Raw genomic sequence first — 144,179 nt, forward strand, 5'->3', positions numbered from 1 at the left:
CGGTAGCAGCAGATAGCCGGAGTCACCTACAGTAGGTAGGGGGAAGAGTGTTTAGTATTACAATTTTGCTTCTTTATGCTAAATTCATTCACTATTGTCCTGGTGGCCTTTGTGTGGTGAAATGCGTATAGGGCTGACTCCTGTGCTACACAGGGGAGGAGGGGTAGTAGTGGCTGTGTGTGGGCATGTGCAGGAGTATGCAGTATGTACTCAGGTGTCTCTGTGCCCAGCTGTAGTTGGACCTAGGGCCATGGGCTACTGAGTGCCACATGGGAAATGGTTCATGGGACATGCAGTTTCCTCACATGTGATCTCATGCCTGTCTCTGTTCTGCATATCACCAGATGTCATATTTATCCAAGAGCCAGGTTCGCTGTTCTCTGTGGTGATTGTCCATGTATGCAAGGAGGGTGCTGTTCGTCAGGACTATGCAATCATCTGTGTAACTTGGGAATTGTGCGTAGCAGTGGCTGATGGTCAGATCCACATCACAGGGGTACCAATGCCACATGTGTGTAGTGAAATGCTGCTATGACATTAGGGAATGGGCAACGTCACAGAATATTACCTTTGCTGCATGAAAGTTTGAATGGTGTTGTAGACCTTGTTGATATTACACTCATCACTATGTGAACCTGATAGTGGGATGACACATTGTGTGTCATCCGCGTAGTTGGCGAATGTAATACCATTATGTTCCAATAGGTCAAAAAAAGGGACAGTGAAGATATTGTAAAGTGACGGGGAGACGCACGCTCCTTGAGGCACGCCATATGATAAGATTACTGTCCTCGCCTCAGCTTCCCCATTAACCACTCTACACTGTCTATTGCTTAAAATTGAAGTGATCCTCTGGGCGGCGTCATTAGAGAATTTAGCCACATCGCTCAACCTGGTGATCAGAATGGAATGATCCACCAGGTCGAAGGCCGCAGAGAGATCCAGAATCATAAGTAGCGAAGCTTGGCCTTTAGCCATAGTCTCAAGTAACTTGGATTTCAAATCAAGGAGAGCCGTTTCAGTTCCATGATTTTGTCTGAAGCCTGATTGGAATTTATTCAGAATCTGATGGTGATTAAGATATGCCGAAATTTGATTATGTGCCAACTGATCCAATATCTTTAAAGGGAATGGAGTGTTCTTAATGGGCCTGTAATCTGTCGGTGTAAGTGGGCAGAGCCCAGGTTTCTTTAAGCGGGGGGTTATCCATGCTTTTTTTTAATCCTTCTGGAATGTGATTGTCGGCAAATGAAGCGTTCACAAATGAACATAAGGCGGAGATGAGCAAAGGCGAGCAGGCTTTGATAATTATAGAGGAACACGGGTCTCAACTACATGATGATCTTAGACAAGTCCGATTCTGAAATAGGAGAGTAGTTAAAATCCTGCTGAGAAACAGACTCGCCCGAGTCTCTGAGTTAACAAGCTCAAACAACGTAGTAATGATCATTTTTTGGGCCTCTATGCCTTTTTTGATTTTGTCAAGTTTTCCCATCATGGCCTCCTGAATTACAGCACGCCAGGCTTTGTCTTTCAGCAAGGCATCCTTGTTCTGGCCCTTAAGAGATTCTTGTTCTCTTAACATTTTAAACAGTTCTTTGCATTCTGAACTCAAATTCGAGATTCTATCATAGAACATCTCCTTTTTAGCAGACACAATAGCAGTCTTGAACGTCTTGGCCGGTTTTCTATACAATTCCAGGATTCAGATTATCCAGATTTTTCCTCCAAGGATAAAAATATTTCAGCTTTGTTGATTTAAGCTTCTGTAAATCTGCATTAAACCACTTATTTGCTTTATGCCCATCTGAAGAATGTTTTTCTTTAGTGGGGCTAGTGTCTCGGAGATCTTGTGGAAAGAATGCAGAAAAAGATTAGTCATATCTTGCAGTTCTGCAGCCTTTAAAATATCTGGCACCAAGGCCGATACCCATGGTTTTAATGATTCTAGTGTGAGTTTCTTGGAATTTCTTACTAGAATAAAGTCCATGCCTTTGCCCATCTTTCTATCAGATAATTCATTCTTGATCTGAAATGAATGAAAGAGTGGTCCGACCAAGGGCAAGTGAGCACTTCGAGACCAGTAACATTCACATTGTGGGAAGCCACCCAATCCAATGTATGTCCCTTGACATGTATAGAATCTCTAACCAACTGCTGGAACTCAAGAAGGCTGAGAGTGTCTTCGAGAGCAGTAGCTGTAGTGTCATCATCACATCCAAGCCAAAATTTAAGATCACCCATCATAACAAATCTGGTGTTAGGTTTAAGAATGGGAAGTAGAAAATTGCTCAGCAAATCTGGGAAAACCTTCCCTGATGCTTGGGCTCTATAAAGCAATAATATATTGATGGTAGTTTCGGCACTGGTGCCAATTTTAACTAGTTTTAATTCAGTACCAGGAAGATCTTGGATCGTAACCTCCCAGATTTTTCAGACATGGTTTGAAAATGTGTGCTATCCCCCAGCCCCCGCCTTCCAATCTATCCTGCAATAGGATCACATAGCCCTCTGGTACCGCCAACCCTATGGAGGAGCCGGCGGCATTATGGCCCCATGTTTCTGTGAGTTCACAGATATCAGTATTGCACTCTTGAATATAGGTAGTCACTTCAAGAGCGTGTTTAACTAGAGATCTAGTGTTTAACAACATAATGTTTAAAGCACAAGCGGGCCGTTTAATTTTCACCGAGGCATTGTTCCCCAGGGCGGCTGGAATGGACTCAGCCCCACGAACCATACCCAGAGTTTCATCTATCTCCTCAGAGCCCACTTGCTGAGCAGTAATCTGATTATGCACTCCCAATTGAGTGCAAATCCCCTGAGGCCCCATTATCTCCCCTGTGCTATCAACCGGCTTCTCCTCACTGAAGACCACAGGAGTCATGTCTCCTGGGATATGGAGATGAGAGGGGATCGATATCAGCGGTGGGCTAGATCTACACATGACAGCGCTAGAGCATGAACTCAATTGAGCCCCAGGACATGATAAGCCTACACTCCTCGAATCTATCATGGCAACTCCCCCCCTCTGCACGAGAAAAGGAGACTATTCGTGTCCAGCCTCGCACTAGCAAATGCAATGGCCTCTAGGACCTCTGAGATACCCATATGGCCAGAAACGTAATAAGGAGGGAGGGGAAGGAAGGGGAAGGGGCCTAACTCCTTCTCCGACCTTCATGGACTGGCACAGACCCGCCTGGCCCTCTTATGCCGACGCTCTCGCGCCTAAATTGCATTAATGAGCGCTCCTGAACTACAATCCCGACGGGATTTGTAGTTCAGAAGTTCAATATAGATCTAACTTAACAGTTGCGACAGCACGGCTGTTTCTAAGAAAGATAAACGCCACAGAGATAAAGACGGGCCCTTCCTGCTAAAATTCTACTTAATACGAGTATTCAGACCTGACAGTTTGAATATATTGTTCCTAATAGCAATAGTTTCAGGCAATACATTGTTAAAAGGTTTGAAACCTAGTCAAGTAAAATTGAACACAGTAAAATCACTATAAACACAATTTGATAAATATCACATCCAGACTAACAATGAAGTACACAGCTTCCTTTTGAAGGGGCCGCCACAGACCGGCTTGGCACTCTTGCGCTGGTGCTCTCGAGCCTGATTTGCGCTAATGAGTTCTCCTGAACTACAATCCTGGCGGGAGTTGTAGTTCAGAAGTTCAATATAGACTTAGCTTAGCAGCTGTGACAGCACGGCTGTTTCTAAGAAAGATAAACGCCATGGAGATAAAAAGCTGGCTGCTTGCTGCTGAAATTCTAATTAATACGAGTATTCAATCCTGACGTTTTAAATATATCATTCCTAATAAAAATAGTGTCAAGCAATACAAGGTTAAAGGGTTTAAAACCCAGTCAAGTAAAATTGAACATAGTAAAATCACCATAAACACAATTTGGTAAATATTACATGCAGACTATGGGCCTGATTCACGGAACAATTTCCTATGGGATTGCGCCATTATAAAGCTCTTCTGTGAATCAGGCCCTATATCTCTTCATATGAAGAAATGAAAGATATACTCTTTCAAATACGGTGACAACCTCTGAGGTTGAACCATGGTCCTACTATAAAAGAAGGTACATTGTTCATTGGCAAGGGGGAACAAGTGATTGTATACACAGTTGGGAATGTGGGGGTGCATATGTAGTTAGGTTTATCAGGTCTTTGAGACACAGTGTGGTAACAGGCAGGGCTGGTGTGGTGCATAAGGTGGGAGGTTGCTTAATTTATAAGGTTATTGGAGGTTTTAGGCAAAGGGTCTGTGAAGGTGGTTGCATGACATTGAATGGTTAGAAGGTTGTGGTGTTCTATTATTCCTTTCTTCCCTTAACTGTGCCATTATAGGAGAAGGCATTCTTCTCTTTCCAACATGGTGAAAAAGAGCATTGGCTTTGGTGGTTTGACGGCCTGGTTTAAGGTGACTATAAAATCAAACCTAGAAAAGATATGGATCCAAAGATTCTGTCTTTGGGCCATTGACTGGGCTGTTTTAATGAACCCCACATTTCTGTGGTCAGTGTCGACCGTGATCAGTGTAGACCGTGACTGTATGTTTGGCTCCTTCCAGGAGGTATCTCCAATTAAGAAAGGCATATTTGATAGCTAGAAGCTCCTTTTCAAAGATACTGTAGTTCCTTTCAGCAGAGGTGAATGTACGAGAATAGTAGGCAACTGGATGAGTTTCTTTGGAGCTGCTCTCCATTTGCATCAAGAGGGCCCTAAATGCATCGGTTTCTACAATGTAAGACAGGTTGGGATCGTGGAGATGAAGAATGGGAGCCGAAGTGAGCAATTTCTCGAGTGTCATGAAGGCTTTTTCCGTGTTGCGAGTCCACTCATGGGCCATGTCTTTCTTTAGTAGTTGAGTAAATGGTATCAGGATCCTGGAATAGCTAGATATAAATCTCCTGCATACATTGGCAAATCCTAGGAAGCACTGAAGTTGTTTCTTAATGGATTTTGGAAGCGGCCAATCCAACACAGCTGTGATTTTGCGAGGATCCATTTCAATAACTTCTGGAGTAATGATATACCCTAGATACGCAATGTGTTGCTGATGAAATTTGCATTTGGAGAGTTTAGCATTCAAGCTGTATTTCCGAAGATGGTTCAAGACTTTCTGAACATGGGAGACATGTTTGCAATAGTTCTTTGAGAATATCAACATATCATTGCAGTATATTATGACGAAGACATAAAATATATCCCAAAACATATAGTTCAGGAAGTATTGGAAGACTGCAGGGCCATCACATAACCCGAACGGCATCACTAGATACTCAAAATGGTCAAAACAGGTTCTGTAGGTGGTCTTCCATTACTCTCCCTTGGCCATGAGAACAAGGTTATAGGCATCCTTGTGATCTAACCTGGTGTACATATAACTGTTTTTTGCCCGGTCTAGTAATACATGAATGAGGGGTAGAGGATAGTGTTTCTTTATAGTGATTGCATTCAGTTGTTGACAGTCCACACATGGACAGAGCTCGGTTTCATCCTTCTTCGGAATGAAGAAGATTGTCGCTTCTGCAAGGGAAGTAGAGTATCTAATGAAACCTTTCTTGAGATTGGTATCTATGTACACATTTTTGGATTATGTTTTCCTTCTACGAAAGAGCATATGTTCTTGCAAAAGGTATTTTCGTCCCAGGGACAATCATATTGCCTATGTGGAGGGAGTTTGTCGGCCTCTTTGGAGTCGAACACATCGAGATATGAGGAGTACTCCGTAGGTATACCAGCTTGAATAACTAGGGCACTTGGTCCTGTACCTGGATAAGGGGTCAGCCTAACTAGATTGTCATTTGACATGGATGTGGAAGGCTGATAGAAAGAGCACTCCTTTGGGCATTGTGAAGGAAAAAAAGTGTTCGTTGTCTCCAATCTATGGAGGGGTTGTGGTGTTTGAGCCAAGCGGTACCCAGGATTGCTTGAAAGTGTGGGGCAACTATAGCATCAAAACTGCCTCATGTTGGTACTGGGCACATGCCAAGCATAGAACTTCAGTACGTAAGGTAATTGGCCCAGAAACTAACAGAGCGCCATCTACAGACAGACAAGATTCTGATTGTGTCTTGGGTATTAAGGGAATATGTTTCTTAATAGCAAAGGAGATATCTATAAAATTCCCCATGGCTCTGCTGTCAATGCGGGCGATAGCTTTATCCATTTTTGTTGCTCGAGGCATAAATCAACCTCATTGTAGAAATGCATGGCTTAAGTAGACATGAAAGCAATCTTGAAGGGAATGCTTAATATGATTGCTCACTCTCCTATTCCCTACTGAGGGCGAGCTGCAGCGTTTCGCGAAGGAGGAGAAGACATTTTTCAACAAACTCTCACAGAATGTCCTGCATCTCCACAGTAAAAGCAGAGGTGTATATGTTCTCATCGTTCTCTTTCTTCTGGGGATAATGGCTCTAGTGCTCCCCAACTGCATGGATTCTGGCTCACTTGAAGGGGAAATGTCCTTATCCCAACTGAAAGTTTGTCTCCGAAACTCTATGCTCCGCTTCTCACCCCATCAATCATTAGCCCTCTGAACGATCCTAATCGCAAGAGCTATATAATCAGATAACGTGTCAGAAGGATATACTACTTGGCTAAGAGCATCTTTTAGCTCTTATTTCAACCCTTTGATGAAGATGGCTAATTGGGCATCCTCAGGCCAATTAGTCTTGGTGGCCAATCCCCAGAACTGGGCTATGCAGTGAAGACGATCAAGATTCACTTGACAGATTTCAAGCAGCTCTGCCCTTATAGATTGGCCTGCATACATTGGGCCTCATCACGAGTTGGGCGGTAACGCCAGTGCTATTAGCGCCTGATCATGGGTTCGGCGGAACGGGTATTGCCCATTCCCCATTGAGCCCATTCGGGAATTTCCCATTCCCCATTGGGCTCAATGGGGAAATTTCACGCTCAGACCGCCGGCGGATTTCCCGCCGGCGATAAGAGCGCGAAATTTCAGCAGATTTTCCCCCAGCTCAGAGCTGGGGCGAAATCCACCAAGGCCATGATCTGGCGGACCCTTAAATGCGGCAGTAATAGCGCTACTGCCGCATTTAAGGGTTACCGCCAGACTTGTGATGAGGCCCATTGGGCTTCATCACGAGTTGGGCGGTAACGCCGGCGATAATAGCGCTGCCGCTATCTGCCCTACCGCCAAACCCACCAGCGCTATTAGCGCCGGATCACAGGTTTGACGGATTTGGAAATCCCCATTTCCCATTGAGCCCATTTGGGAATGCCCCATTCCCCATTGGGCTCAATGGTGAAATTTTGCGCTCATACCGCCGGCCGATTTCCCGCCGGCGGTATGAGCACGAATTTTTGGCGGATTTCCCCCCAGCTCAGAGCTGTGGAGAAATCCGCCAAGGCCATGATCTGGCGGACCCTTAACTGCGGCGGTAATAGCGCTACCGCCGCATTTAAGGGTTCCCGCCAGAATTGTGATGAGGCCCATTGTCTGAAAAGCAGTCAAGAAACCATTATAATCCTGGAATAACACTGTTCCCATCTACATAGGTCGTTGCCCAAGTCAAAGTGTTTTTTCTCCAAATTAAACAAAATAAACGATACCCGAACGTGGTCGGATGTGTACACTTGGGGTTAGTTCATTACATGGATTTTACATTGGGTTAGGAAAAGTTTGAATTCATGAGGGACCCTCCATACTTGAGGGGCATAGGAGGGGAAGGAACTGTGTAAGCAGTGACTGGTGGTGGTAAAGTGGCTGGGGTAAGAATGGGTCGGCTGTCAGATCTGGATGTTACTCCAGAAGCAGCACCCGTAGTCCCCAGCCGTCAAGGGTTACTCACAGAGTTTTCTGCCTTGACTACTTGATCTACAGTACTCTCCAAGGCTGTCATGGACTGATAAAGCACGGTGTTCTGATGACGGGACGTAGCAACATCTACCTGGAGTTTTTGCACTGCACCCACTAAATCCTTTTGGAGGGCCTCCATGGCTCAGGAGGTAAGGGGTTCTCGCAATCTGTCAGTCACTGGGACTTCTGGATCATGGAAGTCGGGTCCTCAGGAGCCACAGATGTAAATGCACTCAAACCACACGGAAACTGAACTGCTGGTAATTTTACCACCAGACAGTGCACCTCCCTAAGGGCAGGAGTGCTACTTAACACACAACCTTCCTGATGAGAGTGTAATGAGGACACAGCACACTGGAGCTGTGAAAGGGCGACAGGTATATGGAGTGAGGACACACAAGGTAGGCAAAAGTAGGCTACAACAGCATGTGCCCAGCCTTGCACCCGGAGTCTGAATGGGGAAGTACGCTAATATAATGTAAACACTAAACTCTAATTACCAAAATTACTAATCATAGAACTGGAGCGTGATGTCAAGGATCTCTATGAAAGGTTCTGATAGCAGGGAAGTTTTGCAGTGAATACAGCAAAATACGACTGATGCGAAAAGGGGGGTCCTGCTCTGTGCAGTCTTAAATACAAGCTCTTACTGCTGAGCTGTACTGCTTCTGTATAATATCTTTGTCACAATCAAATTTCGGTGTGCCTTTCATCCTGCATTGCTAGTGTCTGCTTTTTCAAAAACGAAATTAGGTGTGCCTTTCATCCTGCATTGCTAGTGCCTGCTTTTTCAAAAACGAAATTAGGTGTGCCTTTCATCCTGCATTGCTAACATTAGACGTGTCTTTCATCCTACATTGTTACTGTCTGCCTTTTAAAAATCAAAATTAGGTGTGCCTTTCATCCTGCATTGCTAGTGTGCCTTTCTTTCATCTTGCATTGCTAGTGTCTGCTTTTTAAAAATCGAAATTAGGTGTGCCTTTCATCCTGCATTACTAGTGTGCCTTTCTTTCATCTTGCATTGCTAGTGTCTGCTTTTCAAAAGTCGAAATTAGGTGTGTCTTTTATCCTGCATTGCTAGTGTCTGCTTTTCAAAAGTCGAAATTAGGTGTGTCTTTTATCCTGCATTGCTAGTGTCTGCTTTTTGAAATTAGAAATTAGGTGTGCCTTTCATCCTACATTGCTAGTATCTGCTTGTTAAAAAACACATTTAGGTGTGCCTTTCATTCTGCATTGCTAGTGTCTGCTTTTTAAAAATCGAAATTAGGTGTGCCTTTCATCCTGAATTGATAGTGTCTGCTTTTTATAAGTTGAAATCAGGTGTGCCTTTCATCCTGCATTGCCAGTGTGCCGTTCATCCTGCATTGCTAGTGTCTGCTTTAAAAAAAAAGAGGTGTGCCTTTCATCCTGCATTGCTAGTGTCTGCTTATCAAAAGTCGAAATTAGGTGTGTCTTTCATCCTGCATTGCTAGTGTCTGCTTTTTGAAATTAGAAATTAGGTGTGCCTTTCATCCTACATTGCTAGTATCTGCTTGTTAAAAAAACACATTTAGGCGTGCCTTTCATTCTGCATTGCTAGTGTCTGCTTTTTAAAAATCGAAATTAGGTGTGCCTTTCATCCTGCATTGATAGCGCCTGCTTTTTAAAAATCGAAATTAGGTGTGCCTTTCACCCTTCATTCCTAGTGTCTCCTTTTTAAAAAACGAAATTAGGGGTGCCTTTCAGCCTGCATTGCTAGTATCTGCTTGTTAAAAAAAAATAAAAAGGAATGTAGGTGTGCTCTCAGCCTACATTATTATGTTCTGCTAGCTAGAAATCCTATCTACTTCCTTGCTCTTGTATTGTCTGTACTCTTGCTCCCTGTACCGCAATCTTTTCAGCTCCCACTGCTTTTTCCCACTACTATTGTGTGCCTTGTGAGCCTGTTCTCTCTGTCAACTCCCTCACACGTGCCCCAGTTGCCCAGTTGCTCAGCCTGGTTAAGTGTATCACACCTAGCCCACTTTCACTATGGCACTCTCCAGCTCTCCTATTTTCTCTAAATGGTTCTCTATCTCCTATCGCTCACCGCTCACTATGTTTGGCAGGAAAGAATTTAAGAAGGACACACGTGGCTCCATCCCAGGCCTTCCTATCGCTGAAACCTACGTTAGTGCATCTGTCAGAGAGACTCTCACAGACATCCTCTTTGTTGTTCCCGCCCCCGACCTTTGGACTCTAAATATGGTTGCTCTACTCTCCCCCTACTCTTCCTCACACATCAATGGTGGCAACCGCTGGGAGGTCCTTCTTGCCTCCTCCTCAACCTCCAGGGTTATCATAAATGTCTATCACAAAGGTACCGCCTCAACCCTCAACCCAACCTCCTTCTTTTTGATAGGCTCCTCCCTCGCCTTATCAACTTTCTACCTTCCTCCTCAGTGGCTCCCTTGCCTTCTACCACTGTCCTGGTTCCCTTGCTTGCACTCCCTTCAACCCCCCTGCCTTCTCTTTCCTCTATCTCTCAGGCACCTGCGCCGCTTATGGTGGGGACTTCTGTCCCTCACACACCCTCTCCCTTCGTAACCTTGTAAGTCTTTCAAATATGCCAGTCTGCTCCACATGGCCATGCTTAACTCTCGCTCCGCAGTCAAGCATTCCTCTGACATCTGCCACCTCTTGGAACACCTGGACCTTGACGTTCTTGCTCTCACAGAGACCTGGTTTAGGGACAACTCTATCACGAGTTTTGACACTCTTCTCCCTGAAGGCTACAAGATTCTCTCTGAACCTAGGTCCAACAGACCAGGAGGGGGAGTTGTGCTAATCTTTCCAGAGTTGGATGCCTGTTTCCACCATCCCCATTCCGGCCTATTCCTCTTTGGAATGCCTGGTCTGCAGGCTCGCTCTCTCACCTGTCTCCTCTCTTACTCTGGCCACCTTCTATTGGCCACTGGGCCAGTCCACCCTCTTCCTCCCAGAATGGGCTGACTTGGCATCTTCTCTCCTTTCCTCCTCCTCTCAACTCCCCCAACTTGCTGAGGGATCTCAACATCCATCTTGACTCTCCTGACTCTTCAGGAGCCTTTCGCAACCTATGCAACTCCCTCTCTCTCTCCATTCTACCTACTGGTCCGACGCACAGTGCCGGCCACACCTTGGACGCTCTTATCTCCACAGACATTCTTCTCTCTACTCCTCTCACAACCCCACTCTCATGGACTGATCACTCTCTTCTACCGTCTCACTTGAAGCTTTCCTCTCCCTTAGCACTGGCATACCCTTCACTGCCTCCGACTTTCAAGGTCATGCGACCCATGATAGCCTTTGCTTCCACCTACTCTCCTACTCCTACTCTTGTGGCTGACTCCCACCCTGTGCAACGCTCACCTGGTATCCACGGGGATGTCACTCAGCCTGTTCTGACCTCTTACGACCTCAAACCCTTCCCTGGAGTCTACTCGACTGGAGACTGGGCCTGAAACACAGGATTGGTAGAGTTTAACTTCCTATTGTCTCTGTGTGCTTGAACCCCTTCTTCCCCGGGGTCCAACCCTTCCCTTTGATCCACAGCTCACCTTGTTTGGAAAGTGTGCTCTCCGATCAGGGGCGCGTTGATTGATGTGGGCTTGTTGCTGCCTAGTTACTTCACTGGCAAGAGTCCGCAGGTAAATATAATGAGTCTTTTGAACAGTTCTCTAACTTCGTTTCTTTCCTTCCTTAGATGATGGCCGGCGTCCGAGGATGGCGACGTGCTGCTGAGATGACTAGCGCTGAAGGTGAGTGAGAGCGTGATGCGCGATGCGACCCTTTCATATTTGTATTGAACTGAGTTATTCTTCTGTCTCTTTTAGGTGCCGCGACGTTTTCAGCGTGGATGCTGGTTATGAAGAAGAAATGCGGTGATTAAGCGCGGTATGCAGCGCCTCTAGATTTTTCCACGCTAACCTAGAGTGTCTTTTCCCTCTTGCAGATGGATGAGAAGTTCCAGAGACAGAGTTTCCCCAGAGCGGCTGGGATTCAGGTAAGCGTTTGAAGCTCGTACAGTCTTTAAAAATAAGCAAAGATTTGCTGAATGCTTACTAATGCCTTTTTTTCGGGTATTTTCCCTTTTCCTTAGGAAGCGGCGTGCTGGGATGGGAATGACACCGTCGAAGATGCCCACAGAACAGAAGAAGCGATGAATGATGGGCAGAAGCGCCGCAAGGTAAGGCTGTTCCTAACGGTGTTCTTGTTCTTGCAGGAGCTGAGCGCAGAAGAAAGATGCAGGCCTACTGGAGAACGATCCGAACACGGTGAGTGTCACGCTGCAGGTGCAGAAAACACAAAGCATGTGTCTCAGCCTGGGTGTGGCTTAAATAGTCTCTGGGTATCCCAGGTGTCTCAGGGCTGAACCACACCCAAAAGATTAGACTGCACATGCAGTTCTGGGAACCGAAATATGTGGGGGCATCCATCTTGTCCCCATCAATGCACTACAAGTCCAATCCCCAATGTTATTGTATGGGAGTGAGTGAGTCTGGTGCCACAAGCGCCAAGTCTGACTCCAAATGGGTCTTTGGAGGGATGGAGAGGCCCTTGAGTGCCATGTAGGTGATCGTGGCCTGGCTCCAGCCTGACATCTTGGAGGGCTGGGGACATGAAGGCCAGGAAACATGACAGCAATCCCCCCCAAGGCCCCTCTCAAGGTGGCTCTTCTGTCTGGTCCCGGTTTGTTTGGATGGTTTTGGTGAAATCGTCTAAGCAAGCGAGGTGCATGGATGTACTCACAAGGCTCCCATGTCCTGTCTTGTGGACCATACCCCTTCCAGTCTACTAAGTAGTATAATTTGGATCTGACGTACTTTGAATCCAGGATGTCCTTGACTTCGAATTCTGGCTCCTACTGGCTGCGGTGGCGATGCTCCCCGGGTCCCAGGTTGAACAGGTTTAAGGAGGGACACGTGGAACACAGGATGAATCTACATGTTTGACGGCAAAGCTAGGTATCTTGGATGGAAAGTTCGGGTTCCTTTAATGGACACGTGTTTAGACACCAGCCAGACTTTGTCTCCCACTTGGTAGTTGGGGGCCTTTGCTCGGTGTTGATCAGCAAACTTCTTTTGGCGATTCTTAGCTTGAAGTAGGTGTTCAGCTGCCCTTTTAAAGGTTTGAGAAATGGTTGTGTGCAAGGTTTTGACTGCTGGCCTTTCCAGGGTTGTAGGAACGTCCAACTCAGAAGTACGTGGGTGCCTGCCATACATGGTATAAAAGGGTGTAGGGAATTATTATAAGCATATTCAGCTATCCATAATAGGTTGAACCAGCTTCCTTCAGCTTGGTTTAACATGCAACACAGATACTGCTCGAGTGTCTCATTTGTCCTCTCAGTTTGACCATCCGTGTGGGGATGGTGACTGGTGGATAGCCGGATGTCGATCTGAGCCATAGAGCAGCATTTTCTCCAGAAGTTAGATACGATTGAGTACCTCGGTCTGAGACTAAAACTGAAGGGAACCCATGGAGCCCTACGATGCCTTCAAGAAATACCTTTGCCAGAGTGGAAGCATTTGGGAGCCCCTTAAGAGGAATGAAATGTGCCATTTTTGAAAATAGGTCCACGACCACAAGAATAGTGTTAAACCCTTGACTGGGTGGTAAGTCAGTAATAAAATCGAGGGACAACGTGTGCCAGGGTGCTGGTGCGATTTCCAATGGTTTTAATAGCCCAGCCGGTTTCTGCTTGGATGACTTGTTTTGAGCACACACTTCACAAGATAGGATGAATTGGATAATGTCTTTACGACACGTGGGCCACCAATAATTTAGTTTTACCTTGGCTAGGGTTTTAGCGATTCCGGGGTGGCCCTCGATCAACGAATTATGATAACCGGACATGACTTGTTCTCGTAGTTCTTGGTTTGGTAAGAATAAACGATTCCTGAAGTAGGGCAACTGATCTTTTATCATGTAATGTTCTCCTAGTGCACTCCACGCTTGTAATTGCTCCGGACTCATCAGGTTTTGGATTTCTTCATGTAATTCCTTCTGAGTTATGGTTGCTGTGATTCCTAGGAGCTTGTCACTTGGGATGATTGCTATTGGGTTAGGTTTCTGATACCCTTGCTCTTCCGCCCCCATATGGGAATGGGCATTTGCCTTCCTGTTTTTCAACCCTGGACGAAATGTAATCACGTAGTCATATTCAGCAAAAAAAAGAGCCCAACGTAGTTGTCATGAGGATTGGGCCTTTGCCGTTTTTAGGTACTGGAGGTTCCGGTGGTCAGTTATTACGGTGATTGTGTGTCTGACACCCAAGAGGTAGTGCTGCCATGCCTTAAAGGCTGACTTAATGGCCAGGAGTTCTTTGTCTGTAATAGCGTAATTGAGTTCAGGGGCTGTGAATTTACGCGACCAGAAGGCAACAGGGTGTAACTGGCCCATTTTGGGGTACTTTTGTGAGAGGACGGCTCCCATAGCCATGCTTGAGGCGTCTGTTTCCACCGGGTATGGGAGATCAGGGCGAGGGTGGCGTAAGATTGGGGCAGATGTGAATCTTGCTTTGAGTTCCTGGAAATCTTCCTCGGCTTCTGTTGTCCACTGGAACTTTTTCTTGCTTTTCCTTAGCAATGATGTGATGGGATGCACGATTTGCAAAAATCCTGGGATGAACCGGCGGTAGAAGCTTGCAAAACCCAGCATACTTTGAACCCCCTTGAATGAATTTGGGGATGGCCAGTTCAGGATATCATCTACCTTGTGCACATCCATTCGGATTCCATTCGGGCTGAGAATAAAGCCCAGGAATTCCACCTCGGAGACGTGGAATGAGCACTTTTCGAGCTTGGCGTAGAGCTGGTGTTGACAGAGTTTCCATAATACGGATCGGACGTGTTTAACGTGGTCCTGCTTTGATGCGGAATATACTAGAATATCGTCGATGTACACTAGAGCACAGACATCAATCAATTCCCGTAGGACATTGTTCATGAAGTATTGAAATACTGCAGGCGCGTTGCAAAGGCCAAAGGGCATTACTTGATATTCATACAAGCCGTATTTGGTGCAAAAAGTGGTTTTCCATTCATCCCCCTGTTTTACGCGAACAAGGTGATATGCCCCCCTCAGGTCTAGTTTTGTGTAGATTTGGGCGTCTTTGATTTGATCAAGCAAATCAGGGATCAGTGGCAGGGGTTAGCGGTTTTTTACGGTAATCTGGTTCAGTGCGCGATAGTCGATGCACGTTCTCAAGTCCCCCTCCTTTTTCGGTACGAAGAATACAGGACTGGCTGCTGGAGACTTCGAGGGACGGATGAACCCATTGGCCAGGTATTGGTCAAGATAGGCCTTCAGGTGCTGGTTTTCTGGTTACGTGAGTATGTAAATTCGCCCACAAGGGTTTTGTGTGCCGGGTATCAGGTTGATTTGGCAATCGTATGGTCTATGCAGTGGCAGGGTATTAGCCTGTTCTTTCTGAAAGGCATCTTGAAAGTTCTGGTATTCGCTTGGTAGGGTGCCGATTGCCACAGTCGCAAGCGTGGAGGTTCTGGTGTCTATTGGTTGTTTCTCTTGGCGATAACATGTGTGGGCGCAAGTCTCGGGAAAGGCCAATTCTTTTGCTCGCCAATCGATTCGAGGATTGTGAGCTACCAACCATGGCATCCCCAAAATCAACCAGAACTGTGGTGTCTTAATGAGGTTGAAAACGATAGATTCTTGGTGTCCATCCTCGCACAGAAGGGTTAAAGTTGCAGTGCATTGGGATACTGGACCAGAAGATATTTCCGTGCCGTTGACAGTGGTAACAGTGTTGGTGGTTGATTTAGGGCATAACGGAAGCCCCATCTTTGCCGCAAGATCCTGGTCGATGTAATTCCCAACAGCTCCACTGTCAATGTACGCTCTTACTGCATTCATCCGAGATGGTTGTTGGTGATTGATCAAGACCACAGATAGTGTAAAATGTAAGGTCTGTAGTTCACTTTCTTCGCTTGACAAGTGGACCCCTACACTTGCCGGGCTGGGGATTTTTCCGATTCCTTGATGGTATCTTCCTTGTCTGTGCCCCCTACCGTCCTCCTCGGTGGCTTCACAGGGCACTCTTTAAGGAAATGACCTGACCTTCCACAGTACAGCCATAACTGCTGGTGTCTCCTTTTATCCCTTTCCACTTTAGTCAAGGGGGATCTGACCCGCTCGATTTGCATTGCTTCTCCTGAACCTTCCGTTGTGCGGGCAATATTGCCCTTTGAATGCACATACATACATACGCGAGGGTCCAGTCTGGTTCGATCTGCTCTTCGGTTCTGCAACCTATGATCCAGTGGAACAACAAGGTCAATGAATTCTGAGCAGTCTTTCGGGGGGGTTCACTACTTGTGCGAGAACATCCTTGAGCTCCCCCCCGCAACCCCTAATGCAATAACGTGGTTCTCTTCTCCACTGGCCATTCTGCTTCAACTACGAGTCTATTGAACGTGGCTATGTATGTTAATAGGTCTTGATTCCCTTGGCGTAGGGACAGAAGTTCATTGTGTAATGCCTGCCGATGAGTACGACGGGCGAACAGCTTTTTCATCACCTGCTGAAAGCGCCTGAAGTCATGCAGCAAAGGATCGTCTTGGGCCACAAAGGGAACAGACCAGTCCGCGGCGCTACCACTCAGGTAGGATAGCACAAAAGCGACCTGTGATTGGTCATTCGGAATGGCCCCTGGTCTACAAAGGAAGTGCAGGCGGCACTAGTTCATGAACATTGCAAACCTCTTGGTATCCCCCGTAAATCGTTCGGGCAGGGCCAAGGGAACTGCCCCAGGAAGGGTTATCTGAACGGGATTGGCTGATGGTGCTGGCATCAAGGGCACGCTCCCGGCAATGGTGCATGCCCTGCTTGTGACTGGAGAAGTTGCCGGCTTAAATCATCAGTGCGTTCTTTGGTTACTATCAGCTCTCTCCTCAGGGTGTTGGTCTCCTGCCTGGCTGCATGTACTTCGGAACGTAGCTGCCCCAACATGTGGGCTAACTGGTCAGTTTCTGACTTTTCCATGACACCCAGGTAGATTTTGATGTGATGCTTTGTGTTCTGTAACGCTCACCTGGTATCCACAGGGATGACACTCAGCATGTTCTAACCTCTTATGACCTCGAACCCTTCCCTGGAGTCTACTCGATTGGAGATTGTAGTTCAAACAATTTGTATACAATCTAGACTGGTATTACCCAATTGTTCGAATTACCTAATTGACCGAAAGTCGAGGGTCCGAATTGACCTTTGCACAATTGACCGCATATATATATATATATATATATATATATTTTGGTTTGGTTATATATATATATATATTTATATATATAATGAGGGGTTGCGGGGGGTTTCCCCCCGCATATATGTAACAATTGACATTCACAATTCGGTCAATTGTGCAAAGGTCAATTGTAATTCGAACAATTGTAGTTCGAACAATTCGTATACAACCTGGAGACTGGGCCTGAAACCAGGATTGGTAGAGTTTAACTTCCTATTGTCTCTGTGTGCTTGAACCCCTTCTTCCCCGGGGTCCCACCTTTCCCTTTGATCCACAGCTCACCTTGTTTTCTTGGAAAGTGTGCTCTCCATCCTGCTTTCAGCGAAGGGGCGCATTGATTGATGCGGGCTCGTTGCTGCCTAGTTACTTCACTGGCAAGAGTCTGATAGGTAAGTATAATGAGTCTTTTGAACAGTTCTCTAACTTCGTTCCTTTCCTTCCTTAGATGATGGCCGGCGTCCAGGGATGGCGATGTGCTGCTGAGATGAGTAGCGCTGAAGGTGAGTGAGAGCGCGATGCATGATGCAACCCTTTCGTATTTGTATTGAACTGAGTTCTTTCTCTGTGTCTTTTAGGTGCCGAAACGTTTTCAGCGTGGATGTCGGTTATGAAGAAGAAATGCGGCGAGTAAGCGCGGTATGCGGCGCCTCTAGATGTTTCCACGCTAACCTGGAGTGTCTTTACCCTCTTGCAGATGGATGAGAAGTTCCGTAGACAGAGTTTCCCCAGAGCGGATGGGATTCAGGTAAGCGTTTGAAGCTCATACAGTCTTTAAAAATAAGCAAAGATTTGCTGAATGCTTACTAATGCCTTTTATCTGTTCTTTTCCCTTTTCCTTAGGAAGCGGCGTGCCGGGATGGGAATGACACCGTCGAAGAAGCGCCGCAAGGTAAGGCTGTTCCTAACAGTGTTCTTGTTCTTGCAGGAGCTGAGCGCAGAAGAAAGATGCAGGCCTACTGGAGACCGATCCAAACACGGTGAGTGTCACGCTGCAGGTGCAGAAAACACAAAGCATGTTTCTCAGCCTGGGTGTGGCTTAAATAGTCTCTGGGTATCCCAGGTGTCTCAGGGCTGAACCACACCCAAAAGATTAGACTGCACATGCAGTTCTGGGAACCGAAATATGTGGGGGCATCCATCTTGTCCCCATCAATGCACTACAAGTCCAATCCCCAATGTTATTGTATGGGAGTGAGTGAGTCTGGTGCCACAAGCGCCAAGTCTGACTCCAAGTGGGTCTTTGGAGGGATGGAGAGGCCCTTGAGTGCCATGTAGGTGATCTTGGCCTGGCTCCAGCCTGACATCCTGGAGGGCTGGGGACATGAGGGGCAGGAATCATGACACACTGATACAGCCCTCTCTAACTTTCACCTTTTCATCCCCAACACCCTTGACATCCATGCCCCTGTAATGAGGGTCTGACTGAAGCCTGCCAAAAAGGTTTGACTCTGACCTGGCTGACCTTAAACACAAGTGCAGGTCAGCGCAACGGAAATGGGGATCTTCAGGCGCACCCTCTGACAAAATGGCCTGGCGTCTTCTGCAAAGACAATATAGACTGCATCCGGTCCAAGAAAAGAGCGAATATTCAAGCCTGCATCTCTGCGGCATCAAACAACATGGCCAAACTTTCAAAGCCTGTAAGGAACTGGCTAATTCTACTGCAGTTTCTTCCACTACCACACCCACCCTGGCCCTTTGCTTGGCCCTGGCCGCGCACTTCACCACCAAAGCACAGGACATCCTGTTGTCTCTCTCCTCCCCAGCCACTCATGCACAATCATTCTAGGAGAATGCAACGTAACTTTGAAGGGGGATTTATCCCGTGATATACTGGGCCTCATTCCGAGTACGGCGCTAACCAATGGCGCTATTAACGCCTTGGTTGACGCCGTACCCGGACCGGCAGCGCCTTGGTGGTTGGCGGAATTACCGCCCCATTCCAAGGTTGGCGGGGCGGTAATTCCCCAATCCCCATTTACCCTTCCCCATTCCCATTCTTGCCCCATAGGGCATAATGGGAGTGGGGAAGGCGTCAATTACGCCACCGTAAATTACGGTGGCGTAATTAACATCAAGGTCCCTTAGCGCCATGGTATTTAACGCCTGCTAAAAGCAGGTGTTAAAAGCACCATGGCGCTAAGGGAACTCGGAGTATGGCGGTAAGGGATTACCGCCACCGCTCTCGTTAGCGGTGGCCGCTATCCCTTACCGCCATACTCGGAATGAGGCCCACTGACTTTTCAGATGAAATAAAGTGATGTGGAGTATAGTTCGTTACTAGCCCTGATTTGAAAAAGACACTGATGTGTCGAAACACGTTTTATCTGAAAAGGGCAATGTTTTGTAAATTTATGTCAGTGAATCTAACTACATAAATCCAAGTGGCGCAGTTCTTCAAGTGTGTGGCGTGTTTTTCTCATTGTGTTACCAAGGGGTTGGGGTTCTTGCCCCACACAGCAGCAACACTTCTTTTTGAATTACAAATAGCTACAAGTGCATGGGCTAAAGTTTAAGTTGGCACCAACAAAAACCCCAGAAACAGTGATTAAGTTTGTATCTCTCAACTTACCCTCCACACTGAATCTGTTTGTTGCCTCCATGGCCATCAGTCTGGCTTTAGAGCATCCAGACGCACAGAAACTGCTCTTCTGAACACCTGTGAAGACCTGCTCTTGAACCTTGACTCTAACTCTCCCTCTGTCCTCATTCTTCTTGACCTCTCCTCTGCTTTCGATACGGTGAACCACAGCATCCTGATCTCCCAACTCCATGAGACCCTAGGCATAACTGATCAAGCCCTCGTGTGGCTATCATCCTTTCTTTCTGACCGTCCTTCCCAGGTAGAACTTGGTTACTTTCTCTCCGCTATCACTCTCTCTACTTGTGGTGTCCCCCAGGGATCTAACCTTACCCCCTGGTTTTTCAATGTCCACATGGCCCCTTTGGCCCACATTATCTCTGCCTTCACCTCTAATTTTCAGTGTTATGCGGACAATGCACAGCTCTCTTTCAGGCTACCCTCAGCCTCTTCCTCACTCATCCCTGACTGTCTGTCCGCAATTCAGCCCTGGTGTGCTGCTAATGATCTCTGACTTAATGCCAGTAAGACAGAGACCGTCCTCATTGGGACCCCTGCTCCTGCTTTCCCACTTTCACTCTGGCCGACCACCCTTGGTCCTGCTCCCTCACCCACTAGTGAAGCAAAAAACCTGGGGGTCATCTTCAACTCTACTCTCTCCGTCTCTTCCCACATCTCGGACATGTCCACAAAGTCCCACCACCAGCTTCACCTCCTCAGAGGTATTCTACATTTTCTCACCTCCCCCCAAAGGCTCACTGTCTCCAGAGCCCTGGTTCTCTCCAGACTGGACTACCGCAACAGTCTCCTTCTCAATCTTCCTACCTCTACTCTTCCACCTCTTCAACTTACCCAGGACAGAACCGCAAGACTTATACTTGGCCTCAAACCCAGGGATTGCATCTCTCTGGCACTGAAATCCCTCTACTGGCTCCCTGTGGCTGCAAGGATCAAGTTCGAATCCCTCTGCATAGTCCACAAGGGTTTCTGGGGTAGGGGCCCCTACTATCTACAATGCTCTCTTCCTAAATACTCTTTTTTCAGAACCCTCTGCTCAGCCTCCTCCAACTCTCTGTGGGTGAGCTGTTTTTCCAACCAGAGATTTGGGGGTTAATCATTATCCTCTGCAGGTGCCTCCCTCTGGAACAGCCTACCTGCCTCTCTCTGTCTTGAGCCTGACCTCCTTAAGTTCGGGAAACTCCTCAAGACTTTCCTCTTCTCTTCCTCTTTCTCTCTGCTCTCTCTTGCCAAACTCCTTTTGCTCTCTACTGCTTCCCACCTTTGTTCTCATCCCCAACCTGCTTAGTCAGATGACTGGTCACCTGGTGCACCTCCAGAGCCTCGTAGGCCCCAGGACCCCCTCTGCCCCGCCAGTCCTGCACTTGCTTCCGGGCCTCACTCTGCCTTGCACTTGATCTCAGAATACGATCCATGAGAGTGGCACCCACCCTGCACTTAACCCTGGCCATTACTGGACTGGACACTCTAGTTCCCGCCCCCTCCCTTGCACGTCTGTCTGTGCACTAACACAACCTTGTTGCATTTGGTTTATCAGGTTTGTCTGTCATGTCCTCCTCTATCCCCCCTCCTTGCTGGCTCCCCTCGTATAGGTTAACCAACCTTTTTGTCTTGTTATGTTCCCCCCAGCCCCCATGCCAGTTATTGCTGTTAGATCATCAAGGCATAAGAATTATGTCGATATCCCCTTGTTCCCTTCCAACCTTGTAGCTCTTTGAAGCACTTCACTTGTGTATAAGCGCTATACAAATAAACAATTACAATTACATTCCGAGAGCCGGAAGCACAGAGGACGCAAACGTGTGTCAGGGCTGTGGGTAAGCCTTGCAGCGGTCCCCAAGCCTACAAGGTAATCGGTGCCGCAATGAAGGCCAAAGTACTCACCCCACCTGGAGTGCGGCGTTGAGTTTGTGACAGGTGCAAACTGTACCTGATGTTGTCCAGAAGGCAGGAAATGAATGAATTGTAAATCGTTGAGCTACTTTCAGGAGAAAATTCGATGCATTCACGAGCGTATTGTTAAAACAAAAACCTCATATAAATATATTTATAACAGTAATGTTATAATATTTGGCACCTTATAATAGTTTGTGGAAATGACAGTAACCTTGAGTGACCACCCGTTTGTGCTCACGTAATGATGTCACTCCAGCGAAACTTGCACACGATGATGTCATCACGTCACACACGTTAATAAAATTAACCGGCCATCTTGGAATGCCGAATCCATGTGGATCGGCATTCCAGGATGCCGATAAGACTGAACTAATGCATTCAATCTGTGAAACTGAAAGGTACTAACCTTAATTTTCTGTTTTATTGGTTTATTCTACAACCATGATATATCTTACTGAAGACAAGACAATGTGTGATTTAACACTTGCATTTTTTTTTAATATAGAACTGCTAAACCAAAATAGACGCATAACATAACATAAACATGCAAGCAAGAAGAATACATTAGGGTGAGTAGGCATTCAATGCATTCAATTTGAATTGGAACTTTTATTGAATTTGAATGTTTCAGAATAGAGAATCCATTACTTCATTTGCTTTGTTATTTCTTTATGTTGTAGATGGAGTACAATCTGTAAACAGAATAATTCCACTGATCTTTTTCCTCCTGATGAGCCACAAAAATGATGTGCTGAAACACATCTAGAGGGATTTGATATGTTGTTTATGCAAGGGAGACTTGAAATCTTACGTATGCTTGTACAACAGACACAATTGGAACTTGTGCCAGTACAACCCACAATTAATTTGGAAACTATAATTTTGAAACTTGGTTTACAATAAAGAAACTTGGAACCATGCCCATACCACAAATTAAAAGATGGAATAATTTTGATTTACCTTTCAAGGAAAAACATATAATAAATGTCAAAAAATTGAAAGAATCATGACTTATCTTTTTTACAACCAGCCACACACCTGTTTACCTAAATATTAATCAGCTGCATGCAGAAGTATTGCCCTGATCCAATTTGATCTTTGTGTGCCTTTATGTGCAGTTGTTAGAGTTATCAGTGCAAACAATGCGTTGATATTATATTCATATGCTTCTCCTCCCACATCTCAGAGGTCTCTAAAAAGTCAAACTTCCTACTGCACCTCCTTAGAGGTACCCTTCCTTTCCTCTCCTTCCCCCAGAAGCTCACTGTCTCCCAAGCTCTGGTTCTCTCTGGGTTGGACTATTGTCACAGCCTCTTTCTAAATGTACCTGCCTCTACTCTTCGCCCTCTGCAACTAATCCAGAACAGGACTGCGAGACTTGTCCTTGGTCTCAAGCCCTCGGATCGTATCTCTCCAGCTCTGAAATCTCTCCATTGGCTCCCAGTGGATGAAAGCATTACATTTAAAACCCTCTGCATTGTCCACAAGGCTTTCTGGGGCCTGGGCCCAAAATACCTTCAGCTATCCCTCCGCAAATACCTCCCCTCTCGAGCCCTTTGCTCCTCTACCTCTAACTCCCGCAGGGTCAGTCGTTTTTCAAAGAAATTAGCTGGGGGAGATCTCTGTCTTTGGCTAGGGCCTCCCTCTGGAACAGCCTCCCTCCCACTCTAAAACTTGAGGAGAACCATCTCCGGTTCCGGAAGCACCTCAAGACCTTCCTCTTTGCATCTGCCTTTGCTCCCCCTCTGCCTTGCTGATCCACTCTGTTGGCACTGTGCACCTGGCCACCTTCTGTCCCCCGGGCCCAGGTATCGGCTCACCCTGCCACCCTTCTGCACTGCTCCCAGCCATCCTTCACACTGGGGACTGTATCTGTAACCCCCACAGTCCCCCACGTCCCATTTTTCGTCTTTTATGCACTTATCAGACTTATCCAGTTCTGTTTCCATAAACACAGCTCTTGCCACTTGCTGACCGCACTACCCCTGTTATTGCTTCATTATCTATTTGTATTTATTATTATTTATCTGTTCTCCTCTGCTCCGCACTTTCCACTCTCCCCCTTCCATGCACTTTTCCCCTTTCCCTTTCCCATGCACTTGCACGTTCTCAATGTCACTGTGCCTAGTAAGATCGTTTTTTTGTTCTCCCGATTCCCCTCCCTTGCCTTGTCGTGCTCTGAAACACTTGTGTACGAGCACAATACAAATAAAATATCATATCATATATCATATCATATCATATCATACCATACATAAAGTGGCAAAATGTAACTAACTGATCAGAAGCAGAACTGTGGAGCAGTGAAAATCCTCCCCAACAACGCCTGCAAATCCCTTTCCCCAATGTTTTGAATAGGGAGAGCAGTGATCATAGGGAAACCCTATGGGGAAGAAAACCATACTAGTCAGGTTCAGCAGTATTTCAGTAGGAAGATCAGCCTCTTTGATAGATCTATGGATTCCACTGTACTCACCGTGCCTTCCTACATGGTCCATAGCGTGGAACTCTGATGCAGAAAGTCTAGTGACGTCACGCTAAGTAGAAAGAGACATACAGTGTTTAATGAGAGGCCACAGTACAATAGGTAAGTGAAAGCGAAAGGACGCAGAATGTACTGAGGATTCCTAAAGAAGGGGTTTGTATGCGAAAGGTAAATAAACTGGTTTTAAACATTCCACACATGATCTAATGAAAAACACAAAAGAGTAGAGTAACAGAGAGCAAGTCGAGAGGTCTTGTTAGTAGAATAACAGAAGAAGGATCAAACTTACGAAGCATCATGAGAATGGGTAGCAACACACCAAGTATTTCCCGCAATCTGCATATAACTTGTCCTGACACTGGAGAAACGAGGAAACAGGAAGGGGGCAGCATTCAAGCCAGAGACTAGACCAGCACCCCGCACAACAGTTGTCATCTTGAAAGAAGGAACAAGCACACCATGAATCCTCCTCCATCTATGCCAAATGGAATGCTGACGAAACCAGGGTGTAACAGTATGCCCCCTCCCAAGAGGAGAATGACCAGGCTTGCCAGGATAAAGCCTATGAAACTGGCAAACCAGCCTAAAAGCATGAACCGAAGAGGCAGGTTCCCAGCTCCTGTCAGAAGGAGAGTAACCCTTCTACTGGAGGCAGCCATGATAGTAACGAGAGTCACAAATGCCAGAAACCTCGTACTCAGGACCTCAGACAGTGTCCACCGGAGGAGGCGTACAGCGGAGCAGTGAAGAAATCGATCAGGTAAATCAGGCTTCAGTTGGGATTCATGAAAAACAGGATCCTGGACCAAGAGGGAGGAAGTTGAAGCTAAAAGGCTGCTGGTCCTCTGGCAGTCAGAATCTTAAACGGACCAAAGTACTTTGGCGAAAGCTTAGAAGGAACCAAATGATGTGGCAAATAGCAGGAAGCAAGCCATACCATGTCACCTGATGCGATGACAGGAGCAGGTGTGCGATGTCAATCAAAAGACTGTTTGACTTGTTCCCGTGCGACCTTCAGAGCAATGCCAGCCAACTCGTGGCCCCGTTGGACATCTGAAATCAAGGCATCCACATCTGGGAAGCAAGTGGAGGAAGGAGTCACTGTCGGAAAACAAGAGGATGAAATACGTAGGTACACATAAATGGACTAAATCCCAAGATATAATGTTTTGTGTTGTATGCGAACTCTGCCAAGGGCAACAATTCCGCCCAATTATCTTGAGCGGCAGGAACAAAACAATGCAAATACCCCTCTAGAGTCTGATTCAACCATTCCGTCTGACCGTTAGTCTGAGGATGGAACCCGGAGCTCAGGGCTCTTTCAATTTGTATGATATGATAAGTCATTTATAATTCACCTGTACACAAGTGTTTCTAGGTGTGACAAGACAAGGAAGGGTAGACAGAGGGAAGACAAAACAAACTATCTTACTAGGCCTTGTGTCATTCAGATCATACAAGTGTGAGGGGGATTGAAGAGAAGTGTCAGGCGGGAGTGGGGAGGAGAGTGCAGTGGAAAAATGTAGTAAGTGCTGCAGGGGTGGTGCTCAAGTAAGTGCATGGAGGCAGGGTTGCAGATACATTCCCTAAGTGGGTAGGAGGCCCAGAGGCAGTGCAAGGGGCAACTGGTCATGCAGGAGCCTGGTGCCCGTGAGGTTCAGTGGGTGGCCAGGTAACCAGTTATCGCAGCAGACAGGAGCATCAGCAGGGGAGAGAGAGAGAAAGCTGAAGTGATGAAGAAGGTCTTGAGTTGCTTCTGGAACCTTAGGTGGTCCTGCTCAAATTTGAGAGGGACAGGGAGGCTGGTCCAGATGGAGGCCCCATCTAAGGACAGAGATCTACCCCCCAATAGAATAGAACAGATATGTTGCCAATAATGGGGAGGTATACTGAGGGCCACGGTAAAAAATAATGGTGTCAAGCAAACCGTGTCGTGAGAAGACAGTATCAATGAATATCCTTGCCATCTGAAGAGCAGATGGAACTTTAGGCAAAGCATAGAAGTGAGCATGTTTGGTGAAATATTCATTGGTTACCATTACAGCAGTGGCTCCTTCAGAAAGGGGAAAATCTACCACAAAGTCTGTGAAAATTAACTGCCAGGGTTTGGTGGGAATTGGCATCCTTACTAGATGACCCAAAGGAGATTTCCCTGGCACCTTAGTCTGTAAACATGTGGAACATGCCAAGCTGTAATCACAAATGTCGTGCACTACAATGGCCACCAGAAATGTCTCTGTATAAACTCAATGGGGTTAGCAACAACTCGAAGTCCTGCCGCCACTGAATTGTGACGCATGCGTAAAGCGTCATGTTGAAGAGCAGTTGTAGGAAGGACCACCTGATCTCCATGGAAGTAGTCGCCTCCTTCGAGAACTAGATCAAAATCAGTGGCAAAAGAACGGCATAATTCGATATTTGCTGCCATTTCACATTGAGTAGAAAGGCAGAGACTGCATGAATGAACAACAACTTAGGTAAAAGTCATTCAGACTGAAACCGAGGAGTGAAACAAGTGTGCATCCTAGACAAAGCATCAGACTGTAGATTAGCCCTGCCTGGGATAAAGGTAAAAGTAATGTTATATGACCAGAAGAAGTGAGCCCATTTAACTTGTCGGCTGTTCCTGGTCTCAGCATACTGAAGGCTCTTTAGGTTCAAGTGATCCGTCCGGACCACCACTTGAAATTTAGGACCCAACAAAAGATGTCTCCACTCCTGAAAGGCTTTTTTAACAGCCAAGAGTTCCTTTTTTAGGACAGAGTAGTTCAGCTCAGAGGAAGAACGAGTTTTGCAAAGGTAAGCCACTGGGCATTCCTATCCAAGATCTGAAACTTTCCAGCATTACTGCCCCCAAAGCCTATGGGAGGCATCAGTCTCCACAATGAAACCCTTGTTCTGATCAGGCGATTTTAAAATCGGAGCTGAGGAGTATAGGGTTTTAAGTCTAGAGAAGGTGCATTGAGCCTCGTATTTCCAAGTAAAAGAAAAACCCTTTCTTAGTAGAGCCGTCAAAGGAAGAATAGAGAGTGAATAATGGGGAACATATTTAATATAAAAGTTGGTGAAACAAGAAACGTTTGCAATTCTTTAACCGTAAACGGTGGAGGCCAATCCAGGACTGCAGACACTTTGCCTGAATCCATGGCAGTACCTTTAGCTGACAGAACATAGCCGAGGTAAGTAACTTCAGATTCATCACATTTTTATTTCTCCAACTTGCAGTAAAGATGTGGATCTCTTAATCTGGATAAAACAGTTTGAATATGAAGAGCATGCTCATCAGGATCATGAGAAAATGCAAGGATATTGTTAAGATAAACAATAACTGCATGAAGTAACAGATCAGAAAAGGTGTGGTCCATGAACTGTTGGAAAATAGCAGGGCATTGGATAAGCCAAAGGGCATGACCCTGTATTCAAAATGTCCAAAGGCGGTGCAGAAAGCCGTTTTCCACTCATCTCCTGATCTAATACAAATGAGAAGGTAAGTACCCCTAAGATCTAATTTAGTGTAGATGGAAGCTCACTTAACTGCTTCCGGTATGTCAGGAATCAGGGGCATGGGGTACCAGTCTGGTAGAGTTATTTTGTTCAGTCCATGAAAGTCAATGCATGGATGCAGTTTGTCAGTGTTCTTTTTTGAAACAAAAAACAATTAGGTTCTTGCTAGGGAGGTCGATTCAGTGATCAACCCATTCTGTAGATTGTTGTGGAAGTATTCCTTCAATACTGCTTTCTCCTTTTCCGAAAAGATGTACATTCTGCCAAAGGGTATCATGTGGTCAGGTAAGAGATGGATGACACCATCGTCCCTATGATGAGGGTGTAACTCCAAACATTTCTGGGCAGCAAGCACCTCTTTGTATTCCCTATAAGATTCAAGTAAGCATGAGATGTTGTCAATCATAGTGTTTTTTTGGAAACCATAGCAGGGGTGAAATGGATATACCCAGGCCCATTAAGAGGAGTAGCAATTACCCTGGAGATGGATAGGGATGCAGATTTTATTCATACATCAATAATAGAGATGACTCAGGAAGTTGCCAAAAGGAAGTCTGTTTTAATATCAAGTATCTAAAACAGGGAGCATAACGAACATCAACGAACTCACTCGATCCTCTTACTCAAACATTCTTAGTAAAAACTGAGATCTTATAAGCAATACTCATCATCAATGACGTTAACCTACGTGTATACTAACGTCATCCTATGTGGCAAACTACAAAAACCTATGTGCATGGGTGATTGGCTCTGAGTGAACATCTAAATATACGATCCATACTAGTCTAAAAAAGTGTGACTATGTGATTGGTTACTTAACATCAGATGGGGCAACTAAGCCCTCCCCTAAAAATTACCACTATGAATGTCACTAAATGCACAACGTCCCATTGGTTTACACAACTATATGACCCCTAATTACACGGTCCTCTGCAATTGGTTGGCACTCTAACCTCCGTCAGTACTTTTCCATCTATGTCTAGCAGCATGCAGGCTAGCCATCCAGGTGCTGGTGAGGTCGCTTTAACATTAGCTTCCCACCAATTAGCATATCAATCTATCATCACCTCAGTGGTCTACTGTCAATTAGGCCTTTGAAGCTCGGCCTTGAGAGTGTTCTTAGCTCTGAGAAATTTATGGAGTGAGAAGCACGGTCTGCCCTCGTGCGTAGGTGTGACCATCTCGTTCGTCCAACTTCATGCTTCCATGTGACTGGAGATCATGGAATTGAGCCTTTTCGTGCATTTAATACTATTTTTAATAAACCTCTGACGTCTTCCTTGTTATGTTCATGCCTACTGAACAGGAGTTTTGTTCTTTCACACGATTTTGTATCCAATGTCAGTTCACTCCAGTTTGATAAGACCTTGACTTCTTGACTCGGCCAGCCTAGTCTGCTGAGATTCACTTTGTAATTCAATTAGCTTTTTAACTGCGACACACGAGAAATGAGGCCTTCTTGCTACTGTCCAGAACTGCTATAATGCGTAGTGGAAACATCCATCCTTCACTTGTCCATATGCATATATATATAAGATTACTTTGTCTGCTTGCGTTTCTTTTGCATCTGTACATGTGTAAAATGACTCAATGTTGTCATCTGTTTCTGTGGCATACGCTTCTTCACCTTGATCCCAAGATGTCACTTATCCTTGATACTTTTGTGATAATTTATAGAATATCTGCATTCTCTGGTCTCTGCATCTCTTCTATGTATGTCATCTAAGCTCTGTCTGACGTGTACTGGCAATGGTTGGCATCTTTACCATTCGTCCTTGCCTTTTATTGGCTCTGCTTCTTCAGGGATTTCATTCAAATGGTCATCATATTTTCTTGTATGTAGGTATGGTTTTCTCAATGGGTACCTTGTCTCCCAGATTCTCTTAGGTATTGGTACTTTCACTATTAATTCATAGAGTCCATACTTTGCCCTTTGTCCATTCAACTGTTCTGTGTATGTCACATACTCTGGTTTCCAGCATATAGGTAAAAGGGGCGGGACAGTTGAGGTAAAGGTACTTGGCTCCTCCTCCACAGGGGGGATTGAGGAGAGTAGACCTACTGATCACTCAGAGAGGCAATGTGACACACAATACTCAGACCCCAAAAACATGGATCCAGCAGTCCATTTTATGTAAGGGTTGTGAACTCTTAGCCAAGGAAGTCCCAAATTAGTGGATAGTGTGCAACCTTGATAATATCGAACAATACTAGTTATTTGTGAGAAGAAATGTGCATCAATACGGAAGTGGTGTGTTCAATTATCGGACCAGATACTAATAGAGAACCATCAACTCCTCCCACCGGGATGAAAATCTTCCTGGATGTGCAAGTGATACTGCTCTTGTTGGCCCACTGATCGTCAATAAAAACGCCTGCTGCTCCACAGTAAATCAATGTGGGTACATTATGTATCTCACAATTAGCAAGTGTACATTTTACATTGAGGATTATCATAGAGGAATCCATGAGAGAGTTAGTAAGAAGTGTGGATGAAAATATAGAGTAACAAGATGGGGAACCAGCCTCTTCTTCCAAGATCGTGGTTCCCCCCACGATCAGGGCAAAGCGTTTCCTTGTCTTCTGGCAGGGGTTTTAGGACAATCCCAGACTAAGTGATCCTTCGACCAACAGTACATATATAAACTCATAGATCTTCTTCAGTAGGAAGATTAGCCTGTTTGATAGATCTCTGTATTTCACTGTACTCCCTGTGCCTAACTACATGGTCAGTAGCACGGAACGCTGATACAGAATGTCTAGTGACGTTACACTAAGTAGAGACACTGGGCCTCATTACAAGTTTGGCGGTCCGGGAACTACGGTACCGGTAAGCTTGCCGGTACCATAGTTCCCAGACCGGCAAACTACGAGTTCTGCTCGCGGGTGCCATTACGGCCGCCAGGTCTCACCTGGAGGCCGTAACGGCACCTGCAGGCAGAGCATGTCGGATGCAGCGGCACCATTCTAAATGGTGCCGGTGCATCCAACCACCCCATTCCCATTATGGGGAGCATTCCATTCCGGTGCCCGCAAATGGGCAATTACCAGGTCCGGCAGGGCCGTAATGACCCAGTAAATGCCCATTCGCAGGCGCTGGAAAAAATTGCAAGGTTGGCGGCAGCCTGCCGGTTTTACCAGCCAGGCTACCACCAAACTTGTAATGAGGCCCACAGTGTTTAATGAGAGCCCACAGTACAATAGGTAAGTGAAAGCGAAAGGACGCCGAAACGTACCGACAATTCCTAAAGAGGGGGCATGTTTGCGTGAGATAAATAAGCAGTTCTTAACATTCCGCACAGGATCTAATGAAAAGCACAAAGTAGAGTAACAGCCAGCAAGTCGAGAGGCATTTTTAGTGGAATAACAGACGAAGAATCGAGCTTATGAAGCGTCTTGAGAAGGAGTAGCGATGCACCGAGGATTTCCTCCAGACAACAAATAACTGACACTGGAGAAACGAGGAAACAGGAAGGAGGCAGGATCTAAGTCAGAGACTAGATTAGCACACAGCACAACAGGCGCCATATTGGGAGAAGGAACTGTCAGTCCAGAAATTATCAATCGGAGGGCAATATACTTTGTTGGCCGTAGACCAACCGCCTCATGTGTTTAGTAACAAGAAGGTGTAGAAAAAGCTCAACCATAGTGCAGCCATTTTAAAGGTGACTGAAATCGCCATTTTGTTTTCTTTCTGTCTTCTCTAACGTTGCCTTTTTGCCTCATGTAAAACTGCTTTGCTGAAATATTATTCTGCTTCACTGGTGCACAATGCAAGGCCTCGAGCGGCATGTTAAAACATAACGCAGTAAACCAGACAGAAATGCCCGGTCCCTCCCGTGTATATCCTTGAAGGTTGAGCAGTGAGGCATTTTAATCAGAACAGCAGGTGCCAGCTAGTCTGGTTAAGCACAGTAGAAACACCGGAGCAAACATTTAATGACTTGAATATTGCTCTTCTTTGCAGACCCCCTTCCCTGAGCCCGGTAAAGCCCAGGAGAGCAAGTTGACCCCCCGGTACACGAATAGAAACGAGGAGATAGCAAGGCCTGGAATGTGTCTCTCCCTATGCACAGCTTGATTGTAGAAACAGAAGCATTGTGTTCTTTTAAACACAGACTTGATGTCTGTGGGCTTACAAAATTGCAAACTGTTACACAATGAATGTTTGAAAGTGTCAAACTCGTCACCATTGTCAATCATCGTGCCTAGTTCAAAGGAAATCCAAGAGGGGCGGTATAAGTTGTGACACTACTGATTACTAGATGCTTGTTTTGAATATATGTAACTGTTATATGAATTCGCCGCTCTTGCGTCCCCTGAGGTCTGGTAGACACACATCGCGGGGCGTGGGACCAATTGGCCAACTGAGACTATTTGCTTTGCAATAAACCCTAGATTTTGGGAATACAACCTTGTGTCTGGCGTATCAATTCGTGTGTGGTGATTGTGCCTTGTTTCCACAAACGAGGGTCCTTCAGGGGCCCCTTCAGAAAAAACACACCATGAATCCTTCTCCATCTGTGCCAAATTGAGTGCTGACGAAACCAGGTTGTAACAGCAGTCCCCATCGTTGTGTGCTTCAGTTTCACTTTGCATTTCTAATCAGGCAGGTGCAGCACTCATAACCCCTCAAACTACATTCACCATTTTAATTGTGCGTGATTAAGGAAAGATGTCTTCAACAGGGAGATTACCGGATTTCACGCAACATGAATCACGCACCAATTGTATTTGTATAAACTTGTGCAGATGTAGTTGAACTCCCACCAAAACAGCAATATATATAACAATATGAAAATATGTTGTTTAGTAACTACAAGCAAGGCCTTTCACTGAAAAGAAATTAACTCTATTAATTCTTTCAAACATACTGTGTATTTGTATAATATGAGATACTAGCAGGTGTACCCATGCTTTGCAAGGTAATTCCTACTTCAGTACTAGTTTGAAGTGTATTTAATTAACTAATCCAATGCTTCTTTGTAGACAATATTTCTAGTCTTTCCTGTAGAAGCTAGTGTGAACAGATTGTCTTTGTTTCCAACTCTGGAGCAAGTCTCATAAAACTGACCATGAGAAAAGCCTTAATCCCATAAATAGGTCCCAGTTACTTTGAGTAAAAGCGTTGAGATTGTGCAGCAACATTGTTGGTGTCATGATATACAGCTGAGGCAGCATCCAACTCAACTTAAGTGCCGTACATGTAGCGCTGAAGCACGTAAACTTGAAGTGCTGTACGTGTATGTGCACGGCTGAACAATGAAAGCTTTGTACTGTTGAAATGGCATATATTCTGTAATTATCATGAGAGATTGTTGAGAGATTGTCCATGATGTAATTGCAGACACTAGTGAAGAGACATACATCGTTTCCTGCCACTCGCATTATTACAAAAGCACTGTATTGTGTCACCCGCAAGACTTCAAAAGTGAGTGCTGCTAATTTCAGCTAGAATTCTGATAGTGTGGAAAGTTTCAGAACAATGAACTGCTGAACTTTAGGAACAATTAACGTAGAACTACAGCGTGAAGAGACATGTGGAAGGGGGTAAGCATTGCAGACCGCTTTAAAAAAAATCAGAAAAAGGTATATTTTATACTTGTCTGCACAATGGAACCTAACCACATGCCAAATCACAGGTTTGTAGCATGTTGGGAAGTAGGCTGAAGGGAAAAGAAACAACTAGAAAAATATATGTTTTATACTGTTCACATTGTCCACACCATGGAACCTACCCAAATGCCACAATTTAGGTTTGTAGCATGTTGGGAAGTATACTGAACATTTCAAACAGGCACACGAACATATCCAAGCATTGCAGACCGCAAAAATTAGGAACATTTATATTTGATACTTTTTACATTGTCTAAACCATGGAACCTACCCACATGCCATATTTTAGGTATCTAGCATGTAGGGAGGTATGCTGAACATTTTAAACAGACACACACATATATCCACACATTTCCCTTTTATAAATATAGAAATTGGGAACAGAAAAAGTCTGGTAGGAGCCCTATAATGTTCATATTAAATGTCAATATCTCTGTAGTCTCTAGGCTAGCAGCCCAGGCTGACAGCTGCAGTTGGAAGGGAAAATATGAGCCAAGTGAAGTAACGCTGCAAGTGAATTCAGCATTAATATGGTTGTGTGTTTTGTGATGAATCAGAGGTGTTCATCCCAGGAACCCTGGCCTGGATCCCTTCTATGTGGCCAGGGAAAGACAGCCGCTACCTGATCGTGACCCTGGGGGTGGTATTATGTGGGAGGATAACATGAGAGGAGGCTCAGGTCAGGAGGAAGGAGAGAACACTCTGAATAATTTCCCTAATGATCATACAGTTTTCATAGCTTATTGTGAAGTTGAAGATTCTGAGGTTAAAATGAACAAGACCATTGTGGACTTCAAGTCCAATAATGCTCTTAGTACTGAGATGAGGAAGCTCAGAGTTGCAAAACTATTTGGTGCAGTCTAGTGGTTGTAATGACCCACACCTGTGTGGGACCTTGACACATTTAAAGGCCTTTCAGGTGCGGCCCATTAAGAAGAAGCAGTGGGAGCAGCAGAAACAGGAAGAAGTAGAAGATGGAGCCACCACTGTGTTTGCAAGAGGAACGAAGTATCGAGAAGGTGGCAGAAGTTGGAATCCTGTAGAATGCAGAGAATGTGCAGCAGGAAGCGGTACTGAGACTAGCTGTCTCAAAGAAGAGGAGCTCTCCAGGTCCTGCATCCTACTCCGGTGGGTGGAGTATGTGTGGAGCAGAGAAAGCTCCTGTTTCTTGAGGTGTGAGCAGCAGGACTGTTACCGGTGCTGTCAGGTGCCAGAACAATCCAGACAAATAAAGAAACTGAAGCAGCAGGTCCAATGGAGACACAAGGAAAGACCCGTGAGCTGGCCTTTGCTAGGTAAGCCAGGGCTCTCCGAAATACACCACTGGCTCAAAGTAAAGCTTTTGAATACCGAACTGTTGAATTAAAGACATTTGGGCACAACTCTCATGGTAAGAGAGATTGAGTAGAAGAATATTGTAACCACCATTGCTAATGTAAAAAGGGAACACTATTCAAACAAAATGAATGTGATCTACAAAAAGGGAGAATACCTGTAAGAGCAGATTATAAACAGCATTGCCTAAGCCAAAGAAAGGTTATCACAAATGAAAGGGGATACAACTGTCATAATGGGGCATACCTGAAAAGGAGACATTGTAGACTACATCACCACCAGCTAATTGAATCCAAAAATTGCAGGATACAAGCCATCCTTATAGAAATCATCAAGGGGGAGAGAAATGTAACCTGCATTGCCTGGGGCAAACACATGAGTGTGAGAGACATTGGCAATGTGTACTGTATCCTTGTGGAAGAAGTTATAAACCCCTTGTTGTTGTTGAAAGTCAAAAGACTTATCCAACAAGTAGTTTTTGAGTTACATTACCCATTAAGGATTTACGTGTGCAAGGTTTGAAGCAAACCTCACCAGAGAGTATTTATTTATTTAAATTTTTTTTGTTGTTAATTTATAACGCACTTAATACCGGCGAGTGGTTTCTAAACACGGGGATCGGGATTTGAACCTGTGTTGCGCTGCGTTGTCTTGATTCCAACAGAAACGCATTGCCCCTGAGATCAGAGGGTGTCTTGGTAGCCAGTGCAGTTCTAGTTACAGCTAGGAGGTCAGCAAAGGAGAGGAGGAGAAAAGGCAGAAACAAACAGAAAGGTTTTGAGGTGCTTCCAGAACCGGAGATGGTTCTCCTCAAGTTTGAGGGAGGCTGATCCAGAGGGAGGCACCAGCCGAGGAAAGAGATCTACTGCCAACTCATTGCTTGGAGAAGCGACTGACCCTGAGGGAGTTGAGGTGGATGAGCGAAGAGCTCTAGAAGGAAGATATTTAGGAAGAGAGAGTTGAAGGTATAGAGGCCCTAGGCCCCAGAAGGCCTTGTGTACAATGCAGAGGGTTTTGAACTTAATCCTCACGGACACTGGGAGCCAGTGCAGAGATTTCAGTCCTGGAGAGATACGATCCCTGGGCTTGAGGCCAAGGGCAAGACTCGCAGTCCTGTTCTGGATAGGTTGCAGAGGCAGAGAGTAGAAGAAGGCAGATTTAGAAAGAGGCTGTTGCAATAGTCCAGCCTAGAGATAACCAGAGCTGTGGAGACAGTGAGCTTCTGGCGGAAGGTGATGAACTGTTGAGGAACCATCCTGACAACACTGTTTTGCTTATGAAGAAGAAATATTATTTGAGGAAACGTTATTGGTCTTCAAAGAAGAGAATAATAACATTGAATACTGACTTGGCGTGTGATGACAAAGTGTTCTTGGTTTGTGAAACAGCAGTTTGTGGAAACCTTAACAATTGTCTTGAGGAGTGAGAAGTCTGTTTGAAAATAAGACAATCAAATTGCTGAGTGAAGACTTATGGAATGAAGGTAACTTTCTGTTGTACTTTGAGTGGAACTTTTCTATTGAAAATAACTTTCTTGATTTTGGACTTTGGTTTGAAATATCCTGAATTAATCCTGGGAAGGGGATGGAACCCTAGCTACAAAGATTCCTGTTTTTGAATTTCTGTTTGAATATAACTGTTATTTCATGAAGTTTAAACAGCCAAATAATCTGTGTATGATTTTGTTGTATATATGAGTGTGAGGGACAGATACTTTTGGATATTAGATCATTTTCCTTTAGCCTTAGTTTGACATTTAGGGAAATCTTTGTTAGGTTAGGAAAAGATGGCGTTTGTCTCACCCTTATTATTCAATAAAATGACTACTTGTGAGAAATCTCTACCTACTTGTCCATCTCACATTTCTGACCCCTCACAGTTTCTTTGCAGATGTTCAACTTGAGAGTTGGAGGAAGCAAGAAATGCAGAACAGCGGAGCCAGGTGGAGTCTGTCTTTTACTATTTTGGTCAATTTCCCTTTCCCTTCCGCGGCCCTAGATTGAAAATGAAGTATCATTAAGCAGTTGCAAACTGCAACCCAGAGCGGGTCTGCGGTGCCAACAACTTCCGCAGCATTCAAGACCATAGTGTTTTCTCTCCAGACCAGCAAAGTGCCCCCCCAGCTCCCGCCACCCAAGTGTTGTTCCCTACCCTTGTGGAGTCTTCCAAATTGCATTTCTAATGAAGATTAGGTCTGTGCCCTAAATACCTAATCATGTTCATTAGGAATTATTTAGGGTCCCAAATGTGCCGGAAAGAACAATGACCCCTGCTACTAGATGAGATGCATCCCAGCTCCTGAAATGTACCCTGAACCGCCCCATGTCTCCGATCCAATGTATTATTGTTATTCTGTTTTACGTTCTAGGATGTGGATGAATAGCGAAGAGGGAGATATTGATGACTATCTTTTGGGTTTGCTACGTGAGGACACAACAGTGGTGGTGAGAGAAAGGGTTCAGAGCACACATAAGAGTGAAGACACTGATACAGTATTCTTGCCTAAAGGATTCCTCAGGTTTGCCATACCAGGTGAAGAGCGTAACGCAAGAAAAAGATTCTGATAATTGAAAATAACTAACTGTTTTCTACTAACTGCCTTGACTTCCAGGAGTAGCACTGAGGTGCTGATGGTACTGGTATGCTCAAATGCAATGCATGCTTTGTTCGGGTATAATACTCAGTTAAATAATAGGACATGTCCTCGGATACAATATCTGATTTCACCTTTATTTAAGAATGCTGAATTCATGAGAAATACACAGAAACATAGTCATTGGTGTGATATCACACAGTGAATAAGGTAGATAGGTCGAGGTTTAGGTATGTTGTCCTGAAGACCACTTTATGGAGGATAATATTCACAATCCGTTTGCCTGCATTTCAAGTTACAACAAAGTTCAAGGTGCCACTATAAGTTTGCAGCAGCCGGAGGAATTACAGAGAGGAAGAAAGAAAAGGTATGTAGCCGATCAGGTCAAAAATGGGGCTAGTGCTGCCCTTGCAGTTTGAGATATATAAGGGGCAAAGGCTAGATTGCTGGCTGTGACCTATCTCTTTGGCACAGCTCACCAACAATGATACAAATATCAGAGCGCTGCACATTATTTAGACTCTCAGCACACTCTTAAGAGACATCATTAAACAGCTAAAAAAAGGAGTTGTTTCCTTTGGGAAAAGACTTCAGTAGGACATTGCCTATGAAGAGGTGCAATACTACCTCAACACTGAACTCTTGAGCATCCGTGAAGATGTGAAGCAGAACAGCTGGGTGAGAATGTTTGGACATTATTCAGGAATTCCAGAAAACCTATGACCCTGGAGAGATTTCTACCAGTAAAGCAGATGAATCTGCATATCCAGAGAATGCACATTCAGGGGACACGGGCCAGTGAGAGCTGTCTTCACTCCCACCAGTAAAATCATGCCTGGCCGCCCGTGGGCTGTCTGCAACTGGCACTGGGTGACTCACTAAGAAGTGTGCTTGGAAATTATGGAAATTGGAAATTATGGCCCCTGCAGCCCCCTAAATTGCAATGTCTTAATAATTTGGGGAAGGTTAGGTATTATTGGTGGTTACTGAATTTGTTGGGATGGAAAGGCAACTGCTAAGAGGCATACTCTTGTTTCACGGAGAAGATATGTGTGTTGAATTAGTTTCAGTTTCCACAATCGACATCCTTGTTGTCTTGCAGACAGATACATGATTGTTTAATGTATTTTGGCCAGTAGTAGAAAAGAAGTCAGTAAGTCTCCACAAAGAATTAATATATTATTATAAGGATGGCTGAATTTAGTTCCTAGAAGGTTTGAAGACCCAGAGAAGTTATCCCAGAGGTAAATAAAATCACAGGCATACTGAAAAGCTTTCAGGTGTTTTGACGTAGTATTTACTAAACAGAGAGGAGCTTTTGAGGTCACCCACTGTAAAGCTGAGCGTTAGAGCCCTTTTTGGTAGCACGCATGTAATGGATGGGTGGCAGAATAACTGCACCAAATAATCGGACCAACTCAGGAAGATGTTGTCTGTTTTATTATCAATTGTCTAAAACAGGGAGTTACAATGGACATCAATGGATGTCGCACAAGCGTTCTCAAAGCATTTAATACAAAATGACTCTTATAGTAAAAATGTGTCTTATCTGACGTCATATTATGTGGCAAACTAAGAAGGGTTATGATACACTCAACGGGAACATTTAAGTATACTTTCTATAAGGGGTTGGGTTGTGATTGGAAATCTACTGTCAGGAGGACCACTTAGGTCCACCTCTGGTGCAAGTCATTCTTCATCATTATGAAGTACAGGGCATGTGATTGGCTCTTAAACTATAAGGCCCTTCATTACACAGCCCTCTACAATTGGTTGGCACGCTCATGCCAGTCTGGAACATTTGGTTCACTAGCAGCACGTAAGATCATACCCCAGGTGCCAGGAGGTGGACTTGACTTTACCTCCCCTCCCAATTAGCCCAACATATCTCATCACCCATGCCTCTGTGATGAAGATTGTCTTTGAACTTGGCCTTACAGTGTATTCTCGTCTCTGGGAACAGAAGGGAGTATGAGCATGCACTATCATAGTTCTAGAACTGCATGCCCAACTCCTTTTTTCATCCTTGACTCATGTGATGGGGGAACACAATTCGGCCCATTTTTCAGCATTTAATTGTCTTGAATGAATAAAACTTGGCACTCATGGTGTTCTTTCTTTGCACCTTAACAATTCAGCATCTCACGGTTACTGCCTTCAAGAATAGATAGCCAGTCTTGACTGCTTCAGCCTTGACACCAGGCCAGACTGCCCTTCCACCATCTGGACTAATTCTTTGCTGCGACAGAGCTTTCGATCTTTCTCTCCATAGGTTTGAACTTGCTAAAGTTTTGACACTGATGTCCTGCTTCTATACAATGGTGGCGGTCCGTCTGCAGTCTATTCAGTACATATAGCCAGATTCTATGATCACGTAGTCTACTTGCGTTACTGCATCTGTACACTTATTGAACTGTTTGCCTTTTCTGCAGTGCTCTTCCTACGTGCAATCTGCCTTTCGCATATGAACGTTCACTCAATTCTTTATTTCGTCATCGGATTCTATAAGGTCCATACATCTTCTTCAGCCTATCCTCTCAATGCATGCTCATCTCTTGTGATGTCACAAGTTCCTTCTTTCTTTCATATACCCTCGAGGAGGTCCTCCATTAGATTGTCTTCTCTTCAGGAATACATTTAATACAGCTTTCTCAATGGGTACCTTTTCTCGAATATTCGCTGCAGAATGATGACACCTGCTGGTGTCAAGCATGGCACGATTTCAGGCTTCTAGCATATAGGTAGTAGGGTGCTGGACTTCCTGCAGAGGCATGTGGCTTCTCCTCTACAAAGCCACCTTTTGCACTCCTCATGGTATTATTCGTTCCATTAGCATTGGAGACTCTGAACAACCTTATGCCACCACAACTCTATGTGTAGCACAATCCTTATTTTAATGGCAGGTGTCATTTTATGTTACTGTAAGCAGTGCTATAGAAGCAAAAATGTAATCATCAGTACTGTGCCCTCCAGATCCATCTGCCACAGTTCTACCGGTGATTTATATCGGTCCTTTGTACTACAACAAATGTGTGAAGCATCACACACACTACTGAAAGTATCGCAACAACTAATGAAAGTTTAAAAACCCAATGAATAAAGTTGATATATGTTTAGAAGCTCCAAATGAGGGTATGTAGAAGAATGCAGACTGGAATTAGTTAGTGATTAAATACATATATGTCCTGGGCCAAAAGAATTAAAGGAGTTTTATTTTAATTTTTAGGAAAAATATTTATCTAATCCCCCCAGTGAGATCATCGTGCGTCTCTAGTCCCTAGAAACCCAATCCTCTGAGATATGTTCAAGCCCACAATCCTCAGGTGACCCTGAGTTGCCAATATCCTTGGATCCTGCCAACTGGAAGGAGCCTCCCAGCCCTGCATGACTTCCCCAATCCTGGAGGTACGTTATGTTATGTTATGTTATGTTATGACTACTTGTAAAGCAAACAGTCGCTTAGGGGCATCATGGCGCTAGAGAGGAAGGGAGAACCCTGATCACAGCCTGAGAACCCAGAGGCATTATCCATCATAGTTCAAAAAGATGTGTTTTTAAGGCCAGATGATTATAGATCTTCTTCAGTTCAACTGGCAGATTGTTCCATAGCTGTGCAGCGGCAATAGAAAAGGCTCGCCCAACCAATCGGGAGCAGCGAAATGATGGTACACAAAGCAAACCAGCTGACTCAGATCTCAAAGAGCGGGTGGGGAGATAGCAAGAGAATTTGTAGTGCAAGTACTCCGCTCCCTGCCCATGGAGCGCTCGATGCACAATACAGAGTGCTTTAAACTCAGTAAGTTGGACTACTGGTACCCAGTGAAGGCGACGGAGGACTGGGGAAATATGGACACTATACAGTGAACCCGTCGCTTTCCGAGCTGCAAAATTCTGAAGACATTGCAGTCGAAGCATCAGTCCCTCAGGCTGAGCAAGATAAAGAGAGTTACAACAATCCAATCAACTGGATACTATTGCTGACACTACCAATGGCCGCAAGGAAGGAGGAATAAGGTGAAAGACTTGCCGAAGGATTTTCAGATAGAAGAATCCAGTCTGGCAAACAGAAGAGATCTGGGCTTCCATAGATCGAGTGAGTGTCATAATGACTCCCAGGTTCTTTACCTTGACATCTGGAATGGGATGAGAACCCAGACAGGAAGGTCAAAAGGTTGACATCTAGAGGGAAGGGTCAGGAGGAGAACCCACCACTAACACCTCCATTTTGTCCCCATTCAACTTTAGCCAATTAAGGCCAATCCACTTTCCTATGGCCGTCAGGCACTTATGAAGGCAGGACGACACCTCAATCCGATCAAGATCTAGCTGAATCAGGATCTGGGTGTCGTCAGCATATGAATAGCACCTGACGCCGAAGGAGCGAATGAGGCACATTAAGGCCCAGATGTATATATTAAAGAGAATGGGTGACAAAGCAAATCCCTGAGGTACACCACAACTGAGGTCAGAAGATTTAGAAAGAAAAGAAGAGAGCAGAAGAGATTGAGACTTATCCTTAAAAAAAGAAGAGAACCAAGCCAAGACTTGACCGGATATACCAATTTGAGCCAGGTGGGATATTAGGGTAGGATGGTCAACCGTGTCGAAAGCCGCTGAAAGATCTAATAATATCAGGGCTCTGACACCTCAAGCACCCACCAGCCTGGCCATATCATCCTGTACAGAAACTTGGACGCTCTCAGTACCCCTGCCTGGCTTAAAACCAGACTGGGCTGGGTTAAGACAGTTGGAAATCTCGAGAAAAGAGGACAGAAGCGGGGACACCAGTGATTCAAGGAGTTTCACGAGGGCAGGTAGCAAAGAAGTTGTCCGGAAATTAGCTGGTATAGAAGAATCCAGGGAGGGCTTCTTTAGAAGAGGAATGACTGTTGCAGCTTTAACTCAGAAAGAATAAACCCTGTTTGGCAGGAGGCATTAACGGCCTCTGTAATCACCCCTAGGAGGTCCGGTGTAATCTTCTTCAAGAACCTTAATTGTACCAAATCAGAGGGTGCACTAGATTTGAGTTGGAAAAGGGCCGTGAGAACTAACTCTTCAGTGAAAAGAGGAAAGGAGGACCAGTCTGGTCGTGAGGTATCAGTGGCTGTATGTAAGGAGATGTTACTGAAAATCAGGGCATTAGTTACCAGAAGAGTGTTCACAGAAATGTTGGCACAAATGTTCTCAATTTTACTGATGAAAAACTGAGATGAAGAGTCGCACAGATCCTTAGATGTGCACAGCCCAACATGACTCTCCAAACACTCAGATACTCCCAGTTCTACATACCTCTCAAGCTTGCATGTTCCCAGCTGTACATGAACCTCAGCTGCAGATCTCCATCAGCATGCATTTATGTATGGAATTCATAAAGTGGAAACTGACTGGGAAGCAAACACACCCAGAGAGTTATAGGTACGGTGCGAGTGTGAACGTCAATCAGACTCATCTTTTCTCAATTTGGTGATGGTTAATCAAAAGAGATTATCAGTTTGCTTGCAAGACAAACTGACAGCATCCTAGCCATTAAACATTCCCTGCGGACTAACACAACCCACAATACAGACCAATCACCTTTATTTATTTATTTATTTATTTATTTATTTATTTATTTTTTTATTTATTTTTTTATTGACTTTAGTTTTGTAAAAAAAAAAAAAAAACTTTTTTGTCACATTCAATTCATTTGCACTCCCCAGCCCACGTCATGCCGTTATTCTGTTTTCCCTTGAATTAGGCAAGCGTGGGCATGATGGATCATCTAAGGTTAAACCCTGTTTTTTTTGGCGAGCTAATGGTTTACAATAGTTTATGTCAGTATCATGTCCATAAAGTTAATCACGTTACAGGTTAGTTGTGCATTTCTTCCCGTTATCAGATACGACCACCATTCTTCCATATTGCCGTTTTTAGGGGAAAAGCGTTCGAGATGGAGGGTACGCTGTACAGAAATTTGTGTGCATTCGATTATGAGATGTTTGATTGATTCAGGTTCCTGCTTACAGAAGCGACAGTTTGTGTCGAACGTCATGGGATCTTTTATTCTTCTTTTATATAGCTTGGTGTTGGACAAGTTGAGACGAAGCCTTAGAAATTGATTCCGATGGTATTGCGAGGGAAACTTGGACAGATATTGCGATAGGTTACCTCTTTCCTGTTCACTCGGTCCAAAATCTAGTCCAGAGGATAGTGCTACACGCCTTTCCGCATTTTTTATCCACTTGTATTGCATGAATTTTGTTTTTGCCTGTTTTGGTATCCGTAGTACCAAAGGCATTTTTATGTTTGCTTCTTCCAGGATGCTTAATAGATTTTCTTCCCAGCTTTTTAGCATAGATGCAGATGCGTCAATTTTTTTGTTAGCCAAGATTGTGTAGGCAGTTTCTACCGGCACCATTCTGATTTTTCTCAGCAGTAGTATGGATTTCCATTGTAGGGTAGAGTGCAAGGAGTCGAGGCCAAGTTCGTGTCTCACAGCCACCATTGAGACACATTGTGGTAATTGAAGAACTTTACGCCAAAAACAACCTTCAACTTGTGCCCATAGGCTTGCTCTGATATTCCACCCTGTTTCACTTCCAAAACATATTGCTGGGATCACTTTCTGTAAGTAAAAGGTCATTACGGGTTGGAGTGAAAATTTCCCGTAGTTTAAATGTAGTTTGCGACCTTGTAGAGCGAACATTTTCATTCGCTGGGTGATGTCGTTTGTCCAGCTCCACTCTCTGATTGATCTATTGAATGAAACACCCAGGTATCTGATGGCTTCTGTTCTTGCTAATATTTCTTTTTCGATGTGCCAGTTAAACCTCGGTTTTTTTAGGTTATTTTCTGATCCAACAACCATCACTTGCGTTTTGTTTGCGTTTATCCTTAGATGGTTTTCTGTTAGGTAAGTTTGCAAAGCTGTTAGTGATCGTTGTAGACCTATTTCGGTGCAATCAAGCAACACTATGTCGTCCGCATAGATTATGTGTGTTACATGTGTGCCATTGATTTTTGGAGGAAAGCACCTCGTTTGAGCAAACGCTTCGGGTAGATCTGAGATGAAAAGTTTGAACAGAGTGGCCGCTAGTGGGCATCCTTGCTTCACACCCTGTGTAGTTGTTATTTCATCGGTTAGTTCGCCTTCTGCATTTAGACGCACACGGATACTGGTTTTTGTATGTAGTGCCACTAGCGGGGCTAGTAGTTCGTTTGGACATCCCCATTTTTTCAGTTTGTGCCACAACAGGTTCCGGTTTATGCAATCAAAGGCCTGTTTTAGATCTATGAACGCTAAGTACAACCTTTTTTTTTGTTTTATTGCATTTAGTTTGGCCAGATTTAATAGTACTAAATTAAGTTCTACTCCGACTCCTTTGGTGAATCCAGTTTGTCTCTCATCATATATCTTATTCAGTTTTGCCCACCTTTCAATTTTTTCTTGGAGGAAAGTGGCAAATATCTTCCCCATCGTATCAAGCAGAGCTATGGGGCGATAGTTTGCAGGATCGTCTTTGTTTCCTCTTTTAAACACTGGAACGATTATTGCTTTCGTCCATGAGCAAGGAATTTTAGATGTTCGGGCAATCTGGTCGAATAGCACCTTGATGAACTTTGACCAGCTTGTTTTGTTTGTTTTGAGCATGATATTGGATACTCCATCGGGGCCAGCGGCACGTGATGATTTTAGCTTCTGAATTGCGTGTGAGATGTTCTCGAGTGATTCTCTTGTATCCCAGATATATTGATCTGTTTTTAAATTTGAGGTTTTATCATCACCACTGTTGTTAAAAACTGTATCGTAATGAGTTATCCAGGAGGATGCGTTCACACCGTTTGCTAGATAATTGGGTTGGTTCAGGCAACCATTATTTATTATTTTCCATATATTGGAACTGTCTTTTTGAATTAGGAGACGCAGCATTAGTTCTGCTTGTTCCTGTCTTCGAGTGGCTTTGAAGGATTTCAGCCAATTCCGGTATTTTTGACGCCTGGTGGCTAAATGTTGTAGTAGGTTTGTCCCTCCGATGGATTTTAGTTTTTTTAAGTCACTGGTAAGGAGCTTCTTTGCTTCACTTAAAGCTGGACTAAATGGATGAGTGTGGTCTCTCACCGTTTTCTTGTTTGTTTTTCGGTGCGGGTCCAGGAGAGGAGTATATTCTGTGTGAAAGTTTGTGGAGCATGCCTCCATAAAAGCTAAAGTTATTTTGTCGATTTGTTTGTTAGTTATTCTTAGACGGTTTAGGGAGGAGTTGATGTCCAATTGCATTGGGTAACATTTTGGCGTTGTTATTGAGCTCGTAAACCATGATAGAATAAGTGGATTATGATCACTATTGGGCATTTGCTTTACTTGTAAGTCAGAAATCAAGGCATGCAGGTTATCAGATGCCCATATGTAGTCTAAGGTTTTAGATAGACCACCACGTTGCCATGTTGCTGCAGCAGGAATATCTCCTTTAGTATTCCCATTTAGCAACACACAATTACGAGCTGATATTTCATGTGTCCATTTCGTGCTTCGATCCGACCTTTCAGATGGGATCACTTGTGTAGTGTCTATATTAGATTGATTAGGTGTTTTAAACCATGAGAAGTTTAGATCTCCGCAGATTAATATAAATGGTGCGACAAATGCTACATAGCAGTTATCTATTTGAGTAGTTATTGACCTCAAGTAGTCATCATCTGAGATCATTGCGGGATTCCAGTATGTGTTTATCAACAGCAGATGTTGTTTTCCTTTTAGTCCTTGTATGATATGTGGCGATGCTTCAAGCGTGATTGCTTGAACAAATAAATTTGGATTTTGGATGTCGATTACTTTCCATCCTGATGAATTTTTTATCATGGCAAGCAGGCCGGAAAAAGGCCTTCCCAGTTTGTTTTTGCCTGCTTCATTTAAGTATGTTGTGTATCCGTCACAGGAGGGTATCTTTCTGAGCCATGTTTCCTGAAAACAAATAAACAGGCTTCTGATGTCTTGCTCTCTTCCTTCACGAAATAGATGAGTGAATCCTCTGGTGTTCCAAGTTGTTAGTAGTTGGGTCACTTGTCTGGACCCTCCATGATCCTATGCGTTATTTTTTCGTCTATTTGTTTCGGAGGCCTGAGATAAATGTTGTTTAAGTTGGTTTCTTGGGTCCTCTCTTTTTGTAGTAAGTGGCTTTTTGTTTTGGTCATGTCCCTGTGTCGATTTGTTTGAAACTGGAGAATCGATTACTGTAGTTAGATTAAATCCGTAAAACAGTAGATCTTCTTTTGCGTCAAGAATTGGACGCGCCACTGTTTTGGATTGCATATGCAGGATTACCCAATCTGATCTAGATTCTTTTTTATATTCAACGATATTGATATCGTCAGATCGGATATTCCTCAAGGCAGGTATACTATGCAACAGCTTCATCACATTTGTTCTGTTGAGGTTTATTTCGTTTTTTTCCTCTAGAATATTTTCGAGCTCCAGTTTGTCCAGACAACCTGTATGATGGATCAGATTGTCACTTCTGCGTTGTATGCCAGATTGATTTAGATTTTTGGATTGGGCCTTTGTATGTTTCGGATTTAGTTTCAATAATGATTTTGCGGGTGAGGTTTGGTATCGTCTGTTTGTTTCTGTTTTATTTATTCCGCAAGTTTCTCGCCGTTTTTCAACTTCTTTTTGCCTTCGCCCGTCTGGGCCCAAAGGATAGCGATCCGAATGTGCATCTCTTTCTTCTCTGCTGGATGGTATTAAAGTGATCTGTTCTCTTTCTGACGGGTCATGTACCTTAGAAACATCACCGGTTTCTTGTTCATCGTCGACAGAGTAAGTTGATAGATCACAAAGTTCAATTTCTTCATCTGTGGATCGATCAACCGACGGACTGATGTCGTCTCTTCTGCGTTTGATAGGAGGTTCTTTGTGATTTGTGCGGTAGGCAGTACCCTGCTTGGCAGTTTCATGCGCGTCATCATTTTTTTTTGGCACGACATTGGTTTTTTGTATCAATGGTCGCGGCGGTGTTTTTAAGTTTCTTATAAATTTTTTTGCCTCGTTCGTTCGTGGGCGTTTTGTGGCTGGACCTTTCTTTTGAGTTTTCTGGGTAGTGGAATGAGATGTTTTCACTTTGTCTACTAGTTTTGCCGTTTGTATGGTTTTTGCCGTGCCTGAGAATATGTCAAACGAGATTTTCTTCTCTGTTGGAGCTGCTTGGTTCATCGTTGTGATCAGTGATATAGGGGGCATTTCTTTCTGCTTTGCTCCAACTGTCACTTCTACAATTTCTTTTCGTGTGGTAGATCTTCTTTGGATATCAATCGTAGTAGCGGAGCCCGTTATATTGTTTGTTTTAATGCCAGATTCAGCATTAGGGGGCATTGCTTTCTCGATTTGATTGCTTTCCACGTTCTTATTTGTCATTTTGTCAGCGCTAGTCACAGTATCTGTGAGTTTTTCCTCCAGATCGATTTGTTGCTTGCGTGGATGATCATGACTCCCTTGTTGTTTAGACTTCTTCTCATGATCAGCATGACACAGATTGCCTACTGTAGGCTCTCTCATTAGGTTGATGAGTGGTTGTACTGTGACATTATGTCTAAGCCACTTGGTGCACTCTACTAAGGCTTCAGCAAGATCTGATTTTTCGTGTGCCTCTCGTCGTGTGATTTCATTTAGACGAGAGTGCCATTGATGGGTCGACGCAGCCTCAAGATCCAGACGGATGCTTAGATGTTCATTTCCTTTTTCTAAAGTCAACAGTTTATTATTTAACATAGTTAGAATGGCGTTTTGGTCCTGTATGGATTCTTTTATTGACTCATATAGTTTCATGAATGGCATTAGTGCTATTGAGGTGGCCGCTAGGACATTGTTATGGATCTGTATTCCGGCTGCGATGGAAATGTTTCCTTTGTTATTCATATTATTTTCGGGACCTTTAGTTTCATTTTGATCCACTGTCCCGTTTTCAGTCAAGTTATTTTCTGACTGATTTACATTGTGTTCAACGTGTTTTTTTTTCTGTCGATTGTTTTGTTGATAGGCATCCGGTACATCCAGATTCAACTGGCTTACTACGGAGTCAAGATATGGCGAAGAAAGTGTTTTTTTTTTAGAAGTGTGTTTAGCTTCTTTACGCAGAGTGCTTGCCATATAACCAGGCGTTTGTTCATTTGGATTATTGGATGAAGAGCTTTCATTTAGGCGTTCACACATTAGATTATAATCTGATTTGAGACGGGCAGTTAGCCGCGCTTCCCGCGCAGCAATGTCGAAGGACATTGATGTATTCACATTTGGAGTCATCTGTGATTTTAACTTGGGCAATTTGTTTTCAATCCTTGCCCAGGCAGCGGGAGCGGTGTTGTTATCTGCGTCATTAGATGTGCGTCTAGCTACTTTGTCCGCAGGGCATGTTATTACATGCGTGGTTATATGCATTTGAGAAACGTCTTTTTGGAGAGGAGGCCTCAGGTCAAGTAGTTTTTCTGTTTTTTGCAACACTCGTATGCTAGGGTGACCATGCTGCGCCTCTGTGTTGTTTGATGTGTCATCAGGTTGCATAGAGCTGATTTGTTTTCCGGGAGATTTTAGGCTTCCAACTGATGGAGATCGCATTGCTAATAGATCTGCATCAGTGATATCGAATGAGAAGGTCTCGGAGGCATCTAGGTATACTGTTGGAGGATGTTCTGCTAAATCAATTTGTGCAATTATAGGGAGAGCTGGCGGTCGCATAGAGAATTCGATCTTGTTGTGTTCAAAGTGCTCTCTTTGACGTTCTTCAGATATTGGACCTTCAAACTCGTCTGCCGGGAGCATTACAGTCGGCACATTAAGGTTTGTACTTTGCTGGTGAGTCGTTTCAGAGTTTGTGCCTGTATAGGTGTAGTGAGTTGTGTTTTTCACCTCAGGGTATGCCGCTACAGGCGGGATGTCAACTCCTGCCCCTACTTCCACTCCCAATCCGCCCACTCCTGCCTCTGCTGCAACTACAGCCTCAGCTGTCGCGGCTGCTGTTGAAGGTGGTAATGTAATAGAACATGGCAATATTGGACTGACTGGAAATACAGTTTGTACCATGCTAAGTAAACCATCATTCAGAGTCTTTGAGGATGTTACCACTGGGTGATCTAAGTGCTCAAAAGCGCGCAGCTCTGCTTTTTGGTGCAGCGTGTTTGGCATAAGGTGGGGTGTATTTGTCTTACCTTGCTCCTTTTTAGAAAATTGTTTCCGCAGCCGATTTCACGTGTGTACTCCCACGCCTGAGGTCTCTTCGCCTGGGGATGGCTCCATCTGATCCGCACCCCTAGCGCTCATTGGTCGGCCTCGGAATTCACGGACGCTCAGCTGTTTCTGTTTCTGAGGCGGGCTGGGCAGAATCGGACCTTTCTGCCGGGCTTCGCAACGTCACTTACAGCTGCCTTCCAGGCCCTCCAGAGCCAAACAGCAGCAAAACAGCGTAGGATCCAAACGAAGCACCGCCCTTGACTCGCACCGGGCTTCACGCCGCGAGGGCTCAGGGCTCTGCGTTTTACTTCCTGGTTCCAGGAGGCGTGGCTTGTTTCTCGGGAAGCCTTAAAGGAGAAAGGCTCCTTTTTTAGTCCTGCAAGCACAAGCACATGTATCTTTCAAAGTCGCTCAAAAGCAAGTGCAAGGAAACGCTGTAGCTCGCACTCCACTCCACTCCACTCCAATGGTCTATAGTCCAGACCAGAGCCACAGCAGCAAAACAGCGTAGGATCCAAACGAAGCACCGCCCTTGACTCGCACCGGGCTTCACGCCGCGAGGGCTCAGGGCTCTGCGTTTTACTTCCTGGTTCCAGGGGGCGTGGCTTGTTTCTCGGGAAGCCTTAAAGGAGAAAGGCTCCTTTTTTAGTCCTGCAAGCACAAGCACATGTATCTTTCAAAGTCGCTCAAAAGCAAGTGCAAGGAAACGCTGTAGCTCGCACTCCACTCCACTCCACTCCAATGGTCTATAGTCCAGACCAGAGCCACAGCAGCAAAACAGCGTAGGATCCAAACGAAGCACCGCCCTTGACTCGCACCGGGCTTCACGCCGCGAGGGCTCAGGGCTCTGCGTTTTACTTCCTGGTTCCAGGGGGCGTGGCTTGTTTCTCGGGAAGCCTTAAAGGAGAAAGGCTCCTTTTTTAGTCCTGCAAGCACAAGCACATGTATCTTTCAAAGTCGCTCAAAAGCAAGTGCAAGGAAACGCTGTAGCTCGCACTCCACTCCACTCCACTCCAATGGTCTATAGTCCAGACCAGAGCCACAGCAGCAAAACAGCGTAGGATCCAAACGAAGCACCGCCCTTGACTCGCACCGGGCTTCACCTTTATATCACACCACCACATGACAGTCGCATAATCCTGAATCCACGCACCTGACCGTCTGCCATGCTATTCCTGCCAGAACAAAGAACCCTATTCATTCTGATGCGTAGGCTGTTGCAGGTGATAATGTCCTTCCAAGTAAAGATGGCTAACCAGGTTGACTTTTGGTCCCGTCCTCCTCAGGCGGGAAGTGCAGGGCCTCCATCCCCATGACAACTTCCACTGTCAATGAAGGGTCTATTGTCCTGATCAGCTTCTTCTGGTGCAATCCATTGGCCTTATTTCAATGGCCTTGTCCCACTGCCCTTAGGCAGGCAGACAGCTCATAATCATTGGTGTTTGTGCATATGCGCACTTCAGTTCGTGATTCAGTTCATGGCAAGCAGGTTTTAACCAGTGCCAAGAGGGGAAAAGGATTTTTGCCTAACCAAAGTCGGCTCGAGAAAAGAAAAATAATAAACACTAGGGATTGCGAGCTTTGAATGCTGGAATTCATAAAGAAAGCTTTGCCTTGCCCCCTTGGAAGTCAGAGAAATCAGCACTAGCAAATCTGGAAAGTATGCTAATGTGCCTGAGGGAACAAAACATATATTCTATGGGAATGGCAAGCAATGGCTGCGAACTCTCAATGTGGTTAATAACCACTGAACAGGTTATCATGCCTTGTTCTTTCGAGAGAGGGGCGCCTGCTACCTTTTTTGTATATATTCTATGGGAGTTGGAGCAAGAATGTAGAAATGTGTTATGGACTCTTAGCACGAGATCACTGATGCAATATGTAGACTAGTCCCATATGTCTGCAATTTCTGAAACCACAATTGTCTCTATCCACAACTTGGGAATGCTGTGCTTGAACTGTTAACCTACACCTGGTATTGTTGTTATTTTTTCTTCTCTCTCTCCTCACTTCTCTTTTTTTGGATTGTCTTTCCTTTTCCTCTCTATTTTATTATCATTCTTTTTAATCGCCTAAAACACTGATATGATGATATGACAAATTATGCACTTTGCTGTATTTTTTTAAACCAGGATGCATACGATATTTAAACACAATAATTATGCTATCATTTTGATGAATGTGGGATGTGTATTGACAAAGCTTTTAGGAAAAAGCCAAGCTAGCATTTTCACAAAAATAAATGTGTGTTTTCACCATGAGACAAATTTAAGATCCCCCAATGTGCAATAAACGCCAAAAACGCCAGAAATATGAATATGCACATTTTGTACATTACCACACACACCCTCTTGATACTTTGTGGGTGGATGTAGAGAATATTCCCTAAAGTATAACTGACTAACTGTATCTTAAACTAACAAGAGTAAATACAGTATATTTCTAAGCAATAGAATCATTCCAAGCCAGAAAACCTTATGGGACCTTTCAAGAAGCAGGGCTGTGGTTGATTAGTGGGAATGAAGGGGAAAATGCCGGATGGCTTTGCTGCTGCTGCTGTGTGTGATGGCTGCCGTTTGTAAGTATCCACGTCCTGCGTGCGGTTCTGTTACTAGAAGATTTGCATGAGGGGCATTTATACCATCTGTTACAGCGGAGAGCCTTTTTTTCCAATCACGCAACGATGCACTGCTTTGGATTGTGACATCAAAGTTGGAGAGATGTAGAGTTCTGACGGTTGATATCTGTTAATCATGGATTTCATTTGCTATGAGTGGGTGGTTGGTGGCCATGTGTATTTCATGTTGGAGAGAGGGATTTGAACATGTTAGCATGGGCATTAGTCAGTTTGCACCCCAAATGGTATTTGGAGCATCTTCTATTGTAGCCATGCAGACACCTTAGTTGTGGTGCACTCTAGGTAGGTTGTTGTGGAGTGGTCCTGAAGTGCCCTGAGTGGGCTGTTGCACTTTTGGTAGGTTGTTGTGGAGTGGTCCTGATGTGCCCTGAGTGGGCTGTTGCACTTTTGGTAGGTTGTTGTGGAGTGGTCCTGAAGTGCCCTGAGTGGGCTGTTGCACTTTTGGTAGGTTGTTGTGGAGTGGTCCTGAAGTGCCCTGAGTGGGCTGTTGCACTTTTGGTAGGTTGTTGTGGAGTGGTCCTGAAGTGCCCTGAGTGGGCTGTTGCACTTTTGGTAGGTTGTTGTGGAGTGGTCCTGAAGTGCCCTGAGTGGGCTGTTACTCCTGGCACCAGGTGTAATGCAGCACCTGGTCCTAGATCACAGTGGAGAAAAATGGGGAAGGCATCCCAGGGCAGACACTAGTGGGTAAAGTAAGCAGATAATAATGGGTAGAAACTCGCAATAAAGCGAAATAGTAGGCAGCCATGCCTTGGATTCGGCTAAAAGAGGGAACATCACGTATATACCTAAAATAATCTTTCTTTCATTCTGTATAGAAGACAGGGTTACAATTATGATTTTATTAACAATATATATCAATAGCATTTTGTGAGGGCTGCACATGGTTGTCCGGTCGGTAATTGATGAAACATAAGCTTTTGATGAAAAAACCCAATGACTTATGTGTATGTCACATTTTATGCATTTTATATTGCAACCTTTTCTATGTCTATGATTTTAGTCATTTGCCTAGCTTCAGGTGTCATGATATTGCTATATGTACAAGTGTAATGAATTCAAGCAGGCGTCCTATGCTTTTGTGGAAGCTGTAACATGTAATTTTGAATTCAGTACATATATCAGACAAACGCCTCCTTCGGAAACAATCATTGATATATATTTTTATATTGATATATATTTTTAATTATTAGAATGTAAAATAATTTGTGCTGTTCAATATAAATGTAAGTTCTAATATACGTTGCTAATAACACGACATAAACAGGTAGAACGCTTTTTATTGTATTGTTTGTATGGACGAGTTCGTGCCTATAGTTAATAGTCATTGCATTGACAGTCACACAATAATAAAACATCAGAACACGAGGTTAATAATTTTGTAAATACTGCAAAATGTCATTTTGAATTATTTAAAGATATCACACAAAGACATCATTCATAATGGTCATTCGGGTATATTTTGACTTAAAAGAGCCTTTACAAAATGTCCTGTTCTATAGGAATGTAATTGCCAACCTACTGTGTTCATTTTGTGTAGCAAGATTTAAACAGGCATACAGCATTGCATTATATTCTGTTATGGTTGGAGCCTTTGTTCATAAATGTCTACACAAAAGCCACAACTATTGACTTTTCCAATGCTTGTTCATGTATCTATGCTACTGACCATTCTTCTTTGACCTTCTTAGGCAACCAAACTGGGTTCAACTGTTTTTAAAGTGGATTTGTGTCCTAATAGTATGAATTGAAGGACAAACTTTTTTTGTATTGTGCTTCAGTTCGTGTGAACCTTTCACAAATTTCATTGACAGTAAAACGTCAATGACAATAAAACAATTAAACATCACATCATAACATTATACATCAAGCAAAGGATACAACGTTGACCATTTACAGCTATTCAAGGGTACAATCTCCACATCAACTATACACTTACATCTAAATAATATGTACAGTCATTCAGAACTACGTACTACAGAGTTACTGTGTCCATCTTTTCTCCACCAATTTAAATACTCTTAACAAGTGCAATCTTGACAGCTACATTGTCCGTGCTCAGTGCATAGGCCCACAAACCATCTATCTGTATGCCCTCATGCTCATGGTCAAACCTCCCTAAATCATCCATATCTATACTAGACAAGTTTCCACATAACGTCAGGACAATTCGTTTTAATCGTGTTTGGTCGCCTACACATCCTGCATATTCAATTTTCTGTCTGGATCTTCATCTCCGAGCCTTTGATAGAAAGGGTTGGTAAACGGCCTGATCTAAAAAGGATGATAAATCTTAGGGGCTGGACACATTTCCAAATAATGCTGGGGTTTAAGGAAGGTATGCACCATATGCACAAAATCATGGTACGTTTTCAATGTTTCCGGATGGTTATAATTCCCTTGCCAGTCCTATAAATGGACTTTTTCCATACATTGGGCCTCATTCCGGGTTTGGAGCTAACCATGGAGTAATTAGCTCCATGGTTGCCTTTGAAACCGTCCCAAATCCGGCATGGTGAATGGAGTAATTACCGGTCCATTCCAGAGTTGGAGGGACCGGTAATTCCCCATTCACCGTTTGCCCTTCCCCATTCCCATTTCTGCCCCATAGGGCTCAATGGGAATGGGGAAGGAGGTAATTACGGCACCGTAAATTACGGTACCGTAATTACCTCCGAAGTACCTTTGCGGGTCCCGTACTTTACTCCTGCTAAAAGCAGGAGGTAAGGAAGGAACCCCAAAGGGACCTCGGAATACAGAGGTAAGGGATTACCGGCATCGGCACCCTTACCGGTGCCGGTAATTCCTTACCTCCAACCTCGGAATGACCCCCATTCTTTTTTAAGTGTCACATGATCCTCCTCCCAATCAGGATCCCATCCAATATCTGAATATAATGTTTCCACTAAACATCTAAAGGGCATCAGGGTACTGGCTTATCTAGATTTACTTAGCTGACATAATAACGGACATGTCAGGTCCTTCCTTTTTTAATATACATTACACCCATCCTACTCAATACCTGGCCAGCCAGATACACCAGGCCCAACTCAAGCTGTAATGCCTTTCTGTCACAGCCCTGGGGTATCTCACAACTCCTTCCTAGCCACAGAAGCCAAATATATTTGACCCCTTCCACCTTGGTTGGCATGGGGGTCCTGATCTGGTTATACACAGGCACCACGAGGCAGCCAAAGGAGGGAAGAGGGTTAGGGAGAGGGTGTGGATAGGTAGGGGGTGTAAGGGACACCAGGAAGAGGTTTAGGAATATTGCATGTGGATAGGGTAGGGGAACATGGGGAAAAAAACATACATGTATAGATAACCTGAATCAACCTGTATCACTCAGAACTCAACCTACTGGGGCCTTCTTAATTAGGACCCCACCTGACTCCTGCAATCCTAACACCTCCTACATAGAGCCACAAACGCAAGCACATGAAGCATTATTGATGGCCATGAATAACATGCACCAACAATACAAGATTTAACATGCAACACGTGAATCAACATAAGTTTGGCGTATTCCAGGTGCTGGTTCCTTGAATCTCTTGATGTGTCAGTCAGCAAGTATTTCTCCACCTGAACATAATGATTCCAGAGGATAAACATGAACTCAAAAAGCGGCAGCCACAAACAACAAATAACAAGTCCCTGTGTGGACTAATAACGTCCTTATATGCTCACAGTTCCTGAGCGCTTTCGCTCTATGTGCCGAAGCATGCCCCCATGCAAATGTTCAAAGGCTCCGAGCGTTTAATCACTGAAGAATGGTGTGTCCGCACCCAAACAGGAATAAAAAGCCCCCTTAAATGAGAAAAGAATGCAGAAAGACATAACTGACACCTGGGGGGGCTTGCCAGCCCCTCCGCAGGCAATGTGGAATTCCACGTTGGTGGCCGTGCCACCACGTGTGTGCTGATGCCCTGAAAGGGCAGAGCGCTCTGCAGCCATCCTCACTGCCCGGCCCGGTCTGCCTGTAGTGAAGCTTAAGCCGCTCCCATCCCTTCCGAGAGACAGAGCGCTGCAAAAGTCACCGCTGGGCCCGGATACTGCAATCTCCAGAAACCTTCAGAACAGCCTGCCTCCTGCGACCCGTGCCTGCATTCTGCAATCACCAACAAGCAGCACAGGTCGAGGAGGGGCTTAAGAGTCCTCCCGATTACCTGCCACACCTTCTCCAACTGCCACAGGTTTCATGGGAAACGTAGTCATTTGCTCGTTTTCCTTGAAACAGCTTTATTAAGCTCCTTTTTCCCATGCTGAGGCCCTTTATTCCCTCACATTACCCCCTCCTCTAGGGCCTTTCCCAGGACCTGGCTTACCCATATGAGAACGATGAAACAGTCTTACCAGACGATCCGCATGCACTGCCTCAGCGGGGTTCCCAAGAATCCTCGTCAGACCACATCCCACCCAAGAAATAAGATACCAGAGTCTGGCGCCATGCCACCTGGAGTCCAAAATGTGCTGTACTTCAAACTCTTCCTGCTTGTCCTTCATCAACCTTGTCACCACACCAGGAGCTGCAGTTTTAACCAAAGAAACGTGAAATACTGGTTGAATCCACATATGAGTAGGCAATCGTAATCGTACAGCGGTATTTGACACACACCGCACAATAGTATAGGGCCCAATGAATCGTCGCAAAAAAGTTCTTGACCCAAACAATTTGATGTGCTGTGTAGATATCCACACACGATCTCTCACCACATACTTAGGACTCATTCGTCTCTTGCGGTCTGCCTGTCTCTTATAATTCACCTTGGCCTTATCCAGATTTTGGCATGCCCTCTCGCGTATTTCAAGAAGCTCCCATGCGCGATCCGTCACTGCTGGAATCCTGCTGAATTTAGGGATCTCTTTTGGTAGTATTTGACAATCATGACCATATATACAATAATAAATTGACATTCCCAAAGAGTTGTGCTTGGCATTATTATAGCAGAATTCTGCCAACCAAAGAGAGCGAACCCATTTCGTCTTGCCTTCGGCTAAAAAGCATTGAAGGTACTGTTTCATAGTTTGATTTACTCTTTCTGTCTGTCCATCTGTTTGTGGATGGTAGCTGGTAGATAGCACACAGGTGATTCCAAGTAGTTTGCAGAAGGCACGCCAAAACTGCAAGGTAAATTGAGACCCCCGGTATGATACAATTGTTCTTGGTAATCCATGTAATCTCACAATATGTTTCAAGAATAACTCTGCCAGCGAACTAGCGCTTGGAATTCCATTACACAGTATAAAGTGAGCCTGTTTTGTCAGCTAGTCTACCACCACCAAAATTGTGTCACAATTCTCATTCCAAGGCAACTCTGTGACAAAGTCCATTGACACACATTCCCACGGGGTCTGGGGCGTAGCCAAAGGCTGCAACAATCCTGTCTTTTTCAAATGGTCTGCCTTAGAGCATACACAGGTCTCACAACTTACCACATAATCCTGTACCTGAGTGGCCCATCCCTCCCACCAAAAGTACCTTTGCACCATATCTTGTGGCTTCCTGATTCCCACATGACCTGCCATGGGAGAGTTATGGCACCAAAACAATGCCTTTTTCCTCAAGGTCTCAGTAGGAAGAAACAACTTCCCTTCATGATAAGGCAACCCAACTCGAATGACCCTGTCCTTATTTTGCCTCACCCATACTGACCACCACTCCTTTGGGAAATTCTGACGTATCTCTCCAAGCACCATCTTTGTTACTGCCCTCACAATCTTTTCCGCTGGAATGACACTACGCTCCACTTGACACTGCCCTTCCAGATTTTCCTGCCTGGGCCCTTCTTAATTAGAACCCTACCTGACTCCTGTAATCCTAACATCTCCTACATAGAGCAACAAACACAAGCACATGAAGCATTATTGATGGCCATGAATAACGTGCAGCAACAATATAAAATATAACATGCAAGACATGAATCAACATAGGTTAGGCATATTCCAGGTACTGGTTCCTTGAATCTCTTGCTGTATCAGTCAGCAAGTATTTCTCCACCTGAACATAATGATTTCAAAGGACAAACATGAACTCAATAAGGGCCAGCAATAAACAACAAATAGCAAGTCCCTGTGTGGCCTAATAGAGTCCTCATATGCTCCCAGTTCCTGAGCGCTTTCGCTCTGTGTGCCGAAGCATGCCCCCATGCAAGTGTTCAAAGGCTCTGAGCCGGAGCATGCCCCTGTGTTCCACACCGATCTGCAACGCTCCTTTCACCGGAACGTGAAAGAGCGTTTTATCACTGAAGAATGATGCGTCCGCACCCAAACAGGAATAACATGCCTGCTTGAATGAGAAAAGAACGTAGAAACACTTAACTGCAATCTCAGAAAAATTCAGAACAGCCTGCCTCCTCGGACACGTGCCTGCATACTGCAATCACCAAAAAGCAGCAAAGGTCAGGGTGGGGCTTAATAGTCCTCCCGATAACCTACCACACCTGCTCCAACTGCCACAGGTTTTATAGGAAACATAGTCTTTTGCTAGTTTTCCTTGAAACAGCTTTATTACGCTGCTTTTTCCCTTGCCGAGGCTCTTTATTCCTCACACATTCCAATGTAATTCTATCCATAAGCATTACCTCAAGCCCATCAATAATGGCACAGCAGAAACATTGCTTATATAATATTACAGCTCTTGGGGATACTATCTTCCTAATCATACGGCCCAAAACAAGGGCTTTCTTCTTTTTACAAAGTATGACCTTACCCTTCGATTTTATTTGTCTTGAGTGGTAAACCCAGGTAAGGGTTAACATGGTGTTTGCTCTATCCTACCAGCAGATGTAAAAATATTACGCAGTGGACATTTTGACAGCAAAACTACATAAACTTCATTTTTTTTAATCAAGATTCAGACTGATGCAGTTTACCACCACGTCTTTGCTCAAAGCTTTCACTGATCTTTGTGCTCTGACATATATATCATCAAATAATGCTATGTCGTCGGCATACGAAAGCCAGTGGATCTGCTCATTACCCAAACGCAGCCGGAACGCTTTGTGCTCCCTTCAGTCTCTCAGGTAGGTAAGCTAGATAGAGGTTGAAGAGTAGGTGGGTGAGCACGTACTCCAGCTTCAATCCCTTATAGGTGGGGGTATGAGGTGTGCACGCCCCCCCCACCGCTCGGCCTATCACAGACACTCGTACCTTCATGCAGTTGAATAATCAACTCCAAGAGCCCCACTGGGATCCCCCACCTACTCAATGGAAGAAAGAGCATTTAATCAAAACAGAGAAAAGATTGTCATAAAATTATCAATGCACAACTGAACCAATGAATGAGCAGCAGTAATTCCATCCTTAGCTCTCAACTCACCCACATTTGGAGGGCTTCTGACCCATTTTTATCGACCCAAAACACCAATGGTTTTCCATAGAGTTCAATGGGCTCGCCGTCCAGGAGAACCTTTACCAACTGTGAAAAACAAATGTGTTCCCATTGGCTTCAAGTGGACCCCCCACACACATACACACAAAAAACACACTTGACTTCACCCACCCTAGCTTGAAAGGCATGCCTGTTGCTTACAACGGATTACAGAAAATGCACCTTACTGTAGTGGTGAAGTCTGCCCACACTATGCACTATTATACAACATTAAATATTAACTATACAATATAAAATATAATATAAAGAATATAATATTGTGACAAATATAAACACATTCATGGAAAAAGTAAAACCATCCTCCATCCATTTATCAATATCTCCAGCAACCTATGCGCGTCCAGAGGTCAGGAACAAGGTAGATAGAAAAGCATGACTTTAGCAAAAAATCATTCTATCTGCATGAATTATAAAGTCCTGAAATGACCAAGCTCACACAGAACTGGTCCTTCACTTGGATCATCGCCCAGCCACTAAGCAACAACACAAGCTGTCAGCACAGTTCTATGATCCTAACCTGCAATAGTTGAGGGAAAAAGGAAGCACAAGTATATACAGATACTGTGACCGTCACCCACAAAAAGGGACATTTCAGAGATGAGCAAAGAAGGAATTCGGTAGAGTGATGAAATGACTACTGCTATACTGCAGAAGAGGGAAGAGTAGTGGCTAAACTGCCTATTCAGCCCCACTTTACTACTTGACGGGCAGTGATCCCCTTCTCTCTGATCAGGGAGGTCATCTGTTTATTCTTTACCTTTGTTCCCATATTCCCTCCCCTTTGCCCTATGGGCGCTTTGAAACACAAATTCTTGATGTATGAGCGTCTTACAAATGCAAAAAAAAAAAATAAATAAATTCATAAAGGTGAAAAAGGTCACAGCACGACAGATACACCTCCTTTCCCTTCCCCACAGTTGTGTATCTCTTTATCCACCACAACTTGGTCGACCGATCTTTTGCTCGATCCCAACTGCTTCCCCTCTCCAACTGCTCACCCCCTATTATTTCCTATGTACAGTTGCATATTGGTCAACCCCTTTTGTCAACATATGCAACTGCTCACCCTTCGCTCCAAAAGCTAATCTCTCCACCTCCCCTTCTGTCATTTTACCTCCCCCCATACCCTCCACGTTCTCTACCTTTCAGGATGGCCCTACCCCTATGCCCTCCTTTCCTATACCCTATTGCTCACTGAGACTGCCCCACCCACTATCCCTATGTTGCAGCACACCCCCCTACTCCTGCCCCCTCTCGCCTTGTTAGCTACCAACCCCTATAAGCCCCCCCATTCTCCCCTCGGCCCTACCATGTCTCCCTCCCACACCCTCTCAGATATCCTGCCCCCAAATACCACCCTGCTTGTAAATAACCCCTGCCCCACAGTAATCCCATCCCCCAGCGCTCAACCCCCTGCCCCCTCCCCACCTTACATGCATGCCCCCCACTATCCAATCCCCCAGCCCATCCCAGCCCAGCTTCCTCCTCGCCTTGTATGTTCAGGTCCCTGGTAGTCACTAAGTGTTAATGTTAATGTTAAAGGTATTTATATAGCGCACCGTCACCAACGGATATGGTCTCCAGGCGCTCAGGTGGATCTGTAAACAATAGGTGGGGGTGGGTTAGTGAGTGAAGAGGGCGTAGGAAAGTGAGAAGTGGTGTACTGTTGGCAGCTTCAGTTTGGTTTTCACTGTGCGCTGAGCTTGGGTGTGCATATAGGATTGGAGCAGGTCCTCGCATGCTGTTGTTGTGATCTATGTGTTGATTGTTTGTTGTTGCGGTGTGGTGAAGTCCATGCAGTTTGCTCATGAGAGAGGGGGTTGTTTGGGTTTTGTGTGAATTAAGTATGCAGAAATTTGAGGTTTTGGTTTGTGGGTTGTATGTCTCATAATCCCTGTAGTTTAGTTTATGTATCAGGTTTTCATACTGGGTAGGTATATTCTTTCTCTTGGTTTACTGATCGTCTAGTTTCTGGATGATAGTGTGGCTGGTTTCCAGCAGATTTATTAGGCTTAGTGCCCCAGGTTCGGTGAGCATTATCCCCTAGTTCGATAGTGGTGTTATATTATCATTAACCAGCTCCTTTATATTTACCGTCGGTAGTCCATTGGGTGGTATAGTCTTCTCTTCTCTTTCTTGACTGTCTAGCTTCAGGGCCAGGGTATGAGGCCGGCTCCCAATTAGGGTTTTGAACTTAGTACACAATCCTTGCTTAGTTAGTGGAGTTATAGTATCATTCCCCGCTTCTTCCTATCTATTACTGTTGGTGGTCCATTGCTGCTTGTGCTTTCGAGGGATGCCAGGTGCTACTGCTTGCTCATAGCTTGCTCTACCCTCCGATTGATCTGTGGGTGTTCTTTGGTATGATTGATTTAATTGATAAGTGGATATGTTACAGATCCGTATATCCTTATTTTATAAGGGTTGATGATTTGGGGAGTCAGGGTAGGTTCTTCTCTCGGTCTAGTTCCTCTGTGTATGTCCTTATGGGAATTCTTTCTGGTTATGGGGTGAAGAGCCATGATTTGAGGAGTTTTCTGAATTGTAGGCGATCTCTTGTGTTCCGTATGTTCTTTGGTAGTTAGTTCCAGGTTTTTGGGGCGAGGTGAGAAAAAGGGGATCCTCTGAGTTTTCTCTTGTATGATTGGGCTGCAAGCAGATGTCACTGCTGGATCTGAGTGGCCTTGCAGTGTGATGCACATTTAGTTTTCTTCTGAGGAACTCTGCACCTTTGTCGTGGATTGCTCTGTGGGTTATGCACATTGATTTGAACTTGATCCGCTGTTTGATGGGTAGCCAGTGGAGCGTTTTCAGCGCTGGTGTGATGTGTTCTCTTCGAGGTAGTTTGAGGAGCAGTCTGGTCGTCGCATTTTGTATGTGGTTGATCTGTTAGACAGGTTGACCTTTATATACGGTCTACCACCACATCATATTGACTATGCAACAATGAGGACTTCCTTCAGCGAACATTTGGGATAGTTCATAATACCTGTACCCAACCAACTAATTAAAAAATGAAAGCCCCACCCCAGAAAAAGAAACACAGAGAATACAGACTTTGATGAGAAAGGACACTCTCGCTTGACAAGCAGGCATCATCACTCAGAAGATTTCAGCAGCAATGTCAATGTTCAAGGATATGTTCTCGAAAAGGCAAAGAAGGGTTGGCTTAAAAGTCATTATGGTCCTTCAAAGTGGATCAGGCACACAAGGCCTCTTCAAAATAGCTGCATTTCTTGTTGTGGATGAGCAACAGTGTCGAGCTAGACTTTTAGGCACTTTTGCTGTGATTGAGACAATGTTGAGAGGTTTGGGTCATTCGGTCCCACTGGTAAGTAAGCGTCAAGTTCGATGTGTGGGCTCCTATTCGGTTGAATTGGCATCTCAGACAGTAAGGTCGATGGCTTCCAATGGTTTGAGGTGGGGGTCCGATCAGTAGCAAAATTATGTTTCTGGTGGGTCGAGTCTGCGTTTAAGACTGGCGAGTTGATGGCTTCCAGCATTTCGATGTGGCATTTCAGTCAGTTACTTCAAAGTCAAGCTGGCAATCGGGTCGAGATGAGGCGATGCATTTCAATGGGCGAAGCTGGCACCTGGATAGCTCGAAAGGCAGGTAATTGCTTCGAAGATGTGAAGAGTGCCAAAAGCAACACTGTGGGTCCTGTAGGTGTTTGAAGTTCTTCAAGCACAGTCATAATTTCATAGAGATGTCTCAATGTGATGAAGCAGGATTCCAGTTGCTTCCGAACTTCTTTGTTGCTGGGAGGCCCACTCCAGTTCCTCTGTGGATAAGGGGAGTTATTTGTTCCACACTTCTACTCCAGGTAGGTTTCCGAAACCTAGAGGGGTTCCTTCATCTCCACTGAGCAGAATTCTGGTGCTAGTGCACCGGTAGCAGAGTGGCCTTAGTCCACAGCAGTGTAAACCCCATTGTTCCCTAAAGATGGCTAGGGAGCACAGCCTGCCTCGGCCCCAGATGCATTCGTTCTCCACCTCTGTGGCAGGTGACTTTGCAATAGACTGTAGTCCCAACAGAGATCCACGGAATCCTTCTTCTTGTGAGAATTCAAAGATGAATCCACTAAGTAGAGAGATTCCCTTTCTTGTAAAAGCAAAATGTCACAGGAGATTGATCCAAGGCAAACCTGCTGCAAGGTGTCCAATCCAGGCTGTTGAAACAAGTGTTCTTTGCCTTTTGCCCTCTTCCCAGAGTGCCTTGTCTGCAGGAAATTGAGAGGACAGGAAGTTGCAGAGAGCCCGAGCAGAAACCAAGATAGTGGGACTCTCTCTTAGCCTACCTCTCTACTCTGGCTACTCTAGCTCCACCCTCTTCCCATGTCTGCCAATTTCTAAGTGACTTCAGTGGTTTGCACCTTGGTTTGAGAGTGTCTTTGTTATATCAGTGCTGCCTTTTAAGTACTGATTCCTAGGGAATTTCCTGGGGAGGGTTCATGTGCCTTGGAAAGTTGTTGCCCTTTCTCCACGAGGATCAAACGGCAGCTTCCTGGTCATTGTCTGACATGGGAACTGTGGAGAAATTCAGACCAAAAACTAATACACATCAGTCTTGTCGGAGGTGGGCCCTGCTCACAAGGCTGACATTTGAGCCCTATCATATTCGTATGACTGTATAATTGTCTGGTTTTAGCAGTCACCATGCCTCAACCAATATTTAAAGATGTATGTGCCACCACCCTGACTAAAAGTCATACAGTTATTATGATTAAGATCAGATTTGCAGACAGTTAAAAAGTCACCTCTGTCTGCACAAACGTTTTGCTCCAGCAGTGTTCATGAATGCACATGTGACCTTTGAATCTGCCATGTGTCATTGCAGGGATGGGGCAGATGGCACCTATACGTAATCTCTGCAAAGGCACATGTTTGCACTATCATTTGGTATAGAGAACTTATCCAAGCAGGGGTATGATTTGCAGCTCTCACCTTTAGCAACAGAATTACTTGCATCATTTCTTGTTAATAAAGGTTAAAAAAAAGCCCAGGCTATCCCGCCCTCACCAGAGGGCTATCCTGTCACAAGTGGTCGACAACATTTGTCTCTTCAGATTTTTCAGACTACAACTAGCGTCACATTTAGTCAGCATAGTCAATGGTGAGGGATAAAGGGTTTCATATTCGAAAACATCTGGATAGATGCAGGTTGTCGACCCATGATTTAGGTGCCTGCAGGGGCATGTGGAGTAGCAGGAGGGCAGAGTAAACCTGAGTATCCCACGTTTGACAGCGATTTTATAGGTGGAAGATGCCAATACAGTGCAGCCCTTTCCCCCCCATCACTCTGCATCACAACTAACTTAAATAGACTTTTTTCGATGTATGTGATGGCCCCACATGCGTGTACACCTATGTGACTCCCTGAGATATTGAACTTTTGCTTGAAACTATCTATGACTGCTGCCATATGATGACACCTTTCTATTCCCTTTTATTACACTAGCTTTTTCTTCTATGTAAATATTTGTAATCTCTTCGCAAATGCCCATGAATTTTAACAGACATCCAACGACCACAGAATTGATGCATTTCCTGCATATTTCCTGTGCAGTCAAACTTGAGTGGAAATGGGCAGGTTTACATCATCACTTTGGCAGTAAGATTTTTGGGTTTTGCAAGACTCCTCTCTTTCTCCAGTCCCCATTAGTATCTGTAGGGCACCTTTGATCTACCTAACAGAGAGTCATCGTCCCTGTTACGAGTCTTAGGTTGATGACACTCATATATCCTAGAATCATTGAAAGTTATCACAACACTTTAGTAGTTATCCATCTCCTCACTTTTGCAGAGCTATGGTCACCCTAACATGACTGACATTCACCATGCTATCTGCATCCCTCCCTGTGTTTGTGGCATCTGTTTCCCACTTTCCTTATATCTTAGCTTCCCCTTGCTCATTTTCTTTCCTCCAGCAGACTAAGGTCTGGATATCCCTGAAGGGAGTACAGTACGCCACTCCATGGACAAGCGTAGGTGCTCTGAAACAGCTATGGTTCTGATTTTAAACAGTATAAAAGTATATTAACATACATCACATATGTTGAAAGGCACTATCAAATGTTATCCTCATGCCTCAGTAAGATACAAGTGTAGATGAAAGAGAGCAGGTTAAAACATAAAGGCGAAACATCAAAAGCCATGATCTGAAGACCAGGCAATCAACCGAAGGAGGAACCTGTTTGACCATCCGCACGGGGAGTGTGCACTCGACTGGGCTTTTTTGAAATTTTTAAATAAATTGAATGATGGGAGATCAACCTCAGAAAATATGTGGGGCTAATCCACCCACGTTTTCCCATGCTCGCCGCACAACAAACACATAGTCAAGTGTATCCGGGGGTGGAGGCGGAACACAGTCTACAGGCGCAGTCCTCCCTGTCAAATTTGGTTGAAATGTGACAGCCATGAGTACATGAAAGCATCTCAGGAAGGGGGAAGGCAACGCCTTCCTACTGCCATGGCGTCATAATTAAATATCAAAGACTCTATGGATCCGCCCTGTTCTTTTGTCAAAGTTCTGTGTGGTGGCAGCGCATACTGATGAGAGTTAAATGAAAGCAGGCCTGCGAAGAGGCCTGGTCACAGAACTAACACAAGCAAAAGGAAACTAACACCTTTTTGATATGCAATGTGTCAACTTGAAGCTAGCTCCCACCCCTCTGCATGAAGGGCAGTGAATGTCATGTCTGGGATAACTGTTTACAGTAGGCAACTCCTGCAGGGAACCCCCTTTCAGAGGGAAGAAGTATGTGAGTCGATGGAGGCATAAAGTCTGTTCTCGCCGCAAACTTCAAGGGAGACCTGCCCTTTGATCAGGTGTCACAGAGAGCTGAATTAACCAGAGAGACACTTTGATGCACAACAGAGAGGAAGATGGGTGGGACTTAGTAGTACAGGCTGTCACCCCTTACCGTTCCTGTTGCAAAGCACTCTGGTTATGACCTCATGCATAACAGAACATTGTTGGTGGGAACCCAGGATTGGCTCATTAAGGTAGACTTAGCCTGCACCAATCACTGTGGTCCATTTGGCTTTAAAAGAGGGCTGAGCACCTCACTTAGCAGATCATCCAACGACTTCAAAAGGAGTAAGAATAAGGACTCATTTGGACAGTGGCTGAAGGTGCAGTCTGCCTTACAGCTTCCGCCAGTGAAGGAAGGCCAGGATTTCCAAGAGGGAAGCAAGATCCCTCCCCAAAACATCTCCTAGGGAACAGAGGGAGATACCAACTTCAGAGGACCCATCCAGCAGCTCCAGAACTGGTACCCAGGCAGCACACAGCGTGCCCTGCTAGGTTTTGCCAGCAAGCTTCATAGGTGGGAAGTTCCAGAGAGTCTCTGAAAAAAGGACAAGGCTGTTGCCTGTAAACACTCTCCTCAGCTTTGGGTTGTCTGCCTTAAAGGATGACACAAGCCCTGCGAAGAAGCTGGGAGGAGTGCCACTACAAGCATCAACCAGCATCCATCTTTTAAGGATGGCAGTCGAGCCTTCGAACCGCGACCGGCTGCATCACTGACTGTTGTCACGCTGGAGTCACTAAAGCTGTGCAAGACGCCTCGACCAGAATTCCAGATCCGCTAACCAGCACAGAGACAGCGATTCTTGATCCTGAGCCGCCGTGTAGGCCAGCCTGCAGCCGTCTGTCCAGCCTCGCTTCCCAAACTGTCTGCTGCCTGATACCCGCAGCTCAGGGACGTAATTTCACCAAAATGCCAGGGGTAGTGGAAGTGAAATCACAAGACCCTTGACCTCTGATGACATCACAGAAAGTGATGTCATTTGACCCCACCCTTAAGTGACATCACGCGAATCGATGGAACACGACCTTTCAACCCATGACAAAACATGAAGTGGCATCACATAGCATTGTTTCTGAGTACGCTACGAAAAATATGGTTACAATATCCCTATAAAGTGATATAAATTTCATACTAGAATGGATCACCATATGTATTGTTAATATCTGTGTGTGTAGGCCCATATTACCAAATCACTGTGAATACAAGCATACATCCAAGGCCAAACGATAATGATGATTGTGTAGCACTTACGCTTAAGCGCTTTATATAGAACAAATATACCTACAATATCTCGGTACTCATTTATCAACCTCAGCAGGATGAAAGGCTGAGTTAACCTTGCTGGGAGTCGAACCTGCAACCTGCAGATCACACACACATTGCAGCAGCCATCGCTCAACCCACTGAGCTATCTTTCTGGCTATAGCCATCAGAAAACCAGCCACTCCCGAAACAAAGAGCCACATGGTGCTGGCCACAGCCCATGAGCCTCAATGTAAAAAAAGGGGTAGCAATGGAGAACACAGGGGCAGCAAAGGAGACTTCAGGGGTCGCAGTTGCAACCCCTGGTGACCCCCAAATGACGTCCATGCCGCAGATGTCTCCCGTCTTGAACTTTGTCGCAGGAGCTGCAAAGCATCCTGGAATCTACTTGATGCTGTTGAGCATCAAGATCATCTCAAGCACCAGGTATATTGTGGTTCTGTCCCTGGTCCTTCTCTGAAGGTCCCTAGTGACATTTACGGCCCCTTGCTCCCTTGGTACTGAAGCCAAATAACATTGAACAGTTAAGAATGATTGCTTTACAGACTACTCTCCTGTTAGTATCCAGAGTGCATCCCTTTCCTTTGTGAAACTGTCTGTCCTCTGTGTTCCTTTACAAGGGGTGTTGTATTTAGTAGTCTGCTAGAACTGTCTGTTTTAATAATAGTAAAGTAGATATTTGTATACAACTTGACTGGACAGTCCCTTTTATCATTGGGTAATAATTGTATTTTCGTTGTGTTGCAACTAAGCAATGATCCACGACCTTGCACAGATAAGGCTGCCATTCCGTCAACGTTACCAAACTTGGACAGGGAGGTTTATAGTTTACTTGTGTTTCCAATCTGTTCCCTTATGGGGAATGGGGAGGAGTAGGTCCTGGGGCTCAGGACCTAACCCCATATGTTCTCTTACCTTGCTGGCTCTCATGCCTGCGCAATGCCTGTAACCGGTTAGACCTACAGGTTTTCCAGGGACTGGGAAGTGTCTTCAACTCATGGGCACTGTTCTTCAGTGGCATCAAGGGGGTCTCCGTCAATCCTACAGAACTGCCGGGTGGGAATACAATGTTAAATAAATGCGCCATTCATCCGTTTTTGGTAGTGCACTGTTTTATGGGTTTGTGGAAAGGTCTACGCGACTGAACCCCAATGGCTTTCTTTCTATGCTTATACTGTCATACTCCACATTCACCTTTCACATAGTCTACTCTGTCTTGCCAGTCACTGAATTACTGTTTAGGACAATTTGTTTTGGGAGACAAATTAGAGGTACTTCCGGGCAATGAAAGCCAACACGGCTTCGAGGGTCTGCTCGAGCACACCTGGAGTCCGTCACAGGGCCACATACCACTTTTAGTAATATGTCATTATCGCTCTGAAACTGCCCGCCTCTCATTCCCTTCTCCTTCATACACTTTAGATCTCGCCTAATTTCTGCACTGCTGACCTACGACCTAGTTTGGATGGATTGACATGCACCCAAGCTATCCTCTTAAAGACAAGGCCCCGCCTTTGCAATCACCGCGGTGGTGGTACGGTGTAGTAGAAAGGATTTCTAACATAACATATCTGCTCTGTATTCCCAGCGGCAGAGCTGGGGGCTGACTGTTAATTCCCCAGCTCTGATCAGTAATCACAGGGGCTGTGGAGGAGGCTGGGTGTATCTTGCTGGCACACAGCTGGGCTGGGCGCGCGCACGAAGACGTGCTGTGATCCCTCTGTCACCCTCTGGCTCTCTCCATTGAGGGTGCAACCGCGCTCGCCTCCTCCTCAGAGCTCTCTGGAGTGCTGCTGCCAGAGACCCAGCCAGGCTCGGTAAATATTTATGAGCGTAGACAGTAAATGTTTATGAGGTTAATCCTGCTCTGTAAACGACCCTCCCCCTCAGCTCACAAGTGAAGCTCCTGTCTGGCAGGGCGCGTGACAGATGCGGCATGTGGTGTGTCTATCGCTTTTAAGATTTCCCCGCGCGTTTGTCACTAAAAGTTCGGCTATGCCACCACAGGCGGCGCGCGTTTTGGAGTCATACAACCAGCTACAGGTGAGTCTCATCTTAAGTTATTTCATTCTTTCATGTGTTCAATTGTGTAGTGGGTACGTGCGAAACTTTGTGCAAAACAGTGCTGGTCATTTTGTTTACCATGCACTTATGCTTCTATGAGAGAACGTAGTATGTACTTGTGCTTATACTCCATTTATTGTAATGTGTGGTACCTTTTATGAGAGCAACAGCACAAGCACTGTGCAGCGTTCGACAACTGAAAAGTCCCCTTTCCATATTTCAGGCACACTTCTGCTTACTCGCGTCTGAATACACCCTGATCCTTTCTCCCGCCACAATCCCTCTCCGGTTCCATTCTCTTTACCATATCTCGGGAGGATAGCTCCGCGGCAACGTGCTTACCTGGGAAATAAAACGACACGGAGCAACACAGGTTCGATTCCCGGGTCCGCGCTTAGAAACCTCTAGGTATTAAGCGCGTTATAAATAACCTATCTCCTCTTTACCCCTTATCCGCCTCTAGCACGGAGAATAAATCCTCCTTGGCTTCTCTCTCGTCACTGAATCCCTCCTGCCAAACCTCTCATTACCCTTCCTGCACCTTTTTCTTCCTTTTAATCCTCCTCTGCCTGTCTCCCCAGCATGCCCTTTACCCCACTCTCCTCAGTGTACTCATTTCGCTTGTCCCTTCTCACTGGACACCTCCTACTAGTCTTTCCTCGCTTTATCGTTCCAGCTAGTCTACTCATCATAGAAGCCATGTTCCTCTCTCCTACCTTGAACCCTCCTGCTAGTCTTCCCTCACCTTATCGTTCCAGCTAGTCTACTTATCATAGAAGTCCTGTTCCTCTCTCCTACATTGAACCCTCCTGCTAGTCTTTCCTCACCTTATCGTTCCAGCTAGTCTACTTATCATAGAAGTCCTGTTCCTCTCTCCTACATTGAACCCTCCTGCTAGTCTTTCCTCACCTTATCGTTCCAGCTAGTCTACTCATCATAGAGTCATGTTCCTCTCTCCTACCTTGAACCCTCCTGCTAGTCTTCCCTCGCCTTATCGTTCCCGCTAGTCTACTCATCATAGAAGTCCTGTTCCTCTCTTCACATTTGATCCTTCCTGCTAGCCTTTCCTCGCTTTATCGTTCCAGCTAGTCTGTTCACCATAGAAATCCCATTCCTCTCTTCACACTTGATCCTTCCTGCTGGTCTTCCCTCGCCTTATCGTTCCAGCTAGTCTACTCATCATAGGGTCATGTTCCTCTCTCCTACCTTGATCTCTCCTGCTAGTCTTCCCTCGCCTTATCGTTCCAGCTAGTCTACTCATCATAGAAGTCCTGTTCCTCTCTTCACATTTGATCCTTCCTGCTAGCCTTTCCTCGCTTTATCGTTCCAGCTAGTCTACTCACCATAGAAATCCCGTTCCTCTCTTCACACTTGATCCTTCCTGCTGGTCTTCCCTCGCCTTATCGTTCCAGCTAGTCTACTCATCATAGAAGTCATGTTCCTCTCTCCTCACTTGATCTCTCCTGCTAGACTTCCCTCGTCTTAAAGTTCCAGCTAGTCTACTCATCATAGAAGTCATGTTCCTCTCTTCACACTTGATCCTTCCTGCTAGTCTTCCCTCGCCTTATCGTTCCAGCTAGTCTACTCATCATAGAAGTCATGTTCCTCTCTCCTAACTTGATGTCTCCTGCTAGTGTTCCCTCGCCTTATACTTCCAGCTAGTCTACTGATCATAGAAGTCCTGTTCCTCTCTTCACACTTGATATATCCTGCTGGTCTTCCCTCGCCTTATCATTCCAGCTAGACTACTCATCATAGAAGTCATGTTCCTCTCTCCTCACTTGATGTCTCCTGCAAGTCTTCCCTCGCCTTATAGTTCCAGCTAGTCTACTCATCATAGAAGTCCTGTTCCTCTCTTCACACGTGATCCTTCCTGCTAGTCTTCCCTCGCCTTATCGTTCCAGCTAGTCTACTCATCATAGAAGTCATGTTCCTCTCTCCTCACTTGATCTCTCCTGCTAGTCTTCCCTCGCCTTATAGTTCCAGCTAGTCTACTCATCATAGAAGTCATGTTCCTCTCTTCACACCTGATCCTTCCTGCTAGTCTTCCCTCGCCTTATCGTTCCAGCTAGTCTACTCATCATAGAAGTCATGTTCCTCTCTCCTCACTTGATCTCTCCTGCTAGTCTTCCCTCGCCTTATCATTCCAGCTAGTCTACTCACCATAGAAGTCATGTTCCGCTCTCCTCACTTGATATCTCCTGCTAGTCTTCCCTCGCCTTATAGTTCCTGCTAGTCTACTCACCATAGAAGTCATGTTCCTCTCTTCACACTTGATCCTTTCTGCTAGTCTTCCCTCGCCTTATCGTTCCAGCTAGTCTACTCATCATAGAAGTCATGTTCCTCTCTCCTCTCTTGATCTCTCCTGCTAGTCTTCCCTCACCTTATTGTTCCAGCTAGTCTACTCACCATAGAAGTCCCGTTCCTCTCTTCACACTTGATCCTTCCTGCTAGTCTTCCCTCGCCTTATCGTCCAGCTAGTCTACTCATCATAGAAGTCATGTTCCTCTCTCCTACCTTGAACCCTCCTGCTAGTCTTCCCTCGTCTTATCGTTCCAGCTAGTCTACTCATCATAGAAGTCCTGTTCCTCTCTTCACACTTGATATCTCCTGCTAGTCTTCCCTCGCCTTATCGTTCCAGCTAATCTACTCATCATAGAAGTCCTGTTCCTCTATCCTCACTTGATCTCTCCTGCTAGTCTTCCCTCGCCTTATCGTTCCAGCTAGTCTACTCATCATAGAAGTCATGTTCCTCTCTCCTCACTTGATCTCCCCTGCTAGTCTTCCCTTGCCTTATAGTTCCAGCTAGTCTACTCACCATAGAAGTCATGTTCCTCTCTTCACACTTGATCCTTCCTGCTAGTCTTCCCTCGCCTTATCGTTCCAGCTAGTCTACTCATCATAGAAGTCATGTTCCTCTCTCCTCACATGATCTCTTCTGCTAGTCTTCCCTCGCCTTATCGTTCCAGCTAGTCTACTCACCATAGAAGTCCCGTTCCTCTCTTCACACTTGATGCTTCCTGCTAGTCTTCCCTCGCCTTATCGTTCCAGCTAGTCTACTCATCATAGAAGTCATGTTCCTCTCTCCTCACTTGATCTCTCCTGCTAGACTTCCCTCGTCTTATAGTTCCAGCTAGTCTACTCATCATAGAAGTCATGTTCCTCTCTTCACACTTGATCCTTCCTGCTAGTCTTCCCTCGCCTTATAGTTCCAGCTAGTCTACACATCATAGAAGTCCTGTTCCTCTCTTCACATGTGATCCTTCCTGCTAGCCTTTCCTTGCTTTATCGTTCCAGCTAGTCTACTCACCATAGAAATCCCGTTCCTCTCTTCACACTTGATCCTTCCTGCTGGTCTTCCCTCGCCTTATCGTTCCAGCTAGTCTACTCATCATAGAAGTCATGTTCCTCTCTCCTCACTTGATCTCTCCTGCTAGACTTCCCTCGTCTTATAGTTCCAGCTAGTCTACTCATCATAGAAGTCATGTTCCTCTCTCCTCACTTGATCTCTCCTGCTAGTCTTCCCTCGCCTTATCGTTCCAGCTAGTCTATTCACCATAGAAGTCATGTTCCTCTCTTCACACTTGATCCTTCCTGCTAGTCTTCCCTCGTCTTATAGTTCCAGCTAGTCTACTCATCATAGAAGTCATGTTCCTCTCTTCACACTTGATCCTTCCTGCTAGTCTTCCCTCGCCTTATACTTCCAGCTAGTCTACTAATCATAGAAGTCCTGTTCCTCTCTTCACACTTGATATCTCCTGCTAGTCTTCCCTCGCCTTATCGTTCCAGCTAGTCTACTCATCATAGAAGTCATGTTTCTCTATACTCACTTGATCTCTCCTGCTAGTCTTCCCTCGCCTTATAGTTCCAGCTAGTCTACACATCATAGAAGTCCTGTTCCTCTCTTCACATGTGATCCTTCCTGCTAGCCTTTCCTCGCTTTATCGTTCCAGCTAGTCTACTCACCATAGAAATCCCGTTCCTCTCTTCACACTTGATCCTTCCTGCTGGTCTTCCCTCGCCTTATCGTTCCAGCTAGTCTACTCATCATAGAAGTCATGTTCCTCTCTCCTCACATGATCTCTTCTGCTAGTCTTCCCTCGCCTTAGCGTTCCAGCTAGTCTACTCACCATAGACGTCATGTTCCTCTCTTCACACGTGATCCTTCCTGCTAGTCTTCCCTCGCCTTATCGTTCCAGCTAGTCTACTCATCATAGAAGTCGTATTCCTCTCTCCTCACAGGATCTCTCCTGATAGTCTTCCCTCGCCTTATAGTTCCAGCTAGTCTACTCATCATAGAAGTCATGTTCCTCTCTTCACACCTGATCCTTCCTGCTAGTCTTCCCTCACCTTATCGTTCCAGCTAGTCTACTCATCATAGAAGTCATGTTCCTCTCTCCTCACTTGATCTCTCCTGCTAGTCTTCCCTCGCCTTATCGTTCCAGCTAGTCTACTCACCATAGAAGTCATGTTCCTCTCTCCTCACTTGATATCTCTTGCTAGTCTTCCCTCGCCTTATAGTTCCAGCTGGTCTGCTCACCATAGAAGTCATGTTCCTCTCTTCACACTTGATCCTTTCTGCTAGTCTTCCCTCGCCTTATCGTTCCAGCTAGTCTACTCATCATAGAAGTCATGTTCCTCTCTCCTCACTTGATCTCTCCTGCTAGTCTTCCCTCACCTTGTTCCAGCTAGTCTACTCACCATAGAAGTCCCGTTCCTCTCTTCACACTTGATCCTTCCTGCTAGTCTTCCCTCGCCTTATCGTCCAGCTAGTCTACTCATCATAGAAGTCATGTTCTTCTCTCCTACCTTGAACCCTCCTGCTAGTCTTCCCTCCCCTTATCGTTCCAGCTAGTCTACTCATCATAGAAGTCCTGTTCCTCTCTTCACACTTGATCTCTCCTGCTAGTCTTCCCTCACCTTGTTCCAGCTAGTCTACTCACCATAGAAGTCCCGTTCCTCTCTTCACACTTGATCCTTCCTGCTAGTCTTCCCTCGCCTTATCGTCCAGCTAGTCTACTCATCATAGAAGTCATGTTCCTCTCTCCTACCTTGAACCCTCCTGCTAGTCTTCCCTCGTCTTATCGTTCCAGCTAGTCTACTCATCATAGAAGTCCTGTTCCTCTCTTCACACTTGATATCTCCTGCTAGTCTTCCCTCGCCTTATCGTTCCAGCTAATCTACTCATCATAGAAGTCCTGTTCCTCTATCCTCACTTGATCTCTCCTGCTAGTCTTCCCTCGCCTTATCGTTCCAGCTAGTCTACTCATCATAGAAGTCATGTTCCTCTCTCCTCACTTGATCTCCCCTGCTAGTCTTCCCTTGCCTTATAGTTCCAGCTAGTCTACTCACCATAGAAGTCATGTTCCTCTCTTCACACTTGATCCTTCCTGCTAGTCTTCCCTCGCCTTATCGTTCCAGCTAGTCTACTCATCATAGAAGTCATGTTCCTCTCTCCTCACATGATCTCTTCTGCTAGTCTTCCCTCGCCTTATCGTTCCAGCTAGTCTACTCACCATAGAAGTCCCGTTCCTCTCTTCACACTTGATGCTTCCTGCTAGTCTTCCCTCGCCTTATCGTTCCAGCTAGTCTACTCATCATAGAAGTCATGTTCCTCTCTCCTCACTTGATCTCTCCTGCTAGACTTCCCTCGTCTTATCGTTCCAGCTAGTCTACTCATCATAGAAGTCATGTTCCTCTCTTCACACTTGATCCTTCCTGCTAGTCTTCCCTCGCCTTATAGTTCCAGCTAGTCTACACATCATAGAAGTCCTGTTCCTCTCTTCACATGCGATCCTTCCTGCTAGCCTTTCCTTGCTTTATCGTTCCAGCTAGTCTACTCACCATAGAAATCCCGTTCCTCTCTTCACACTTGATCCTTCCTGCTGGTCTTCCCTCGCCTTATCGTTCCAGCTAGTCTACTCATCATAGAAGTCATGTTCCTCTCTCCTCACTTGATCTCTCCTGCTAGACTTCCCTCGTCTTATCGTTCCAGCTAGTCTACTCATCATAGAAGTCCTGTTCCTCTCTTCACACTTGATATCTCCTGCTAGTCTTCCCTCGCCTTATCGTTCCAGCTAATCTACTCATCATAGAAGTCCTGTTCCTCTATCCTCACTTGATCTCTCCTGCTAGTCTTCCCTCGCCTTATCGTTCCAGCTAGTCTACTCATCATAGAAGTCATGTTCCTCTCTCCTCACTTGATCTCCCCTGCTAGTCTTCCCTTGCCTTATAGTTCCAGCTAGTCTACTCACCATAGAAGTCATGTTCCTCTCTTCACACTTGATCCTTCCTGCTAGTCTTCCCTCGCCTTATCGTTCCAGCTAGTCTACTCATCATAGAAGTCATGTTCCTCTCTCCTCACATGATCTCTTCTGCTAGTCTTCCCTCGCCTTATCGTTCCAGCTAGTCTACTCACCATAGAAGTCCCGTTCCTCTCTTCACACTTGTTGCTTCCTGCTAGTCTTCCCTCGCCTTATCGTTCCAGCTAGTCTACTCATCATAGAAGTCATGTTCCTCTCTCCTCACTTGATCTCTCCTGCTAGACTTCCCTCGTCTTATAGTTCCAGCTAGTCTACTCATCATAGAAGTCATGTTCCTCTCTTCACACTTGATCCTTCCTGCTAGTCTTCCCTCGCCTTATAGTTCCAGCTAGTCTACACATCATAGAAGTCCTGTTCCTCTCTTCACATGTGATCCTTCCTGCTAGCCTTTCCTTGCTTTATCGTTCCAGCTAGTCTACTCACCATAGAAATCCCATTCCTCTCTTCACACTTGATCCTTCCTGCTGGTCTTCCCTCGCCTTATCGTTCCAGCTAGTCTACTCATCATAGAAGTCATGTTCCTCTCTCCTCACTTGATCTCTCCTGCTAGACTTCCCTCGTCTTATAGTTCCAGCTAGTCTACTCATCATAGAAGTCATGTTCCTCTCTCCTCACTTGATCTCTCCTGCTAGTCTTCCCTCGCCTTATCGTTCCAGCTAGTCTATTCACCATAGAAGTCATGTTCCTCTCTTCACACTTGATCCTTCCTGCTAGTCTTCCCTCGTCTTATAGTTCCAGCTAGTCTACTCATCATAGAAGTCATGTTCCTCTCTTCACACTTGATCCTTCCTGCTAGTCTTCCCTCGCCTTATACTTCCAGCTAGTCTACTAATCATAGAAGTCCTGTTCCTCTCTTCACACTTGATATCTCCTGCTAGTCTTCCCTCGCCTTATCGTTCCAGCTAGTCTACTCATCATAGAAGTCATGTTTCTCTATACTCACTTGATCTCTCCTGCTAGTCTTCCCTCGCCTTATAGTTCCAGCTAGTCTACTCACCATAGAAATCCCGTTCCTCTCTTCACACTTGATCCTTCCTGCTGGTCTTCCCTCGCCTTATCGTTCCAGCTAGTCTACTCATCATAGAAGTCATGTTCCTCTCTCCTCACATGATCTCTTCTGCTAGTCTTCCCTCGCCTTATCGTTCCAGCTAGTCTACTCACCATAGACGTCATGTTCCTCTCTTCACACGTGATCCTTCCTGCTAGTCTTCCCTTGCCTTATCGTTCCAGCTAGTCTACTCATCATAGAAGTCATATTCCTCTCTCCTCACAGGATCTCTCCTGATAGTCTTCCCTCGCCTTATAGTTCCAGCTAGTCTACTCATCATAGAAGTCATGTTCCTCTCTTCACACCTGATCCTTCCTGCTAGTCTTCCCTCACCTTATCGTTCCAGCTAGTCTACTCATCATAGAAGTCATGTTCCTCTCTCCTCACTTGATCTCTCCTGCTAGTCTTCCCTCGCCTTATCGTTCCAGCTAGTCTACTCACCATAGAAGTCATGTTCCTCTCTCCTCACTTGATATCTCTTGCTAGTCTTCCCTCGCCTTATAGTTCCAGCTGGTCTGCTCACCATAGAAGTCATGTTCCTCTCTTCACACTTGATCCTTTCTGCTAGTCTTCCCTCGCCTTATCGTTCCAGCTAGTCTACTCATCATAGAAGTCATGTTCCTCTCTCCTCACTTGATCTCTCCTGCTAGTCTTCCCTCACCTTGTTCCAGCTAGTCTACTCACCATAGAAGTCCCGTTCCTCTCTTCACACTTGATCCTTCCTGCTAGTCTTCCCTCGCCTTATCGTCCAGCTAGTCTACTCATCATAGAAGTCATGTTCTTCTCTCCTACCTTGAACCCTCCTGCTAGTCTTCCCTCGCCTTATCGTTCCAGCTAGTCTACTCATCATAGAAGTCCTGTTCCTCTATCCTCACTTGATCTCTCCTGCTAGTCTTCCCTCGCCTTATCGTCCAGCTAGTCTACTCATCATATAAGTCCTGTTTCTCTATCCTCACTTGATCCCTTCTGCTAGTCTTCCCTCGACTTATCGTTCCAGCTAGTCTACTCATCATATAAATCCTGTTCCTCTATCCTCACTTGATCCCTCGTGCTAGTGTTTCCTTGCTTCTCACCATATACTCCTTTCCTGATTGTCTCTCCCACTGCACACAGCCTGCTCATCTCGGCCCACTGCATCCTTTCTCCTATTCATTTGATCTATCTTGCCCCTCGCTCCTCCTCTACCCCCACTTTTTCCTGCTCCCCTTCACCTCTATCTACCTTTGATTTTTCTCTGGCCACCCTCTCCTTACCCACCTATCTCTCCACCCGGTCACTGTCTCCTAGTGTCATTCCCTCTTTTCTTACTTCTTTTGCCCCTTTCTTCTTAGTGTATTTCTCACATGCGCCTGTTTCTCTGTGTGCTACCCGCTGTACCTGTTAGCTACGCTCGCCCCCCCCTGACACTCACTTGCCTGCTCCTCTTTCCTCACTCCCCCCCCATCCACCATTCTCAAGGTTTTGTTATTCCTGTTCACTTTACTCCTCCTGCTTCTCTCTCCTCAATTTACACCATGCTCTTCTATCTTTCCCTCCGGGATGTTTCACCTCACACATTCCCTCTTGTGTTTGTACCCATGCTTTCTCCTCTCACCAGCCTTGCTTTATCCCTCTGCACTGCACCACTGCTCCCTTGTCCTCATTGTATGCATAATTTTAATGTCCACTTGTATCACTTTATCCCTCTGGTCCCCCACCTTAGGCACCCCCGTCTTTCCTCTTTTCTTTGTCCTTCCTGCCTCTCCTTCCTCACTGTATCCCTCCTGCTTCTATTTCCATGCCTTAACTCTCCTTCTCTTCTCCCCTCACTGCACCCGTCATGCCACCACTCATCATTTCCCCTCTTTCCTCATTGCTTTCTACTCTCCTCACTGTATATGAACTGCATCTTTCCCACTGCTAATTTACTCCCCTTGTTTCTCTGGCCTCACTCCACCCCTGCTGTCTTTCTCTCCTCACTGTGTCCTTCTTGCTCCTTTAATTTTGCTTCATCCTTCCTGCTACTGTGTACTAACCTTTCCACTCCCACTTCTCTCTCCCCCTTTCTGCCTACTGCTCCCCTCTCCTCGTGTTATCCTCCTACCTCTCTCTCTGCACTGCATGTCACCTGCTTCTTACCCCTTCCTTTACAGTTGCTGGTTCTCTCTCTCCCAAGTGTACCTTTAGCTGCAGCTTATCCCTTCAGCTCATCGCTCCTTCCTTTATACCCCCTGCTTCTGCCTCTATTCACTGCATCGCTCCTGCTCATGCCTCTCACCTCACACCTCTCTTTGCGCTGTACCCCTGAGCCATCGTCACTCCTCCCCTCATCTTTACTGCTCCTCGTTCCTGGCTGTACCCTGCTTACTCCTCTCGTCTCCTTTCTTTCTCCTCATTGTATCTACTCGAATCCTTACCGTGTCCTTCTGAACTCCTCTCCTCACTGTGGATTTTCTCCTCGCTTCACTTTTCTGCTCATGAAGGGAGTCGGGATGGGCCGGTTGCCCTGCTTTGCCTCCAACACACACCCCAGTAGATTTTAAGCACAAACATCAAAGTGAACACAAAAGTATTTGCACACATTGAACATGAAAAAGCCTCATCTTGGTTCGGATTTTAAAATACTGCAACCAGCCCATTATTTGTAAATGGTGAAACTATTGGGTAGAGACAGTCAAAATCTGCGGGGTCAGATTTGACTGCACTACATGGCGATTCGCGTATGAGCAAAATTCTCCGCAGATTTTTTAGAAACCACCTGCTGATTTTGAAATGTTTGGACAGCTCAGCAGATTTCCACTCTTTAACTATGACATTTCTAACTCGGCAGAAGTATGAAAAATATGCCTGAAGATTTTCACAATGTGTTTTGTATATTTGGCCTAGATCGGGAGGATAGCTCAGGAGCAACGTGCTCTTCTTGGAAGCAAGATGGCACGGAGCAACACAGGCTCGAGCCCCGGGTCCGCCCTTACAAACCTCTGGGTATTAAGCTATATATCTACTGTGGGGGAAAAGCCTCACGTAAGGTGATCGCCTGCTTTCGCCTCCCACCTAGGTGAGGGCTAAGGATTTTTTCTTGCGGCCAGTCACCTCTTAACCGCCATGACTGAATTCCAAGCCATCACCACCTCGAGGCTTGTCCGCGCTGTGAATTCTTTTAGATACCTCAGTTCGAGTGTGTCCACGGGCTCCACCCACTACAACGCGGCCATTAAGGCCCTTAGTACCTTGGGAGAGTTTTATTTAAAACACACTTTGGCCTGTGGCCTTTGCTGCATCCAAAGGGCAAAACACATGGATACATTACAATTAAAAAACACTATGCCAAGTATGTAGCATATCATACAAATAGTGCTACACATTTCTGAAGCTTGGGAATGGGTTTATAGTGACTGTTTCGACAGTCACATTTTCGACTGACAAAAGTTTCGACACAAAAGTGTCGGAAACAAAAGTTCCGAATGTATTTTTTTTTTTTATGGGGGGGTCCCCCTCCCGCCCCAAACCCCTGTTTTAAAAAAAAACCCACTTATTTTAGTATACGAAATTAAAATAAACCCTTTAACATTAAAAAAATGACATTCAACACTTTTTTTTCCGGCACTTTTGTTTCGGAACTTTGCCTGGACGCCTGGGAATGACATCAAGCAGGCCTTTGACATACGGAAAGAGAAACATGGTTTAACTAACAGTTGAATAGCGTGGAGGGTTTGGGGGGTTTCAATGTTTCCTAAAGACATGAAGGAGCATATAGGGGCCAGAATGAGATACTCCTGAGTTGGATTGGTTCCACTGCTTTTTCGAGGTAGTGTGACACAGCAGAAAGCAAAAGAATTGAAAGTGGCAAACTTATGTATTTTATGTGTTGCTTTACTAAAGTGCAGAAGCAATTTGGAAAGTGGTGGGACAGCAGCTGACATTCAATAATTATAATCAGGGTGGGCAGGGAATAAATCAGGGACGAGAGGGGGCATGTATACGGTGATGCCAATAGGCAAGAATGGACATCTGCCTGGGGGCTCTCCTCGCTGACTACACTTTGTCCAGGAGCTGGTATCTCCGCAATGATCTCAGGTGAGTTTTTGCTTTTCTTAGATACCCACTGAGTTCTAAGAAGTATGAAAGGAAGCCTTTGTCGCAGCCCAATACGATGCCATCTCTGTCGACACTCCGATCCTCTTTCAGTAGTGCTTGAAATCGTATGCGGCCTACGCCCACTTTATCATTTCGCATATCTCTTCTCGGGCACATGCAGAGTGGGTAGAGCAGTAGAATTCGCAGATCAGTGCGCTAATCTTATGAAAGTAAGTAGAACCTGCTGCCGGTGAGAAGGTTCTTACAAGACAGTGCTCTTCTGTCTTGGCGAGGGATAGTGTGAATTTGGGTTGAAGAACCGGTATCGCCCGGGTGCTGGTTCATTCGCTGGTTCGTGTGTGGTGATCACAAAGCATATATAATGTTTGATGAACTCTTTCGAAAGATCGCCGTGACCGCCCATCTTAATGCAGTGGCCCACTGGTTTATACAGCAAGAGCCTATTGACAAAGTTCATCAAACATAATATCTGCTTTGTGATCACCACACATGCCTTGAAAAAGACCCATGTTCGATTGAAACACGTGCCAGCTGAGTGTATTAATAAATCACCAACAAATATAAAGCAACGAGACTGGTCCAATTCTATGTAAAATCTGTATACAATCATACAAAGAGTCATTACTTCAATGAACCAGCGCCCGGGTGATACCAGTTCCTCAACCCAAATTCACTCTTCTAAGGCACTCCTGTCTTCTCTCCACCTCAATGTTTTTAGCATCCATCTTTATGTCATTCATCTTGTCTTCAACATAAAGATGTCTGCATTTGGCAGCATTTGGGCATGCTACTTGACATTGTCTCCCCTCTTGGCTAAACGCCCTTCCTTATACCTTTTGCCAGGAATTGCTCTATTTCTGGGCGCTGTTTGTGAGCTTGCACAGGCGTCTGTGTTAGATCTTCGATGCAGAATACACTGCATTTGGCACTAGGGGTTCCTAATATCGCTTACCTCTTCTGCTTGCCCTTCAGTCTTGCTTACCCCCTAGTCATGGTTAGTTGGGTACGTCCATGTTTTCCTTGAGAAACCCATTCCTTGCCTAACTCCTCTTCACTGAGTCCATTAATGAAGGTCCATATGCTCTCACACTCCCTTGGTTTCTCAGGTATTCCCTCCTGCATATAACCTGTGGAAGAATCTGGGGGCCTGCATGCACTTGTGCGTTAGGGCTAGGAGAGCACATATGCATGACACTTCATTAACTAAGGTACTTTCTCCCCCACTAATGAACTCTCCATCTTCAGTCTAATTTGTGCTCCCTGCAGTAGTGCCTAGCAAATTTGCTGGGTCTGACAGGAAAAGACTAGAGACATCTTTGCTCATATCCTTATTATTTAGCTAGGTATCATCTCTTGCCTCCTATATTCATGTCCCTTCCACTGTGGGGCTTCTACCATAGTCCTCATATTTCACTTGATGCTTGATTGGCGTTCATGCACCCGGGCATAGGTCAATATGGGTTCTTCTGGGTGGGATACAGGATACACAGTGCTTGAGGAGTTATCAGACTTCTTTGTCTCTCTCTGTCATGATGCCTGCCCCCGGAAGACCAGACCAGGCCCAGCAGCCCCGGAAGCAGGCATCATGCCACTTGGAGCATGCCCAAAAGCCCCAGTTAGGGGCTGTTTGGGTACAGTCCTGGCACCTATGGCGCCAGGCTCATAAAGATAAAGTCAGTCCTGGCGCCATGGGTGCCAGGCTCATTATTGATAACTTACCTGAAGCAGACCATGCTGCATACTCACCTGAGGCAGACCATGCTGCTTGAAGACTCGAGCCAAATGAGGCTTGGAAGGGACTATTTTACTGAAGGGACTATTTTGTTACTTGGGTGGGGCTGTGGAAAAATACTTACCTGGATCTTCTTCCAAGGCTATTTAAACCACGCCCGGACAGCCACACGTGCTTCGCGTTATTCTGCTTGCTGCAGCGTAACGCTCACCGTGTTTTCAGCAGCTCCAGTCTTCAGACATGCCCGCTTCAGTCCTGGGACTCCTGAAACAAGAAGACAAAAAGGATAAAGGTTAGAACAGGAGTTTTAACTTTAATCCTTACCTGGATCCTGATCCATTTCGCCACGGAACTGAAAGACAGAAGTCTTTGAAGCATTGCTTCGCATTCCTACGGCGCTGCGTTGAACTCACCTGCTTGGCGGTACTTCAGCATTCCATCACGCTCTCTCCATCTCACGGCCGCCCTCCGACACCTAAGGAGACAAAGACAGCAAGGTGAGCAAGGGGACTCTCTAAGGCCATACAAGCTACCCCCAAGGACTTACCTGATTTACCACGGGAGGTACTCACCTCATCTCGGGTCGGCACAGTCAACCCTGCTTCATCGCCGTACCCCGGCCCCTAAGGGGAAAAACACAATAGACTTATCTGAATCTTACCGAGTGCCATTTGGAAATCTTTGAGTGGTTTAATCGGCAACTTGCAAGGAATCGGACAGAGTGAAGAGCAGACATTTGAACTCTTATGAACAATTGGACTTTAGAGTCAATACTGGAACTCACCAATTCCTCTACGCCAGTGAAGTAACTGGTCATCAACGCGCCGCTGCGGTCGACGCAGGATGGAGAGCTCATCCTTCCAAACCATCAGGTGAGACTAAGGAGGAGACATCAAGAGTGATCAGTGGGAAGACAACGGGAGTGGGAAATGTGGGTTGACACTCAATTCCACGGGTGGTTAATTCCTCTTCTCCTTTGCAGAAGAATATTCTTGCGACCCAGACAAACTAGGCTGAGCGGGCCAGTCCAGTCAGTCATCTCGGCGCTACACGTCACGCTGGTGGAAGTAACAGCGGCCCAGTTCCGGTCGACGCCCCCGTGGGAACCAGGTGAGCGTAACACTCTCATTCTCTTGTACCCTTGTGTCCCTTTCCTCTCCTTGAGCTTCCGATAGAACTTGTAAAAGCCAGTTCTTGGATTTTGGTGTCTGGGTCTTTCATAGAAAGGTTTGAATTTGCTTCAACAGCTTAGCTAGCATTTCTGAATAGACGTGGCATCACCTTTTGGGAGCAGCTCTTGGTGGCAAGAGGAATATTGGCAGGCCTAGTATTCTGTGGGTCAACATTTACTATCATGCTGGTTTTACACAACTCTTGTCTTGCTTGTTTGCCTTGGGGGGCTTTCCCGCCTTCTGAGATATTTGGTTTAGTTAGATTATATCGCTTCCCTTTAACATTCCCCTTGGTTGGTTTATCCCGAGGAGAATATTGTCCTGCAAGTTGGTCAGTTTCGGATTAGGTATTGATTCAAAAAGTATGAACTTCTCAGTTTACGCTGCAATGCACCGTGAAGTGGAGTTCATCCAGCCCATCCGTTTGCAAGTTCTTTTGCGCCCCAGCGGCTATACCTCGCCTTTGCTACAGCACAGGGGCCAGCATTCACACGCTGATGAGCACTGTATCATGGCATGCCGTACCTTATTAATACTCAGTAACACAGCCTATTTCGGAGAGTTCACAAAGCTTTCTGTGGGATGTACACATTTGGCGGGAAAGCAACAAAACAAATTGGCTCTCAAACTTTACTCTGAGGTGGAGTAGCTAAACCATGGGTGTAGTAAGTTAAAGATGTGCAAAGTAAGCAATCATCCCTTTTGCCGCCAGCCAGGCACTCCAACTCGGCACAGACATACCTTCTTGATATGTCTCCAGACTGAGGATATTTGTGTCCAATCTTTCCATGCACGGCTGGCTCCGCGCTCCCAAGGCAACGCGCCGGGGCTCTCAGCATTCCACGATGTCTGTATTGTCTGCATGTAGGTCTTTGCTCCTTCACCAGATCTGCTAAAGCCTTGCAGTGAGGGAATCAAGGAGTGGGGCCTGTGCTGCACTTGCCATATCTAACTCCACTTGTGCATAGTCAGACACTGAGGTACAGAGAGGGTAAAGCAGTGGCGCAGCAAGTTCTACTTCCGCTGCTGCACGCTATGTGGAAGGAGTTCCCCAATACATGAACTTACACAGTTCTGGAGAATTTGGTGACAACATGTGTCCAGATAGGTACAGACATGGAAGCAAAGCCCATTGTGCGACGGGGGTTGAGCAGGACCTCAGCCATATCGCGGAATATCTTCACATATGATCAAATATAAATAGAAAAAAAAACACAGGCTATTAACCACATGCTTTCCACTTTACATTATAGACTAGAGCTTTCCTTCTCCCTGGCTGCTTCCACATTCCTCCGAAGAAGCACTTTGCAAGCGAAAGGAGAGCTATTCTCAGTTGGCAATCTTATTTCTTTGTCTTCAACAGAAAAACTCTCCAAATAAGGCCAATTCGTATGCACCAGTTGGCCTCCTCTGTGGTGATGCGTGAACCTTACGTAATCCTTGCTCTTCCTCACTGAATAAGAGCTTTCTTTCCTGCTAGCCCCAAGGCATACTAATACACCCTGCACCACTTGGGTCGTTAGATACCAGAATCTTGAATCTCATCCCACTTTCATGAACCCAGCCGTCAGCCATCTACTGATTGAGTCACCCTTCTTCCGTTAGCCCACTCGCCTCGGCCTGCTACCTCACTCACTCTTGTTGCCCAAAGAATGCTATGGAACAAAACCACAAGATATGTAATCTCCCATACCGCCTGCAGGCTGTGGTCATAGCTTTGCCAGAACCGCAAGGGTTATCTCCTCAGTTGTCCCTTTTCTTCTCCCTAAGCCATGCTTGTCCCGGCTCCATTGTCTGTTTCATCAGGAATCCATTGGTCACCTTCTTCTGACCACATGCCATTGCTACATTTGCCTCTGCTACTGACACGAGTGTCATGCACGTCCATTTCCTATCCCCCCTTTGTTATCCTGCTGTCTTCAGGACCAAACATTCATCAAATTTGATAACACCTCATTGGTTCATGTGCCCTTCACTAAAGCTTAATTATATTGAATGATGTGTGCATTTCTGAAAAATGAATCCTAGATTAAGTACATGATGCACCATTCTTTTTAAATAAAAATAATTATATGTGTGTGTTGATCACAATCATATTGCAAGTGTAGCATTACATTTTGTCAGTAAGAGGTATCCAGATGTTTTGAACTATCTAGTATTTTTTTATTTTTTAAACACAGTGAACAGAGAGTCTGTTTCTGCTCCCATGTCTTTATATCAAAAATATAAAGTTTGAAACATTGTAGTTTGAAAATAAAATCTTGAAAATAAAAAAGTTTGACAATCCACCTGTTCATCGACTTTGCAGTGCTCTGCACTTACTTTAAAATATATAAGTCTGACAATAGTTATTTTCTAGGTGCTTTTAATTTGTTTATGTTATGTTTCAAGTGTTTTACTTCTGCTGCCCTTATGCCATCCCCGTCCTGTCCTCGGTTTTTTCTTCTTATGCATGTTCTAGTTATTTATTTTATTAGAACACTTTCACATTACCCGCACGTGTCCTCTTTGGACTGGGGGGTGGTCCTATACGGCCATCATACAACTGTTGCATAGCAAAAAGTCAATTCAATAGTTACTTTAAAAAAATGTTGTATGCCTGCGAGTACTGTTAATTTGGCGTAGGCAAATACCCGAGCCTGAGGCATTTACAAAAGAAAGCATGTTCAGGATTTCAAAGTCAAAACGCCTCTGTGCGCCGCATTACAAATGTGATCAAATATGCAACTTTGTAGGCCTGATCTGAGGGGAGAACTCCCAGGAGGACACTCTCCATCAACAGCACTCACTACCCCTCCGATTCACCTCCAAAACCCTCACCACGCATTTCCCACACCGACCATGACCCCAAAGGGTCCTGCATACACCTTCCATGGGGACCCCCATGCCACCCTACTAACTCCCTATGGCGCCCTTGAGGTTATTACTCAGTGTTTGCAACTCCGGACTCATGCCCACCAGACAGAGCCCAATCATTTTCCCCTAGCACTGTCACGCATTTCACCAAGGGGTCCAGTCTCCGCGCCCCGGGACTGTGCATACGCGCCCTCCAAGTTCCTTTTTTATCCCAGTAACTGTTGGTTCGGCATCAAGCACCAAGAGGCCAAGAAAACGCATCTGTAGAGGGAGAGCCCAGAGTAGTCAAAAAGGGTTCCGCATTCTGGCAGATAAAGTTGGGCTAGAGACAGTGCACCACCGCACGCCCCATGGCTACTGACTGTTAATGATGACAAAAATGTGTTTTCAAACTTTACAATTTTGAACATTTTAATTACACATTTAATACGAGTTGGCTAGTGGCACCCGGTGCATAATGCACATTCGTGCATAGCCCCCGCCCACAATGCACACATCCTCACTTCCTTGGCATGCGCAACACTACATTTCAGGAGCAGTTTACACGACAGAGAGTGGTCGAACGCCTTTCATTTGAGGTGCTCGCTAAGTCCACAAGCATGGTTGCGAAAAGGCCATTCCGGCAGCAAACAAATCCAAAAAACAATTGCATTAGAAACAACCGTATAAAAAACAGTCATTAAACCAGCAGTGCTTAGTGGCAGGAGCACAGACCATGTTGGGAGGGACAACGTGTATGGGAGGGGTTCTATGTTCTTTCATCGCTGGTAATTTCAACGCCTGGCATTTAAACGTGGAAGGAATTACGAAAACGTTAATTGTTTATTTTTTTTTATATTTGGGGGGGGGGTTTCACGATTAGGGAAGTCAGGCGGGGAGGAATCATACATAAAATGCAGGTGTGCAATACAGAGCACAGGGGTAAACGAAGGACAACATTTAACTAAAGGCGTACTTCATAGGGGGCCATGGGGGTGTCTATTTTACAGTGGCAATACTGACATATATTGTTGGGCACTGAGAGCATAACAATCTGTTTTACAGTGCAAGGCTGGCATATATTTTTGAGACTGGCCACATGGTTTTTCTTTGGACACAGCCAGCATGAAAACGTGTGTTGTAAAGATCACCTGTGGGCTGAAAGTGGCATGGTATCTTTGTGATTTTTTCAAGTGTTTATCTAAGCAACACATTGGAAATGCTGTGCTTTATTTCTGAAATTTGGTCTGTAAATGCACCATTTTAGCCAATAATTAAAAAGTGAACTCTGGGGAGATAGGGTGGGATGGATGCCAAGTCTTTCCAACCCTCCACAAACCATAATAACCGTTTCCGGTTCATTCGCTGTGCTCGCAACAACTTGGGGATAAAATGTACACTACTTGACTCAAAAGAATTCACAATGATTTGTCCCACGCTATGCGATAACTATTTACTCCTTTCCCCCAGTCTGATAAGAAGGCGGGTAATCTTTACTGTAACTGTAACTCTTGACAGGGTCTGGAAAACAATACTCCTCTCTCGAATCTCCAGAATCCTACACTTTGCCAGCAAAAGAGAATCACAAATGGGCGCTAACGTGATGGAAACACAAAAATGCAATTCCTGCGAAATACCAACACTGCCTCCAAAAGGCAGGGGGCATTGGGGCATGTGTGAGGGCGAAATAGGGCGTAGGTAGCATCAGGGGGTTGGTATGCGGGGGTAAACAGGGATGAAAGGGAGCCCAGTGAATAAAACAGCCATGATCCTGCACGTCCGGATTATCCATGTCGATTATGGACACAGATTCCAATCACTCTTGCAGCGAAGATGAGTTGCCCTATTAGGGCCTGCGCATGTTGCAGTTTCCGCTTTGTGCCGAGAAGACCGCCTTTAACCTCTTTCCCAAAAGGTTTGCCCCTCTTTGGATCTGGGTGTGAATCTTCTCACATATTGTTGACCTTGATTCCCCCCACATTTATCGTGTGTCAACCGTAGTTCTAACATGTCTGATTTTAGGTTACCAGCTTTTCCTGGAAACAGGAAACTGGTAATGCAGAACCCCAGGGGTGTTGCTAGGTCTGGAAAAGATCCAGGGCTATGCTAATGCTGGGACTGTCGGGATACTGGGATTGGTACTCTTTTGATTAGAGCTCCTGAGCTTCTATCCAGGGCTACAACCAAAAGACCCGGGGCTATATCCCCCCAAGACCTTCTCTGGCGACGCATCTGCTTGACCCCTAGCAAAAAACATTCCTGCTGCACTGCCATCCCTACAAATGTATTTAACCGCTTAAATGCAGCCTACGTAATAGCACATCTTGCCGGCAACCAATGGTTAGACATGTTTAAAGGGTTTAATGTAATGCAATGCTTAAAAGGGGATGGTTGTTCGGAAAGACTGCCAATTCCTTGAGTGTCGACCTAATGACCCCGTTGCCAAACAGACATTGCCCTCATGTCCTGCACCATGGTCACAGCTGCATTACAAAATGAACCAGCCAATGAACAGGCCTCCACACGTGGAGATTATCCAAATTCCCTTCCAGACGCTACAGTCCCACCCAGCAAACATTTTCTCTATCTTACCCATGTATGGCACCAAGCCAACGCACCTGCTAAGGCCTTAATTCTGATGGGCCAGGATGAGTCTCCTCCCATCTCTATGCCCATTTACCTATCCATCAGTTTTCATCGGGTGGACCAGGTGCAGTCCCACTCTCAGACTTTGTAGCAATCCCTTGTTGGGGGCCATATCCACTGTTTCCAGAGTTTTGGGTTCCTATCTGATCTGTGGGTTAAGGTCTGCAGTTCATGTTGTCACAATCTCCTCCAGAAAGGCTGACTGGTGTGAAGTCCACAACTTTTTTTCCCACGAGACAGTGGTCCAGGTCGAGCTGCAAGAGAAAGCCTTCCCACCTAGGTCCACCCGGCTTCCGTACTTTTCCAGCCGCTTCCCCAAAGGGGCTGAATACCTTGGGCTGAAAGTGCTGTACTTTGCCTCCAACATAGCATGAGTATTTATTTTTACCAAACTTCACTCCAGATGTTTCTCCTTGTGGTGTCTGAACTACTCATCATAGAAACAAGACTGGATTCCCTTGTGATGGTCAGACCACTTCTGTACTTCTTCCTGGCATGTCGTTCAATACGTTTAACAAGTAAGCCACCTCTCCCTCCAGTATCGTCGCTGTGCTTCATGCCACCTTAAGCCACGACCGGATATCTTCTTGTCCAATATGACATATGGTTTCAACAATTATGGGTGCCTCCTCTTCTTCCCTTCGTCTGTTTGCAGCCCCTCAACTCTCTAGTTATACATATGGCTTGTGAATTTGTTATGGTGTCCACCCATGTTGACAACCACCTAGAAGCCCAAGGCTGTAGAGAATCCCTCATGGCTCCTAAACCATGGAACCTCAACCTTCTGGATGGCTTCATGTATTTACTTTGCACAGCCGTCCTTTTAACCTTTTACTCCCAGACCTTCTTTCCATTTCTCTGATGAATTATTTACATTTTCCACATTCCTTTGCTCTCCTGGTCCTTCTCTTCACTACTGCTGCCTTAGCTGGCACTTGTAGTGTCAGTCTCTATGCCCCCCTCTTTTCCCAGAATTCTCTTCCCCCCTCCCCCTTCCATTCCTTCCCCTCATCTCTCTTCATCTCAGCCTTTGGAATCTATTTCCATCCACCACCCAATTCTCTTACCAAACCCTCCTTCTTGTGATATGATATGATGTGATAAGTCATTGCTAAAATGCCTGTACACAAGGGTTTCTAGGCGTGACAAGACAAGGGAGGGAAGACAGAGGGAGGACAGGACAAGCGATCTTACTAGGCCCTGTGTCCTTCAGATCGTGCAAGTGCGAGAACAAGAAGTGCTAGGGGAAATGGAGGGGGGAAGGGCAAGGGAGAGGGAAGGGCACACTGTCACCTATCTTTGCCCTTCGGCTGGATTCTTGCCTTGTCGTTGGCATGGTCAGTCGCCAGGATGGAGTTGTCGATTCCATTAGCACCCCGGTGGAGACTTACCTCTGCTTTCCCTTGATCATCGCTCCTTTACCGCTAGTCTTTTTCACAGGCGGATACCTCAGTTCTTTTGCATTGCCTACTCCTTAGACCATTCATTGTCCTTCTCCTCTTAGTCCCTAGTCTGCATTTACCTTTCCATCGCTTCTCTCTCTGTCTCCTCACCATAACTCTTTGTACTCTCTTCTATCAGTTTTACTCCTCCTTCCCCCTTGTCCCTCTCTTTTTCTGTCTGCTACCTTCCCATCGCTCCCTCTTTTCCTGCCACCCCTTATATCTCTTTTTTCTATGCACTTCTCCTGCACTTTATTCCTTACTGTTTATATTTCTTTTACCAACTCTTTTTTGTGTCCACCATTCCTTCTCTTACCCCTTTCTTTCCTGTTAAAGCCCTCTTGCCCCCCTCTCCAATGCCAAAGTGACCTCTGCGCACGCTCTGTTCTCCTTAACTCCAGTGCCATACATATCGGGTCGGACTAGCGTAGGATCTCTGCCTCCAGCTCCTTCCATTGCTCTTTTGCCGCTGCCAGCCTTGGTCCAGCTTCTCTATCCTCTTGTCTTCCCCCTTTCACTTGTTACCACATCCACTCGCTTCTACTTCGATTGGCCCTTATTTTCTCTGCCTTATCTTTCAGTTCTATCAACCTCCCCATCATGAATTTAGTCAACCTGTCAATGGTGTCCTCCACATTGCCAAATTCCCCTTCACCCCCTTCCTTGAACCCCTTTCCTGGACTAACCGTGCTGCAAAGTAAGTTATGACTAATTAGGTGGGGTGGTAACTCTTTTTCCCTTTACATTGTACTTAATGGGGGATGAACACCCTTACCCCTTTCTGCCTATTTCATTCGTCCCGCACAAATCCACTTCATCAAACGAAATAACATTTCAAACACCATTCTGCACAATGTAGTTAAAAAAGAGCCCTATCGGCTGGCAATGAAAAAAACGAATTAGCCCGGGGGTTGCAACCTTTGGTTCCGCGGATGTTTTATGTTACAGTTCCTGTCAGCCCTAGCCAGCATTGCCAGTGGTGAGGTATTATAGTAGTTGTAGTCCAAAATATCTGGAGAGCCACAGAATGCAGACCCTTGCCCAGTTCCATCGATACATGTGTATTGGGGTTGTTGGGGTTAGGTGTGGTTATTCTACTGTCTGACAATCCACTGTCCTTACTGGATCGCATTGTCCGCACACTCTTGGTGCTCTGATGGTGTAGGTGGGTGGGAGTGGTGGGAATATATGCAGCGATGTGTCCAGCCATGCTCTCTCTGGGACCATCTTCGGTGTGGGCACCTGGTAGTCTAGTGGAAAGGAGGAGAGACAGAATTAAAATAACCCATTTCCCATACGGTCTGTGGACTAGGTGGAGATATGGGTGAGATTCTGGGATTTCTTTTGGGAATTGTCTGCCAATGCACATGCCCGCAGGACTGGATCTCCCTGGAGTACCTACTGTTCTGGTGGGATGGTTGGTGGGTGGTATGTTGGAGAGGAGGCGATGGGTGGGTTCACTATGGTTAAGTCAGTTCCCTGAAATGGATGTCGGGCGATGTGCTCGGTCAGTCCTCTCCTGCCTCATGCTTCCTGGGTTTGGCTGGCGCTTCCCTCTACTGGGTTCCATCAATGCTTGCAGAAGGGCTCCTGGGTTGTTATTCCTTCTCATGTGTTGCCTTACCTTTCTGGCCACTACGCCATCTTTAGAGCCAAGATTATCCCATTTAATAGAAAATATGGAATGAAAAAAAAGAATAAAATGCAATCCAGTACTGCCTAAAACGACCAAATATGCCTTACAGAGTACACCTGCCCAAGTCATCGAAGTGGACGGGAACAGTCAGCGATGTCAACTACTTTTATTTTTTACTGTTTACCAGTCCTCTACTTTTTATGACCATATTCACCATTCTATATAGAGGATTTGTCCATTCATGGCCTTGCGCGAGTGTAAAGTTGTAATAGGAGCCTGTAACCTCACCTGGTATCCACAGGGACGTCACTCAGCCTGTTCTGACCTCTTACGACCTCGAGCCCTTCCCTGGAGTCTACTCGACTGGAGACTGGGCCTGAAACACAGGATTGGTAGAGTTTAACTCCCTATTGTCTCTGTGTGCTTGAACCCCTTCTTCCCCAGGGTCCAACCCTTCCCTTTGATCCACAGCTCACCTTGTTTTCTTGGAAAGTGTGCTCTCCATCCTGCTTTCAGCGCAGTGGCGCGTTGATTGATGCGGGCTTGTTGCTGCCTAGTTACTTCACTGTCAAGAGTCCAACAGGTAAGTATAATGAGTCTTTTGAACAGTTCTCTAACTTCGTTCCTTTCCTTCCTTAGATGATGGCCGGCGTCCGGGGATGGCGATGTGCTGCTGAGATGAGTAGCGCTGAAGGTGAGTGAGAGCGCGATGCAACCCTTTCGTATTTTTATTGAACTGAGTTCTTTTTCTGTGTCTTTTAGGTGCCGCGACAATTTCAGCGTGCTGGTTATGAAGAAGAAATGCGGTGAGTAAGCGCGGTATGCAGCACCTCTAGATGTTTCCACGCTAACCTGGAGTGTCTTTTCCCTCTTGCAAATGGATGAGAAGTTCTGGAGACAGAGTTCCCCCAGAGCGGCTGGGATTCAGGTAAGCGTTTGAAGCTCGTACAGTCTTTAAAAATAAGCGAAGATTTGCTGAATGCTTACTAATGCCTTTTTCCTGTTCTTTTCCCTTTTCCTTAGGAAGCGGCGTGCCGGGATGGGAATGACACCGCCAAAGATACCAGCAGAACAGAAGAAGCGATGAATGAAGGGCAGAAGCGCCGCAAGGTAAGGCTGTTCCTAACGGTGTTCTTATTCTTGGAGGAGCTGAGCGCAGAAGAAAGATGCAGGCCTACTGGAGACCGATCCGAACACGGTCAGTGTCATGCTGCAGGTGCAGAAAACATAAAGCATGTTTCTCAGCCTGGGCATGGCTTAAATAGTCGCGGGGTATCCCAGGTGTCTCTGGGCTGAACCACACCCAAAAGACTAAACTGCACATGCAGTTCTGGGAACCGAAATATGTGGGGGCATCCATCTTGTCCCCATCAATGCACTACAAGTCCAATCCCCAATGTTATCCTATGGGAGTGAGTGAGTCTGGTGCCACAAGCGCCAAGTCTGACTCCAAGTGGGTCTTTGGAGGGATGGAGAGGCCCTTGAGGGCCATGTAGGTGATAGTGGCCTGGCTCCAGCCTGACATCTTGGAGGGCTGGGGACATGAGGGGTAGGAATCATGACAGAGCCTTAGTTACTGGTCACTTAGACTACTGCAAAGCCCCGGCTTTAGCACCTTGTCACATGTTGCCCTATGTTTCCCCCTGCCGAGACCACAGTTCCACTACTTTTTTCGGTACGCTTCTACCACTGACCTGCCCGATAAACAGAGTTCTACAACCCATGATGATGATGTCACCAAGCCGATGCGACCTCATCACTAATGTCGAGGTGCAGATCCACACGCTATGCCCTGCGGACATACCTTGTTTAGTGCCAGACTGGAGAGTGGGGCGACACCCATACCAGTCCCGGACCCCTGTCCTCTAAAAAGCCCCTCCCACTTTTCATGTAGGCCTTCTATTTGAATTTATGCTGGTTTTCTCAGAAATAGGAATGCATACTTCTCTCCTTTGCTTGATTAATTCTGTTCTGGTAAAATGAATTCTGTCGCTGGTGAAATGGCTCGGCAGATAACAAGCTCGTTGCTGTGATCCGTGAGTGATCTGCAGGTTTCAGGTTCATACCCTGGCAACGCCAAATCCGCCATTCGTCTTTCTGAGGTCGATAAATGAGTACCGATTTCGATTGAGTAATAATAATAACACATTAGTATTATTGTTCCAAAACACCAGACGTTTTTCCTAGAGGCAAACCCACCAGGAAAGCGACCAATGACAATTCAATGTACATCTCGCACCTTCATTCACTTCATCAACTTCATCAAGGCTTGGAGGGAAGGGCGAGCGGGTGCACTGAGGATACATTGACCATGGTACCACACTGATGGCAATGGATAGTCATGCATCTTTCCCCAATAAATGAAATAAGGCCCATGAGGGGTCAGAGCACTACCGCTAATGGTGTTATTGGCACTTACTCTATCAGAATTGTCCCTGGACCTAGTATAATAGCAACCTCGTCTGTCTCCTCCCCCCCTCCCTTTGCTTGTTCCCTCCACCCCCAGCACTATCTGAAATGTCGTTGCGCCTAGTACGATAGTCACTTGTTTTGTTCCTCTCCTCCCTTTCTGCACCCCTCTCCTTCACCTTTTGTTTTTTCCATCTCTACCAGAAATGTCCTCAGGCCTAGTACGGTAGTCGCCTGTCTGTTTCCATTTCCTTCCCACTCTCCCCCTCTCTTCCGTATCTATGTCTTAGCTCTTGCACTATCTGAAATGTCGTCAGGCCGAATATGATAGTTAATTTCACATCCTTACTGTTCATGGCCTGCAAGAATGTAATTGTATTTTACCTTGTTCCCTCCCTTGCCTTGAAGTGCTTTGAAACACACTGTGTATAAGCGCTATATAAATAAACTATCATATCATATCATATCATTTGTCTAAGGAGCCACCCATGGTCAGGGATCCTAAATAATTGGCTATGGCACATTTCCCCCCCTAAACCTTTCAATCCTCCATGGACCAATTTTTGAGGATGGCTCCACTTGGGAAAACATCTCAACTTTACCCTCATGCACAACCTTCCACTTTGACCTGTAGCACCGCTAGTCCTACCAAAGGTTTTCTCAAACTCTGCAACTCCCTACACTGTTCGGTCGTTACTGCATGCAGATGAGGAAGCAACAGTCTGGTATTTTTTGCATCCTAGTTGCTTATTCAGGCAGGAACATCTCAAAATCCCCTCTTGCAGTCCCTCATCGACACGCACGACTCAAGCAGCTCTTGAGCCCCCTCCTCCACCGACCTCAACCTCCAGAACCTAGAGCATTTGAGACCTGTCCTCGTCCAGGGTTTGCATTGAAAGTTAGAAGGTCTCCCTCAGCATCATTTGCACATCCGTGTACTCCTAGTTATTGGACCTTCTCGTTTGCATTCTCTTCACCTTTGTTTTGCTGCACAAAAGCTGCCACATTGGTGTCCCACTGCTTGACCTGGGCCACCGTTCTGTTCATTTTCACCACCATAGTGTATACGGCTTGCAGTTCACCCTGTCACCCTGCCACCCTGGGCCTGGCATTTACTTTCCAATGTCAGCAGTCTGTTTTCCATTGTGTCCATTTTCCCAGGGAGGGGCTCAAGTGCAGATATGAGAGCTCATTCGTCCTTTTCGGCACCCATTATCTCTCCTTCTAGTCTCTCGCCAGTGTCTCCCAATGCACATGCGACTGCATCACATAGTGCAAGAGTGACTGGGTATTTACTCGATTGTCAGGCAATTTTTCACTTTGTTTTACAGCAACTTACCAGTCGAAAATTGTCATCCACTGAGTGACCCGTGCAGAAATTACATCTTTTGTAACTGACGAGTACAGGAACCACATTTTGCACTTTTTGCTCTGTGCAAATATTAGTGCTAAAGTGCCTATGTGGTGCAAACGTGCCAATAATCAGTGCAAAATCATATGATCCAATCCTTGGCGGACTAGTGGCAAGTTGGTCCTATTTTGAGATCTCCCTTGTGCCCAGAAATGGTGCCTCCTGCAGTTCTCTCTCTGCCTTTATTCAGTAGAGGACTTAGACAGTACCTCCTCGACTGACACTACCCCATGTAATTGGCTAAATGAGACGTACCTGTCTTGGCTATTCTGTATGGCCTCGCTGATTTACCGTCAGTAGGGACGGACTGGGAACCAGAATAGAGGCCCTTGGTACACATTTTCAAAGTGGCCCGTACTACACATTTTGAGCAAGCCCAGCCCCTTTCTCATAAGAAAATGTGAAAATAAAATAGGAAACTACACAAAAGAGGCTCATGATGCAGAGGCCTACTGGGAAATCTCCAGAGGAAATGTAGTTTAAGAGAAGTTTTGAAAGCCTTGGTGGTGGTGTTTTTGACATCAGTGGGTGGAGAGTTCCAACTGGAGAAGAGCAAGAGAAGGAGCAGAGATGAGAGGCAGCCCACATTCTGGGCATGGAACAGAGAGGTTGAGTGTATTGCTGGGGCAGAGGGTATAAGTAGAAGTGTAGTCAGAGCTTAGAGACGATAGGTACGAAGCAGCTACTCCATGAATCACTATAAAGACTAAGTGCCAGATTCATGGAAATGTGTGCAGAGATCATGCAAAGCCTGTGTGCCAAGAACGACTCTGCGCAAGCCTCGTGCAGACATTTTTCTGCGCAGTCCGAGTATTCATTGACTTGTTCATGCATAGTAACCGTATATGCAATTCGTGGCTGGAACGCCCCAACACGCCCCCATGCAAAGCAAAAACAGCCAGCAACAGCTACCTTTCCGTTTTACCCTGGGAACGAATACATGCACCCTTTGAACAGTGCATGGAGTCCCCTGCAAGCAGGCCTGCATCTCGGGAACCCTTTGTGGGGTCCCCCATAACTGTTACTGGCACCCCGACAGCATGCATACGATTTATTGTAACTCGTGTATAACTGGGCAAATCTGCATGCAAACCCTTGTAAACCGTTCTTGCACCCCGCTACACTGTGTATGTGCACCCCTAAGTTAGATCGGAACCCGGGCTGCGTACACACAGCCCAAAATCTTACCTCTGCATGGTGAATCCTATGCGCAAGTGTCTGTATGCCTGCCTTCGGTTGGTGGATAGAATGAGGGCTTTGCATGGCCATTTCCCGGCGGAGAGTTTGCGCTGTTGGATCCATGAATACGTATCATTTTGCGCAATAGTGGGCGTGCAATGTACTGCCTGCGGGCCATCCCTCATAATGGCCACATTTTCCCTTGTACTTCCTCATTTTCTGAGTTCCGCCCCCTACCCTGCTCTCTGCGTAAGCCAGACCTAACCTCTGCGCGGTGTCTCGTGCAGTGACTTGCCGAGCCTGTGCGAAGTCCCCGCAAAGCACCAAAAAGTACAGCGCAGTCGATTCCATGAATCGGCAAATGGGATTTTGCACGCGGTTTGGCACGCAAAGTCCATATTTTCGGTGCAGGTCATTCCATGAATCGGGCCCTAAGAGTAGGACTTTAAAGAGGGAGCCAGCGTGGAGACTCTAAGGTCAGCTGGAAGAGGCACATGGCAGTTTACAGAGTGAGGGGAGTGGGTTTGAATATTTGGTCGGGGGGAACCTGTTTGGTGGGATACCCAGTGTTAGGCTGGAACAATAGTTGAGGGGGAGGATTCTTCTGATGTTTCATAGGTGGAGTTTGGTTGCAGTGGCAGCTGATGTTGAGAATTGCTAGAGTTCGAGGTTGCCGCCATATAGGAGTCCAAGGTTGATTATCTTGTGGGATGATGAATACAAGTCAGGGAGAAGCATGGGTAAAGGAAGAAAGTGGAGAGTTTTGTGCAGGCAGATCTAAAAAGTCTGTTTCAGATATGATAAGCAAGAGGCAGAAATGGGCCTCCCTGAGGCGGGTGGCACAGCGACATTCAGATAGCTCGAGGGAGATGATGGGGACAGAGAAGAAGGAAGAAGATATGGCTATCAGCAGCAAAGAGATGCTAGGAGAATCAAAAAGAGGAAATGAGCTTCTTTGGGTGAGCAGTACAGATGGTAACAAAGGGGCTGGGGTCAAAACACAGCAGAATGCCAACAGGTTGGTGTCAATGGGGCATGTGTTTTAGCAGACGGAAAAGCATCCGTTTGAATGGCAGGAGGCAATCCAGGTGAAAGCAGTGTACAGAATTCCGAAATTAGAGATGGTGGACAGGAGAGATGTGCTCATAACAGTGTCAACAGCTGCCAAACGGAATCATAACGTAACTCCGGTCAATATAATTTCACTACTCAGTGGACGGCAGGGGAAAGTGGGACACGTCAGGATCTGAAAGGGGGCCCCAAGGAGCAAAGCACCAAGACCCTCCTTAGTTCCAACAATGAGTTAGTTATGAGTGGTGAGGGAGCGGGCGACGTTTTGTTTGAGTGGTGGCTGCAAATACCAAATTGAAGTGGGTCACAGAGATTAAAAGACACAAGAAAGTGGGTACGCCTATTGAATGCCACACATTCGAATATTTTAGAGTAGGGAGGGAGAAGATGGACTGGTTGAAAGCAGGATTGCCTTGTTATCTGAATGTTCTCATTGGTATGGATAGAACAGTATACATATTGAAACAAAAGTACAGAGGTGTTTACGTGAGTGTGTGTGTTTAAGTGTGTGTGCGTGCATGCGTGCGTGCATGTGTGTACATGCGTGCGTGCATGTGTGTGTGGGATCAACTTAAGAGTTTCGAAACTAGACTGCTGTCTCATACTTCCTAGTCTGCCCCTAAAGAGCCCCAGAGCCAGTGGTCGAAGTGGGCAGGAGTGGTTGGGAGTGTTTGGGAGAGGTGCTCTTCTGCTTTTTTTAATTAAGTTTTACTGTTCTTATACTTTTATTTGAAAAAGAGACCGTTCCAGAATGGTTTCGTTTTAAAATACAAGTGTCGGAAGCGTTTGAAACTTGCACTTCAGTGCACTGCACTGAATGTTACCTTTAAGAGCAGGCACATCTGTTTGGGGGTTTGCATTGCGTGTGAGAGGGGGCGTGGTAATGGGGTTTGTGAGGAGCAGAGCAGGCCAGCAGGGAACATAGTTACACTACTTCTTTTTATACACTTCGACTACTGCCAGACCTCAGCAGGGGCCTCTCTTTCACTAACTGTCCCTGCAGGACAAGGTCGCAGTGTTGAGCGATGCATGTACGCAGGGGACGCTGCTCAGCGATATGTAGCACGCACCACAACTTTCCACGCTTCTGAGCCTTTAAGAACTGAGGATCGGAGTCTCTGCAGCAAAACCCTCGCAGGACAAGGCTGTAGGGTTGAGCGATGCAGGTGTTTGGCGACGAAGGGGTTAGAATGGAACGCATAATCGAAGAGTGCGAGCATGCAGCACAGCCATCAACCAGCAGCAACCGCAAGGAAGCAAAGGTGCGGGTGGGGGCGCAGCCATTACTGCAGCCTACTAAACTGCCCCACCTCCCGCGTACTTTCCTTTCCAATGCGCTTTCTTACCTTGTACTGTTTCCCATGCATCCACTAGGCTGCCCTTTCTCCAGGTAGCCGTACTCTGTTCCTTCATTACTACTACTGTTTTTCTTGCATGTTTCACTCATCTCCTGCTTTTGCCCTCTAGTTTAACGCTTGTGAACCCCTGCAACTACTTTCTCCTACAGGTTGTATTGGGCCACCGCTCTGTACTCTTCACATGCTTTTTCCAATAGGTCTTTTTCCTCTTCTCTAGGTTCCCCCACTCTGGCTTCCAGCTCTCCCCCAAGGGGGCTCTGAGCCAGCTCCTACTGTGCCTGTTCTGTTGTTCTTGTACTCTGTTGTACATGCTGTAACCCTACTGTAACCTACTGTTCTTAGCCTGTTCCCTGTGCTTGTGTATCCCTTGTGTTCTATCTATCTCCCGCCCCCTCCCACCATACCCATCCCTTGCACCACAGTTGCTCAGCCTTGCAAAGTACCTCCTCTCCTCCCTGTCACACCCACTATGGTGCTCTCTATTGCCCCATCTTCTCTAATTATTTCTCTATCTCCTATCCGTCTCCTCTCACTAAGTCTGGTAGGAAGAAGCTTAAGAAGGACACACTGGTCTCCAACCCAGGCCTTCCCATCGCTGACACCTATGTCAGTGCTTCCGCCAGAGAAACTCTCACCAACATCCTCTTTGTCGTTCCTTCACCCGGCCTCTGGACCCTTCATATGGTAGGCCTGCTCTCTCCTTCCTCCCCCTCACCATTAATGGTTGCACACATTGGGAGGTCCTCTTAGCCTCCTTCCATTCATCCAGAGTCATCACTATGGTACCATCCTGGTACAAGGGCCTCAGCCCAACTTTCTACTTTCTCATAGGGGCGTCCCTCCCCTCATCAACTTCCTTCCTTCGGCCACTCTGTCTACCTCTGCACCGCCTCCTCAGCCACCTTTGTCTGCCACCCTGGTACCCTTGCCATCTACCTCCATGGCTCCCTTGCTTCCCCCTCGCTCTGCTACTCTGGCTCCCCTGTCATCTACCTCCTTGACTCCCTTGCCACCCCCTCCCTCCACTATTCTGGCTCCCTTGCAGCTTTGGATCTCCTGGCTCCCTTGCCTACCTCTTCCTCTACCTCTCTGACTCCCTTGCCAGGGTTCCATGTAATAATGTCGCCACAAAAATCTCCCCATGCAAAAATATCGCCGAAAAATGGCTGTTTTTTGTGGCGACATTATTGCATGGAACATGCAGGGGACACCCCCGCAACCCCCAAATTCTTTTTTTATTTTTATTTTATTTTATTTTTTAAAATTTTTGTTTTTTGCCCCTGTCCCCATATATATGGTCACCCAGATAATATCGCCACGACATTTTCGCGGCGATATTATTTACGGCCACCATATATATGGTGATATTATTACCTGATACCCTTGCCAGATGCCTCTCTCCTGGCTACCTTGCCTTCCTTGGCCGCCACCTCTCTAGCCCCTCTGCCTTCCACGTCTTCCTTGGCTCATCTGCCCCCTCCCCTCTCTACCGCCAGGCCCCTCTGCCACATCCGGTGGGGACGCCTGCCCCCTGTACCCCCCCTACCCACACAGAAGTCTTTAAAAAAAGGGGCAACCAGCTTCACACTGCTACTCTTAACTTTTGCTCTGCTGTCAAACACTCCTCTGACATCTGCCCCCTCCTTGAACTGCTGGATCTAGATGCTATCGCTCTTACCCAGACATGGTTTAAGGCCAGTTCTATCACACGTTTTGACACACTTCTCCCTGTGGGCTACAAAATCTTCTCCGAGCCCAGGCCCAACAGTCCCAGAGGCAGAGTGGCCCTGATTTTTCCTGAGTGGATTCCTGTCTCCATCATTCCCACTCGATCCTACTCCTCCTTTGAATGCCTGGTCTGCAGGCTCTCTTGTTTCACCTGGCTGCTCTGTGACTCTGGTCACCTTCTACAGGCACCACTTTTTCTCTCTGAATGGGCTGATCTCACTTCTTCTCTCCTCTCCTCTCCCTCTCAGCTTCTCCTCCTTAGGATCTCCGCATCCACCTGGACTCTCCTGACTCATCAGGGCTTTTTCGCAAACCTCTGTGACTCTCTCCATTCTACCCTCTCGTCTGACCCACTCTGTCGGGCACACCTTGAATGCTCTCATCTTCTCTGACATCTCACCATCTAACCTTCTCAATATTCTTCTCTCTTGGACTGATCACTTTCTTCTCTCTCCTCACTTGAAGCGTCCTGTTCCCCAGACAATGGCCCACCCAGCACTGCCACCCTCCTTCACGGTCATCCGACCCATGAAGAGAGTGTCAGTGGCAGACATTACCTCCACCAACTCTCCTCCACCTACTCTCCTCCACCTACTCCTGTGGCTGACTCCCATCCTGACACAGCCCTTTCCAACTTTCACTTTTCCATCTTTAACACTCTTGACATTCTTTCCCCTGTCATGAGGATCCAACTCTAGCCTTCCAAAAAGTGCAATTCCTGATACGACTCAGACTTGGCCACCCTAAAACGCAAGTGCAGAGCAGCTGAACAGAAATTGGGAGCTTCAGGTTCACCCTCTGACAAACTGGCCTCCCGCCTTCTTCAAAGGCAATATAGACTCTCCCCTCTCTAACAAAAGAGTCTAAATTCAAGCCTGCATCTCTGCGGCATCTAACAACATGGCCGAACATTTTAAAATCTGCAAGGAGCTGGCCAATCCTACTGCAGTATCTTCCTCTACCACACCCGCCCAGGCCCTCTGCTCTGCCGCCGTGGCCTCCCATTTCACCACAAAAACTCAGGACATCCTGTCCTCACTCTCATCTTCTGCCCTCCCTCCCTTTACCTCTCTCAGGCCTTCCCTGGCCGCCCCTTCTCTCCTCCACCTCTCCTCCCTCTCTGTTGTCACACCTGATGAGGTTTCCAGACAAGTCCGGTCTATGAAAGTCTCATCCAAACAGTTGTCTCCCTGCCCCCTCAGAACCATTAAGGACCACATTGACTATCGCTCCAACCTTGGCCGATCTCTGCAATTCCTCCTTTGCCACTGGAGTTTTCCCCTCTCCTTTCAAGCACTCCCTTGTGCATCCCTGCTCAAAAAGCCTTCTGCCGACCCCTCCATCCCGGCAAACTATCGCCCAATTTCTATTACTCCTTTCCTGGGCAAACTCCCAGCTAACCCTCCACACTGAAGGTTTTCTCCATAACCGTCAGTGTGGCTTCTGAGCAGCCAGAGGTACAGAAACTGCTCTCCTGAACACCTGTGAAGATTTGCTCTCTAGCCTTGACTCTAACTCTTTCTCTGTCCTCATCCTCCCTGACTTTTCCTCTGCTTTTGACACAGTGAACAACAGCATTCTGATCACTCGTCTCTGAGATACCCTTGGCATCACGGATCAGACTCTGGCGTGCCTATCCTCTTTCCTCTTGGAAGGTCCTTCCCAGGTTGAACTTGGATCCTTCCTCTCCTACATCACACTCTCAACATGTGGTGTTCCCCAGGGATCTATCCTCTTGCCCTGGTTTTTCAATGTCTATCTGGCCCCCTTGGCCCGCCTGATCTCTACCTTTTCCTCTAACTTTCAGTGTTATGCGGATGACACGCAGCTCCTCTTCAGGTTACCCTCGGCTTCATCCTCCTCGCTCATCCCTGACTGCCTTTCCGCTATTCAGGCACGGTGCACCTCTAATGATCTCTGCCTTAATGCCAGTAAGACAGTGATCCTTCTCATTGGGACCCCTGCTCCCTCTTTTCCCCTTTCACTTTGGCCGGCCTCCCTTGGCCCTGTGCCCTCACCTTCGTGTGAGTCAAAAAATCTTAGGGACATCTTCAACTCCACTCTCTCCTTCACTCCACACATCACGGACATCTCCAAAAAGTCCCATTACCCAACTCACTTAACTCCTCAGAAGTATTCTACCTTTTCTCACCTTCCCCAGAAGCTCACTGTCTCCACAGCCCTGGTTCGCTCTAGACTTGACTATTGCAACAGTCTCTTTCTCAATCTACCTAACTCTACCCTCCGCCGCTGCAACTCATCCATATCAGTGTCGCAAGACTTATCCTTGGCCTCAGGCCCAGGGACGGCATCTCTCTGGCTTTGAAATCCCTCCACTGGCACCCGGTGGCTGCAAGGATCAAGTTCAAGACCCTCTGCATCGTTCACAAGGCCTTCTGTGGCCGGGGCCCATACTATCTCCAACGCTATCTTCCTAGGTACCTTCCTTCCAGAGCCCTCCCCTCTACTTCCAATTTTCTGCGGGTGAATCGCTTCTCCATGCAGAGACGGGGTGGTAGATCTTTTTCCTCTGCAGGTGCATCTCTCTGGAATGGCCTCCCTGCCACTCTTTGCCTTGAGTAGGACCTCCTTAAATTCCGGATTATCCTGAAGATCTTCCTTTTTTCCTCTTTCTTCTCTCTGCCTCTCCCCTGCTAACCTTTGCCCACATCCTTTCTCTCTGCATTCCCTTTGCTATCCTTCCCTTCCTCCTGCTCAGTTACGTTGACTGCTGCCTGGTGCTCCTCTGAGTCTAATAGTACAAGTACACCTCCCCCCCCAGACCCATGCCCAGTCCCCAGCACTTGCCTTTGGGCCCCCTGTACTGCCACCTGGCCTTCCTTGCACTTCCGGGGCTTGTTCACCTTGGAGGCCCTGCCTCCCTTGCACTTAATCCAGGGCACTGTCCACAGGGTGCACTTCTCACCCTTCCCCTCCCCTTCACTTCTTGTCTGCACACTTGCTTGATATAAATGATACTAGGCGTAGTACGATTGTCTTGTTCTCCCTTGTTTTCCACTCCCTGCATGGTTGTGCCTTGAAATACTTGTGTATAGGTGCATTAAAAATAACTTATCAATCAATCAATCAATCAGTCCATCTATGTCACTTCCAGGCAGGAGCATTAATGGGGTAACTTCGGGTACGGTGTGGGGCTCTTTGAGCTCCCTCGACCATGGCACCTTCCCTTGCCTATCATATATTCTTTGACTAAAAACCCCGCTCAGCTTCCTGCTTCTCCATTGATGCCCCATCACCTGCAATTTATGCCTAATCAGAAGGTTAGCATGTTTCTTTAACATAATAGCCTGTAAGAATCTTGCAATCTGTGTGTAGTCAGTGAGCTTTGTGCACCGTGAGGGATAGAGCTGTTGTCTAAGTCGGCAACCCTTGAGAGTTGGTACATAATTATTTGGGATAAACAGAATGTAAACGAAGAAATTATTATATCATCTGTTAAAATGGATTTCTGAACTCTGACCTGGTGGGCAGAGGTTCAGGAGGCCAGCCTAGTTTCTTGGAACAGGGTAACCTTTTGGACAAGCCAGACCAATCAAGGTAGCTTGGCGGCAGTCAAGACTAGGTCTCGGGAGGGGTGAGGGTGACTGAAAGACCTCAATGAGCACACAGGGTAAAGGACACTTACAAATCACTCCCAGTCAGGTGTAGATATATAAAAAAATACATATACATTTATTTCAAGGCCTTTGAGTTTCAAACACACAAATCAAATCACAGTAATACTTATTAAGCCAACGCAATACTATCTAGATACATATATACAAGACCAATGGGGTCTAAAAGGTTAATGCACGAAATGGGTCCATAACCTAAAAGGGGAAGGAAACAGGTAGTGCAAATAGTCTTTAGTTCCTTCTGCATCCAACACACTCCTAACTAAGAGGCAGTCCAATCCCTAAGAAGAGGGGAGCCTTATGCTCAAATATACATGCAATGCAAGCGCGCGCGGTAGTTCAAATGGGAAAAACGGGGTCTCTTCAAGGGTCTGTAGCAACTCAGGAAGGTGGGTGAGGCGATGAAGAATAGGTTCCCACTATTCGTACTAGCAGTGGAAAGGAGATGGGCCCCAAGGGGCCAATCATGCATAAAAATTGATGGATGTGCTAGGTGCCACCGGCTAGGGTTGCGATTACTCACCGGCCCCCGGCGCACTCCGGACCAAACTTTGGCAGTCGAGTCCACTTCGGTTGCAGGATCAAATGCGGCAATTTGGCAGATCTGCGGCTTTCAGCGACGAAGATACAGCGATGATTCCCAAATGGAACAATGGCGATTTCTCCGCTCCTGGTGGATGGATCAGGCCAGTTTCACTGCAGCAGGCTTCAGGGGCAAAGGTCGTCACCACGGCTGGGTGACACGGTAACCCCGTATGCTCCGGTTCTGGCGCACTCGTCTCACTTCAGACCTGGGAATGACAAGTGTACGAAATTCAGTGTGAGGGTGCCATGAGCACAGAGCTAGTGATATACCAAGTTTCAAGGGTCGCCACGCAACTGCAGCTGAGACAGAGCAAAGGCCCTGCGTAAGCTGGTCAGCCCACTGGTTGGTCCAGGGACACTTCCAAGAAAGCTTACTTGCAGGGTTTGATGAAGGTGCCGAGAATAGTTGGTCACACTATTCCAATGGGTCGAAGCGTCTTCGCAGACCTCCTAGGACGACTAGATGCATAGGGGTCCCACGGGACGACAGCGGGCTGAGGATGTCAAGCCTTCCAGCGGGTCACCAGCGGTTCCTCAACTCGGCTTCTTAGCTTCAGGATACTTGGAGCCTATCCTTCGTTCAGTGAGAACTCCAGAGATCGACATGGTATGGGTGTTTGGGGGCTTCTCTTATCCAGAATATCCTTCGCGCCAAAACGAAGAGGACCCAATGGGAGATCTGCTCACATACAGGCATACCATACATGGACCAATCACAGACCACGGTGGTCCTAGGCATTCACAGCACTCCAGACTCCCTGGCACCCAGGATGTGTATTGGGGACAGACACCCCATCCCACATCCTGGAGGCACACACACAAGGCATGCAGAAGCCCATGAAAGCTTGGTGTTACGCGGGAAATCAATGCCCAAATAAGGACTGACCTACGGCTCGACCTGGGGAAGGCAAAGGGGCAAGATGGCCAAAGGACAGGACAAAGAACCTCGTGGCATGGCCATTTTGGAGCCAGGCTACCTATTTGTGCCAAACGCGGTAATCACAGTTTACCTTGCAGGAAAGGGTTAAAATTGCATGAAAAGATAAGCTGCCACCAGCCCTGTCAGTGACACATCTGCACATCTCTTAAGAGAGTATCTAAGGCCTTTGGAAATGACTAAGAGACCCAAGAATACTGTACTGGAAGGTACATTGTACACTTGTTGCATGTTGCAGAAAAGTTGCAACATTGGAAAGGACTAAGAGAAGCAAAGTCTCCCAGAACTGACTGTCTTAAGGGTATGTCAGTTTCCCCATAAAAGTGAGCGAAAGCCCAGAAGAGTGCAGCAGAAGGCTGGGCTCCCCTGGCAAAGTCAGTCTATGGTGTTAAATAGCAGCAAAAAATGTGGGGGGTAGACAACTGGAGGGAAAATTGCACATAAATGGAAATCTTTCCTAACAATATCTAAGGCATGAATTTGTAAGATTGATGTACACCGTGGTAGTTGTATAAAATGTGACTCCACCCTTTATAATGTTGGATTACCTATAGGGCAAATGCAACAGTGTTGATACACCTGAAGAACTTAGGAAATATGGACAGATTGCTAGGAAAGCAGTAATTTGCATTTGATGGTTGCAAGATGGTTGCAACTAAGATTCAGTAAGACAGCTCCGCAAGTAAAGCGCCCACTTCAGAGATCTGCAAGCTCAGCTTTACATCCTTCCAACGACAAATACAGTGACTTTCATTACATTGGATGATGACGACAACTATTATTCAAGTGCTTACAAGCCGGGGGAATATGAAAATGAAGTTATTATTTTAATCAGCAAAATGCAAATGCATCCGTTTTTGGTCCTGAAACCAAAGAGTGCACTAGAAGACGAGGAGTGAGGTTTGGAAAATGCCAGATCCCCTGAAAAGCACCTGTGTGGCAAACCAGGAAGGAGAGCAAAAGAAAGATTGGGTGCCTGGAGAGCTATCATAAGAATAGGAAAGCCCTGTTGACTGGCCACACATGTTGTTTGGGAACACTGATGCAAATGTCTGTGTACAGTTCTAATGACTATACCTTAAAAAATAAATAAAAAATAAAAAGTTAACTATAGTTCAGAAAAGTCCTGCCATAAGGGTGCTGGATGATAACATTTGAGAGTCTAAATATTTACAGACTACGGAAGTAAGGGAGTGGGTGGCTATTGAGTTTGTGTAATCTGAGGAATAGCTCTCATGTCCAAGGCACAAGCTGATACGATCGCTCTCAGAGTTTAAGGTAGATCCAGTGTGAATGACTGCCGCCCTTGTTGTGCATGCCACTGTTGGCCAAACGAAATTGGAAGGCCAGGCCATCCTGTTGCCACTTCTGAACCACTAGCAAAGCATGATGGTCCTTTTTTGCTGCACAGTCAACTGACAGCACACTAGTGATGAAAAAAAGGAAGCGATTTATGAGCCACTGAATGCACTACAGTCACATGCAGCCTGTAGAGTCGCAGCAGAGCATAACTAAAGAGACATAGGGCCTCATTACGACTTTGGAGGTAGCCATGCCCTTAATAAGGGCATGGCTGCCTCCGAAATGGTGTCCGGGTTCCCTGAATGTTAGCTCCCTGGTCCCCTCGCGCGACCTGCTATGGACGCCTGGTAAAACCGGATCTCCAGAGAGGGTCCCGCGAGGGAACCTCGTAATAGGGCGGAATGGGATTAACGGCGCTGGCACCATTACCGGCTCCATTACCGGCGCCATTAATCCCATTCAGCCCATCTTGTAATGAGGCGCATAATCTATTTTACGGCAGAGTCCTCGATGCCTGCACAACACTCGAAACCCCACTATCGGCTGGCTACTTGCTCATATCTTCCAAACTTCCCCCAAATGAGTCGTTTGCACTGTGCTGATGATGTCATTGTCGCAAGCCCAAAAGGATGTAACCCTTCTCTACTCTCTTCTGTCTGTGTACACCCTAAAGGAAGATAAGATCACCCCATTCAAAATATGCTCTCTCCTATGAACACAAACACAGAACATTGGGCATGGCCCTGTCTTTGCTGATGGCGTTCACATTGGTGACATATATTGTGGGAAACTTTAAGCATGAAAAAATGTTTTACTGGGAAATGCTAACATATTGTAAGACCCTGGGCACTTTGAGCATGAAAATGTGTTTTGTAGGGAAATCCCGACATATATATTGACGGCATTGGACTCATCAAAGTGTATTTAGCAGAGCCAATGCTCACACATATTGTGGCCATGGGCAGCATGGAAATACACTTGCAATGACAATGGTAGCATATATTCTGGCCACGGGTATCATGGAAAAGTTATTTTACAGTAGTATGGTGGAATAGATTGTGCGCAGAGGCATAATGAAATAATGTTATGTATTGTGGGCACAGACATCATGAAATTGTGCTCGTAGTGCCAATGCGTGCATAGTTTGTGGGAATAGGCATCATAGGCAATGCTGGAATGTATTTTGGTTCAGGCATCGTGAAATTATTTTTACAGTAGTAGTGATGGAATCAATTGTGGGAACAGGTATTCTAGAATTACGTTTACAGTGGTAATTGTGTGATATATTGCGGCCACAGGCCTAATGAAATTGTGATTGCAATGTCAATGCTTGCATAGGATGCGCAAAAAGGCATAATGAAAGCATTTCACAGTGGCAATGCTGGCAGGTATTGTGGATATAAGCATCATGAAATTGCTTTTGGTGCCAATGCTGATGTATATTTATCATGAAAGTGTTTTTCAGTGGCAAGGATCTCGTGTATTGTGGACACATACATTATGAAAGTGTCTTAAAGTGGTAATGCTGCCATATGTTGAAGGTAGCTACCTCATGGCAATGCTGGCGTTTTTGTGGGCACTGGCATTATGAAAATGTGCATTAAAGTGACAATGCTGGCATAGATTGGAAAAACAGATATTTTGTGAAAGGAGAGGCAAGCAATCCACATTCAATCCAGAATACCACTGAAACCACATTAGAGAAAGCATGTATGCCCCTCCACTTCCAGAATTCACCAGCTGCCCAGCTAAATGGTATAATGAAGGAGATAAGAAAGTGTCAAAATGGCTACTTTACCTTTCTGATGTGTACTGTGAAAGCTCCACCCATTTTTCTTTTTTTCTATCCAACACCTCAATGCACACTCTCCCAGTCATCTGTTCACATACGACACCAGGAGCTTAATGTCAGGCAACATGTATGTTCAGAGAACTGCCTGAAATATCTTTTGCATCGTTTCATTCAGTACTTGGTTTTCACCGGAATACATGTGGGAGCATAAATTGCTGTCTCATCTAGAGCATTCCTTTTTATTATGTTCATATAATGTTTTTGCCGAAGCATGGGAGGAGAGCTCAGCAGCAACGTGCTGCAACATGCTCGCCTTGGACGCAAGACGACACAGAGTAACACAGGTTCGATCCCCAGGTCCGCTGCCCTTGGAAACCTCTGGGTATTAAGCGCGTTATAAATAACGTATCATATCATACATGAGTGAAAGCATGGCCTAAACACATTTGAGCAATGCTAGACAGGCTTCCACCTCAATGAACAGAAATGAACCAAGGCACTTCCAGATAAAGCAGTAGACTTCAAACTAAGCTATTAAGAGAGCATCAAGAAGGTCTTTGAAACATTGCTCAATGTAACCGATGGACACTGCCAGTGGAGTATCGAATCCTACCAGATTCTTAATGCTCCTGGGGCCCTATCACATCCATTGCACCAATGACGTGCATGGGCGTAATTTTAGGGGGGGGGGGGCAGAGGTGTTTGTCCCCCCAACTTTCATGGCACACCATTTTGTCCCCATTCATTTGGCTGGGGCACCTTTTCTTCAGATGTCATGCCCCCCCCCTCAACATTTTCAGCAAAGTTACTCCACTGATGACGTGCATTTTGGCGAGGCCATGGGCAATTTAAGACCAACATTTGCCCAGAACAAAAATTGCAAAATGTGGTTCATGCACTCTTTAGTAAGAGCACATGCCGCTTCTGTGCACTGGTTACTCATTTCAACGGCATTTTTGCCCTGGCAAGTCAGTGCAAATTTCAATTCAAAAGTGCCTGTCATCTAGGCAAAATGGCCTCTCAACCAGACAAAAGTGCCCATCATAGTCACACTTTAAGTGATGGGGGCCCTATAATGCCAACGTGAAAGAGCTTAGCAAAGAGATTTGTGAAAAGAATTTGGTTATGAAATGGGTGATAAAGAAAGGGCAGATGTCTGGATAAGGGCTGGGTGGTCAATATAGTACTAGTACCCACAGGTAAAATAGAAAAGGACTGATATGATTTGATAGGTCATTTATAACGCGCCTATACACAAGTGTTTCTAGGCGCAACAAAGAAGGGTGTGGGGGGGCAGGAGGACAAAACAGCGATCTTACTAGGCCTTGTGGCAATCAGATCGTGCAAACGCAGGGAGGAGGGTGTGGGAGAAGTGCTGGGGGGGTTGCAGGTAACTCAATAAGTGCTGCCGGAGGGTGGCTCATAAGTGCAGAGAGACAAGGGACTGTAGGGTTGCAGATACAGACCCTTAAGTGCTGAAGCTAAAAGATCCTGGATATGCTGAATCGGTTGTGATGTGGAAAGTACTGTTTTGAACATTTTGGTCGAAATCTGTATTGAGTGTTTCTTGTTTGCTATTTGGTATATGTAGAGAATGGTGGAGTGTTGTTAATGTGCCACTAGATCACTAAATCTCCTTAAACAAGGATATATTCTCTCTAATGCAAAGGTGGATTTGTACCCATCTACTGATTACTGCTAGACGGGCTTCTACATCATTATGGGGGGAACCTGTGTCAAGAAATAACAGTAATGTAGCAAGAAAGCATTTAAAACATGCAGGCAATGGAATCACATCACACACCGATTGAACCATTTGAAAAGTACAGTCACCCTTGAGTGGCCCCTGTCAGCATAATGCTGTGATCTCCCTTAGCCTCCATCTTTCTCTTGCTTCGCTTCTAGCATGGCTGATCTCCTTACACTAGTGCCTCAACAGTACTGGTCGGGTAGCGATGATTCACTATAGGAATCGAGGTGGCATCAAGGTGTAAAGGAATCTGACAGTGATGGGAATGGCGGCATGAATGACTTTCCTGAATAGTGATATGGCGGGAGTAGTGGAGTAGAAAGCTGGGGGCAGGAGGTGCTTATATTGCAGCTGGCTATGTTTTGTTAAACTTCTCATGACATTCAGAATTCATGTTTGTCATGTGCCCCAATAGGTCAAACGGAGCATGAGCACATCACAGGCCGGATTCATAAAGTGTTGTCTTCACAGGCACATATTACCTCGCACCCGAGTCACAAAAACCTATAACTGGAGCAAATCTGGTTCGCCTGTAGCATCTCTGAGGTGCTCTTGCGCAAAGCCGTGTGGATCACATTTGCATGTTATGTTATGTTATGTTACTTTGCATTTATATAGCGCCTTATGTACCATAGGTATGGTCTCAAGGCACTGGTAGGTTGAACGCCCTCGGGAACCGAAGTTCAAGTCAGTAGAGAGAGTACAGAGAGTCAAAGGTGCGTGTGAGCACCGGATATGTGTGCAGCTGGTGTGGCATTCGTGTGATAGCTGCTTCTTAGCGGTAGGTGTGGTGTTGAGAGATCAGGAGTATGTGTTCATTCTGGCAGGTTTTAGCCAGACCGATTCTGGCTGTTCGTCAGGCCTGAAGAGAACGCCTAGGCTGGAGGGTGTGTAACCAGCAGTGTTTAGTTAGAGTGATGGGGAGTATGAGGCAGATGATGGTATGAGAACAGCTATACCGAATGGTGTCATAGTACGCTGTGTTTTAGTTGAGTGGTGGTGTAAAGAAGAGAGTAAGCCTGGAGATGTGATATGGTGGTTTACATTAAGTGTTTGAGATCGGGCCAACTCCAATAGTTCCATGTGCTCCATTTGTTCTCATTTCTCCTGGGTCATCCGTTTCACCCGGTTCATTGGTTCCACCCAGTTTATTCGTTCCATACACATAATACACTTGTTCCAACCACATACTTCCATACTTCCTTCGTTCTAATTACATTTTTTATTTAATCTATCTACTTCACACGTTCCATCCACATACTTCAATCGTTCTATTCAATATATTTGAGCCATTTTGTCCACACACTTCACCCGTTCCTTCCTCATACTTTGCCCGTCTCATCTATTTACATCACCTGTTCTTCCAGATCCATCCTCGGTTCCTGCCACCCACAACCCGTTTCCTCCCTTTACTATATCCATTCCTTCCAACCACTTCACACGTTCATCCACATACATCACCCGTTTGCGCTCTCCCCACTCCGCACTTAGCATCCGCTCATCTCTCCGCTTTCTACACCCGCTCCCCACTCTACACCTGGTCCGCGCTCTACACCCACTCCGCACTCTGCACTCGCCCTCGACACCAGCTCCGCCCTCTACACCCATTCCACGCTCAATACCCGCTCCCCACTCAGCACCCGCTCTGCACTCTACATCCGCTCCGCACCCACACCATACTCTACATCCGCTCAACACCCTACAGTGGCTGAACACTACCGCACACTGCATCCGCTCAACACCCTAAGTCTGTTCGAGACCATCACGGCCTACATCCTTTCAACACCCTAAATCTGTTCGACAGCATACGTCTGCTCCACTCTATTAACCACTCACACAACGTACCTTCGCACCATAACCTACATCTGCACCACGCTCTTATCTGTTCCACGCTCTCATCCACTCCAATGCCCTCATTCATTTTGCGCTCTCATCTTCTCTACACACTCATCCGCTCTCTTCACTCATCCGCTCTCTTCACTCATCCACTCGCTTCACTCATCCGCTCTCTGCACTCATCCGCTCTCTGCACTCATCCGCTATATGCACTCATCTGTTCTATGCACTTATCCGCTCTATGCACTTCTATGCACTCATCCGCTCCATGCACTTATCTGCTCCACGCACTCATCCGCTCTATGCACTCATCTGCTCTCTGCACTCTCTACGCTCTCATCCGCTCTACTCTCTCATCCGCTCTACACACTCTCTACGCACTCATCCGCTCTACGCACTCTCTACGCGCTCATCCGCTCTACACACTCTCTATGCACTCATCCGCTCTCATCCGCTCCACGCACTCGCCCGGTCAACGCACTCATCCGCTCCATGCACTCATCCATTCTACTCACACATCCGTTCTACTCATACATCTGCTTTACGCACACATCCGCTTAAAGCACACATCCGCTCCGTGCACACATCCGCTCCGCGCACTCGTCCGCTCCATGCACTCATCCGCTCCGCGCACTCGTCCGCTCCGCGCACTCCTCCGCTCCATGCACTCATCCGCTCCGCGCACTCATCCGCTCCGCGCACTCCTCCGCTCCACGCACTCGTCCTCTCATGCACTCGCCCGCTCCATGCACTCGCCCGCTCCATGCACTCGCCCGCTCTACGCACTCGCCCGCTCTACGCACTCGCCCGCTCTACGCACTCTTCTGCTCTACGCACTCTTCTGCTCTACGCACTCTTCTGCTCTACGCACTCTTCTGCTCTACACTCTTTTCTGCTATACACTCTCATCCATTCTATACACTCATCGGCTCTACATGCTCATCCGTTCTACGCACTCATCCGCTCTACGCATTCATCCGCTGTATGCACCCATCCGCTCTACACACTCCTCCGCTCTACACACTCATCTGTTCTGCTACTTATCCGCTCTACACACTCATCTGCTCAACGCATTCATCCGCTCAGCGCACTCATCCGCTCTACACGCTTCATCCAGTCTACTGACTTTATCCACTCGACTCACTTCGTTCATTTATCCTGCATTATCGGTTCAGCCCATGTCACTTGTCGTACGCAATCCATCTGTTCCATGCTCTCCAACTGTCTCATGCACTGCACCTGTCTCATGTACTCAAATCATCTATTCTGTACTTTCCATTTGTGCCTTGCACTCATACATTCCATGCCATCTGTCTGTGTACTCATCAGTCTCCTGTATTCATGTTTTATCCTCTTCTCTTTATTCATTTCGTCCATTTTGTTCCTTTCAGCCATTGCAATCATTACATCCATTTCATTAATTACAACCGTATTACGGTTTTCGTACAATTTTTTATTTTTATCCACTTCACTGCTTTGATCTACTTTACTCATTCGATTCTGTTTTTCCTTTTAGTTTACATTAGCGGTTATATTTGTCGATTACTTGCTTGGATCTTGATCTTGTATTGTTATTTGTCTTATTATTATTAAGATCTAGCAGTTTTTGAGATGCTTCCATTGAGATGCTGTTATTTAGGTTGAGTTGGTTTGAGTACGGAGTCGGTTTTAGGGGAAGAGCCGAGTTTTCAGTAATTTGCGGAAAGACATGAGGTCTTCAGTGAGGCGGATGTGGGTGGGAGTGTGTTCCACAGCGTGTGGGCCAAGGCTGAGAATGATGATCCGCCTAACCTGACTGAGTTTGTTTTAGGTATGACTAGGATGCCGGCAGAGCTTGATCTTAGATTACGTGGAGGGTGATAGGGTTTTAGTTTGTCTTGAATATATTGAGGTCCAGTTTTATGTAGTGCTCGGTGAGAAATGCATAAGGTTTTGAAGGTCACCCTTTGGGCAACTGGAAGCCAGTGCAGAGTTTTGAGGGCTGGGGGGATGTGGTCTCTCGGGCCGAGCGCTAGTAGCAGTTTGGCTGCAGCATTTTGTGCTCTTTGTAGTTTATTCAGTTGATGTGCGTGGACTCCGAGGTAGAGGGGGTTAGCGTAGTCTAGTCTTGACATAACGATTGATTGGACCGCAGAGAGTCTGTTGGGAAATGAGAGGTAAGGAAAAATGCACCTAAGAGTTTTAAGGTGGTAGTGGCGGGACTTTGAGACATTGTTGACTTGGCGCAAGAGTGTTAGGTCAGAGTCTTGGGTGCATCCAAGGTTTTTTACTGAGCTAGAGGGAGTCGGAATCGAAGAACACTCATAGACAGGAATTCAAGAGTCAAAGGGCCGGAGCAAGGGTCCAGGGACACTGGGGGCCTGTTGTCGAAGATCACACAGTCGGACAGTTCACGATTCAACATAGCCAAGAGTACTTTGATATTGTCAATGTTCGGAAGCAAAAGTTATAAGAAGGAGGGAAGACAAGGGCAAGCCTTGGAGATGAAGAAAAGGGATCCACCCTAATTCCTCAAGCAGAACACAGTACCTTATTCAATGGAGAAGCTGGCGCCATGGCAGTTGTTCCTGTTGGTTTCCCACAGACCCACGGTTCCTTGAGTTTTGATGTGAAGGAGGCCGTCTGAAGGGGTCTGCACCACACAGGGATGAAGCCGGCAGCAGCGACGATGAATAAAAGGTGCGCTCCTTAAAAACAGGAGAGGCTCTTCAGATGGCTATCCCGACCACTACAGCAGTGTGCAGCGATTTCGACCAAGGAAGAGGATCCTCTGGCTGTAGAAGATGAGCTGGTTATCCCCACCAAGCTCAAGGGAAGAAGATTCTGGACTGGATCTTCTCTGGTCGTCGAAGGGTAGATAGCTCAGGACTGTAGTAGGGCTTCACCAGGACGGGGCAGTTGCAGCAGCCGACTTCTTCTCTGCTTCTCTTTGGTTCCTTGCAGGTCCAGTGGCGACTCTCTGACTTCTAGCCCAAGAGACCTGCCTTTTATGTGAAAAAAACCCATTCACACAGCCTGGCTGTCACTCACGCAGCAGGGGGGTTGTCCAGGCCAGACAACCACCTCAGCCAATCATGGCAAAGTGCGACTTGGGTTTCCTAGGATACCCTGTGCAGGGGGTGACTACACCCCTCCCTCACATATAGCCCACCTAGACACCCAGGCACCTGGAGGAGGGTTTCTGGGCAGAAGCCCGCCAAAAGACGGTGAACAAAGGAGGCAAACCTGGTTTGCCGCGCAAAGTAAGACACAAGAAGGACTTTAACAAAAAGAAATGGCGAATAAACCTGACTGGAGCCAAAAGAAAAAGTATTTGGTCAAGCGGGTTTAAGTTCGAGGCTAATATAATAGCCTAAAACAATACCACGTTTATCTAATATAATCGCGGTAGAAAAGTGAGGGTAGATACCACTGCCACCAGCCAAGTCTAAATGTTAAAAGAGCGAAACAATGCTCTGGGAGGTACAGATACAAAGGGATACGAAGTAACCCTTTCCAGCACTTCATGGAAGATGGGGTGTACTGGATCTGTGGTAATTTTACTAAGTAAAGTCAATGGTAACTTTACCCTTTTCTGGGGGACTGTAGTCAGCCACAGAAATGGAGTCGGTGGGAAGTCTAAAAGACAACCCTGTGTCACTGCACTGAAGGTGGTGTGTAGCACACAAAAGAAGGGGGCTACTGAAGTGGTGTACTCCAGAGTCCACAATCATAAAACAGGTAAAAGACACATGGCAAAACATGGGTAAGAGTGGGGGAGAAGCTCACACTCTAACCAAGTGAAAGAAATTAAACTCCAGAAGTCCAGCAAAGCTGCTGGGGGACTCACTAGGTGAGGGAAATTAGCCATAAATGAGAATTATTCCCTAACAGCGGTCAAGGAGGATTGAGTGATTGATTGTGTTGAAGGCGGCGGATAGGTCAAGAAGGATTAACGCGGCGCATCCCGCGGAGTCTGACGTGTTTTTTAGGTCATCCCAGATTGAGGTTAGGGTGGTTTCGGTTCCGTGTTGGGCTCTTAAACCTGATTGAGCGGGGTCTAGGAGATTGTTGGCTTCGGCAAAGGCATTGTTGGGAGTAGGCGGTTTGGTCAATGAGTTTGGCAAGGAACCTGGTGTTTGAGAAGGGGTGGTAGTTTTTGGGCTCGAGGGGGTGGAGGGAAGGTTTTTTTATTAAAGGTTTGACATGAACCGTTTTGAATGGGTCAGGAAAAATTCCTGAGGAAAGGGAGTAATTTCTGATGGATCTTGCGTGTTCTCCTGCATAGGTAGAAACGAAAATTTCTTTGAGGGTTGTGGCCGGGCAATGGTTTAGCGGAGAGCCGGATGGTTTGCGGGCATGGAGAAGTTTGTGAAATTGGTCGGGGGATATTGGACTAAAGGAGACGAATGTTGGTTGGGTATTGGTCGGAGGTGGTGGGTTTGCCGGTATGGGGGGTGGATTGCCTGTTGGGTGTAAGAGAGATAGTTTGTTGGTTAGAGCGTTTGTTGTTTCGAGTGCTGTGGTGTAAAAGTGGAGAGAGAGTGAGTCGCACAGTGATTGTGAGGGGGTCGAGACTGTGGTAGTGCATGATGGTTTGGTGAATTTGGTGATGATTTTGTGAAGTTCTTTGCTGGGGTTTTTACCATTTAGGATTCGGGAGTTGTAATGGGCTTTTTTTTGCTTTCCGGATTCATCGTACTGATGAAGGTGCCGGGCCAAGGTGGATCTGCTCAGGGGGGTTTTGTCTTTCCGCCATTGGCGTTCTAGGTATTTATACAGTTGTTTAGTGGTCTTAAATTCAGGTGTGAACCATCTAAGGAACAGGCCACGGCGGGCTGATGGTTTGCACGAGGATGTGAGCCGCATTAGTGGGGTGTTGAGCCATGAGTCAAAGGCATCGGGGGTTAGTTGATTATTGGGTTGGCAGATAGGTGGAGGAGACTGGAGGAGCGCGTCGGCTAGGTCAGTAAGGATTATTCGTTTTTTCCAGCATTTGCGTGGATTCAGAGGTTCAGGTTCGGGTATAGGAGACGGGTTGGGTGAGTGAATGGCGAAAGAAACAATGAAGTGATCGGACCAGATGATAGGGGTGGGGCGATTTAGATATATCACGTTGTGGGAGCTGAAAATGGCTTCAAGAGTGTGTCCTTCATAGTGAGTCGGGCCGTTTATGTGGGGTTGGAAGTTAATCGCGTCTAGGCCGTCAACCAGAGAGTGTGTCATAGGGTTGGTGCGGATGTCCAGCCATATGTTGAAACCTCCTAGAAGGGTGAGGTTGGGATGGTTTAGTTGAAGGGTGGCAATAGAGTCGCAGAGGTTGTTTGAGAATTGTCTATCGTAGCCAGGGGGCCTGTAGATTATTAGGAAGCTTTGTGAGAACAAAGGGGAAAGGGATAGTTTAACGAGGAGTGAGTTGCAGGAAGCAATGGAGGGTTGGTTGTCGATGATTGAGGCGTGGAAGTGAGACTTGAAGACAAATGCTATTCCTCCTCCTCTAGAGGGACGGTTCAGTGGCATGTGAGCATCTCAAACGTGATCCGGGCAGCTCTAGATCTGCTCCAGTGTTAAGCTTTGATTATCAGGTCTGAGGCAGGCGGTGAGAACATGAGATGCTCAAAGGCTTCTCCTCACTTGCTCTAGTGGAAGTCCTCATGAATCTGGTCCAATGCAGACGTTGAAATACTGCCCGTGATAGAGGTTCAAATGTAAAAGTTGCCTTCATTTGGGTCAAAGAGGAACAACCTGACCCTCCCCAATTTAATCCACTACCCCTTCCGACGTTCGTGTTCCAGTGTTAGGAGTCTAGTTTGGTAGAAATCCACTACCCCTTCCGACCTTGGTGTTCCAGTGGTAGGGGTCTGGTTTGGTAGTAATCCACTACCGCTTCTGACCTTGGTGTTCCAGTGCTAGGAGTCTAGTTTGGTAGTAATCCACTACCCCTTCCGACCTTGGTGTTCCAGTGCTAGGAGTCTAGTTTGGTAGTAATCCACTACCCCTTCCAACCTTGGTGTTCCACTGCTAGGAGTCTAGTTTGGTAGTAATCCAATACCTCTTCCGACCTCCGTGTTCCAGTACTAGGAATCTAGTTTGGTAGTGTTTGATGTGCTCTACAAATGTTCAAAGAATGACATGAACACATGATCATCTCTGGCGCAATAGGAGGGGCGATATGAGCTTTTCCTATGGGCTTGGAGTTTAAGTGATTGTATCCTCATTTTGGTATCGTATGATGGCTCTAGATATAATCTATAATGTGTGCACCCTCCAGGTCCATAAAATGGCTTTCGGAAAGGTGGTGGCTTGAATGATTGCTTTAAGGGAGTGATGCAGTGCCCAGCAATAGGGGCAGGTTATTTAACGAAAACTCAGCATTGGATTAACCAAAAGATTGGCACAGTGGGTGGCACTCTACAAAGAGAGGCCACACATTGAATTGGCATCAAGTCTGAACTACCACTTCCCCCACATCAGCAACATAATGTTTACTAGGGCTAGGGGTGAGAAGCTCACACTGCTTTGGGGAGTACCCAGTTCTGTTTTAAGCAATACCCATAATTATTTAAATAAACACCGGAAAACGTACAAAACAATACGGGGTGCTTTGAAGCACCCAGGAAGTGTTGCGCCCAGACGCCACAGGGTGAAGGACAGCAGAGCTGGATAAAAGGCGGTGTCCTCAGGGTGTGGGTGGTGCAGGGAAGGCCATGCCGTGCCTGGAGGAGGGGCTGGTAGATGTGTGATTTGAGGTTTCCCCAACATATATTGGGCCTCATCACGACTTTGGGGGTAACCCTTAAATCCGGCGGTAGCACGATTACCGCCGGATTTAAGGGTCCACCGAATCAGGGCTTCGGCGGATTTTGCCCCAGCTCTGAGCTGGGGGGAAATCTGCCGAAAATTCGCGCTATTACCGCCGGCGGGAAATTCGCCGGCGGTATTAGCGCGAAGATTCCCCATTGAGTCCAATGGGGAATGGGGCATTCCCGAATGGGGTCAGTGGGGAATGGGGACTTACATTACCGCCGAACTCGTGATCCGGCGCTATTAGCGCCGGGGAGTTCGGCGGTAGGGCTAATACCGCCAGCGCTAATAGCGTTACCGTTACCGCCCAAGTCGTGATGAGGCCCATTATCTTTGTGCCTGTAGGAGATAGCAAGAAGCAGTGACATTTGAAAGGAAGGTGCACGTGGGACATTCCACCATCTGTTGATTTCAGGCAGGGGGTGGAGAGAGAAGATGCCCCCCTCCAATTAAATCCAAGGAAAAAGAGAAAGGAAAGGCGAGTTCCAGTGATGAAAGAAGGATATACAGCAAAAGTAGAGCACGCCTCGCATCCAGCCGTGGCTTTCTAAGTTTGGACAGTTTCATTGTTGTCTATGTACACGGCGGTTTCTCAGGTACACAGAAAAGATGGGCTTGAAACGCCCGCGTGGTTACACTCGCCCTCCCACATTGCCATAGGGTGGTGGCCCAGAACACGGCCATCAAATCCTTCAGGCCAGATAGCGGAATACAGCGATGTGCACGTTTCATTCTTTGCCAATGTGACATTCTCTAATCTCCCGCTTCAGTAATGAAAGTCTCGCTGATGGGAGATATCACTGACTGGCGGCCCACCTGGCTGCAGCGCAGCATGAGACGACACAGGCGTGTGTCGCAGCAATAAAAGCCACAAGTTGGCAGGGTCTAAGACACTTCCTCTCCCAGGATAGGTGGTTAGCAACCTCTCGCTTCTTATCAGGGGTACAGGCTGATCCAGTCAATAAATGCTCAGAAGTAATTACGCTCCCACAAAGTAAATATCCGCAAATTTATAAAATGCATCCTCTCTGAATCACTCTCTTGTCTGCCGGTGGGGGAAAGGATATGAGGCTCCTTAAACACGTCAGGTAACTAATATTAAATCAGTCAGGAAAGCACACTGCGTGAGACAGTTCTTACACTCATTACATACATGCGTGCACCATTGCATCAGCGACCCCCAGTGGTGCCTTGTGGCTATTGCTTCATAAATGAGTGATGGACTATTGCTATTTTTAGAATATAACGTCGTCTGTAATCATATGAAATATGTGTGTTTGTGCGTGCGAGAGTGTGTGTGTGTGAGGTATCAGAGTGAATGTATGTTTGCGGGTCAGTGTAAGGTTATCAGATGGAGTGTGTGTGTTGAGTTTGTGTGTGTAAGGTATGGAATGGAGAGTGTGTATGTGTGTGTGTTTGTGCGTGTGCGTAAGGTATCAGATGGAATGTATGTTTTGGGGTCAGTGTGTGCAGTAGGTACCCCAACCGGCCCATAGGATTGGGGGTTCCCAAACAGCACTTTAAGATGAGTAGCAGCACCCTCGAGATGGATGGGGATGCAGATTAATACTCTGGAGATGGATGGGGATGCAGATTAATACTCTAGCATCAAATCAATAATGTCAACTCGATAGTTTGGCAAAGGGAGTCCGTTTAATGACAAGTACAAAAAACGGGAAGTTTATGAATATCAGCAATCGCTCGATCTTCTTTGTCGCTTCAACTCCAATTAATCTCATAAAAAACACATAATTTATACTAAAAACTCATCATCACTGACGTATAACATTCCAGCAGGGCGATTGAGGCATGGAAAGAACTCACCAGACATATGTTTCTCCCCTCGGATGACAAGCCCCCATGAATCAAAGGCCTTAGACAAACACATCTGCAGGACAGATGAGGACAGCCTAGAGACCTCACTGAAGATATTACTGGCCCCTGGAGGGCACCCCCCCACACCCCTTGTGCAACCTGATCACTCCCCCCCACCCCACTCCCCCCGGGACAAGAGAGACTGCAACACATGAACAAAAGCAAGGAGACAGTTATTGTTGTTTGTAATAATGTTTAAGTTAAGTTGAAATGCACTGAAATTGAATATGCGCAAGGCACATTTGAAAGTTATGTAATCAAAATTGCTGGAAAAATGCCAATAAACAAATTTAAAAATAAATCACTGACATATAACGCTTAAAACTTTGGCATGCAATTCTATTGGTTCTAGGAAGGTAACTTTAATATAGGTGCTATATCTGTATATGGTAACGAAGTGATGGGATTGGATAAAATAATGTCAGGTGGGGCATCTAAGCCCTTCCTTCAAAATGATTACTGTAGATGTCACTAAAAGTACAACATCTCATTGGTTCTACTACTGTAGGACCCTGGATTACTTGCTCCACTATGATTGGATAGGCATCAACCCCACTCATACTTTTCCACTTGCTTAGCAGCGTGCAGTATAGCCGGCCAGGTGCAGGGAGTTTGTCTGCACCCCCAGCCTCCCTCTAATTATTGCAACAATCAATCATCACTTCAGTGGTCATGTGTCAATTATTTCTTTGTATTTTGTCCTTGAGTCTGCTTCTTGGTCTGGGAAAGTTAAGGCGTCTGGGCATGGCAAGAGTCCATGCGTAGGTGTGAAAGTTTCAACCCTTCTGCTCGATCATGTGATTTTGACACCGTGAAATTGTTTTATTCTTCATGCAATTCATGTATTTGATTCAGTTCTGTCAGCCATCTGCCATCTGTGGCTTAACTTGAGCTTACTAAATAGGATATTCTGTTCTTCTCCTCATTAATTGTATACACTGTGGGTCTATTTCGGCCGATATGACCTTGGCTTCTTGGCATGGTTGTCTTTGAGTTCCTTTCTGTCTTTAATTCTCGATTTGCTTGCTGCAAAGCTCTCCTCTTGAGACCTTTAGTGACCTTTGGTCGATTCTGCTCTTGTGCATAGTGGAAGTATACTTATATAAAGTGCTCCTTTTGAGGTAGATAGGTATAGGTGGCGCTTGCCACGATCTATGTTACTACTAAGCATAAGCAAGCCTCACGATTTCTGTGCTTCTTGCGGTTCCTTGCATATGTACACGTTTAAACTAACTGAATATCTTCATTGCACATGTGGCATAATTTCTGACATCTTTGACATTGATTATTTCACTTTAAGGCTCAGGATATCACTTATCCATGGCGTTTCGTCTCTTTTCGTCATTCTCAGGTCATTATATCTTCTACATATGAGTCAGTCCGGGTTCTTGTAACGTCATCATTCGTCTTCTTTTAGTATCTTCTTGGCTTCTTCAGGTATTGCATTTTGACAATTATCATTCTGTCTCATTTGTCGGTATGGTTTTCTCAATGGGTACCTTACTGTCCAGGTTTTCTTAAGTGTTGGCACTTCAATGGGTGCTGTCAGTCTGATAGGTACTGGACAGAGGCCCACTGCGGCTCTCTGTTGGTTTATTTGCTCATTATACGTCACATATTTCGGCGTGAACGTTCCTGGTACTTTAAAATGGGCGGTTGGAGTGTGAATCGTGCTTGGTACCTCCTGTAAGGTATCAGATGGAGTATGTGTGTTGAGTGTGTGTGTGTAAGGTATCGGAGAGAGAGAGAGAGAGAGAGAGAGAGAGAGAGAGAGAGAGAGAGAGAGAGAGAGAGAGAGAGAGAGAGAGAGAGAGAGAGAGAGAGAGAGAGAGAGAGAGAGAGAGAGAGAGAGAGAGAGAGAGAGAGAGAGAGAGAGAGAGAGAGAGAGAGAGAGAGAGAGAGAGAGAGAAAGAAAGGTATAAGTTGGAATGTATGTTTGGGGGTCGGTGTAAAGTATCAGATGGAGTGTGTGTGTGTGTAAGGTATCGAATGGAGAGTGTGTGTATGTCTGTGTGTGTGTAAGGTATTGAATGGAGAGAGTGTGTGTGTAACATATCGAATGGAAAGAGTATGTGTGTGTGTGTTTAAGGGTTCAGATGGAGTGTGTGTTGAGTGTGTGTGTGTGTGTGTGTAAGGTATCGAATGGAGAGAGAGTGTGTGTGTGTCTAAGGTATCGAATGGAGAGAGTGTGGGTGTGTGTGTGTGTGTGTATGTGTGTGCAAGGTATCGAATGGAGAGTGTCTGTGTGTGTGTGTGTGTGTGTGTGTGTGTGTGTGTGTGTGTGTGTGTGTGTGTGTGTGTGTAAGGTATCAGACGGAATGTATGTTTGCGGGTTGGTGTAAGGTATCAGATGGAGTGTGTGTGTGTGTGTGTGTGTGTAAGGTATCAAATGGAGAGTGTGTGTGTGTAAGGTATCAGATGGAATGCATGTTTGCTGGTCATTGTAAAGTATCAGAACGAGTGTGTGTGTTGAGTGTGTGTGTAAGGTATCGAATAGAGAGAGTGTGTGTGTCAGTGCGAGGGTGTGTGTGTGTGTGAGGGTGTGTGCGTGCTCATGTGTGGTCATGGTTACCCACATTGGTTGTCCAAAGTAACTGATGTGCGTTATCATCACTTACCTGCCACAGAAGACTGCATTTTAATGAATGTTTATTTTATTTTCATTTGGAAGCTTAGCGCCAACTTGTGGGAGTGCCGCTTCAAATTCATGGTCAAGGGTACTTATGAAGATGACAAGAAATAGAAAGCGAAAGAGATTGCGGTTTGCTGATGGACACTAGATTTGCTTTGCTTTCAGAGAGTTGCAAAGCCAGAAGTCTAAGGTAACCAAAGGTCACCATAGAGCTACAATCGAGGTGGGTAACGTTTATCAGTAAAGGGTGAAATGCGATATTAACCAGCAGAAATTAAATTTGCATGTTGGTGGGGAACATGTCTTACAAATCCAGGGGATTCAATTAGCGGTTAGCAGCATAATGTAAGCACTTATCTTTGGGCAAGAAGTGCTAAAATGCGGGGAAAGTGCTGAGGTCTTGAGAAAGTGCATGTGGGGCAGAAAAAGGGGGTATGGGATGTGGGACTAGGCCAAGGCAGTAGCAGGAGGAGGATGGGCATGGTAGGTATCAGTTAAAGCCACAGCTATTACAGGAGGTTAAGCACAGATATTTAGCTCCCTTTAAAATCTTCTGAAATTGGGGACAGTGTTTCAGTGCAGAGAGAAGCGCTTCCAGTGAGTAGCTCATAAGGTTGCTAGGCGTCTTCCTCTCTTGGATAGTGATATTGTAAGCTTGTTGTAATATCTGGATCACAGGGTTCTCAACAAGGCATACCTAGTTATGGAGGGGGTTGATGTAGCCAGGACAGGATCCTTCCTGGAGACAGAAACCACTTCAGAGATCTTTCTGTTTGACCCGTTTCTCAACCTGGAGCCATTTCAGGGTGTACAGAGGCAGTGAGTTCTGCAAAGAGAGTGCAGTCTGCTGCACAAGGCACTTTGGAGTGTTAAGCAGAAATACCCTGGAAGACGTTTTACTGTGTGGCTCCCTTTTAAAAAGGCCTCCCCAAGCATATATCGGCAAGGAGAGTGCAGTCTGCTGCAGTCAGCTGCCAGCGCTGATACACGGAAATCGTAGAGGCGTATCTGGTGGTGGGGTGAGTGTCTAGTAGCGTTATATTCTGCTACAGACATTTGAGAAATTATGACTTCATACGCAGTGTACAGTAAATCGGCGAGTGCAATAAATACTATTTCGGAGAAAACAACAAAGATTGAGAGCCCGATTGCTCTACTTACGGCGAAGGATCGACCTGCCGAGCATGGCTCGGAAAACACTTCTACTCTGAAATTTGGGTGGTTTAATGGAGATCTAGACTGAGTAAGCCAGGGAAAGCTACACTAATGGGCGTGAGAGAGGGTGTATCTTCCGCCAAAAGTACAACATTTTTCCTGAACAAAAGTATAATTCCTCTTCCATGCTCCCCTTTGTTGAGACACTTACCACCACAATATGAGCTTCCTATGGGGTTGCCTTGTGAGGCAAACAGTGTTGAGGTTTTGGATACAGCTTTGCTCAATATTTGTCAAACAGATATGGCAGTGCCCGTTAGCTTTGAAGTCCATTCAGATATGGTGGAACCAGCAGTAACGGCCATGCATCCACTGGATAACTCACTCAATCTCGTTTTTTAATCAAACATTGATTACCCTGGTTGATTCAGTAAACTCATTACCACCTTTATTTTTGCCAGACGCTGAGGCGGCTGCCTCTATACTGTCAGGGATTAGGGACTCATTTCCCACAGACTTCCCTACAGATACTAAGTTAGTACTTACTTAGTGGCTAGTTAGCCATTTTAGAAATAGAGAAAAGGGTGATGGTAGGATTATAGTTGGGATTATAGATCCTTGACATTTCATACAGACATTGGATTGCAGCCCAAACCAAGATGGAAGGTCTGGCATCTTGGAGAGATGACTTTGACTTCAAGGCATTCTAAATTGCCTTTGATTGCTGAAGTCAATGGAGAAATATCAATTTGAACTGATGAAAAAAGCAATCTGAAGATATATTTCTTTACACACAGGAGTCAGGAGTCACAGGAAGTTACAGAAAGGTTTCAGAAGCACCAGCCCAGGAGTGATAGTGGGAGCGCAACAATTTGTTTGTTTGAACTGTTTGAACTGAAAATGTGCAAGCGCTTTTATTAAATCGTCTGTAAGATCTCAAAAGAGGTAACATTTTAAGTACTTAAAGAGCAGCGTTGTAAAATCATACTCCGTAGGATAGGTACTTGTATTATAAAGAATAATCCAGCCAAGTGAAGACTTTAGGCTAATCAAGCCTTTAAACATCTATTCAATTTGTAACTAAGGAAAACTGTTTGGACTAGTCAATGAAGTTAGATTTAAAAGTAGTGTAAATAGGCTAAGATCATTTTAGCATACATCTAATAAGTCTTTTGCCAGCATAGGCAAGGAATCTGACTTGCGTTTCGCTTGCGTTTCTCTTTTTGAAAACGTTTCGACATGCCTGACCTTGAGGTGGCGTCATTGGCGTCATTGGAGACACATCAGGCAACTTGCTTCTCTGCTTCTCTAAATAAAGCTGACGTTAGCAGTGTGCACTTTTTTATTGTTGTGAGACAAGGAAAAGGGCTGATAAGGCATTTCAGATTAAGCCATTTGACAGCGGGTACCCTGAAGCATTTGAGTTGCGGCCCCGGAGTGATCAGAATTGGTGCGGTCCCACAGATCCGGAGTGTGAAGGGCTGAAGGAGATGTGGACAGTGGGTGCGTAGGTCCGATGTCAGAAGGAAGAAGAAGAGCGTTCATCATCAGGTAAGCAGCTCTTGAAGCGGGCCCGCGATCATTCAAAATTGCAATTCAGTGTGTGACAGTACATGACAACATGTTAAAAGTTCTCTTTTGAACTACAAACAGGTTTTCAGACAAAATGAGTAGTAGCCTCAGTGTAATTGCTTTGTAAATATTAGATGACAGATTAATTTAGCAATTTTAGGTTCCTATTAGGAATTCAAAAATAATGTTAAGAAACCTTACAATAGTTTTAGCAATTTTGACACAACTCTTCAGCAAAAGAACTCTTTTGGAGAAAAGTTGGTGAAAAGACTATACAATTATCCTGGCAGAATTCTCTCAGAGCAAGACCAATGCTTTAAAAGCAAGGCGCTTCGTGCAATTCAAGTGGAAGTAATTTCTAAAGTACAAGAATTTGGACTTTATGAAGAAAGTAGACAACAGACCTCTGCAGAAGAAGTGTTCAAATGTTTGTCTTCAGGCTGGAACTCTTACTTTCCTCATAGCATTTGCTGAGGAAGCAAAGGTACCAGAGGGAATTGGGATGAAACAGGTATCTACTGTAAGTGGGACAAATAGGGAAGAGACAAAACTTATGTTATATATTTTCCTTAAACAGGAGTGCAGCAAGTTTGAAGAACAGCTATAACTCGAGCCTGTGCCCTTTTTATTTTATCCACTTCCCCTTTACCTTTGGGGTGATCAGTTCTTTGAGGTTACTTTAAGAGTATCGGGGGCTGAAGACTGTGAGGGAAACTGCAGGGTTCAACATCTCCCACAGAGGATCAAGTACAGACCTGAGTGCATGAAAGACCCAAGTAAAGTCTCCATCTGAGCTGGTATAGACCCCATTGGGTTGACTCTGGAGATTTTGGGAGACGTTTTGAATGGGCTAAGATAGGAGTTGCGGGTTATGCAAAATGAAAATTAGGTTTTGGGTGGGCGTGTCTCAGAGTTAGTTCAGAGGATGGATAGGATGCACAGTGTTGGGACTTTGTTACTGATGTAGTCAGGAGAAGGGTTGTAACCTCCTGAGTTAAGTAGAGAAGAGGCTGATGCGTCTTCATTTGTGACTAGAGGTCCTACCATAGGTTTAGTGCCTGTGAAAAGTGAGGGGAGGAGGAGTTGTCATGGATCTTTACCGTTAGCAGCTCAAGAACATTTCGGGCGATCCAAATAAATTCACAGTGTTTTTGACACAGTGTGAGTTACACTTCTTGTACAGACAAGAAATGTTTACTATGGATGCTTGAAAGGTAGGTTTTATTTTATCTTATCTAACAGGGAAACCGGCTGTTTGGTTGGTCTTATTAGTAAGTCAGGGCAGTATAGTTTTGAAAGATTTAGCAAGGTTTGAAGAAGAATTTGAAAAGATGTTTGACAGGCGTAAGGTGGTACAGGAGGTGGATGTAGAATTACTGGAATTAAAATAAAAGATTTGGTGACGTACATTACTCAATTTAAGTACCCGATTTTAGAGAGTGGCTGACCGGAGGAAAAGACAGCCTCCTTGTTTTAAAGGTGCTTAAGGGATGAAATTAAGGATGTTCTGGCTGTTATTGTAAATCCCTCTACCACTTGTGATGAGTTAATTGATCTGGTTATTCAAGTGGATTTTCGGTTGAGTGAGAGAAGATCAGAATGCAAGCAGGTGGGCTTCCCCGACCACAGATCAGAGGTAAGGTCAGAAAGGGTTAGGGTGATACCGGTTAGACCACCATCCTTACTCAGCAGGAGTTTAGAGGCAAAGCCTAGAGGTTCCATTACTAGTAAGGAGATGCATAAATGAGCCAAGGAGGGTCTCTGTATGTACCTTGGCAAGGGGTGGACATTTCTTAAAGTATTGTCCCAGGATTGCACAGAGATTCCAACCTGAAAGTAGCCGGACCACAACATGTTGCAAATTCCATTCAGGCTGCAGTACCCCATATAACCATAAATGTATCCTTGTTTGTGGAAGGAAAAGTGAAGGAGTGAGGACTTTCTATGGTAGATTCTGAGGCAACCAGAAATGTTATGGATTGGGGTTTAGCACGATAGTTAGGTATTCCTCTAGAAGCTAAAGATGAAGTGGAACAGGTTAGATTGGTAGATGGTACTCAACTCTCATCTGGGCCCATTACACATGAAACTTAATAGTTGTTGGTTGCGTTGGTGGGTGGACATAAGAAGAAATGATTATTGAATTAACTGATGCCCTTCATCTGATGCTCATTTTTGGTATGCCTTGGTTAATGCTACACAACCCAAGTATACATTGGGGAAGAAGAGTGGTGAGTTTTGAGTCACATATTTGTCTACAACATTGTCTAGGGAGTTCTGATTTGGAACAGGTGGAGGACGTTTTATTAGGTTGCTGTTTGGCTGGAGTAGGAAAAGTTGATAGGACCATAGGTGCAATCACTGGAATGTTGCCTGATTGTTACAGAAAATTGTGGGATTCTTTTGATGAGGTTGAGGCTAGTGAGTTACCTACTCATAGGGACTACAACTACAAGATAGATCTTGAGGTTGGGGCTCCCATCCCTTGCAGCAGGATATATGCCTTGACTGAGGAGGAAAATTATCACTTGAACGAGTACCTTGATGAAAATCTGAGCAAAGTTTTTTGTCGACACTCTCAGTCGCCAACATCATACCCTCTATTTTTTGTGTCTAAGAAAGATAAGACCTTAAGATCTTGTATTGATTATCGTGCCCCTAATAGTATTATCATCAAGAATCGCTATCCCCTCCTGCTAATATCAGTAATGCTGGATCAGATTCAAGGAGCTACAATTTTCACCAAGCTTTATTTGAGAGGGGCCTATCATCTTGTCAGGGTTCGGTAAGGTGATGAATGGAAGACAGCCTTTTGAACCAAGTTTGGCCTTTTCAAATATTGAGTGATGCCCTTCGGTTAATGTAATGCCCAGCCGCTTTCCAGTTCTTCATTAACAAAGTGTCGAGGACGTTTTTGGAAATGTTTGTGATAGCCTATATAGACCATATCCTGATTTATTCACACAGTCTTGAAGAACACCAAGAACATGTTAGGAAGGCTCTACAGAAACCTGAGGGAAAATCAGCTGTTTGTGAAACTAGAGAAGAGCCAGTTCCATACAGATGTAGTAGAGTAGGCAAATGCCCTGTCTCAGCAATTTCCGGGAAGTTTCCATTGTGATGTGAGGAGCAGACATCAACTCCTGTGATTTCAGAAGAACATTTTGTTTCAGTTGTTGAAGAAGAGAGTAGTGATTTTCTGAAGAAGGTGAAAGGAAGTATGACCTTGGAAAATATGTTAAGGTGGGCCACCCAAGATCCTGTACATAGTGTGATGAATGGAGTTCCGAAGGTAGATTCCAAGATATATCTTCCTATGGAAGAATTATGTGATGTCATAAATAAGTTCTTGCTGGCCATCCGGGATATCCCAAGTCTTTGGCACTTGTTCAGAGGCAATTTTGGAGGGAAGACATGAGGAAGGATGTGCTAAATACTGTGAAAACCTCCAAAATGTGTGCTAGGATTAAAGTGGAGTGTCGCAAACTGGCTGGGGTATTGAATGCTCTACCAGTTCTGCCACATCCTTGGCACACCATTTCACTTGACCTCATTGCAGATTTGCCCATAAATAAATGGTGTACAGCTATTTTAGTGGTGCTAGATCACTTTTCTAAATCAGGGCATTTCATTCCTATGGAGGGAGAAGTCACCACTGAAAATTTGGCAAGAAGCTTCTTACAAGGAGTGTACAGATGGAAATGCATCAAAAGACTGTATCCATTTGTACAAATGGTACAAAAGAGCGAAAAAGGCCAGTAACATTCATTCAAATAGATACCGTCTTTTTGGGGCATTTCCATTGGCAATCCAAAAATACTAAACATGAGGAGCAGGGGTCATGGGGGTGTCTCTCCTCTCCCCATGTTCGGCATTTTCGGATTCGGGGGTTGTGGGGTGTCCCCTGCATAGGGTAATAAAGGTTTAAAAAAAAAGGAAAGGAGCCTGCAGTGCTGGTTCCCAAGCATGTAAATGAAGGGAACCGGTGTAGCAGTGTGTCGGCAGCACACAACGAGGTGTGCTGCCAAAAGCAAAAGGTAAGTAAGGGGGGTATTTGTGGGGTGTTTGGGGAGGCATTTACTTTGGGTTGTTTGACCATAACGGTCAAGTTAGCTACAGCCTTTTCAGCCGCAAACCTTTCCATTCTGGGCAAACAACCCAAATCCTGGCCTAATTACACTGCCTACCTTCACAAGTAATTTCGGATTGTGATCTCAATTTGTGTCAAAATTCTGGAATGCCTTCTCTAAGGAACTGGGAATCAAAATTAATGTATCCTCCGCTTATCATCCCCAAACTAATGGGTAAACTGAGAGAATTAATCAAGAACTGGAAAAAATACATCAGGTGTTATTTGGGTGGTAATGAAGGTTGGGTGGATCCCTTATGGTTGGTAGAATTCAATCACAACAACAACATAAAAGAAGCCATTAAAATGTCTCCTTTTTTCTGTAATCCAGGATTCCATCCTCGGTTTTTGCATTCTGAGAGTGTGGAGAAAAATCTTTGTCCAGATGTAGAAGAAAGATTAAGGTTAGTGAGAGAGAATTTGTGGGGGGGGGCACTTGATGCTCTTCAAGAAAATAAGGTGCAGATGAAAAAATGTGATGATTGTCATCAGAGATTGAGTCCTATGTATCAAGTAGGGTACAAGGTTGGGTTGTCTACTAAATATATTAGGCTAAAAGGGAAGAACATTTCAGTCTGAGGTTTGTGATAGAAAAGGTGATCAATCCAGTGGCAGTGAGATTGTAAATGCCAAAAGAACTAAGGATCGATCGATCTTTCCATGTGCTTTTATTGAAACCCTGTTTTGTCCACCCGCTCCCAATAGAGATTGAAGAGAGTACTGAAGAATTTGAGGTGAAGGCAATTTTAGTTTCACTGAGAAGTAGGGGAAGGTTGCAATATTTGGTCAACTGGACGGGGTTTCGACCTGAAGAAAGAACCTGGAAATGGGAGTCTAATGTTCATGCACCTAGGTTGGTGACAAGGGTGCACAGACGAAATCCTAGAAAACCAGGCCTTGGGGCAGGGCCTTGCAGGGTGAGGGTGGTGTACTGTCAGGGTTCAAGGACTCATTTCCCATAGACTTCCCTACAGATGCAAGATAAGTAGTTACTGGTGTTTATTTAGCTATCTTAGAAATATAGTCAAGGGAGACAGGTAGGATTATATTTGGGATTATAGAGTTTTTATCTGTGACCTTTTATATAGACATTGGATTGCAGCCCAAACCAAGATGGAGGGCTGGAATCGTGGAGAGATGACTTTGACCTCAAGGCATTCTGAACTGCCTTTCATCACTGAAGTCAATAGAGAAACATATATTTGAACTAGCTCTGAAGAAAAAAGCAATCTGAAGATATATTTCATTACACACAGGAGCCAGGAGTCGCAGGTAGTTTACAGAAAGGTTTCAGAAGCAGCAGCCCAGGAGTGATACCCGGTGGGAGCGCAGCAATTTGTTTGTTTGAACTGTTTGAACTGAAAATGTGCAAGCACTTTTATTAAATTGTCAGTAAGTTCTCAAAAGAGGTAAAATTTAAAGTACTTAGAGAGCAACATTGTAAAATCATACTGCATAGCATAGGTACTTGTATTATTAAGCTTAATCCAGCCAAGCGTAGAATTTAGGCAAATTAATCCTTTAAATGTCCATTCGATTTGTAACTAAGGAATTCTGTTTGTACTAGTCAATGAAGTTAGATTTAAAGGTATTGTCAATAGGCTAAGATTGTTTTAGCATACCTCTAATAAGTCTATTGCCAATGTAGGTAAGGAATCCGACTTGCATTTCTCTTTTTAGAAACGTTCCAACATGCCTAACCTTGGGTTGTCATTATTGGAGCTACGTCAGACAATTTGCTTGCCTCCATCAAGCTGATGCTAGTGGTGTGCAAGTTTTTATGGCCACGAGACAAGGATAAGGGCCAGGGCGATCAGCTCTTTGAGGTACATTTTAGAGTATCGGGGGCTGAAGACCGTGAGGGGAACTGTGGGGTTCAGCAGCTCCCATGGAGGATCAAGTACAGACCTGAGTTCTTCCGCTGATGAGAGCTTCGATGACCTCAGCGCTTGACTTTATGGTATAGTCGCTGGTCAGGTTATACGAAAAAATCAACTGTAACATTACCAATCAAAGAAATGCATTGATTTAAAAGAATACAAACATTTCGTTTTTGGAATGTGTTTTAGTAGAATCTAAAAGCAGAGTGATTGACAATCTGGGAAGAAGTAGTGACAAGGTGAACGCGGACAAGGACCACAATCACTCAGCATCAAGATCTTCAGAGGTGTCCGATCAACTCAGGGGTAACATCCCTCACAATCTCCTCCACACGGGTGAGTTGTGCGATATTCATCAACCTTCTGTTATACTCTTGTCCCAAAATGACAATCTAGAGACTGAAGAGAAGCCCAAGGAAAAACACTTGATTTTCTCTAAACAAAGGAAAAGACGTGTAGCAAGACTCCAGAAGGAAGGTCCTCCAAAGAAATCCAAGAACCCGAAAACAGGAAAATTGAATAATAACAGAGGTGCTCGCAAATCTTTGCGACACTTTACCCTGCCGGGTCATGAAGTGGAGGCCCCTAAAGCTTCCTTGAAACAACAAAAGAAGTGGCAAAACAAAAAAATAAAGAAATGTCAAGTTTCATCAGCCATTTGCCGTGTTGCCATGGCTCAAACCTCATCAGGTGGCTACCCTACGGGATCAACAAATTGATTGTGTAGATAATGCCACCCTCAACTCGTCCATTAATAAACTATTACAAAACATCTTGGTGCATTGAACAAGGGACATTTTCGCGGATTAATATAACCAAGAAATTTACAAAGCAACAGAGTCCTGTACTGCCCGCAAAGTCTTCAACTTTGGTGCAGAATCCAACATCTAGCTTAATTGATATTAAGCAAGAGTCAGAAGTTGAAGAAAAGGATGGGGCCTTTTTGACAATGGAACAGCGACATCTCGCTATAATATCTTGAACAAATTCTCGATGTTATGATTAGCACACAAAATGTAATGTATGTGCTAATCAAATGAGTTGTTTACTATTAGAGAAACTTTCTATTGTCAAGGAGCAAATTATTTTAAACAGAGCGAACGTGTTGGCTGTATTTCGATCTATCTCAAGCTTGTGTGATATTGGCTCAAATGACATTGAGTGCATCGAATTTTGGGACGATTATACACTTGGAAGGGTAATTCTCCAAATTATGTCTAAGGTAGTGGTAAAACGCTTCTAGTGGCTGCAGACCAACTACTTCCACAGAGCTATGATCTTAGTCTGTTTAAAATGCAGGATGGAAAAAAGGGCCCTAAAGCTACTAATGTGTTCACTGAAGATCGATCTAACAGTGCCTTGTCTGAAGCAAACTTGAGAATCACCTGCTTGAGGGGTAATTGTAATTGTAGTCATCATTTATATAGCGCTCTTTACCATTACTATAATCTCAACGCGTTTGTGGTGGGAACGCCCTCGCGGACCGCAGTCCAGAGTATGGGAATATCTCATTGAGGTTTACAGTGCGCGTGTGCATTTTGGCTAAGATAAGGAATTAGGTGGGCTGGCCGGGCTTCTGTAAGCAACCCCAGGGATCAGGCATGGGGATAGGTTCTGAGGGAGGGCAGGAGAGTTTGTGAGTGCAGGAGACTTGTTATTTGCCAAGCTGGACCGAATTTTGTCATAGGTCATCACTGCATTTTAATGGCAGAGGTGTTGAGGCTTAGTCTGGTGTAAAGAGGTGAGACATTTTGTGCCCAGCTATACTGAATTTGTGGTAGGTCATCGCTGCATTATGGTGCATGGGTGCAAGTAGCCATGCCTGTGGCCGATGTCCACTGAAGTGGTGCATTTATATGTACCTTGAGGTTCATATGGAGCTTTATTCGCTGGCGCTTGGATCCTTGAGAGGGAGCCCTCTAGACCCACAAGCCAGATCGTCATGATAGATTTTCCAAGCGTCATGGACAAGCTGTCATATTGCATCTTCTAGGTGTGATAGATCGGTTGTCTTATTATCTTCTAGATGTAATATCGAGGTTCCCCGATTATTAGTATTTGTCAGTGCTGGCAATGCTCATACATAAAGGCGCATTAGAAAAGCTAAATCCAAGGTCTTCTAGATGTATTGAGAGGTGAGTCTAGATGATAAGGTATCCTAATACCGTATTTGAGTAATGGAAAGAACTCCTAAGGCTTAGAGTGAGTGTAGTTGTTTATAGACTGGACTGTTGATGTGCACTGTGTATTTAGAGGGATGTACATGTCCCTCGGCAGGGGCCACCGTGATTAAAGCCATCCTTCCCCCAGACGAGCGTGTCCATGTTCCTCATTGAGGCATTGCATTAGCAACAGCCTGGCCTGTGCATAGTCGGTGGATGGCTGAGTTGTGTGGATAGTGGTCTGTGGTTGCCAGTTTGGTGAATCATAGATTGTAAAATGTGTTTAGTATTTTCTGTGTGTTCTCCAGGCCTTCTGCATGTTATGTTATGTTATTTGGCATTTATGTAGTGCTCTATATATCATTGGTATTACCTCAAAATGTTGGTAGGTTGAACGCCCTCAGGAACCGTGGTCTGGGTCAGTTGATAGGCTAAGGTGGCATTGGGTGCATGTGTGCACCGATTATGTGTGCAGCTAAAGCAACTGCCCGATGGTAGCTACTTCCTAGCATTAGGTGTGGTGGTTTTTGAAATCAGTAGAATGTGTGCAGTCTGGGCGATGGTCACCAGGACTGGGTTCTGGCTGCGTTAGGCCTGTTTGGGATACTTATGTGTGCAGCTAGGCCAAATTCGAGGGGTATAGATGCGTTTTATCAGAGTGTTGAGGTGTTCATGAGGTAATGTTCGTGTGTGAGCAGCCAGGCCGAAATTGAGTGAGGGAGTGGAGCTGCATTCTGATTGTGTGTTGGTGTAGAGAAGAGAGTGAGCTTAGCGATATGAGAGGTGAATGTATGGGAGGAGGATTTGATCTAGTAAGCTCGCTGTTCTGGAATTAAGGTCTGTGTTTGTGATTGCCACGTTCAGAGTAAGCTTATTCGTAATTTATTAGCCACCTTCAGTGGCGTTATTGCTCTGGAACTTCTGAACATTTGTCATCAGGTGGCAAGGTTTCAGCAGTGTTAAATCGTCATATGCGGCGTTATGGAAAGACCCAGGTTTTTAGAACTTTGCGGAAGGCCATGTAGTTGTGGGTGTGTCGAATATGAGCGGAGAGAGAGTTCCACAGTGTTGGGGCTAAGCTTGACCTTAAGAAAGATAAGACCTTAAGATCTTGTATTGATTATCGTGCCCGTAATAGTATTATCATCAAGAATCCCTATCCCCTCCTGTTAATATCAGTAATGCTGGATCAGATTCAAGGAGCTACAATTTTCACCAAGCTTTATTTGAGAGGGGCCTATCATCTTGTCAGGGTTCGTTAAGGTGATGAATGGAAGACAGGCTTTTGAACCAAGTTTGGCCTTTTCAAATATTGAGTGATGCCCTTCGGTTTATGTAATGCCCAGCCGCTTTCCAGTTCTTCATTAACAAAGTGTTGAGGACGTTTTTGGAAATGTTTGTGATAGCCTATATAGACCATATCCTGATTTATTCACACAGTCTTGAAAAACACCAAGAACATGTTAGGACGGCTCTACAGTAACCTGAGGGAAAATCAGCTGTTTGTGAAACTAGAGAAGAGCCAGTTCCATACAGATGTAGTAGAGTTTTTGGGTTTTGTGATTTCACCTGGGGATTCGAAATGGACACGCTTAAGGGTGCAGCAGTTTGAGAATGGCCACCCTATCTTGAGTTAAAGAGGTGCAAAGTTTTGGGGGATTTGCACATTTTACAGAAGGTTTATCAAGGATTTCACTGTAAAAGTATGTTCCATTACTCGTATATTGAAGAAGGGAGTTAAGGTTGCATGGTGTGTGGAGGCAGAGAAGGCTTTTGGATTATTAAAGGAGAGCTTTATTACTGGTCCCGTTCTTTTACATCTGGATGTAACTCAGCCTTTCTTCTTGGAGGCAGATGCTTCAAATGTGGCAGTGGGGGCAGTTCATGCTCAAAGACACAAGCAAACGGGTCAGTTGCATCAAGTTGCTTTTTATTCTAGAAAACGGAGGCCGGCAGAATTGAACTACCCAATCACGGACAAGGAATTGTTGGCAATAAAGTCTGTCTTTCAAGAATGGCATCATTATTTGATGAGTGCAAGACACCCAGTAACGGTACTAACAGACCATTTTAATTTATGATTTCTGTAGTCAGCCAAAACCTTTACGCCGCAACAGTTATGCTGGGCTTCATTTTTCTCAGACTTCGATTTTGTCATTAACTTTAAACCTGGGAGGCAAAATGGAAAGGCAAATGCCCTGTCTCAGCAATTTCCGGGAAGCTTCCATTGTGATGTGAGGAGCAGACATCAACTCCTGTGATTTCAGAAGAACATTTTGTTTCAGTTGTTGAAGAAGAGAGTAGTGATTTTCTGAAGAAGGTGAAAGGAAGTATGACCTTAGAAAATATGTTAAGGTGGGCCACCCAAGATCCTGTACATAGTGTGATGAATGGAGTTCCGAAGGTAGATTCCAAGATATATCTTCCTATGGAAGAATTATGTGACAGAGTTCTTAGGGATGTCATAAATAAGTTCTTGCTGGCCATCCGGGATATCCCAAGTCTTTGGCACTTGTTCAGAGGCAATTTTGGAGGGAAGACATGAGGAAGGATGTGCTAAATACTGTGAAAACGTCCAAAATGTGTGCTAGGATTAAAGTGGAGTGTCGCAAACTGGCTGGGGTATTGAATGCTCTACCAGTTCTGCCACATCCTTGGCACACCATTTCACTTGACCTCATTGCATATTTGCCCACAGATAAATGGTGTACAGCTATTTTAGTGGTGCTAGATCACTTTTCTAAATCAGGACATTTCATTCCTATGGAGGGAGAAGTCACCACTGAAAATTTGGCAAGAAGTTTCTTACAAGGAGTGTACAGATGGAAATGCATTAAAAGACTGTATCCATTTGTACAAATGGTACAAAAGAGCGAAAAAGGCAAGTAACATTCATTCAAATAGATACCGTCTTTTTGGCAATCCAAAAATACTAAACATGAGGAGCAGGGGTTATGGGGGTGTCTCTCCTCTCCCCATGTTCGACATTTTCGGATTCGGGGGTTGTGGGGTGTCCCCTGCATAGGGTAATAAAGGTTTAAAAAAAAGGAAAGGACCCTGCAGTGCTGGTTCCCAAGCATGTAAATGAAGGGAACCGGTGTAGCAGTGTGTCGGCAGCACACAACGAGGTGTGCTGTCAAAAGCAAAAGGTAAGTAAGGGGGGTATTTGTGGGGTGTTTGGGAAGGCATTTACTTTGGGTTGTTTGACCATAACGGTCAAGTTAGCTACAGCCTTTTCAGCCGCAAACCTTTCCATTCTGGGCAAACAACCCAAATCCTGGCCTAATTACACTGCCTACCTTCACAAGTAATTTCGGATTGTGATCTCAATTTGTGTCAAAATTCTGGAATGCCTTCTCTAAGGAACTGGGAATCAAAATTAATGTATCCTCCGCTTATCATCCCCAAACTAATGGGTAAACTGAGAGGATTAATCAAGAACTGGAAAAAATACATCAGGTGTTATTTGGGTGGTAATGAAGGTTGGGTGGATCCCTTATGGTTGGTAGAATTCAATCACAACAACAACATAAAAGAAGCCATTAAAATGTCTCATTTTTTCTGTAATCCAGGATTCCATCCTCGGTTTTTGCATTCTGAGAGTGTGGAGAAAAATCTTTGTCCAGATGTAGAAGAAAGATTAAGGTTAGTGAGAGAGAATTTGTGGGGAGGGGGGCACTTGATGCTCTTCAAGAAAATAAGGTGCAGATGAAAAAATGTGATGATTGCCATCAGAGATTGAGTCCTATGTATCAAGTATGGGACAAGGTTGGGTTGTCTACTAAATATATTAGGCTAAAAGGGAAGAACATTTCAGTCTGAGGTTTGTGGGACTTTTTGTGATAGAAAAGGTGATCAATCCAGTGGCAGTGAGATTGTAAATGCCCAAAGAACTAAGGATCGATCGATCTTTCCATGTGCGTTTATTGAAACCCTGTTTTGAGAACGCTAGATTAAAGTCCACCCCGCTCCCAATAGAGATTGAAGAGAGTACTGAAGAATTTGAGGTGAAGGCAATTTTAGTTTCACTGAGAAGTAGTGTAAGGTTGCAATATTTGGTCGACTGGAAGGGGTTTCGACCTGAAAAAAGAACCTGGAAATGGGAGTCTAATGTTCATGCACCTAGGTTGGTGGCAAGGGTGCACAGACGAAATCCTAGAAAACCAGGCCTTGGGGGCAGGGCCTTGCAGGGTGACGGTGGTGTACTGTCAGGGTTCAGGGACTCATTTCCCATAGACTTCCCTACAGATGCTAGGTAAGTAGTTACTGGTGTATATTTAGCTATATTAGAAATATAGTCAAGGGAGACAGGTAGGATTATATTTGGGATTATAGAGTTTTTATCTGTGACATTTTATATAGACATTGGATTGCAGCCCAAACCAAGATGGAGGGCTGGAATCGTGGAGAGATGACTTTGACCTCAAGGCATTCTGAACTGCCTTTCATCACTGAAGTCAATAGAGAAACATATATTTGAACTAGCTCTGAAGAAAAAAACAATCTGAAGATATATTTCATTACACACAGGAGCCAGGAGTCGCAGGTAGTTTACAGAAAGGTTTCAGAAGCAGCAGCCCAGGAGTGATACCCGGTGGGAGTGCAGCAATTTGTTTGTGTGAACTGTTTGAACTGAAAATGTGCAAGCGCTTTTATTAAATTGTCAGTAAGTTCTCAAAAGAGGTGAAATTTAAAGTACTTAGAGAGCAACATTGTAAAATCATACTGCGTAGCATAGGTACTTGTATTATTAAGCTTAATCCAGCCAAGCGTAGAATTTAGGCAAATTAATCCTTTAAATGTCCATTCAATTTGTAACTAAGGAATTCTGTTTGTACTAGTCAATGAAGTTAGATTTAAAGGTATTGTCAATAGGCTAAAATTGTTTTAGCATACCTCTAATAAGTCTATTGCCAATGTAGGTAAGGAATCCGACTTGCATTTCTCTTTTTAGAAACGTTCCAACATGCCTAACCTTGGGTTGTCATTATTGGAGCTACGTCAGACAATGTGCTTGCCTCCATCAAGCTGATGCTAGTGGTGTGCATGTTTTTATGGGCACGAGACAAGGATAAGGGCCAGGGCGATCAGCTCTTTGAGGTACATTTTAGAGTATCGGGGGCTGAAGACCGTGAGGGGAACTGTGGGGTTCAGCAGCTCCCATGGAGGATCAAGTACAGACCTGAGTTCTTCCGCTGATGAGAGCTTCGACGACCTCAGCGCTTGACTTTATGGTATAGTCGCTGGTCAGGTTATACGAAAACATCAACTGTAACATTACCAATCAAAGAAATGCATTGATTTAAAAAAATACAAACATTTCGTTTTTGGAATGTGTTTTAGTAGAATCTAAAAGCAGAGTGATTGACAATCTGGGAAGAAGTAGTGACAAGGTGAACGCGGACAAGGACCACAATCACTCAGCATCAAGATCTTCAGAGGTGTCCGATCAACTCAGGGGTAACATCCCTCACAATCTCCTCCACAGGGGTGAGTTGTGCGATATTCATCAACCTTCTGCTATACTCTTGTCCCAAAATGACAATCTAGAGACTGAAGAGAAGCCCAAGGAAAAACACTTGATTTTCTCTAAACAAAGGAAAAGACGTGTAGCAAGACTCCAGAAGGAAGGTCCTCCAAAGAAATCCAAGAACCTGAAAACAGGAAAATTGAATAATAACAGAGGTGCTCGCAAATCTTTGCGACACTTTACCCTGCCGGGTCATGAAGTGGAGGCCCCTAAAGCTTCCTTGAAACAACAAAAGAAGTGGCAAAACAAAAAAATAAAGAAATGTCAAGTTTCATCAGCCATTTGCCGTGTTGCCATGGCTCAAACCTCATCAGGTGGCTACCCTACGGGATCAACAAATTGATTGTGTAGATAATGCCACCCTCAACTCGTCCATTAATAAACTATTACAAAACATATTGGTGCATTGAACAAGGGACATTTTCGCGGATTAATATAACCAAGAAATTTACAAAGCAACAGGGTCCTGTACTGCCCGCAAAGTCTTCAACTTTGGTGCAGAAGCCAACATCTAGCTTAATTGATATTAAGCAAGAGTCAGAAGTTGAAGAAAAGGATGGGGCCTTTTTGACAATGGAACAGCGACATCTCGCTATAATATCTTGAACAAATTCTCGATGTTCGGATTAGCACACAAAATGTAATGTATGTGCTAATCAAATGAGTTGTTTACTATTAGAGAAACATTCTATTGTCAAGGAGCAAATTATTTTAAACAGAGCGAACGTGTTGGCTGTATTTCGATCTATCTCAAGCTTGTGTGATATTGGCTCAAATGACATTGAGTGCATCGAATTTTGGGACGATTATACACTTGGAAGGGTAATTCTCCAGATTAGGTCTAAGGTAGTGGTAAAACGCTTCTAGTGGCTGCAGACCAACTACTTCCACAGAGCTATGATCTTGGTCTGTTTAAAATGCAGGATGGAAAAAAGGGCCCTAAAGCTACTAATGTGTTCACTGAAGATCGATCTAACAGTGCCTTGTCTGAAGCAAACTTGAGAATCACCTGCTTGAGGGGTAATTGTAATTGTAGTCATCATTTATATAGCGCTCTTTACCATTACTATAGTCTGAACGCGTTTGTGGTGGGAACGCCCTCGCGGACCGCACTCCAGAGTATGGGAATATCTCATTGAGGTTTACAGTGCACGTGTGCATTTTGGCTAAGCTAAGGAATTAGGTGGGCTGGCCGGGCTTCTGTAAGCAACCCTAGGGATCAGGCATGGGGATAGGTTCTGAGGGAGGGCAGGAGAGTTTGTGAGTGCAGGAGACTTGTTATTTGCCAAGCTGGACCGAATTTTGTCATAGGTCATCACTGCATTTTAATGGCAGAGGTGTTGAGGCTTAGTCTGGTGTAAGTAGGTGAGACATTTTGTGCCCAGCTATACTGAATTTGTGGTAGGTAATCGCTGCATTATGGTGCATGGGTGCAAGTAGCCATGCCTGTGGCCGATGTCCACTGAAGTGGTGCATTTATATGTACCTTGAGGCTCATATGGAGCTTTATTTGCTGGCACTTGGATCCTTGAGAGGGAGCCCTCTAGACCCACAAGCCAGATCGTCATGATAGATTTTCCAAGCGCCATGGACAAGCTGTCATATTGCATCTTCTAGGTGTGATAGATCGGTTGTCTTATTATCTTCTAGATGTAATATCGAGGTCCCCCGATTATTAGTATTTGTCAGTGCTGGCAATGCTCATACATAAAGGCGCATTAGACAAGCTAAATCCAAGGTCTTCTAGATGTATTGAGAGGTGAGTCTAGATGATAAGGTATCCTAATACCGTATTTGAGTAATGGAAGGAACTCCTAAGGCTTAGAGTGAGTGTAGTTGTTTATAGACTGGACTGTTGATGTGCACTGTGTATTTAGAGGGATGTACATGTCCCTAGGCAGGGGCCGCTGTGATGAGCATGTCCATGTTCCTCATTGAGGCATTGCATTAGCAACAGCCTGGCCTGTCCATAGTCGGTGGATGACTGAGTTGTGTGGATAGTGGTCTGTGGTTGCCAGTTTGGTGAATCATAGATTGTAAAATGTGTTTAGTATTTTCTGTGTGTTCTCCAGGCCTTCTGCATGTTATGTTATGTTATTTGGCATTTATGTAGTGCTCTATATATCATTGGTATTACCTCAAAGTGTTGGTAGGTTGAACGCCCTCAGGAACCGTGGTCTGGGTCAGTTGATAGGCTAAGGTGGCATTGGGTGCATGTGTGCACCGATTATGTGTGCAGCTAAAGCAACTGCCCGATGGTAGCTACTTCCTAGCATTAGGTGTGGTGGTATTTAAAATCAGTAGAATGTGTGCAGTCTGGGCGATGGACACCAGGACTGGGTTCTGGCTGCGTTAGGCCTGTTTGGGATACTTATGTGTGCAGCTAGGCCAAATTCGAGGGGTATAGATGCGTTTTATGAAAGTGTTGAGGTGTTCATGAGGTAATGTTCGTATGTGAGCAGCCAGGCCGAAATTGAGTGAGGGAGTGGAGCTGCATTCTGATTGTGTGTTGGTGTAGAGAAGAGAGTGAGCGTAGCGATATGAGAGTTGAATGTATGGGAGGAGGATTTGATCTAGCAAGCTCGCTGTTCTGGAATTAAGGTCTGTGTTTGTGATTGCCACGTTCAGAGTAAGATTATTCGTAATTTATTAGCCACCTTCAGTGGCGTTATTGCTCTGGAACTTCTGAACATTTGTCATCAGGTGGCAAGGTTTCAGCAGTGTTAAATCGTCATATATGGCGTTATGGAAAGACCCAGGTTTTTAGAACTTTGCGGAAGGCCATGTAGTTGTGGGTGTGTCGAATATGATCGGGGAGAGAGTTCCACAGTGTTGGGCTAAGCTTGAAAATGCGGATGCTCCGATCCTGGCAGTGTTAGAGGTTGTAATTGCTAGAAAGAGGGCAGTGCTTGATCTGAGGGTGCGTGATAGGAGGTATAGTTTTATCTTTTCTTATAGGTATGTTGGGCCGGTCTTGTGCACTGCTCAGTGGGTAATGCATAGAGTATTGAAGGTGGCCCTTCCTCCAACTGGAAGCCAGTGGAGGGTCCGA

This window comes from Ambystoma mexicanum, chromosome 13 (genome assembly GCF_040938575.1).
Source record: "Ambystoma mexicanum isolate Mex_15411 chromosome 13, UKY_AmexF1_1, whole genome shotgun sequence".
NCBI lineage: Eukaryota > Metazoa > Chordata > Amphibia > Caudata > Ambystomatidae > Ambystoma > Ambystoma mexicanum.